The following is a 144,179-nucleotide window of genomic DNA, read 5'->3' as shown; positions in this document are numbered from 1 at the left end:
GATGTCTGATGATTCTGTCTCTGAAATCACAAGTTTGTGATTGTGAACACAACGAACAGCCATGTGACTCCGTCAGTTGCTGCTTTAATGCAATGACAAGGATTTATCACAGTACTGAAAATTATGGCTGTCAAGTCGTGGACTTATAATGGTTACAGGACTTGTATCTCTACAATATAGCCTGAAAGTGTAGCCCCAAGTGCCATGAAATTCGCTAACAATTTGTGGTGAGAGCAAGCACGACCTTTAAAAATACTAACAAAGATTAAAAACACTTTTTTATTTCAACCTGAATTTAATTACAGATAAAGGTACAACTTGGCTGAACAAATAGTTAATTGTTAGCTATGGTGGACTGGACCCAGGCAGTTTAGCGGAACACCTCCACATAAACCCCAAGAATAGCCTCGTTGAGCACCGCCAATAAACAACTCCCACACCACAGAACCCCCAGAATAGTTTGGAAAATAAAATTAGATAAGTGTGGTTTTGTATGAAAGTATGAAACATCTATAAAGACAATGACTCCGATAAAGGTCTATCTAAAATACAAAGTTGTAATGTTAAGCAGTGGTGTAAAAAAGTAAACCAGGCAATCTGATGATTTAATTAACATCATCCAAAAATTAACTCGCAGTGACAAATCAAATATTATATAATGCATTTTAAAGTCTAATAGTATTGCGTGTCAACTAGTCTTTGGTCATTGAGACATTCAGTTATAGAGAAAAGAGTACATCAAAATGCCAGTTTAATAATAAACATACTGTGCATTAAATGTCTCCACTTGCATGCTTCATATAATGCATGTGAAGCTCAGACTCCTGAGTGAAATGTGCACTACAATCAATACACTGCCAGTCACCATCAAATTCCTGGTCTTCTTTTAAACATTTTTGTGGTTCATCTGATGAGATGTCTGATGAGTCACAAGTGTCAGGAGAATGGCTCTCAGGTAAGGTGGCGTTATTGACATCAACATGTTTCTCTTCACAGTTTTCATTTGGATCCTTCTTCATTACTTCGTCTTGACCAAAAACATTATTTGCTCTTAAAACAACTTTCTTCATAACGGACACTCGATTCTTTCCTCTTAAACCAGTGTGCCTTTTCCCGAGGGGAACAGCCTCTCCTTCTTTAAAGACCTCCAGGTGTTTTTTCCGATGGGTAATTAGATTTCCCATTTGCGAGAAACTCTTGTAGCAAAAATCGCAAGTGTAAGGCTTGGCACCAGTGTGAATGTTGTAATGGTACCGCAGTTCTGCTGCTACCCGAAAGGACTTCTGGCAGATATCACAGGTGTGTTTTTTGTTTTCATGGCCAAGCAAGTGTCTTTCCAATCCTACTGAACTTCTGAAACCTTTAGCACATACATCACACCAGAAAGGCCTCTGCTTGTGCATTTCCTGATGGCTCGCCAATACTACAGCAGAGGCAAAAGACTGATCACACCGCTCACAGTGAAGGTCGGAAGGCTCTTCAGGAACACACTGCTTGCTTAGTTTCAGATGAAGTGTGAGAGAGACTAGACGACTGAAAGTTTTCTGACATTTTTCACAGCGGATTTCAGGCTGCTGGGCTTTAATTATGTGCAGTTTCTGGTGATTTCTGAAAGACTCAAAGTAGGAATAGACCTTTCCACAGACAGCACAGACATAGACCCTGTTTGTCCTCACAAACACTGGCTTTTCTTCCTTTAACAGCATATCAAAAGCAGGGTGGGAGGGCAAAATCTCAGATGGTTTTCTGTGACGAGAACCATCAACAGATTCATCTTCATCGGTTTCTTTTTCTTCTTTCACTTTTTTCTTTTTTGTAACGTATCTCAGATGATTGTCATTTCCATTAGTGACAGATTCCACCTGTCTATCCCCTTTTCTCTTCTCATTCACATGTTCACGGATATGAATTCTGAAGGCCTTCCGGTTAGTGAACCGCTGCCCGCAGTCCTTACAGCTCTTGGTGCAGAGTTTCACTAGAGAAAAGAGAATGAATTATGTCAGTAACACATAAACTGATATCAATAAAAGACCAAAATAAATTGTATATCTACTGCAATATTTTGTCCATTCAGTGTTAACCTGATTTATTATTATCTTATTACAACTATCGCTTACCATCAGTGTGTGAACATAGCATATTTTAATACTATTACTCATACAATTTTCACTGTAAAAATGTCAGCTAGGTTAAGTCATAAAAGGTAGTTTTAGAAAGAGGATGAAATATGCATTGTGTTCTGCTGGAAAACATTTTGACATCTCAAGAATTTTATGATTTTTATGGTATGGTGTGTTTGGAATCACAAATTGCATAAACATACACTCTTATTTATGGTAAAATAAACTATTCATGTTAATATTAATCAGTATCTTTTTTCCAGTGAAATCATTCAGACAAAAATAGTACTCTATGAGTTATGTCACTGGAAAAGGAAAAGCCACCTCAAGGGCAAATAGCATGACAATTGCAAAAATATGTCATAACATTCAGATATACTGTACCACCACTGTATTTAAAGAGGGAGTGGGAGAATAAACAAGACTATAGCAACATGAACAAGGCTTATCTAACAAGGCAAAATAACACAGACAGCTTTTATTGAAACTGACCATTTAATTTCTTATTTCAAATATCTACATCCAGTGTTTTTTTTTTTTTTAAACATAGGTAAGGATTAAAGTGGAAACCTGTAATTATTAGAAAACCATACAGAAGCAGTTTTGGGAAAGTACAATCCATCATACCAAGAGCAATATGAAACAATTCCCAATTAGTAAGACACTTTGTATTAAAATTCTTTAAGCGTTTAAGACATTCAGTGCTTCCTTTATCTATCAGCAAACAACAAGTACAGTATTTTGGGAGAGATGAAATTACCATGTTAAACTTAAGTATCAGTGCAAGTAAAAACATATTGAGGTCCAAAGTTTGATGATACGTTACACAAGTTTCAGTCCACAATTATTAATATTATTACTTGGAATTTCTCTTCCATCTGGGTGCATGCATATTTTGTACCTGTTCAAGTCATGTTTAATTCCTGGTTAATCTCACAATTTTTGAAACTGAATCAATTTAAAGGATGGTCTTTTATTAACAAACCAACCATAATCCTTCACAATCACCGGCCACCCAAGACTTGACATAATGGAATGATAACATAACAACTGTTGAATTGAAAGATTTTTCAGTTCAAATGATAAGCTATTCTAATTATGATTCAACATGCAAGGCCTACACAAAGAACCCTCCATCTACCTACTATACAGTTTGCATCTTATTCATACATTCTCGATTTCTTTAACATGACTTAAGGGAGTTTATACAAGAACGTAGCATTATATGGCAATAATTTTCTGTACAGTCACAACATTTTAGAGAGTCACATTAAACAAAAAACATTATTTTTCAATAACTTGAAAAAAACAAAAAAAAAAACCACCAAAACTTATTGTAACAGAATGGTGGATTATGCTACGCAGACATCAATATCAAGAAAGGAACAATGACAATAGCATGAACGGATGCTGTAAAACAATGTCTAGTACGACCAAACAGAAGATTTAAGATGTAATGCTTCCAAAAAGCGCAACTTAAAAAAAACAAAAAAAAAAAACATGTAGAACTTATATCTAACAAACACGTTTGTAGCTTAAATTAACAGCACTTTCAAAGTACAAGATGACCAAAAGCAGCACAGGCACTAAACTGAGCAATCAAAAAAAAGAGAAAGAAAATAAATCTTCAAAAACCCCTAAATGCATTGAAACACTTAGCAGAGGTCTAAAGACATTTTAAAGGGAGTACTAGAATTATGCAACTTATGTAAGTAATTAGAACACACTGTTCGGTTTAAAGGACATCCATGATAATGCTTTCAATTTAGCTGACATATTTCTCTCTACAACAATTTCAGTGAACATGTAGAATTTAAAAGCTGTTTGTGGCATTTTCCTTCCTCTTTAAGACAAACAGTTCTTCTACTGCATACTAACACCAACAGCAGGTAACAAACTTGAATCAAGCACTAAATTAAATCAGTGTATGAGCAGTAAACAATGTCCCAGAAACCAATGTCCATTCTCATGCATTTTTACACATTTTAGAACCCACGTGCATGCTCAATATAATGCTGATGCAGTTCTGTTTCCTGTTTGAAGGAAATCCCACACTCAGTGCAAGTTAGGTGAAGAGCGCCTCTTACTACGGGAGAGGAGTACCTGTCTTTTAGCTCTTTATCACCCAAGCACTCCTGATGGTGGTCAATAAGATTTCTGATTTCAGTAAAGGTCTTTGAACACAAAGAACAATGGTAGGGCTCCTCATTTTTGTGAAGAGTCTGGTGCTGCTGCAAAGCACGAGGTGATAAGAACGTTTTTGCGCAGTGCAGACATTTATGGCTATTGAGTTGTGGATTTACTAGGGCTACAGGCAGCTTGATTATAGACTCTGATCTGTGCGATAAAGCCTGCAGGTTGTCTGAAGGCCCAGGTGCCATGGAAGCACTCAGTCTGTATCGCAGTTCGGTTGGGAGACGTCGGCGTACTTCGTTGTGCCATGCGAGATGCTGGTGAAGCTGGTTTTCAGTCCAGTAACCACGACAGCAAAGAGCGCAGCAGTGCGGACGAGTCTTCGCAACCTCTTTGTGAGCGGTTAACTGCTCCTCACTTGGAAACACTTTAGCACATTTATCACATTTGAAAAAACATTTAGTGAGTTCTACATTTCGACTACGCTGTATGGGTTCTTCCTCCTTAGAAGTTTTCAGCTCTTTCTTAGTCGGTTTCAGCTCTTTCTTAGTCTGCATTTTAGGAACGACCCGTTGAGAAGTGAAGGGCTTCTCATATGCCGAGGGCTCTTCTAGAGACGCAGTGTTATGTTCGCTAACCTTGTTGTGTTTCTGCCATTTGTGTGCACGAAGGCCACGTATGTTCAAGAAGCTCTTGGTGCAGTAGGGGCACTGATGGTGTTGCACCTTAGTGTTCTCTTTTGTTTTGGATGTGTACGATTGTTTGATGGGTGGACCAAACTCATCTGCAGTGAGGATTTCAGACTGGAGTTTCTCAGTTTCACTAGGCTTGCTATGATGTTCTTCAAAGTGACTTGTTAGAAGAGAGCCACTTGAGAATGACATCTGACAATCTGGACAGGTAAAACCACTATTTGATTTACCAACTTCATGCTCTTTTTGGTGTTGAGCTTCCATGGGAGGGTGATGTAGCTCATGTCGGCGAAGAACACAAAGGTAAAAGAATCCTTTCCCACATACATTGCATAAATATGGTCCACCGTCCATACTTTTCCTTGAGCGTATCTTACTGGTCCTTGAAAGAAATCGGGCAAATTTTTTGTCTTTATGCCATCGCTTGTGTGTGCCAAGAGCTGAATTGGAGCTAAAATATCTTCCGCATTCAGCACAAGCAAAAGACGATGTTGCAGAAAAATTATCTGACTTTACTTTGCAAATATTTAACTGTTTTGCTGAATGGGATTTCATCTTTTTAGATTGGTGACCTTTGCGATGAATTCGCTTGTGAAAATTAAGCGCACCAATTACCGAAAAGCTTCGGCTACAGTCCTGACATTTATATTTCAAATCCGAAGTTGAAGATGTTTTCTGTACTTGTCCAGAATCAGCCGTCTGAGAAGAGTGACAAACATCTTCAGCTTTTTGCTCCTCTATCCCAACTTTCACACATTCTTCTGGAAATTCCACTTTGTCTTCTGGCTTTGAACAGTGCTTCTGATGATTTTGTAGCATTGACTCAGATGCTAATAAAACATAGCACGTTGGACACTGAAGTTGCTCAGACAAGTCAGAGTCAATCAAAGCATTGCCAGTGTCAAAGCCGTGACTTTTCATGTGAAACTGGAGGGCCATGGCGCGGGAGAAAACTTTTCCGCAATAGGGACATTGGTAGGAGTTCTTTTTCAGTTGTTGTACTTGATAGTCAAAAGATTTGACAGCAAGTTGGACACCTTGATCATGGACAAGCTTGTGTTTAAGAAAACAAGCAAGCATGTGGTATGATTTGCCACACACCTCACATTTATGTTCCTCTTTTGAATTCATAGGGTGCACTCTTCTATAACCACCCCTACGACCCTTTTTCTTGCGTCGAATGAGAACATTCTCAGAGTCAGGCTCTCCCGCAGGCCTCGTCTCGACATCAGCACACTCCAAGTGGTTTTGCTTGTGATGACAGAAAGCTCCCAAAGACCAAAAACCTTTACCACACTTTTTACAATGATGAACCTTTGGACCCAGAAGTGACTTGGTTGGGTTGAAATGCTTTGTCTTTTCGTCTTTGGCACTGCCATTGCAAACCTTCTGGTGGTTGTACAGACCACTTGCGGTCGCATAGCTCCTGTTACACTCCAAGCAAGCAAAGGCCTTTTTTCTACTGTGATGCTGTTGGTGAGAATGCAGTGCAGACAGTCGAGAAAAAGACTTGCCACACTCTTCACACTTAATATTGTTCTTCTGCAGATTTGCAAGTTGGTACGAAATAGACTTATATGCTACTTTATCTTCATGCTTGCCCATGTGAAAGTAATGCGCACTCTTGGAGGCACTTTCATGGCCACAAACCTCACATGTTAAAAGTGTCCTCTTAGTTGGTATCAGTACGTCAAACTTCTGCCTCCCATCTGATTTTTTTCCCATGCACCCTTTGTGCCAGAGTATGTGACAGCGCAAGGACAAAGCCTTGACAAACTTTCGATCACAATGTGGACAATCATACTTTGCCTCTTGAGGACTTATTTTGCTTGTTAGTTCTGCATTTATTAATGGCTCATCATTTAAGGGCTCATAATCAATCTGTACAATTTTGACATCAATTTCTGGATTCAACTGCAGGGAGGAGGTGCATTCAGTTTGACCCAAGTCATCTTTTTCCTCCTGGTCTGACTCACACACTAACTCAAGATCAGGATTTTGATCCTGAGAGAGACCACTGTTGTTCTCATAATCATCTGAAGCCGTAATATGGACAACTTCATAATCGACATCTGTGGCCTCATGCTCTTCTGCTGCGTGACTATAGTTGACTATATCTTTCTCTTGAACTTGAGCATGTGATATGTCTTGAGAATGAACAACAACACTGTCAGCATCATCATTCTGATATATTTTTACTGGCTGAGTGGCGGTGCTCGTATCAGACTTCTTCTCCATGATGTCACGGAAGACATCAGTATGACAGAGCTGATGCGACTGCAGGGCGGATGCTCGTGAGAACCGACGACCACACTCCTCACACTCAAAAGCTTTCTTCTTGAGCTGGATAACTTGATGAAGGAATGATTTTGCTGGCAGCTCTTCGCTGTGCGCCAATCGCTGGTGCTTACTGTAGAATGTGAGTGAGGTGAAGACCTTGCCACACTCTGTACATTTATACGGCTGGTCATTGCAGCCAAGTTGTGCCCGTCTTTTATGCCAACGCTGATGGCACAACAGAGCCACAGAGCTTACAAAGGTCTTGCTGCATTCAGAGCAAACAAACGGATGCTTAATTTCCTCCTTCACCTTTCCATCTGAACAGCTGGTTGAGAATCTCTTGTGTGTGCCAAGGCCACACATGGTGCGAAATGATTTGCCACAGATGCACTGAAAAACCTTTCGCTCAGGCTCCTCATTCTGTTCAGGGCTTGTGCCACTGTCTTTGGTTTGACCTGGAGCTTCATTAAGCTTCTCAGCTTCACAGCTTTTGGATTTCACTAGCTTTACCTCATGACAACGACGATGCGCGTCAAGAGCCGAAGCTCGAGAGTAACAGCGTCCACAGGTGGGGCAACGAAATGACTTTTTCTTTAGATGAGCGAGCTGATGAAAAACAGATTTTGAGGCCTGTTTATGTGAACGCTGATGGTTGAGACACAGGCCAACAGTGGAATAAGCTTTACCGCAATCCTTACATTTGAAAAGCTTCTGCCTTACTGCACCTTCACCATCACATATCCCCTGTTTAATGGCTTGATTGCGGTGCTTCAGTTGATGGCTGAAAAAGCCTTTCGAGCTTGAAAACTTTTGACCACAAAGAGCACAGAACAACATTCTCCGTCCTCCGTCAGTCGAGATAAGCAGGTCATCCCACTGCGAATCTGTGTCCAGGCAGACTATGGGACCATCATGGATATGCTCACTGCGATGCGCTAAGTAGTCCTCCTTGTTCCCAAAGGCCTCACTGCAATCCTCACAGCGAAATGGCCAATCCCCTAAAAATAGAAAGGGGAAAATGGGAGGTCAAGGCGACGCCTGTTGCCAGAGGAGAGAGAAAAATAAATGTATAGAGCCAACAAATAAAATGAAAAAAAAAAAAAAAAAACGGAGGAAGAAAAAAACAACAATAATAAAGTGGAAATAATTTATTCATGTCAATTTTAACAGTACAGAGGTTTAGGGTCACAAATAAGACAAAAGTTAAGAGTATTATTATTGCTTGTTATAAATATATGAAAATCTCACTATTGTGAAGAAATACAAATCATGAGTAAATAAACTTTTTCTTAATGAGAATAACAAATACATTTATAAAATTACAAAACAAAACAAAAAATGGTTAGAATGATCAGATGATTACATTTTGCAATGCTGTAAATGAATTCGATATAGCCTGCCGCTCTGTTGCCAGGTAACGACAGAACAATTCGTCTTATAATTATTTGTTCCACCTTAAATGATATCGACCACATTGTCAAATATCCAACAATCCAAAATATTATGACACTAACGAAATGCTAAAACATATTTCCCAAACACATAATGCATGACTAGAGAATTTAAATTACTGGAAAATTGTCCTAAATAACATTTAACTCGCTTACTTATGCTTTCTTTCTTTCTTTTTTTTTTTTTCTCTTTTTTTGTTTTGCACATGCGTAATTTAAAATGAGTAAAGCCTACCATCTACTGGCAACATAGCGATACTGCAATATCAGTTAAGGTGGAGTTGATTATATATATGAACGAGAAACCAACATCTTCTACTACAATGACTGTAAAACTGGTTTGAAATAACGGAGTTTATTTAGTCTAAGACGAAAACCTCACTGTTGTGAAATTCCAGTCAAAACTAGTCAACTCTATACTAAGAAATAATTACAGAAATAATTACAGGCAGCACGAAGGACATGTTTAAAACAGAAATTCCTCATGGGCATGCAGCAGCAGCAGCTGCCGTCTTGTTATTCTCTGTGACGACGCGTGCAAATTAATTCAGGTGTTTCAACAAATTATAAACCATAATAAATAAGCTGCAAGTCTTTCATTTACCCAATTAAATTATAATAAAATATGATGTCACGTTTGTGTGTATAATCGCACAGAGACCTCGAATGTAAGAAGAGGCTAATTTATATTTAACGTTAGGTGACTCTTTGTTTCGAGTTAAAATATTGCTTGTGGCTAGGTGATAGGTCTGTGTTGTCAACAGCAACAAAAAAAAGTTGCTTACCTTCTACACTTTTATCTCTTTCGGACGAGTCTCGTTTATTGGTAGACATATCAGCCAAATTTTCTTCCTCGATCTCGTCTGTATGTACAACTACACATTCATCTTCCGCTGCTTGTTCTCTTTTAATCTTCACGGGTGCAGCTGCAGAATTGGCTGCCACAACTTCGGCGTGGTCCTGGGCTTTCAATATGGGGCCACTGGGACTTAATTCCATTTCTCCGTCCGTGTTTTTAGCATTGCTGGCTTTGCTACTGCTCACTTGATCGATGTTTACCTCTTGGGCTGCACCTTTATCATATTCAGAGGACAAAATTTCATTATTGGATTGCAAACTACCATCATTTCTAGCATAAACAGCAGCCATAATGGCTGTAGCCAGCTCAAGCTTTCCTCGATAGGAAAGGCACCACACTTTTCGCGGTAAAGGACAGGGCAGTGTTGGTGTCGGGGGAAGGCAAACTTTCGAATCCTACTATGGCGACAGCTTCGCTCATGAATAGTAATTAGATTACGTCTCTTCAGCATTTAACCTCTGCTTGAACAAATTAATATTTATATATTTAGACTTAGCTATTGTAGGATCATATACGACATAAAATAATAAAATAGAATACGATGTGGATAATACGATATACATTTATGGATATATATTAAACAGTAAAACATTAAATAATACAACATATGGTACAGATGTGAAATGGGCAGAGCTTAACGGCCGGTGACCTGACATTTTATTCTACCAGTCAGAATGTTTTGCCAAGGGTTTACTGCGCATGCGGACATCAAAATTGCTTCCTTTTTCTCATGCTGAACAACATTTATCTGTATTATTGTAAGGTTAGGTTTAGGGTTGGGGTAGTTGTAGACTTTAATAAAAAACAATCTAATGGGTAGAAAAAATAGTTAGTGTTGATTTCCTTAAGCTGTATTCCTCCCAGCTACAAGCGCGAATATAACACATAATTACTGTATTTGCATTACTGTAAGGGAAGGTTTAGGATTGCGGTAGGTGTAGACGTTAATAATCCATAATTTTACAGGTAGAATTTTTCACTGTCGAATTGTTCTACCCACTGTTTTAATGGGTGGTAGCAAAAGTTGAGAGTGTAGCACAAATCGACAGAACATCAGACATTGTTTATAATTTGTCTGCTTATGTTTCTATACAAATAATACCTTTTTATGCAACTAGGCCTATACATGGTGCATTTCAGTTGATTTGTCATTATTTTTCCCTGTGTCCATAGTGGAAAACACTGTCCATCTGTTTATTCGCTATTAATTATTAAGGCATCTTTACACAGCCGATTTAAGGCTGCTCTAAAGCGGGTCTGTGTCTGCTTAGAATCCAGTGTAAAGACGCAATGCAGCATAAAAACCAGACCTAAAATACCCCAGGTCTGTGCAACTCCTACCTCTTTGAATGTGGAAACATCAAATTCTCCAAAACTGTTCAGTAAGCTTAAGATTAAATGTCACATTTTAAATCACCAAAGAAATCTGACAACATCCGTGTCCTAAATGTTGTTACTTTTGCTCAGATAGTGTTATAAAAAGAGTATTTTTTTTCAGGCTAGATCAGCCAGTGTGCATACACATTCCTAAGAGCAAGTCTCAGAACACTGACTGTTCCTATAGCAACCGGGACTTCTAACAGGAGCTGCAGTCCGTCCAAGACTTTTCCAATTAGTGATTGGCTCTTTCATTCAGAAGGTGGGGCTTCCTATGATTGAGCAGACATATTGAGCCTTGCATTTTCCCCATTCAAAATGTCTCAGTCACATATGTAACCTTGGTTCCCTGAATAGGGAACAAGATGCTGTGACAGCGGTTGCTATGGGAACACCTTTGGTGTGATGAATGTGTGAAGCCCTTATACCATCATGACAGTTCATTGGCCAATAGCCCTTAGCACTGCCCTGCACATATGTGACGTATGCTTATATCAGTGTGCTGCATGCTATTTCATCAGATTTAACATGAAGGAAGCGCTATCAATGGTACGGAATGGCCCACGTCGCAGCATCTCGTTCCCTATTCAGGGATCCAAGGTTACATACTTAAACGAGACATTCCCTTTAGGTTCACTTCAATGCTGCGACAGCGGTCGCTATGGGAACGCTATACCATAACGCCTGACATTCCTTAGATAGCTGGAAGATCAAGGAAAGCGTCTGCTGAAGCGGATAAGACCCGGGAGCCTGGAGCCATCCTCACTTCCAGGCTGTAGAACTTGAAGGTGCCAGGAGAGGACCATCATGTCGCAGCACAAAGATATTCCATCAAAGAACCTTTAAAGAAGGCCTGAGAAGAAGTTATTGCTCTAGTATGAGCACGTATCCCTAGAGGTGATGTCAAACTACGCACATCATAGGCCAAAGATATAGCCTCCACTATCCAATGTGAAATTTTCAGTTTGGTGACAGCAGATCCTCTGTTCTTACCACCAAAACACACAAACAACTGTTCAGATCTATGCCACTGGGCTGCGCATTCAACATAGATCTTCACCAGACAGAGACTACCTTATCCTGCATCAGCAGGAAAGAAAGCCTCTAAAACTACTTGCTGAGAGTGAAACGGAGTCCAGAGACCAGAGGGTGACGCCCGACTGAAAACCTCCCATGTTCAGCAGATATGGCTGCCACATAAACCTTAAGACTGGCAGGGCCACCCCTTTAGAAAAACTGCTCTGGAGAAACTCCAACACTGAGCCAATAGAGCAATGAACTGGGTCGATATTGCATTGCCTGCACCAAGAGGCAAAAAGTCTCCACTCAAGGGCATACAAATGTCTCGTGGAGGGAGCCATAAAATTAATAATAGTGCCGCAATCTCAGTGGTGAGACCAGAACACATTAACGCACTCCGCTCAGAGGCCACACCCATAGGATGATCCATAAATCCGGCAGAGGATGCCAAATCATGCCCCAAGCTTGTGTCAACAGATCGTGCTTGAGGGAAACCTCCATGGGAGGGCCGGCTAGCAGGCTGACCAGGTCCAGGAACCACATTTGAGTGGGCCAGAATGGGGCCACCAACCGCAAATGTTTTACTAAGTCCTTACTCTGAGCAGAACCACTAGGAACAACCGGATCGGAGTAAAAGCATAAAGAATGGTCCTGGGCCATTCGCAGGCCAGGGCATCCATTAGAGTCGACGGGTGAGACAAGGTAAATCAAAGTGGGCAATGCATAGTCATGCTTGACGCAAAGACGTCCACTTCTGCTCGACCAAACCTTATGAGACTCACCATCTGGGGATGCAGTCCGCAAATCTGCTCCTGAATTTAGGTGATCTTGGACATGGACTTCTCTGATCGACAGGGACTTGTCTAGCAGACCAGTGCAATTTTTGCCATTAAGTGTAGCAATAGCATATTTAGAAACAATTTAGAAATAGTACATTTCAGAAATTCAGGTAGCTTATAGGTGCTGGAACCTTCTGTAAACTGTTTTTTTAAGTAAAACGCAATACTGTCAATTACATTCAGAACATTGGACACACTGACTATTAGAAAACATCTCTCTGTTGCTTCAGAGGCCATAACATACTAAGTCCAACTCTCAATAACCTTGGCCAAAACAAAAAAGAGTTCAACATAAAGTGCCAGTTGCACCAATAATACATAGTTCAACATAAAGTGTAAAGTCCACACTAGCTGCTATGTTTGCGTTGAGGTGATACTTAAGGCTCGATGTGCTGCGGTGATATGCGAATGCTAGTTGGTGCTCCAGTATAATCGGTCCGCCGAAACTCATCCAGTGAGAAACGTTCTGCGGTGCAAAAATAAGTTATAAAGAATTCGGGAATTTTTTTTTCTGTAATTAATTAATCTTAATTAACGCGTTATTTTTGTGTTATTAATTAATCTCAATTGACGCGTTAAAGTCCCGGCCCTACTTCAAATTCATTGTGGTCAAAGGCAAGAACGTGCATGTAATATGTGACATACGCATATATACAAAGCTAGTGGCCAAAAACACTTTTCTTACAAAGATAATACTTGAAGTGCAGGATAAAACACTTGCTGTCTGTTGACGTGCAATAAATATCGAAAGTTATGTACGAACACCTGTCTGTTCTATTCTCATTTCAACTGACTTGTGAAAACTGCTAAAAAACAAAAACAAACTAATTCTTTGACATAAAGCAACTTTTTTTTTTTACAGTAACGCAATAGTTACTTTCCCTGGTAACGAGTTACTTTTATTATAAAGTAATTCAGTTACTAACTCATTTACTTTTTGGAACAAGTAGTGAGTAACTATAACTAATTACTTTTTTAAAGTAACGTTCCCAACAGTGTCCATGTTCATTATCAGTTTTGATTTGCGCAGCTTGTCAGTTAACAACGGCTCCGTGTAGTAACAGCTGCTCTATGTGAAATCACACACATGGAATTTACCGCTGATTATTTACAAGTTTATTATATGTTTTTCAAACGTGATGTCAGTGTGTGGTTCTGTATCTGAGTGGCAGATGACACTGAATGTTGTGCAATAGCCTACCAGTGCTTTTGTATGTGGGTGATCAATTATTCCACCTACACGCCACCTGATTCAAATATTCCACCAACGTTAAATAGTAATGACTTTATGAATTTCTTCACTGATAAAATAGATAACATTAGAAATACAATAGCGAATGTAGATTCTACAACATCTAACACTTCAGTTTCATCCATCGCACCCAAAGATAAACTGCAGTGCTTTACAACCATAGGACAGGAAGAGCTTAATAAACTTATCACTGTATCTAAACCAACAACATGTTTATTAGATCCTGTACCCACTAAATTACTGAAAGAGCTGTTACTTGTAGCCGAAGAACCGCTTCTCAATATCATAAACTCGTCGTTATCTTTAGGACACGTCCCAAATCCATTCAAGCTGGCGGTTATCAAGCCTCTTATTAAGAAACCAAAACTAGATCCTACTGTACTGGCAAATTATAGGCCTATTTCAAATCTTCCATTTATGTCTAAAATTTTAGAAAAAGTTGTGTCTGCTCAATTGAGCACCTTCCTGCATAAAAATGATCTGTATGAAGAATTTCAGTCAGGTTTTAGGCCCCACCATAGCACAGAAACTGCACTTGTTAAAATTACAAATGACCTGCTCCTTGTGTCAGACCAAGGCTGCATCTCATTTCTAGTCTTACTTGATCTTAGTGCTGCGTTTGACACCATAGATCATGACATACTCATAGATCGATTACAAAACTATACAGGTATTCAAGGGCAGGCTCTAAGATGGTTTAGATCCTACCTGTCCGATCGCTACCATTTTGTTTACTTAAATGGGGAGTCATCTCATTTATCATCAGTAAAATATGGAGTGCCACAAGGATCCGTCCTAGGTCCCCTTCTATTTTCCTATGTTGCCCCTTGGTAATATTATTAGAAAATACGGAATTAGCTTCCACTGTTATGCTGATGATACTCAGCTATATATCTCAACGAGACCAGATGAAACTTCCCAATTATCTAACCTAACAGAGTGTGTCAAAAATGTAAAAGATTGGATGGCACACAATTTTCTCCAATTAAATTCGGATAAGACAGAGATACTAATTATTGGACCAAAAAACACTACACAGAATCTTGTAGATTACAATCTGCAACTACACGGATGTACTGTTACTTCCTCTACAGTCAGAAATCTGGGTGTTATATTAGACAGCAATTTGTCTTTTGAAAATCATATTTCCAATGTTACAAAAACTGCATTCTTCCATCTTAGAAACATTGCCAAGCTACGAAACATGTTATCTGTTTCTGATGCAGAAAAGCTAGTTCATGCATTCATGACCTCTAGACTGGACTATTGTAATGCACTTCTAGGTGGTTGTCCTGCTTCGTCAACAAACAAGCTACAGGTCGTCCAAAATGCAGCAGCTAGAGTCCTTACGAGGTCAAGAAAATATGATCATATTACCCCAATTTTACAGTCTCTGCACTGGCTACCTATTAAGTTCCGTATCAGTTACAAATTATCATTACTTACCTATAAGGCCCTAAATGGTTTAGCTCCAGCGTACCTAACTAGCCTTCTACCACGTTACAACCCATCACGCACCCTAAGGTCACAAAACGCTGGACTTTTGGTCGTTCCTAGGATAGCAAAGTCCACTAAAGGAGGTAGAGCTTTCTCACATTTGGCTCCCAAACTCTGGAATAGCCTTCCTGATAATGTTCGGGGTTCAGACACACTCTCTCTGTTTAAATCTAGATTAAAAACACATCTCTTTCGCCAAGCATTCGAATAATGTATCTTTTTAATTGTGAGTGTAGTTGCATCTGATCAAAGGTGCATTTTTATTCATTAGCTTGGGTTAATCTAATTTTACTTTGTTGGATCAGCAGCTATGCTAATGATGTCTGTATTTTGTTTCTATGTTTCGCCACGGGATTTACATCCCGTGGTAACTAGGATTTACACAAGCTCCAGTCTGGATCCAGAACACCTGAGAAGAGATGATGCTGACCCTCAGAGGACCTCAGATGATGCTAACCTTGAATCAACAAACAGAACTAACAATTATTGCTAAATGTGTGACTGAATCATATAATAACTTAATTAATAATATTGATAGTTCATCGTCTAGCTGACTACGTCTTGTATTATTATTATTATTTTTTCTAAAATCCTGTCAAATGTGCACAAACTACTAGCTACTACTAAATATTGTAGAAACATAATTTTCTGTAAAGTTGCTTTGTAACGATTTGTTTTGTAAAAAGCGCTATACAAATAAACTTGAATTGAATTGAATTGAATTCAATACACACCAGAAAAAATTATCATGGATCACTACGAATACCTTAACACTTGTATACGTTACTGTTATCCTTTGTGTTTGATGCTACTTGCACATCGTTAGGTGTCAGTATAAATTTAACATTGGCCAGTGTCAGATTATCATATGACTTTAATATTTTATATAGTAATATATTAATTATATATTAATTTAATGTAATTCAGTTTAGTCTATTTTATAATTACAGATGATACAACTGAACTGTCAAATCTATGCAAAAATTTTAAAAATTTGTTTTTACGTATTTGAATGCATTGCACAAAGCAGGCTACTGGAAATAAACTTACAATGAAAAATACACATTAAGAGTAATGAGCAATATATTCTGTAAATATATTACAATATATTTAATAACACATAAGGAATTGCTGTTTTTATATATTGAAAAATATGTGACAATAAATATTATATTATATATTAAAATATATGTAATTTTATATTCACTAATTCAGTCTATAATATATAGATGTACATATGATAAGATATGGTATATTGCATGTGTAAAAATATATTGAACATATATTTAATCATGCAGTTATTAATATTATTATTTTCCTGTGTCAGACTTCAAGGGCTGCATCAGGTCACACTGCGCAGATGCAGGGGACATCACTTCCTCAAGCCCCACTTGTGGCATTATTTAGAAGATGACAACAAACAAAGTTAAGTCTGACACAGAGAAAGGGACCGATGTGTGAACTTCTAACATGTTTGGCTGGTAAAATAAATGTTGTAAATTCAGATCAGAGAGTCTTTCATGTCTAGAATGAATGTATTCTTGAGTCTATAAGGTAACAATAAGAACTTTATTTGAAATGGGTTTGGCTAAAAGAAAATTTTGGTTTTGTCTATACTGCTAGGGACTACTGTATTGACTGGGTTAAATGGAATTGCATTACTAAAAAGAGAATAAAATACAATTTTCATTGACTAAAATGTGTAAATGAGACTAAATGTCATCAGTTTTCATAGACTAAAACTAGACGAAAATAGCCATGGATAATTCTGACTAAAACAAGACTTAAATGCTCAGACTTTAAATTAAATGAAACTTGACTAGATTAAAAAGAGTGTGAACGTGTCTAAAACTAATAAAAACTAAAATTACAGCTTCACACAAAGACTATACTAAAATTAACATTAAAGCTGGCTACCAAAAACAACATTACATCTGACCAGACTATACTAACCAGTATTTCACAGGCTTGTCTAAATGTTGTGCAGCGAATTTTAAACAAGCTTAAACATGCTTTTTCTTCAGCAAGAGAGTATGGTGAGGCCACTGTAACTGAGTGCATTAGTTATTGTACTTATTATTTTCTTTTAAACAATTACATGCTAATTGTAGGTTTTTCTGAAGCTCTCCACAAGTGATCCTTGGGCAAGTCTTCTAATGAATCAAAAATCTTGCAAGGAGCACCTGGTTGTGGCTGGTTTATGGTGAAATTATGTTCTTTCCATTTCGAATTAAGGCCCCAACAGTGCTCACTGGAACATTCCGAAGTATAGAAATCCTTCTGTAACCAATGCCATCAGTATGTTTTGCAACAATAAGGTTGCAAAGGTCTTGAGAAAGCTCTTTGCTTTTACTTATCATGAAATGTTTCTTGTGTAACACGTTGCTCATGAGACACCTCTTTTTAGGCCATCAGTTGGTACTGAACCAACTAATATTAATTTCCACTGACAAGACAGCGTGAGGAGATCCTTCAGCAGGATCAATGCACGCAAAGCTCCGGATCCTGACAACATTCCTGGGCATGTACTGAGAGACTGTTGTTGCAGAACTCACTTATGTCTTCACAGACATTTTCAACAACTCGCTTAGTCAGGCTGTTGTTCCCACAGGCTTCAAAGCTACCACCATCATTACAAACCTGAAGAAACCATCTCCATCCTGCTTTAATTACTACTGTCTAGTTGCACTTACCCCAATTCTCATGAAGTGCTTTGAACAGCTAGTCATGCACCCCATCAAGTCTGCCCCCCCCCCCCCCGCCTCCCTGGACCCCTTCCAGTTTGCAAATTGGTCCAACCGCTTGAGCGATGATGCCATCGACACTAGTCTCCACTCAGCACTCACACATCTGGACAAAAAAGACTCATATGTGAAGTCTGTTCATAGACTTTATTTCAAAATTCAACACAATGATCCCTCAACAGATCATTCACAAACTGGTCCAGCTGGGGCTCATCACTTCGCTGTGCAACTGGCTGTTGGACTTTCTGACTGGAATACCTCGGGCAGTACAGGTTGGCATTAACACACCCAGGACACTGAACACTGGGGCCCCCCAATGATGTGTGCTGAGCACCCTCCTCTTCACTCTGCTGACCCACGACTGCCCACCATCACACAACTCTAACCTCTTTATTAAGTTTGCAGATGACATGACTGTGGTGGGTCTCAATAGCAACAGAGAGGAGACAAACTACAGGAGTGGGGTGAGCCTCCTGGCTGGGTGGTGCAGAGACAACTCTCTGAATGTGGAGAAGATGAAGGAGATTGCTGTTGACTTCAGGAGGGTGCACACTCAGCATGCTCCTCTGACCATCAACGGTGTGACAGTGGAGAGGGTGAGCAGCACCAAGTTCCTGGGTGTGTATATCACAGAGGACCTCTGCTGGACCGAAAACACTGCAGCACTGGTCAATAAAGCACAGCAGCATCTCTACTTCCTCCGCGAACTGAAAGAGCCAGAGCCCCGCCCCCCATCATGTACACCTTCTACAGAGGCGCCATCGAAAGCATCCCGACTAGCTGCATCTCTGTGTGGTATGGCGCCTGCAACACGTTTTGCCAGAAGACCCTTCAACGCATAGTGAGAGCAGCTGAGAAGATTGTTGGTGTCTGCCTCCCCTCCCTACAGGACATTTAAGGAACCCGTCTCACCTTTTGTAAGTAGCTCAGCTAAAATTGATCAGTAGCTCAACTTTTGTAAGTTTATTTTTGACACTTTAATCAGACCGAATAAGCTCTTTGCACTACAATTATTATATCTGCACTGTTTGTTTACTTCACTGGTTTGCACTCTATCTGCCGTGTGCCTTGTGATGCTTTACTTATCTTTCTTTTTACATGTCCTATTTGTGTATTGGTATAGTTGTACTTTATATTTTATCTGTATTTAATGGTTTAATGTTAGTGTTATATGTATACACCAAGGGTCCGAGAGTAACGCAATTTCAATTATCTGTATGTATGTATGTACTGTACATGTGGAAGAATTGACAATAAAGCATACTTGACAAGAGTCAGGACTGCTTTAGTTACTGATAGATTTCAGCTGGTGTCTTGGGTTTCCATGCCTTTTTGCACCTACCTTTCTTCGTGTGTTCAATACTTTTCCCCAGTGTCATTAAACTTTATTACACAGAAATTAATTTCTGAACTTATTTGTTTTGCTTTCTTTCTGGATTACTTGGTTTGTTACCGACATCTGACGAAAAATCCATGTCAACAGCACCTTTAGAAGTATATTTACTGAGAAAAATGGTGATTCGTTCAATACTTATTTTACCCGCTGTAGTACAAAGGACCTACATGACTTTGGATACAAAGTTTTGAAACAACATGAGGGTGTGTAAATGATGTCATATTTTACAGTTTAGGTGACTAGGCATGTTTGTAATACAGGCATTTGATTGATTTATGCATAATCTTGTACATTTTTTAATCTGACTTTTGTTCTGAAGTTGTCTGTATTAATCTGTTTTACATAAAAAGTAGTAAAAGAACAGAACAAATATAATAATTACATTAAACAAATTTTCGGTGGATTCATTAATGCTATGTTTTCATTTTTGTTGCAAACATTTACATTTTTTAAGTTTTCATTAATACAGAAACTAATTCCTGCAAACAATGGTCAACGACGACAAGGCAACTCGAATCGAAACAGCAGATGCACTGTCATCTGTTTATCAACCACAGGTCATTCCTCACATTCTTGGGGACAGTCCCAGTTGTCCAGGTAATGCTTATGGTGGAATTCACAGAAATTATCCAAAACGCAGCAAGCAGACTAGCACTACACTTACTGTCTAGCACAAGGCATAGTCACAAAATGTGGCAAGTAACTATACAGACAGTTTTCTTTCCTTTGTTTAATTAATTATTTAGGCTATCACAATTTGCTGCATTTTGTTTGTAGTTTCTTAGATGTTTACACTATGTTGCGTGGCCTGGAAGAACACATGATGATAGGGTATGGGTATATATATCCTATATATATCCTATATTTATTTTTTTGCTGAGCATCGACGGTGGTTATCTTTACACAAGAGAGATGAAAGAAGTGCTTGTATAATAAGTAAAATAATCCGTAACAGACTAATTGAGCACACATTATCTGTCTTAATTATTTTCTAGAATTATTTAATTATATTCATGTTTCATAGCCCATAAATGTTCTTTCCTGTAACTCCTCTAGACTTTTGTTTGATTATTAACTGGGAAATAACCCGGTAGAAAAAATGTCAATTGTTTTTTTGTGTCATTAAGTTTTAAGCATTTTGGTTTTAAAAACAAATAATTTTAAACTATTTGTGGACATTAAGCAGCGGGGCTGAAATCTTACATCAATGTTAACAGTTAAAGATAAAGCATGTTTAGTAGTAGTCTATTTGAGATCCTTGCATTATATGATGAGATTTTCACCCCAAAATAAAAATACTGTCATTATTTACTCACCCTCAAGTTATTCTAAACCTATATTAATTTTTCTGTTCCCCTCAACATAACAGAATATATTTTGAAGAATGTTCATAACCAGAAAGTTTCTGGTCCTCATTGTCCCCAATAGTGTATTAATTTTTTTATTTTATTTTTTGGTTACCAGTATTGTTCCAAAGATATTATTTTGTGTTCAACAGCAGAGGGAAACTCACACAGGTTTAGAACAACAACAGAATTTTTATTTTTGGGTGAACTATTCTTTAAAGCAGCTAGCTGCTTGTTGCCATTTGTGTCAACAATGTAAATCAAACATCAGAAAGAAAATCACTCACTGTCCTTGACTGAATAATATTAATTGTAAAATAAGGAAGAATTAATGTATATTGAATTTATACAGTGAAGAGTATTAATTTCCTTTATACAACGTAATATTTCTCATTTGTTCTATTATAATTTGAGTGAGTGACGTGACATTCAGCAAAGTATGGTGACCCATACTCAGACTTCGTGCTCTGCATTTAATCCATCCAAAGTGCACACACACAGCAGTGAACACACACAAACCATGAACACACACCCAGAGTCAAACTCCCTAACCACCAGGTCATGACTTCACACTTGTGACTAGTGATGATTTACTTTTATGCAGTAAGCTTGGTTTTACTTGGGCTAGTATTTTTTGTGATATTGTAATTGGTAACAATAAATTTCAGTGCATCAAAAACGTTTAATGGAATAAAAATCCTATTTATCACATTGTGTGTGTGTGTGTGTGTGTATATATATATATATATATATATATATATATAAAGATTATATGATTATGTTTACATACATTTAAACAAATATGGACTTCTTAATTAAATGTGAAAAAAAGCAGTTCACGTTCATCCTCAGATCAGTTGCTTGTTTTTACTTTATTGACTTGACCTCTGGAAATGTCAAATTACTACTATGGAGTGAGTTTTGGTTCTTTATTACATGCGAGAAAATAAAAGATCTGAGAGAAAAAAAAAAGTTTGAGAGAAAAAGTTATCACACTGATAGCAAAAAAACATTTCATGAGAGAAAAAAGAATATTTGAGAGAAAAAGTTTTCATGCCAATAGCAAAAAATAATAATATTTGAGACTAAAAAAAGTTTTGAGAGAAAGTATTTTCTCATAGAACATAAAAAAATATACATTTGAAATTTTTAAAATTATTTCTGAGAAAAAAAATCTCTCTCAAAATACTTTGAAAAAAACTCTCAAATATATATGTTTTGCTATCAGTGTGAAAATATTTTCTCTAAAAAAAAAAAGTGTTTCTCTCGAAACGCTTTTCTTTGCTCTTGATGCAATTTCTTGCTCTCGTGTCAGGATTTTGCTTTCACTGTGAGAATTGTGTCACGGGCGGGGCCACGTTCCTATTGGCCAGTCGGGTGAGCATCGTCTTGTCTTGGGAGTCGAACTGATTCATAACACCATTGTTCGGTTCACCTGCATAGATGCCGCCTCTGCCTTATGGCTAGTTAAGTTGAGCAGTGAGCACGGACACTCCAATGTTTGGGTAAGATGATGACACACAGCTGGCTGAGCAAGTTCAGTATCACTGAAGATTAAACATTAAAAAATAGCACTCATATTCATGAATGAACGTGTATTATATTATTTGCTTGCTAATCGCTAGTAAAGCTAACCAGCCATCATGCTAGGTAAACTTGCAAACTCACCTGGTTTATACTATGTTTAAATCAAATGCCAAATTAATGTTTTGATTTAGATAGTTTCACGCCTTATTTAGTGAGTAGTGAGCTAGTTTCTACCTTTGCACTTGCGAGCCTCAAAGCACCTGAAGGGTAACTGCTTGTTCTTACAACCTCCCGCACAACTTTCAACTAACGTTAGTATACATGGAAGGTGGCAACCCTACAACTAGCTAACGTTAGACAGTGATTGACATACCGTTTGAAAGATTTAAAAGAAAAAATAATTACCATGACAGTACAGGCACAAACATATTTGTGGGTTGCTAATGTAAGAGTTAGTCCTAGACCTGCAATTTACCTTGTCAGCTCTAGACCTCAGCTAGATGGTAAAAAATATTTAGAATAAGCCCGTGTAGCTGAGTTTGTGAGCTATACATGCAGTGTAGCTAAACATGTGCAACAACCATACAAAGACTATTTTAAACAAAACTAGGTGGGACACTTTCAAACGGTATATCAATCACTGCTCACTACTCACTAAATAAGGCGTGAAACTATCTAAATCAAAACATTAATTTGGCATTTGATTTAAACATAGTATAAACCAGGTGAGTTTGCAAGTTTACCTAGCATGATGGCTGGTTAGCTTTACTAGCGATTAGCAAGCAAATAATATAATACACGTTCATTCATGAATATGAGTGCTATTTTTTTAATGTTTAATCTTCAGTGATACTGAACTTGCTCAGCCAGCTGTGTGTCATCATCTTACCCAAACATTGGAGTGTCCGTGCTCACTGCTCAACTTAACTAGCCATAAGGCAGAGGCGGCATCTATGCAGGTGAACCGAACAATGGTGTTATGAATCAGTTCGACTCCCAAGACAAGACGATGCTCACCCGACTGGCCAATAGGAACGTGGCCCCGCCCATGACTCAATTCTCACAGTGAAAGCAAAATCCTGACACGAGAGCAAGAAATTGCATCAAGAGCAAAGAAAAGCGTTTCGAGAGAAACACTTTTTTTTTTTTTTTAGAAAATATTTTCACACTGATAGCAAAAAATATATATTTGAGAGTTTTTTTCAAAGTATTTTGAGAGAGATTTTTTTTCTCAGAAATAATTTTTAAAATTTCAAATGTATATTTTTTATGTTCTATGAGAAAATACTTTCTCTCAAAACTTTTTTTAGTCTCAAATATTATTATTTTTTGCTATTGGCATGAAAACTTTTTCTCTCAAATATTCTTTTTTCTCTCATGAAATGTTTTTTTGCTATCAGTGTGATAACTTTTTCTCTCAAACTTTTTTTTTTCTCTCAGATCTTTTATTTTCTCGCATGTAATAAAGACACATTTCTAACTCCATAACTACTATTATAACAAATAAAAATGTTTAAAGAGACGCTGAGGAAAAAATAAATTACAACTTTTCAGAAAGTTTTATATTGCATATACACCATGGCATGCCGATTACTTTAGAAATGTTAAATCTAGAACAAAATGCACAAACTCATAAATAAACTTTGCATTATATTACCTCCACTATTTACAAACACAAAGTGCACATTATTAAAATGTTAATAGGAGTAGCAATGCTCATTAATTCTTAAAACTATTGGGACTCAAACATATTTAAACACCATCATATTACTTGCAAAAGACCATAAGATAACGTAGGCTATAATTTCAGCTACTTGACTATAAATTGTTATAACACTGTAGTTCTTTATAAAATATTTGAATAATTTTAATTTTGTTTGTGTGGTTTATTGTATGGGGTAATAAAACAAATGAAACTAGGATATATGTTCAGCTGGAAAATTTAATAACTGAATAAAAACATTAATACATTTTAAATCTTCAACACACTCCAGCAGCTTAACAGCAATGTACAATAAAACTGCAAAGAGACAGTCCAAACTGAGCTATTGTTGTTTTGCAAGTATATCATTTCTAAAATCTAACTCAGACATCTCGCTGTGCATGTTGCATATAATGCATCTGTAATTCTAGTTCTCCAGGCAAAGAACAACCACATATCATGCACTGAAACAGGTGATCTGGGGCAAAAGGCAATTTATTGCCCATTTGGTGTGACTCAGTTTGTTGGGCTAACGGAGGTAAGTTTGTTAATTGTGGAATGATTGGCATCTCATTTATGGTGCCCTGTGAGGTAAAGAAGATGCCTTGTGGTAACGGACCTGGAAGTTGCCTTCCAACAGAATGCAGTGGATGCGGAGCAGGTATATTTAGAGCTGGTGGAGGAAAATGGGGTGAGATAAAAGATGTAGGCTGATTTAGAGGAATCTGCTGGCCAGAAATCAGAGCTAGGTGCTGTTGTGCCCGGATGTGACCTTGTTGAACTGGTCCATTTACAAGGGTCTGAGAAACAACTGGAGCAGCCTGAAACCCCCACATTGGAGGTCTATCCCCAAGGGGAAAATGAGCTGGAGAGTACGGGATGTTCACAGGTCCCATCTGGTTTGTAGGAGTTGCACTAACCCAAGTATGAGGTATCTGAGTCTGTTGCTGGAGCTGTGGCTGATGAAGCTGTTGCTGAAGAAGCTGCTGTGGAACCTGCATTTGCTGAGGCAAGTGCTGGATTAGTCTGTTTTGCTGATTCTCTAATGACTCTCCAGGTATTTCTTGCAAGCCCATGGATGTAGACATTTCTAATGATGTTTTCATACCCCATGCAGTGGTATTCTGTAGACCAGAAGCAACAGCGTGTAGGACTATACCACCAGTATGACCCATCTCTGTTTTAGCCAGACCAGTGGAATTTGGCATTTGCAAATCATGAGTGAGTTTATCAGATTCCTTGTTGGGTGGTGCTTCTAAGTCAACAGTTACATTGCCATCTTCTGATGAAGTTTTGAACAGCTCTGGTTTAGCTGTTTGCACCGAATCACAGAGTATTGGCCACTGCGACTGCTGCAGGTCTTGAATTGCTCTCGGTGATTGCCTTTTTCCATCCAGAAGTGAAGGCCTGTCCACGGGGTGTTGTGAATGCTTGCCTTTTTGCTCTGTTTCAGACATGCTTCTCTCCGAGTAATGATTAGATTGTGTTGACATTAGTACATTTTCTTGAAAAGGTTGCTGCTGGTGCAGGACCTCTGGGAGACCATCACATTTAGGCAAGTTCGTCTTAAGCTGACTTCCTGGCCACTGCATCTGCACTGCATTGCTTGGCTGGCCTTCCAATACATTTGAAGGCATTTGAGAGTGCAGCAGTTCTTCTGATGAAGGCGCCATTTGTAGCTGCCATTCTTGCTGCAAATTAATCTGCTGGGAATGACTTGTAGTGTGCAAGTGCTGTGATCTAAGATGAATGCGTTGATGTCTTTTTGCGTCGAACCTATGGGATTGGTGTGGAACCACATTTGGCAACAGTGTTTCTGGCATGATTCTACCAGACAGAGGCGCCATTCTTCCGTTTTCTCGATCTAACCTTGGCCTACCTCTCCTGCCGGTATTTACTCTGCCTCTTTGAGAATGTATGGACAGTGGATAACCGTGACTCTGGCCTTGCCGTTTACGGACATGAATCTTTTGATGCACAAGGAGACTGCTAAGCCAAGGAAATGACTTATGGCACTCCTGGCATCGATGGGGTCTCTCCCCTGTATGAGTGTTTAGATGGTCTCGGAGCAAGTACGCTAAAGCAAAGCTCTTGTCACACAGATGACACTTGTAAGGTTTCTCACCTGTATGGGAAAGCATGTGCCGCTGAAGCTGGCTCTCGTCACTGTAGCCCTTACGGCATTGTGTGCAGCGAAACGGCTTTTGTTGATGCAGCCGCTGGTGTGTTTTCATGTTGTGATGAAATGCAAAATCCTTACCACAGTCCGGGCACCTGAACGGCTTCTTCCCAGTGTGGATAATTGAATGCTGCTGCAAATAGCTACTAAATCTGAAAGATTTTTTACACACTTGACACTGATAACCCTTGTTGTGTATGCGCATGTGAAGTTCTAAAACTGATCGGTAACGAAAGCACTTTCCACAGTCTCGACACCTGAACGGTTTCTTCTCTGTCTGGTCCTCTAATGCCCCTACGCCCGACATACTTTCAATATCTGCCTCGTCCATACCAACATCATCCTGCTTTTCAAGTACCGATTTAACCTGATTTGTGATATGTGTTGTGTTTAAACCCAAAATGTTAGTCATATGTGTTTGTGAATGGGATTGCAGCATGGATTCTGACTGAAATTTAAGAGGACAATACTGGCAGGCATAGACCTTATCGAATCTTTTGCCGTTACACATCCTTTCATACTCTGCCTCATGGATTAACATGTGTGCTCTTAAATCAGATGCTGCATAAAAAATTTGAGGGCACAGAGGACAGTTGCGCTGCTGCTCAACATTTCCTTTCGCTTTACCTCCTTGCCCTTCAAGAGATACGTTATGGTTTGTAATACATGCCTCAGACCTAGTGGAGATCTTTTTGTGTTGCCGACAATGTGCTCGCATGTTTTGTGCAAAAGCAAACGTTTTCCCACAGTATGAACAGCTGTATGGCTTTTGGCCTGTGTGGAGATACTGGTGCTGCTGCAAAAGGCTGCTGTATTTGAAGTTCTTCCCACAGATTTTGCACACATGTGCTTTTTCTTCAGTGTGCCTGCGTCGATGGTCCTCCATGACGTAGCGATGCTTGAAGACCAAACTACAATCTGGACACTCATATGGCTTCAGCGCAGCGTGGGATCGTTGGTGTATATGCAACGTCACTAAACTCTGAAAGCCTTTGTTGCACTCCTGGCACCGATAAGGACTATCTATTGAGTGACTCTGCATGTGAGCATTGATGGACACCCTGTACTGGAACTCTTTGCGGCACAGAGGGCAGCGAAAAGGCTTTTCCACATTCTGTTCACAAACATGAAGCCTTAATCTCATCATTGTCGAGAAACACATACCGCAGTGCTCACACTGAAATTTCCTCCGTTCCTTGTATATCCTCTCGGAGCGTTTTGAATGTGACAGACTCGGTTGGCTGTTTTCTTTATGAATACTGCGGTGTTTGATGAGGTCACTTCGATGCTGAAAAGTAATGCCACATTCTTTACAAACAAGGGAAGCCTGTTCATCTTGGTGCATGTGAAAGTGTCGATGCAGGTTGTATGTTTCCCGACGAGTGAACTTTTTACCACATTCATTGCATTCCAGTTTGCTTTTCCTTCGCTTGACAACTATGCCTGTCCCATCACTCTTAGGTTTATCTTCTCCTTCCTTTTCTTCTGTGTTGTCCTTAACCTTCTCAATGCTTTTGGGATCTTCTCCTTCCTTCTCTTCTGTGTAGTTCTTCACCCTCTCCACACTTTTGGGATCATCTTCTCTTTCCTTATCTTCTGTGTTGTCCATAACCTTTTCCGCGCTTTTGGGATCTCCTGCTTCTCCCATCTTCTCTTCTGTGTTTTGTGTTGCATCTACATGAGACTTGGCTACTTCACTTACATTTGTAGAATCTTTATCTCGTTTTGGTGGGTGTTCTTCCTCTCTGGTATGCTTTGACTCTTTTATGACATTTTCTGTAGTTTTGTCAGCTGTTTCTTCTTTTTCGGTTTCTTGCCCTATAGAGTGATAGCAGGAAAACATTAAATAATATAAAATAAGTATTTTCCAATGTACCCAATAGGTGGCAGTCATTCACATTTAGAATTGTAATAAACGGTTTAGATTGTCAGTTTTATAAAATTTGTACTGTAGCTCATCTAAAGAATGTGGAAAAGCGTGACATGTTGGCAACAAAAAGGTATTAAATACAATAGAATTAATCAAAACCAACAAAATATGCAAATTTGTCCAAGCAATAATAAAAGGCATGTTTTACAATTTTACAATTTGTTTTAAATATAATTTTGTAAAAATAGAAAAATTAAAATCATGACTCGATTGGTGAAATCAAAATCGTGATTCGAATCGAATCGTGAGTTGAGTGAATTGTTACATCCCTAGTCAGAAAATTTGAAGAGAAGATGAAGTATAATTTGATGTCAAAAAATACAAATAAAAAATCATTGAGCAGTTTTGGCGGAAGAGACGAACTGCAAGCTTTGAATGCTTATATCTTCTAAATGCAAAATGCAAATGTTTAGGAGCACACTGCCTTATAGCTAACCTTAAGACTAACATATTGAGACTCAAAAAAACCTTTAATTCTGATTTCATGGGGATTTTAAAGTATAAACAATTAATTACATGCCATATAACTTTCAATAACAATCTGATAGCTCAAAGTATGTCTCTTTAAAAATTCAATTCCACCACGAAGGAAATTAATGTGATTTTTACTTCAGGAACCAGACTGTTGCACTCTGCAAAAATTTGACATTCTGCATGAGTGACAGTGGCAAGTATGTAACAACTGCCTTGAATATATCTATCCGAAAATGCTACAATTGTTATTATTATTATTAATATTTATGTCAGACTGGCTCTGGTTACTGATACGCAGAAAATGTATTGAAACAAAACTTTATTTGTTGCATGCAATTATTACTATTAAAATATCTAGATCTTAACGCATGAAAGGGTTAAACAAACAGTTGTATTTCTGATTGGGTTAAAACAGGCCAATTACAGAAAAAAAATATTGCTGTCAGAAAAAAAAAAACCTCCCAAAGAGTTTCTGCATGCTCTTTCCACGTCTAAATAGATGTGTTAAATTGCACAAGTCTACGCTATGTTCAAGAAAACGGCGCGTGCCCTTTACGGTCTGTCCTTGATGCAAAGTTGTACTTACCGATGTTTTCATTGTGGAAACGTTCAGACATCACATCGCAGTCCGTATCGGGCTCCGCTGAAACCAGATCTTGGTTATCATTATTAAGCAGCAGGTCCGCGGTTTGCTCGTCCTCTTTAGAATTACAGGACATTCCTGATGCATCTTTGTTGCGTGGTGAAAGAGCAACGCCATGTGGAGGTGCATTTTCATTTGCTAGTGAAGACGGAACACCAGGGTCAGTCGTTCCCTTTACGTCGCTTCCTTGTGCACAAACCTCAGTTTCACAATCGGCTACTGTAGCTGATACAGGTTGTAGTTCAGGTTTGTTTTCAACGAGTGTACCGTTAATGAGTTTATCTCCTAATTGTTCTTCGGATTCAGACTGTACAGTAGCCATTTTTCACATATTTTTCTCTTTTTTTTCTCCACCCCTTGAAACATGGAAGCCAACGATTGATTGGAAGCGTGTGCTACGTCACATGCGCCCCCTGAGACTACATTTAAAGCGACACCTTTCAATAAAAGCTAAAGGATCGGATTTAGTTGCTTATTTGCGTTTTAGAATTTCTTAAAGACAAAGTTTTATAGACTTAGCAGTTTTATTGATAACCATGGTCAGGCAGGTATTTAGTGTATGTACGACTATTTGTGTAGATAACCTTTAAGTAAAATATACATCTAAAAACCAAAGTAATTGCCATGCATCCAGGGGGAACCAATGCTGCATACAATTATTAATTATTACTACTATTTAAAGCAACTGTTCTGTTATTTATTTATTTTAAGATGTAACTTATTCCTGTGATGAAATATGTGACAAATTATCCTTCAAAATTTGTAATATTCTGCTTTGGTGGACAAAAAATATTTCCTATTATCAATGTTGAAATAGATAAAAAATAATAGAAAACAGAGGCTAAATGTATTGATTGCTTTTATTAAAACTTGCAGACATTTTTTCCAAGTACAAGTGATTTTTGTTAACATGGTGAAAAGTTAGCAAAATAGTATATTGAATTGCAGTGTCCGGGCGATCTTAGATCTCTACATAAGTCAGCAATTCAGAAAACTGCATTTATTTCCATGGAACTGGAGTGACTCTATGCAGTATAATGTCCCTTACACAGCATTTGGATGTACTTTCTGAAACCGTGATAGTAGCAAAAGTAAAATGTCATTTTGCTCTGATATTCAGTGCCTCAATTAAAAAATAAAAATGAATGATGTTTTCTTGCCACAGTAAGAATACTGAAGAGTTTTTAAGCCTGCCTAGAGGATTTATTTTTCTAAACTTGCAATAATCATATAGAAACTTAAGCAAGCAGATCCATAAAATGTCAGTAATTTACTAACCGCGACAAGAGTGCAGAAGTCATTTTAGGTATAGATTTGAGCTTTTTGGTGTACATATTATACAATTTATTATATATCTGCGACAGGCATAACAAGGTGTGGCTGCAATATGACATTGCACAATACGCGACTAGTTAACCTTAAAAAAGATTGCTTCAATAAATACATTTACTGTAACTGAATACATTTCAATTGTCCACATCTCACGGCAACATTAACGTCTGCGTCTTCGTCTGAGATCTACTGTTCTGCCACGGCGTGGCTGTTGAGTAACTCCATTCATGTCATTCGGTGGTTCAGTGAGCCGAGTACCATCTAAAATATCTGGAGGTGGTGGTAGAGGTGGAACAGTTGCTGGGATTTGCTGCTCTAGCTGTGGCTGCTCCTCTTGTGGCAATAACAGTTGTTCATAAGGCTGCTGTTGTGGAGGTTCCTGTTGCTGTTGATGCTGTGCAGGTTGCTGTAATTGTTGCGGTTGTGGAATTTGTTGCTGAGGCGGCTGATGCTGCATCTCAAGTAGACCCAACAGACGTTGCAAAAGTACATTATTCTGCTGCAGGCTATTTGTAAGGGCCTCTTGTGAAGCCACAAGCGTCCGCATATCACGTCTAAAACCTTCTCCAAACTCACGCAGGTTTTGCTCCATGCGATTTCCAAGCTGCATGGCTGCTTCTCCCAGTCCACGAAGTTCATCTTCCAGCCAGGAAGTGCGTGGTGGAGGAGGCTCCAGTGGACCCTGGTGGGTTCCTAAAGATGGTTCTGGGCTTGGCTGAGGAGTCCCGTTGAGGAACGGGGCACTGTATAGTGGTGAAGGAGGTAGCCAGCGTTCTGATGTTGGAGGTGGTACTATTCCCAGACCCAAGCCCAAACCCAGTTTATCCTCCATGCTGTTCTCCACACCCTCACAATCATCTCCATCTTCACCCTCTTGCTCACCAGCTTCATCCTCTTTTTCGAAGCCATCTCTTTCAGAGCTATCTCCAACTGCAACTGAAACAGCAATAACATATACATCGACTTTAAATAAATATTCTCAGACTTTATTGTAGAATCAGATTTGTAGGATCAATCAAACCTGGATCAGTGTCTGACAAACACGTGAAACTGGCTTTTCCTCTGGTGCTCTGCTTTTGACGAGATTGCTGGAGCCTGGGACTAACTTGGGTCTGTCTTCCCAAAATCGCAGCCCCTCTGCTTGATGGCAGATAGCAGGTGCGGTGCCTTGCGTCGGCCAGTCTACCACCGTTGCGTCTTTTCAGGTCATCCCAGCGTTTTTTCACTTCTCTTAGAGTCCGAGGTACTCTAGACACAGCATTGACGCGCTCAAGTATCCCGGCCCAAATGCGCTCTCTTTCTCGGCGCCGGAGCCTCCCTGCTGGACCGAACAGCTCTCCCTCACAACGGGTCACCTCTGATACCAACACCTCCAGCTCTGCCCCGCTAAAGCGGCTCTTCCTTTTTCCTATACCTCCTGCGGCTAATGCTGAAGACACACCCCTGTCTTTAAATAAAAGGCACATTTTCATTTGACACAAAACTAGGTTTTGCATTTTTATTCAAAGGCACACCAAATGCATTTTCTGTTTTTTGTTGCACTGGTTAATAAGATCTATTGGATTAATACTGACATCTAGCAGCATGAATGCAGCATCATGCAAAAGTGTGTTACTAATGACAATTTTCAAGGGTCAGTGGCAGATAATAATACCTGGGATGAACACCAAGTTTGTAGTAAATGTAATTTCTGTGTTCATGGTGGTTTAATTTTTGGATTTAAAAAAATCTTATTTAAAAGTCTAATTAAAATCTAATATTAGGATTTTTTGGAGTAGTACATGATGTAAACACTTGATGCTTCTACCATGACTGAAATCTTCATCTTAAGTGAGTGAACATGATTTGAAATGTTTTACTTGTACTTAATTTCTATAACTGCAAAACCTTAGTAACAAGAGAAAAATAACAATTGTTATTGTGTATCAGGAGTAAAGTAAAATCACATATTATTAAGACTTCCTACCATCTATAACTTACTCTGTTCTATTGGGATGAGATCATCTGAAGACATTCCAGGTGCGACTATGTTGGGATGCACAACCACAACGTTAAAAGGCAGGCTGCTTGGCAACCCACCATTCTCGTAGTCACAACTGCCCTCTGAGTCTTCATCTTCCCTGGGGAAACCGTCCTCTGAAACCCCGCCTCCAAAGGGCCCCTCTGGAGACTCCACTTTGATGTGCATGGGAGGTGAGTGCTCATACAGCAACCCCCCCTCCTCGTAGTATTCAGTCATGGATGTGTTGTGGTCTACAGACACCCCAATGTGACTGGTGGACAGCGTGCCATTCACAAGGAGGGTGAACAGCCACCATGCTGTTCCATGGCAAGGCGTTCATTGCTTCATTGTGATGTCTAACAAAAATAGCCTTAATAATGGGTTCTGTAATACACAGCCACAGAAAATAGATATTTGCTACGGGAGAGTAATAGGTTAATGTGTCATTTTAGAAAGGGACGGTGTTCATTTACACTGATTCTACACATTTATTGCGATGGTTTTGTTGACTGTATCTTTACTAACGTCAGACCAAGAAAACCAAAACCTGTGGCTTCCGTCCAAAAGCAAAACTCGGAGATGTTCTTCTGATATTCTGTTATGTTTGACATTATTTATTTGTATCATTCATGACATGCAGACATCTTAGAGCTCTCCTGATTGACAGTAAATCTGGCAATGACGAGTAAAATTCCGGGGCTACTGAGGAGAGATCGAGAAATAAAACAAAGAATGCTTGGATAATATAGTTGAATTCGCATTTAAATTTTTGTTTAATTAAGGGGATGTTTTAAATATAAAGGCCAAGATTACCTGTGTCGCAGCAGTGCGCATATATTCTGCACCACAACCGCAATGGATGCGCATTCCGCATAAATTACGTTAGCCGCCACTAGCTCTTCTCAAGCAAATACTGCTGTTCGTGTAAAAATCATATATGCGACGTGCCCGCATTACGAGAATGAAAAGGAAAAAAATAATAATCCGCACTCACATCGTCGTACTGTGATAAATGACTAGAACGTTTAAAAATACTACAATGATATAAGTACATAGATGCAAAGCCAACCTCTTAAAATCTTAAATGTCCACAGAACCCAAATCGTCGCAGGAATATGACATCACACAAAGATATTTGCGGTGTGGCTATTTCTGAAACCCTAAAAGTGATATTTTATTAATTTTAACGGCGAAAGTATATTTAAACACGTCGGTCTTTTGTCATCTTGCACAAAAATAAATTAATAAATAAATTCAAATAAAAAAACAGAAACCGAAATAAAAGGAGTTGGACTATACAATTTAAAGTGCTGTGAAATACATTAAGCCTACAAGTTTGCCTTAACTTTTCAAAACATAAAACACTAAATAAAACTTCTATTTTAAACAATGTGTGAAAAGAAAAGTCAGTTTGGTGCTAACCTAAATTTAGCTTAGTAGTTATTCCAGATGTTACCACGTAAGTCTTCTAGAGAATTTGGTGCTAGCACATTTATGTGATTTTTTTTCTATTAATGCTCCACAAATGCCAATGAATAAAAAAAAGTAGTAGTTATAAGAATAAATAATAAGTGGAAATAAAAGTAACAGTCTATGCTGTCTCTTTATTAAAAATAATATAACTGCTCTGTGATAACATTATTGAACAAAAAAACATGCAATGGCTTGGACTACTTTTAGTACTTGCTCTCACCGGAGTGTGAAGGATCCCTTTGCTTAAAATCAGCCTCCCTTATATAGCTGACCCATTTATGCAACTGGACTTTTGATTCAAAACTGAGTTAAATCCCTTTTGAAAATGTTCAGATGCATGTGGCAACTATCCTGCTTTCCTTAATAAATTGATACTGATGTTTATAATGCGGAACTAAATCTAGAATACATTTTTCTCAAAGATAATAAAGGCATAATAATCATAGCCATTTGTATTTCTATTTTTGATCCTTGTATAGCCTTCATTTGCCACCTGTACGCTCCCAAAAGAGCTAATGATTGATCTGCGATTTCTTGGAATAACCAGTGGAACAAAACCCACACCGATTTCACCACACTGTGCCAACCACAAGTAACTTTTCTTGTAAAGTTCTGTTTCTGTCCACCTCCTTTTAAGTAAAATATTTCATTATTCACTTGGTGGACATCATTTTCTAACTTGTGAATTTTAAAAGTGACATGTCTTTCTAACATAATGCAATGCCCAGCATAAATAATGAACAGTATCTCAATAAAAGTGTCCTTACCAGTCTGTATGTCCTAGAACACAAGAGTCGGTATCACTCTTAGAAGAAAAGGTAAAAAAAATGAGCCCATTGAGGTTCCTGGAGATTGCAACTGTAGGGGAACCTTAAACGTTAATTTTTTTAACCTTTTTGAAAAGGTTCTAATTGGAACCTTCAATTAATGGCGCATTAATGACCCTCATCAGTTCCCTTTTTTAACATTATCCTGCATAGCAATAACATTGTTATTATTATTATTACTATTGTTATTATTAATATTCTATATTACTAATATAATTTGATGATATAAACAGCATAACACCATGATTGTCCATAAACTGATTAACACCAAAATATGTATTACAAACAAACCAACAAACACATAAAATAAATAAACAACAATCCATATCATGGATTTATATACATATAAATTCACTTAATAAAAACAAACAAACAAACAAACAAAAAACTGGCCATTGGGGGTGGCATGTTGGTTTTGGCATTATCATACATTAAACAGTTTAAAATAAATGTCAGGGTGTCTCTCAACTTTGAAGCATATTCAGTGTGGAAGATGAAGTGTAGAGCTGTGTTCACATCGTCTAATTCACAGACCTCCTCCCCTTCCATCATTATTTCTAAAAGAGACTCTGGATCCAAGGCATGTCCCTTTATAAACAGCACAGGGTTGTGTGTATGTGGTTCCTGAACAAGGATAAAATCATGTTATACTATTACAATATTTAGTAGTTAATGTGAAATGTATTATTATAAAAAAAAATAATAATAATTAAGACTCAAAAAATGAGTCAGTAATTAATCTTTGACTTTTGTTGAACCTGTCACAATGTAATAGAGGTGTTGAAAAGAAAGATGAGGCATTGTAAACTATATTAAAGATAATAGAGAGGGCAAGTGGTCATGAAAATCTAATCGTTTTGGTTGTAAGAATCCCTTACTAAGACTCACCTTACTCTACATCAGTTTGAAAAATTTAATTAATAAATTTACTCTCCTTGATGTTGTTCCAAACATGTATAACTTTTTTCTTCTTCAGAACACAAAATAAGATATATACTGGGGTCCCAAACAACAAGCAAATCGAATGAACACAATGGTAAATATTATGATATAATGAATTTGACTCAATCCTTCATTTCTGGGAACATTTAAAGAGTAATTAAACCCTAAACCAACTTTTTTTAGTTAATGATCTATAAGAATGGGGCTTTATTAGTGCTGTTCATTGATTCAAGTAACTTTTTTGACATTTGAGTATAAAGTGTTTTAATATTATATGTTGTAAAAACGAGTGCTTCCCTCTTCAGGTTGAACGGTGGCTAATGCAGTTGATTTTTCCTATTGGATGTTTGCGGTGGTACGTGATGTAAGCGGTGGCAGGTGGCGTAAGCAATTTTCAGCTCGCCACGCCCTTGGCAGTATAAAACCATCTCGTTCCATCAAAATCACTGTACCGAGTCAGGAGGAGCTGGAATTGCAAGTATTGAAAACGATCAGGATAGAGTATTTTAGCATCTATTTAGCATAGCATTTATATGGTTATTTGGATTATTTAGTGTAGCCTATGCAGTTAATTAGCATAGCTATTAGTGTAACGTTAGTATTGTTAGAAGCATAGTTAGTAGCATAGTATTGCATCAGTTAGGATAGCTTCACGTTGGCGTAGATTTATTTACAGTGGTCAGGATGGTACGTAGGTGTAGAGTTACTGGTTGCGACAGAACTGCTGGACTGAATAGTTTTCCAGCAGACTTGAAATTAAGGCGCCAGTGGTTGCATGCACTTGGCCTGGAAGACCGCGAGTTCCTGCCTAGAGCTGGAGTGTGCAAACTGCATTTTACGCAGGATTGCTTCTCCAACGCAATGGAGGTGGAAATGGGCTTCTCCACACAGCTTGCGCTGGAAAGCGACACAGTGCCTTACTCAGAGACTGCGTGGCTGCTTTGCTAGCATCGTCAGATGCCGATCACGATGCGGGAGTTAAGACAGCAGTTTGAGTCAGCGGCTCTAATTGATATGGCTCAGGCCCTGGCCCTACTTGCGTCACTACATTCACTCTCAATTTTAGCGACTCTGACAGCAGCTGTCAATTAATCCGTCACTGCGGGTCTCAGGTCCACGCCGCACTCGCTCAGCCCCGCCCTCGGTTCGTCCCCTCTATCTCCGCTGTGCTCTGCCCACTTTTCAGCATTTTTCAAATATTATATAGTGGGTGGAGTCAGGCTCTGAACAGGGGTTTAGTTACCCTTTAAGCACTTAGGTTCATTAAAGTATCTTCATCAATTTCAGTCTCCGATTAAACAACAGGAGTCATAAAATTTAAGTTATAAAGTTAGAGTTATAAAGGCACTTATAAAGTACATACAAACAGTATTATTTTAATTCAACATAACTTTACTACCTTGACAGGGACAACGGTGTCTCTATTGAGGATTGATGATAATAGCGCCCTGCAGTTCTTCGTGAATGAAGTAATGTTAGCAGCACTCGACCAAGCAATCAATGTAACTCGCAGTGCCCTCTGTTGGTGAAAATAATCAATACACAAGTGCTCTGTTAACCAGCAGGCTAAAATCTTTACAAATATCTTGAAATAAAAAATCTGAGAAAAGGTCTTGGGGTGTAACCATGGTATACGCTGAATAATTAACTCTGGACCAGTAAACTGACTTAAGCTTGCACTTGAATGTAACGTTTTTTCCACGCGACCTCTTATCTTGTGCGAAACAGATTCAGTGCTTTGCATTGCAAATTGCGTATTAACCCCAGAAACCTTCACCCTGGATTAAATGCTTTTTGTTCGTTTTTATTCTCAAAATCGAAACAATATAATAATAATAATAATAATAATAATAAGAAACAATTATTAGGAAAAAAAGAAAAATAATCTTGCTGATGAAACCTTAAACAACACATAGGCTAGATATGCTTCAGATATGAAGGATTACAGAATGATATAATGGTGTTCTTCAACAATATAAACACGTGTCCAACCTGATCATGTCTAAAAGGTGTTTTGCCAGCCAGATAAAATAATTTGGTTTTGTCACATATCATGTTTTGAGCTGAATTAGTAGGCTCCCTGTGATTAAAAGCTTGAATTTGGTATGGGGAAAATCTAAAGGATGTACGGCTGTAAAATATGACTATATTAAACAGACTAAAGTCTGTTTTTAGGAATAAGAATTTCATTTCACCCTCTCAATTTAACACAGAATAGCTTATTGTTCATTTATGTACATAAAACTGAATGTAGATTTTTTGTGATTTTTAATTTGTGTTCTGAAAATTTACAACAACATTGTGCACTAAAGATTATTCTGCAATTTAGAGATATGTGTGGTGGTCATGGGTACAGGTGAAACACAGCCTTTAACCATAACAAAAGTTCTTAAAATAACTGCCAAATAACCAGTGGATCATTATTGAAACTTTAAGTTCAACTTTGAACCTTTTTAATAGCTGGAAGTTCATATTTGCACTTTGAAAGTTCTTTTTTTAACTCTAAAGGATTAATCTCTTCTAAGAGTATATGCAAAAGTAAACAAATAGAAATATAAAGAGGACAGTTATATATATAATTATGAAAATGTGTGAATGGTAATTTAGATTGTAATTGTAACAATAGCTCTAACTGTTTAAAAGGTAATTTGAACTGAATGTCTGTCCACAGTGGCTGACACACTTCAAAACACATAAAACCTAGTATCCTTATAGGTTTTTAAAAGTCTAACCAGGAACTTGTTTTAAACGGGCTTACAGATGGAGACTGCTGCTCACAACTGTGCATGTGTGAAATGTCTGATTAAACATTTCTAAGTTGTTTGATAGAAGATAGGGAGTCAAGAGACTCCTTGAATGGTTTAGCTGCCAAGTTGATTCAGTTGAATATTTTCCCATGTCATGTTTATTTAAAGTCACAGGTTTGTAAGAAGTTTGTAACATTTCAGAAAACAAGGTTACTTTCAGCCAAGATTTTAAAGCTTATTTACTAATGGAAAATAATGCAGTCACAAAGGGTTATTCATCAGTGCCCACTTTCAATGAAATGTTTCACTTTAGTAACTTAATATAGTTTCTATAGTCTGAAATAAATTGGCATTTTTGACAAATACAAAACACTCAGTCACCTCTAATGTGCTCATTTTCCAGTTCCTGGATTTGACCACTTTGTTAAAAAAGAGCTAAATCTAATTAGAATTAGGTGGCTTATCTTCAAAATTCAAGAGCTTGACATGATAAAAATAAATAAATAGAAAATCATTTTCTTTCTTAGTACCTATATATTTTTCTTTAAGGAGCGCATATCAACATTTACTTCTCATGACAGATATGTAACCCAAAAGTCCCCTTTTTTAATAATGCTGCTAGAAAAATAATAAGAAACATTTATTAATTCATGATTTGTGAATAGTTTCTTAAATAAAATTATTTGCAATAACATCCTAAGCAAATTTGTATACTATGGTTAAGCACATGCTGAAGTCACACACTGCTTGCTTATAAAATTAATGTAAATATGCCCTTGAAAATTATCTCAAGCTGTGGAGTAGACAGAGTATAAAAGAAGGGCCTTAAAACCTTCAGAACACACCACTCAACAGCTTCAACATGAAGGCTCTCATTATTCTGGCTCTGTTCACTGTGGCTTGTAAGTAATGGGGCAGGGGAGATTTATACTGGAATTAATACAGATATCTTTAGGTTTAAAGTAAGTAAGTAAATAAATAAATAAAAATAATTCCAAGTGCTCTGTTCAATTAATTTTTGTAAAATAAAAATGTGACACTAAAACTATATACTTTCCCAGATGCTGCTCCTCTGGATGAGGATGACAAAATCGTCGGCGGATTCGAGTGTACTAAGAATGGTGTTCCATACCAGGTTTCTCTGAACAGTGGTTACCACTTTTGTGGTGGCTCTCTGATCTCCAGCAGCTGGGTTGTGTCTGCTGCTCACTGTTACAAGTCGTAAGTGAAATATGACTTTTTTTTCCTCAGTATTAGGGAGACTGGAACTAGCTGTCACATTGGAAAGTTTTCAAAATCATTCTATCTCAGTAACTATAATGTTCAAAAAGTTCCTTAGATTTGAATTAAGAATTATATTTCAATGAATTTTACTATATAATAAAGGAAGATTAGTATTTTCTATGTTTCTTTATGTTCTATGTATTTTTTATGTGTTATAAATTGTTGTGTGATTCTATTTTTCAAACATTTAATTTCTCTGAGAGCCATTAATAAAAAAAAAAGGCAAGTTTACACTACGTTTAAAAGTTTGAGGTCAGTAAGATTTTATATAAATAAATTAATACTTTTGTTTAAAAAGGATGCATTACATTTATAAACAGGAAAGTAAAGACACTGACAAATAAATGTGGTTCTTTTGAACTTAGTAATCAAAGAATCCAGGAAAAAAAGGGTTTCCACAGAAATATAAAGCAGCAAAGCTGTTTTCAAAATTGGTAAAAATGACAATGTTTCTTGAGCACCAAATCAGCATATTACAATGAGTTCTGAGAATCATGTGACACTAAAGACTGTAGTAACCGCTGCTAAACATTCAGCATTAACAGATCAAAAACATTAAAACATCTTACTGCCTGCAAATGTTTGAACAGAAGCGTGACAGTAGTGTGGCTATTGGGTTAGAAATCTTCAGTAGCTTTATATATATATATATATAAAATAAATACTACAAGAGGCACATAAGTAATGAACCATTAACAATCAGAATTTTAGTCCAATACAACTTACTCATCTCTGTTCTCAGCTCTATCCAGGTGCGTCTGGGTGAGCATAACATTGACGTCTCTGAGGGCACCGAGCAATTCATCAACTCCCAAAAGATCATCAGACACCCCAGTTACAACAGCTACACTCTGGACAATGATATCATGCTGATCAAGCTGGCCAGCTCTGCCAGTCTGAATGGCTACGTTCAGACCGTTTCTCTGCCAACAAGCTGTGCTTCAGCTGGTAGCGAATGTCTGATCTCTGGATGGGGAAACATGAGCGCCTCTGGAAGTGTGTACTTCATGCATAACACTTTGTACATAAATCTTCAGGTCATCTTAGAATAGCACAGTGAACACATTCAAACTCACCTATAGTGAACACTTGATGTTTCCTTAGGCAACTACCCCAGCCGTCTGATGTGCCTGTGGGCTCCTATCCTGAGTGACAGTACCTGCAGAAACGCCTACCCTGGTGAGATCACCTCCAACATGTTCTGTGCTGGCTTCATTGAGGGAGGAAAGGACTCCTGCCAGGTAAGATCACTGCTAGTTACAGCGTTAAGGTCATTGCAGTAGATTTAAACATGCTTTTTTTGACTTCTATTTCTATTACTTCTATGTGGTTTGCAGGGTGACTCCGGTGGCCCAGTGGTGTGCAGCAACCGGCTGCAGGGTATTGTGTCATGGGGTTACGGCTGTGCCCAAAAGAATAAACCTGGTGTCTATACCAAGGTCTGCAACTACATCTCTTGGATCAACACCACCATCAACTCCAACTAAGGCCCAACAGATTTGGATCCCATAATCATGGGATGTTGCAATATCATTTGGCAAACATGAAATAAACATCTGAGAACAAACATTAAAGATGTTTGATTGTATTATTTATTTTTATGGAACATCCTTGATAATTTTGTCTTCACTTCACAATTACAGCACCAACACTAACAGCTATCTAACTCAACAATAGGATTGCTAAATAAAACAATACTGTCAATTACAGGGAATTTCTAGTCCATATGTATATATATATATTTTTAAATTGGGTATCAGCACATCAATAATGATATCAGATGAAAAACAAATATACAGCAAACATTTTCACAAGTTTCAGAAGTATGTGATTACCATGCAAATGTTAATCACACACTCAATGAAAAAAAGAAAGAAAACGTTTACACGATATTTATATTTCTCCTCTGGCATGTTCCAAGTAATGTCCATGCAGTTCTGTAAGGTTGGAAAAACAAGCATTACATTCAGTGCAAATTAAGTCACCAGTTGTGTCCTCATTTTTCAATATGGACGGTGACCGGCTTGAACCATTTAATTCTTCAATTGCTGAAAAACTGCCCTTAGTGCGTTTTTTAACAATGTGCCCCTCATTAATCTGAGAATTAGTTTTGGTGGTGCTTGGAGCGTCAGTGTTTGATTTAGACTTTTGTGATAGTTGTATGTTAGAGGGACCAAAGTGTGACAAACGATGAGGCATTTCTCCTCCATTTGAACGGGGGAAAGCGAGTAGCTTCTCTTGCCTCTGATTGCCACAAAGGCTGTAATCATAGCTTTGATGCTGGAGATGATGAGATTGGTGTTCCTTTGTCATAAGTAGCTGTCCTCTCATTGCTATTGATCCTTTATCTACAGCCTTGTGGCGGAGCTGATGGTGGAAAAGCAAGTCCAAGTTCTCAAAACTAGCGCTGCATGTACCGCATTCATAAGGATGCACAGCGGACTGAGGGTCATTGGTGTAATGCGTCTCCATTGGATCATTTGTGCAATGAACAACTCCATGTCGCTTAAGAATAACCGCGCTTGAGAAACCTTTTCCACAAATATCACAAATAAAGGGCATAGTTGAGTGGTGCCACTCTTGCTGGTGGTTCCTCAACTTTTGTGCATTTGAGAATGTATGAGGACAGAAGGGACAAGTATGAGCATTAAGTGCTGGATGCTTCTGCAGATGTTTATTGTACAGTCCCACAAATCGAAACCCCTGTCCACACTTGGGGCAAAAAAAGCGCCCTCTTTTCTGTCTATGCAGCCTCTGATGAATCCAAAATTTGTTCCAGTTTTTAAACACCCTGTTGCAATCAATGCACGTGAAGCTTTGACGCCGTGAATGAGTGAGCATATGGGCTCTCAGTCTTCCTACATGATGGAATAGTCGTCCACATTGTGGGCAGAAGTACTTTCTCGGATCTGCTTTGTGGTGCGTACTGTTCAGTTGCGATACAAAATAGCTGGATTTGATGGATTGACTGACTGAATAGAGCCTATTCTTAGAGTCATAAACAGTTGTCCCCATGACCTGAAGAGGGCAAGCAAGTAAAGAGGAGCATTTTTTGAGCTTCCTCGGAAAGGAAAAATCTTTTGGAGGAGATTTAACTGGACTTGCACTCCGCATTTTCGGAGGAGTTCTTCTCTTCAAGGAGTTTTTGGGTTGTAATCTGTGAGGTGAACTGAAAGAAGGCTTTGTTTTTGCGAACCGGATGGAAACGCAGTGTTTGTTGTGCGTTTGTAGCTCTGAAAGAAGACTAAACGTCTGCTTGCAACGGTCACAGCTGTAACGCTGGGTGTCAGTGTGTCCTTGCAAATGTAATTCATACTCATCTCTTGTGCCAAAGCAACTTTTGCAAAGGTGACACCTGAAGCTGATAACACCATCCAATTCCATTTCTTTCAAGGTGGCATGAGGGTTTCTTTTACCCTCACAAGTGTGTACTTTTAATGGCCCTATCTGAGAAAATCCCTTTCCACATTTTGAACAGAAGTAAGGTCTTATAGACCAGTGTACTCTCTCATGGACACGTGCGGTGCACGCTTGAGTAAACGATTTGCCGCATACCTTACAAGAGTATGGTTTTTCTCCACTGTGAATACGAAGATGGATTTTGAGGACAGACTTGTAGCAAAAGACTTTGCCACAGATCGGACATGTTTGGGATTTCCCTTTCCCTCTTCCTCGCCTTCTCCTTTTAGGGGTGATTTGATTACTATGACAGTCACTTTCCAGTTTATCGGTCATGGTTATTTCTTTCTCATCCACAATTTTCTCAGGTGTGGCTCCATCTTGTATTCTATGTTTCCTACTTTTGGATTTATGGACTTTGCTGTGGGATCGAAGGTTGGAGAGTTGAGCGAAGGCTTTGCCACAATCCTGGCAGGTGAAGGGCTTCTCCCCTGTATGAACACGCAGATGAATAATATACGCTGAGGCATGATTGAAAGGGCGCCCACAATATTCACATTTGATAACGTTTTTTTCTTTGCGTGGCCTTCCACGGGAAAAGGAAGAATATCCACGTTTATGTTCTGTGTTCTCCACACTTCTTGCCTCAGCATTGGCTTCAGTTGAAAGCATCTGGTTATTGTGCTCTGAATTTGCCTCTTCGAAGGCATCATCCAATGTTACATCCTTTTCGTTTAAAGAGTCAGAAGGTGAGGCATCTCGATTTTCAGTGTCCGAAACACTCACATCTGCAGTGTCCTCATGTATTTTTTTGTCAGAATATTTTTTGCATTGGTTATCACTTTTATTAGAGCAGGACGTCTCAAAGATGGTTTCCTCGGATGTCTGGACAGTTGAACAATGGACTTCATTATTTTCGGACTGACTACTTGAGATTTCATCTGTTGTAACAGACATTTGAGTGTCAGTTTGTGGTTTGTTAAATTTTTCATTAAGCAGCAGTGATTTTGGTTCATTATCTGTGGTGCTGGAAATACAGTCAGAATCTGTCTCACGGTCTTCCGATAATTTCTGTGTATCAGAGTTTAATTGCTGTGGAAATGTATCTACATTTACTTCACAGGAGCTTTTTCCTCTCTCTTTTTCCACAGCATTGCAGGGCAAGGAGTCAGGAAGGACATTAGTAGCTACAGGCGATGGTTCTGCCACACTTCTGCTTTGGGAGTTTAAAGCCAGACCTTTTGAAATTAATTCCCCCATTCCTCTCTTCACAGATTGTTCCTGGGTGTCAGCCACATCAGATTTGGTTTCATTCTTCTTGGCCTCTCCTTCATGCATGATGTGCAAATCGGCAAGTCTGCCGGTGCCCGAGTTCCCTCCCCCCACTCAAGCTGAAACTAAACTGAAGGAAAAAGAATAGAAGATAAGACAACCTATTATAAGGCGTACTGCAACTAATACTAAGCAGCATCAGAACTTTATCAGCTGTTTCACTTGCTATCCATATAACAGTTAAAAGATAAACATACAAAACATTTTTTTTTCATATATTACCACACACACACACACACACACACAAGTATTTGTACTGGCATGAAATAGTATTGCTGTATTATGGTTTTGGATTTTGATAGCAAGACAGCTAGTATTTCCATAAAAGTAGAATAAAATATTATTTCCATATAATAGGCGACTCAAATTTAAAATAAAATATAAATAATATATAAAACCTATTTAAAACAGGAAATTAATGAGTAGGTGAATACCGCATTATTATTATTATTATTGATGCGTTTATTCATGCTTTTATTTAAGCGATTCATTCAAAGAACCGGCTCATAAGAGTCATTCGTTAGTTTTTCTAAATACAGCAAAGAAAACAAAATGTTGATCTGTGCATTATTCGTTGTCTTTATATTTTATTCGTTATTTTCTAATCGTTTTATTTCGTGATGTTCAATACAGAGTGCAAACGGACAACAACTCGGGTAACATATATTTTCCCGTGCAGCAGTAACGTTAGATAGCGGCACAGATGATGGCGCTCTGCAGGCGTTTGCAGCCACAGGCCATTCCTTCCTTTAACAATGCACGTTCCTGTAATCCTTCATGCATGCTCTGTTACAGTCAGCCCTGCATCTACCAACAAAGCACAACCTGTCCTCTAAGAATGGGTTTATTCTGTAAAGCGAAATGAGCGTATTTAAACATTACAGAATTGATGCGTCTGTGTGGTAATTCACCGACAACGTTACCTGACGCTGTACCTATCGGATAATTTCAAATCCTCAATACTGATTTTTTTAAAGAGCACCACTTACGCAAAATTGCCCATTGTTTGCTCGACTGTTTAGATTCTGCCTCTATCTTGTAGATAGCGCATGAGAAAAAGCAAGGCAGTTTGCACCAACCTTTCATGCTCTTTTCAGCACCAATGTACTACGCTACAGAACAGGAGCCAGGACGCATATACCAAATAAATTGAGTTTCCTTTTCCGTTTCCGATAAAAGCATCTAGGCATCTCTCTGAACGTGTGGTTGAATAAAGACAATCACCGAGTACGCAAATAAATAAATGTTAAATCATTTCAGTTTGACTGCATTTAACGCCCAACATATGATGTCATACCTTCATTTGCATATAAAGGATGGGTATCTGTATGAATTTTATTCGTTTTTATTAACAGTAAAAAAGAGAAGAAAAAAATACATTAAAATGTTTCATAAAACAAAGTGTTTTGAGACACATGGTAAACAAATTACACCTGCAGAAATGGTTTAAATTTAAATATGAAATTATACATGGAAATTAATTTCTAAATAAAACATATGAAAACATAAAAAGCAATTAAACTTACTGCACATATCATGACAAAGGGGTGATTGATGCTGCATTTAATTTACACAGAAATAAGTATCATGTAGATTCATTTACAGGCATCACAAACTAACCATTAGCAGTATTTACATAATGTTTTAATCAAAGTTAATGTAAAATTATAAATATAGCCTACTTCTATTGATCATTTTAAATTGTTCCTAATACATACTACAAACTGATATTAATTTACTCATTTGTATGGTAAAAATGTACTAGTATAGAATAAATTATATCCTTGCAAAATGTAAACCCATGTTTTTCATGTTTGCTATTGTGTAAACTAAATTTAACATACAGAAAGTTGTAAAGCATTGCCAAAATAATCTTTACACAAGCACTACCACATGAGAATTAAAAGACAATTTGGTGTCCCTCCTGAGGCTTTGTATCAGATGCAGATTTGACTGAGCACACTGCTTAAAGCAGCTCATATATTTATTTGTTCAGTCCTCCATCAGTCATTATCATTTAGATGTGTCCAGCAAGTTTCATTATTACTACAACATTTAGCCCAGTATAACCCTCAAGAGTTTACATTTAAAGGAACGTGTATGACCACACCTGTTATTGGTTTATTGGAGACTTGGAAAGATGTCACCATTGTGTTTATTGATGCACCGTAGGACATGTTTACATCAAAATGTATTTACAGTACACTAATACACATTGGCTACCTTAAAAACAGCCATCAACTGTTCTATTTTACATTTATACAGTGCATTCGCCAAAAATCTTTCTGTTTGTATGGGGGGGGGGGTCTGTATTTAATAGATGAATTAAATTAAGGCAACATCAATGAAATACAGAGTAAGCTAAACAATGTATTAACAACAACAAAAAAACTGTTACACTACTGATCAGATATGACACTTGAACTATTCAAAATTATTTGTCTTCTACTAAATGGTATAATATACTCAACAGGTGCTGCCTTATGACTTTTTTTTTTTGCATATACAGCAATAAACGTAAGCAGCAGATCCACCTTTTATGAAAGCATGAACACCGTTCACAGGAAAGGTATCGGTTTCTGCTCTAGAACATCTTCTGTGTCATTATTTGTTGTTGTTGTTGGTGGTGGTGTTTCAGGCACTGGCCCTAATATACGATGAACTCTCCTCCTATGATTTCTAAGGGACACTGCATCAGGATAGCCGCGCTGGCAAATCTGACACTTGTATAGAATGTGTTGAGTGATTCCCCTCGACAGGTCCTGACCTTCCACTATTTGATGGACCCTTCTTCTGTGGTTTCGGAGGGACTGTTCATCTGGATAGCTGCCTGGGCAAATGTGACACTGAAAATGACTGGGAGTGATGTTTTGCTCCGTTCCCTTTGATGGCAGAAACACACCACCCACAATGTGATGCACTCTTCTTCTGTGGTTTTTCAGAGATTTAATGTTAGGATAGAAGCGGTCACATATCTGACATTGAAACGGTCCAGAACGGACCGGTTCTATGGTACTCCGATTTGTTTGTTTCGGCTGTTTTGGCCGATGAACTTTCCTCAAGTGATCCTTCAGGGACTGAAGCTTTGGATAGTAGCGAAGACAAATGTGACATTGAAAAGGAGTAGGAGTAGATGGACTGGTTTGTGCACCAGCTTGATGCAGCTGTTGTTGTGCATTCTCCGCTGGCCTCATTCCGCTGTTGAGTCGATGAACGTTTCTTTTATGCTCCTCGAGTGCCTGAGGGGTTGGACAGTTCTGGTCACAAATCTGACATGTTAAGACGGACTGCCTGCTGTGTGAGACCAGGTGTCTCTTGAGCCCATCTAGACAACTGAACCAACGCACACACACCGGGCACCGAATCGGTTTAAATGCAGGTTTACATGTATTGCTTTGAATGTGAATTTTAAGCATCAATGGGCTTTGGAATGTTGTACCACAACGAGAGCAGGTGTGATTCTTCTGATCTGCAGTATCGCCATTACAACGCAACCGTATGTGTCTTAACAAGTTTCTGCGGAGACTGAAGTTCTTTTTGCATTTATTGCAAGTCAGAGCCTCAGGAATTGGCCTATTGTTCAAATGTTGAGGTGCCAAGAGTCCAGGCAGTTGGGCTTTTATGTTATGCTCAGGAAAACCTGGAGACTGTTGCGGCCGAGTCAGAGCACGGGATGGTTGCGCTTGGGAAAATGAATGAGGTTGCTGCTGGGCAGCTCTTTGCTCACTTGGAGAGCTCTGAGCTTGGTGCAACTGCTGATGTGCCTCAAAATCCATCCACGATTGTAGGTTCTCACCACAGTGTGGACAAATGTAGGACTCCTGCGCATGCTGTTGCAGGTGTTCGAAGAGAAGTCGAGGACAAGTGAACGAGGATCCGCATTCGCACGTCACTCGTCTTGGGAGCACAGATGGAAGTGACATGATCCCCCAGTTTCTGTTACTGCTAGTATTCGGAGTGCTTTCTTGACGGACTGCTTGACTTTCTGTAGATGGTGACAGGACGAATAAGTTTTCCTGAGCTACAGGTGTTTTAGGCTCCACTGTTCTGTTACTTACTACTGAATCAGTGTTTGTTGCAGGATGGCACTTCCTTTGATGCATATTCATATTGTCTTTGCGGCTAAAGAACTTACCACACTGAGGACATGGAAACCTTTTAATCGGCCCAGCCGTATTGGATGATGTAACATTTGGCAGCTTTAACTCTCTTGCATCACAAAACCTCAAATGCTCCTTTAGAGTAAACAGGCGGGAATAGCTTCTCTGGCACCCGTTGCAAACAAACCTTTTCAAGCCTTTGTTAGTCACATGCACCTGAAAGCCATTACTAGGTACTGCTGACTTCATTTCCATGTCCTCATGAGGCTCTACAATTACATCATCCTCAGCTTCATCGCAGTCGTCTCCTACCACATCTGTCAAATCGTCCTCATCTGAGTCCTTTTGATCCACATCTATTAGTACATCAATTTCAGCATCATCCAAAGGCATGGTCCACTGCTTTTCAACCAATTTATCACTTTCCTCTTGTTTTACATCACCTATGTTGGCTGGTAATTCAACTGAGTTTTTAGTTGGTTCAGTTGGTTTGGCGTTAGAAACACTGGCAAAGACGGATTCAAGGGTTTTCGGGGGATTTAACTGGTCCTTCAGCTGCATCTTCAGCCCAGTCTGATCTTTTTTGCCGATAGGAAGTTCTGTGGTCTGTTCCTCAATCTTTACCGACTCCGTGCCTACACCAATATCTATATGCTGTGTTGACATTTGATTTGTTTTCGAGTTTAGGAAAGCTCTATTGCACTCCTCCAAATTTTGAAGTTTGACATTACCGCTGGTGCCTACAGTGGTCGGGGATTTCAGAGAATTTTTACAGGGACAGTTGTGCTTTTTGAGGCTGCGTATGCGTGTGTAGCCACGCTTGCATAAAGAACAGTAGAACATTTTTTCTGCCTGTTGATCTGTAGGGCTGATTGGTTTCAGAGACATTTTTCCCATCAAAGGTTGATGGTTTCTAGAAAATCCATCATAGCAGACATGGCTTTCTGGGACGGAGATTATGGTTATCACAAATTGTTGACAACAAAGACAAAATTTTACTCGTTCTTTTTTATGCAGGGCATGATGCATTATCAAGGTGTCTACGTCTTGGAAAACCCTACGGCAGAGTCTGCACTGATGTCTGCCTTCCACATTGTCCCGGCCAACAAGTTTTTGGCGAGTTTCAAGAACCACCACAGGACAGAGAGTTTGTGTCACAGATATAATCTTGCTCTTCTTAGGCAACATCTTTGCAGTTTTCACTCCGACCATGGTGTTGTCTTTTTTTGTCTTTGACTGATTCTCCAGTGGCTTGGGTTTTGGTATTGTCATGATGATCGCAGGTTGTATTGGTGCTCTTGGTGAAACTTTTCTGGGGGGCAAGTTCCTCTGTTTCATTTGGACAGGTTGTCTATGACTCATGTAAGCAGATGCTAGCATCTTCAGGATTGATTTCTTATTAAATGCAGCTGAATCTTCACTAGATTCTGGTGATTTCTCATTGTCTTGCACAGAGTTGTTTACCACGTTGGAGGATGGTAAAGCATCATTGTCCTGTTCAGGTAACTGCACTTGCTCTTCGGTAACACTGTGGGATTCAGATGGCTTCAAGATGTTGCTGTCTATGTCTGCAGATTCGTTGCCATCCATATCTGCAGATTCGTTGCCGTCCATTTTTGCAGATTCGTTGCTTTTCATGTCTGCAGATTCGCAGCTGTCCATATATGCAGATTCATTGTCACCCATGTCTGCAGATTCATTGTTTTTCATGTCTGCAGATTTGTTGCCGTCCATGTCTGCAGATTTGTTGCCATCCATGTCTGCAGATTTGTTGCCATCCATGTGTGCAGATTTGTTGCCGTCCATGTCTGCAGATTTGTTGCCATCCATGTCTGCAGATTTGTTGCCATCCATGTGTGCAGATCTGTTGCCGTCCATGTCTGCAGATTTGTTGCCGTTCATGTCTGCAGATTCATTGGATTTGTTCTCCTTGATGTCAGTGTTTGAAGTAGAAGGTGGATTTTGTGCAAGGGGTTTTTCATGGGAATGGGATGGCGAAAGACTGTGAAAAACTTGGTCTGAGATAGGATGGCTGGAGGCTGTTTTGTTATCTGGCACAACTGGAATACTCTCCAAATCTGATTTGACCTTGTCTTCTGACCCATGTTGCTTTTTGTGGTCTTCAAGAGCTGTAAGATCACTAAACTCCTCGCCACAGTCACATATGCAGGTGTGGACTGGAGATGCTGGAGTGGGCAACATTGCACAGTGGTGTTTTTCAAGGAGATCTTGGCTCGTAAATAAGCTTCCACAGCTGACACAAGTAGGTAATGCTGATTCTGGCTGTTGAGAGATATCACTTGCATGAGACGCTTGGTGCACCAGGAGTGATGCCAAATTATGAAAAGTAGCTGAACATGCCACACAACTGTATGTTTTAGGACTTCCAGTAGATTTTGTTTCTTGAAACCCAAGCATTTTTTAGGCACCAGATGATTCCTCTGCCAATATTACATTTAAGAAGCGTAACCAACGTTTTTGTTATTGTTTAGTATCTCCTAAAAAGAAAGCAGACAAAACACATTAATGGCATAGCATGAGTTCAAATGTTTTAAATTCAGAAATAAATCATGAAATGTTATATTTACATATGCGATCATGTTTAGTGCCCTATGAGCACTCTCTGGTAAGTTACAATTAAAAGTAATTAACAGTGTAATCAGATTTCTGTACAAATTACTGTCTTTAAAAATATATATACTTATTACATTTAAATCTCATATCAGCCTCAACCAGTACAACAGAAAAACAGGCATAAAAACTGTTATTTTAATTCTTTCAAATAAATAATATAAAATTTGATTACATATATATAAGCAGATATTTAGCAGATGCTTTTATCCAAAGCTACTTATAAATGAGGAAAACAGAAGCAATCAATATCAACAAAAGAGTGGTATAACAAGTCTCAGTTAGCTTAGTGCAGTACACGTAGCAAGTGTTTTTTTTTTTATTATATAATAAATAGAAAGAAAACGTATAGAATAGAAAAATACACTGTATAATAAAAAGAAAAACAAGCAGTTAGTAGATGAAAAAGTCTAAAGGGACAATTTTTGTTAAAGAACAGAATTAGAATAGAAAGTGCTACAGGGTCAAATAAAGATGGAAGATACGTGTTTTTAGCCGATTCTGGAAGAAGAGCTCAGCTGCTTGGATTACTTATTCATGAACTAACCAAAGTATTAAATAGGAGAAAGTTATGTTAAAACATACATTTTAACATTAAAAATTTTGATGGTCAATCTATATATATATTTTTATATAGAGTTGCTCAATAATGTTTACAGTATTTAATGCTATTACATCAGAAATAATTATAATTACAGAAAAATTAAGAGTAGTCCATTACTTTCCTTTATCAAGTTTAAAGTAATTAAATTACAATAATTAACACTGTATATGAGTTCAGGAACGTTTCAATATTAAAAGACAATTATATAATGCAGTCCTAAAAATTGAATTACCTTTGTACAGTGTAATTTTATATTTGGGCACGTTTTATATAAAACGAAAAAATTAAACTAGCATCAAAAACACAAACTCTTCACTCTGTTTTCTAGGATGCATGAAACTGAAATATAATGTATACAGTAAAGCACAATATTCAATACAATAACAATATGTTGTTTTACAGTATTATAATAATTACCATTATTATTATTCAAACAATAACAACTTGTTATGTTGCTTAAACAATTAACATTTCTTGATTTCCACGACAGACGTAATAATGTTTTTTTTAGTTCTTTTTCATTTGTGTAAAACCATCATGAATACAAAGATAACATTTTTAAGAAATTGGCACGTGTGATTATAATTATATACTTAAAGAGATGAATCTCTTCAAAACACGTACCGCACGTTACCTCTCACAAGCAGTACAACTGTTGGTGAGTTTATGCATATTTAAATGAGAAAACTAATTTCTCAGAAAACTCCGCTAGTTAAAACCAAACTGCCTCACCGCTTTCGTTTCGAAGTAAAGTGTTCAAGTAAGTTATTCGTTATACACAACCTAGTGTAGCAACAATAGATCGCCTACTCATGCTTGGATTTTGATAGGCCTGGCCACTTAACGTTACCCTAGCACTACACTCGTGTTTAAATAAACGCTGTTTCACATAAATTTAACCCAAAACAATGGTAATCTGCACACTATTCGTCGATTTAGTTTTAGTCGAAATTATAAAATGAGCGTGAATGTAACACATACTAATAACCAGAATTGCAATGGATGCTGGAGATTTGGCACGTTCTTCCGACAGAAACAGATATAACTAACGTTATACAATTAGCCTGCAGCTCTCAACGTTGAATTACACCTCTTAAAAAAATCAAACGCGCTTTGTAGCTATATCATGGGGATACAGTGCATGCGGAACGTCATTCGCGTGCTGCACAAGGGAATTGAATGACAAAAACAGCAGCTAAGGGCTGTATGCACGAAATAAAAACGAACCATAAAAGTTCCTCAAACGGTTACTAGCTTGCACTCACCTTGGGAAAGTACGATTTACAAACTTGCATGATTTTAATGATAGAAGTTATTTATTTTCAACCCGAAAGGCGGTATGTATTTTGCACCCAGTTTCTGTAGAGACGTGTAATTCCCGCCGTTCACTACAGAGGGCAGTATCTCTGAGCACTCACGCCCAGTCTCCACAAGAGAAGTTTAAATATACCGCCACCAACTGGTGTGAGGGACCGGTGTAACACTACACTTTTCTCATTACATACAAATATTACTGGTAGGTTTAATCCATCATGGATTATTTGAGAAACACTAAAAATACAGAATAGCTATAGGTCTAAAAAATATGGATGTTAGTCCTTTCATTAAATGTCAGCAATTATAATCAATGTTTGGACATTTTTGATTCAATTTACATTGTTCCATATATTTAGGTGATATTTTAATTAAAGAAAATGGAAGCTGCTGTTCAGCAGAGATGAACTACTACTTTAAACCAAGAAGCCAGCTACTTAGTTGTAAAACAGAGCAACCAGATTATATTTGATTACACCATAATAACTACTGATGATTGTGTGCTGGTTCAATAAACATTTCTTTATTAGCTATATGGTTTACTAGAAAACAGTGAAAGATGATTTAGCAAATATCTAGAATTATCTATCATTTTATTTTGTAGAGGTCAACCAAACATGATTTAGTACCTTTGTGTTGGAGCTTCCTTTATATTATTAATTTGTGACAAAGTGTCAACTCAAGCTATATCTGGTCAGTTGAGAATTCAGAAGATGTTTATTGGAAGAACCATATGTAAAGTTTTCTTAAATCAATCCAGTAAAACAAACAACAACAAAAAAGGCAAAACTAAAGTAACTGGTGACATGTTTTACTTTTAATGTATACTGTAATATCAAGGCCAAATTCACACACTCTGAATTTTGAATCAAATACTGACCTGTAGATATAGCTGCTATAGATTCACAAGATAAATCTAAAACCAAATTAGGGGCTGTATTTAACCAAAACATGCTGAAATTCCTAATCCAATGTCTCCATAATCATAATAACTCGTATTAAAGCAGCATGAAAATAATAAAAATTCACACACACACACATAATATATATATATATATATATGTGTGTGTGTGTGTGTGCGTGTGTGATATATATGAAACAAAACTCAAAACAAAATTTTAACTTTAACATGACTAATATATGTTTTTGATTAGGTATTTTTGCCCTCACCATTTGTAAGTGGTGAACCCCCTTTGGGACTACCATTTTATATGGGTTTCAGCCACTATGAAATGGCATTTTATCACATACATACTTGACAGGGAGGTTGGTCTTCAATCATTATTCCAAAATCTAATTGCCAGTATGAGAACAATCCTGTATAACAATAGCTTATACTTTTAATAAGATTCACACCAAGTTACTGACTGTTTACTTCATTAGTGAAGCCATATTCAACTGGATATAAAATATGGTTCGTTGTGACCCATTACCTCAAATCATTCCATAAGTGAAAAAAACTGCTCAAACAACAAAACAGTTTTAAATGTTTTTACTAGTTGAGGGAATTCAACATTGCCATATAAAAGTCAAACTAAACAGGTTTTATAGGCATATATGTCAGCACTAATGTAGATTAAAACATACAGAGTGGATACAGAATTGTCAAGCTTGTTTTTTTTTTTTTTTGATGGAAGTCATTCAAGTTAGACTCCTTAAGAAAAAGGTAAATCTGAATTTTGATGTAATAGCATTCACATCCTGTGTAATGACCCCTTAACTTGACCTTAAATGTTTACAGACAAAAAAAAGAAAAGAAAAGAAAAATAACAACATGGCTGGGCATTACGATGAAACATTAACATTCATCTACAGATTTCCTCTAACTGTCATAAGGATATGACGCAGGAATTGGAGCAAATGGAGGAATGACGCAGGAATTACTATACATCCTTGTGAACTGTACTGTGGAACATTAACAACTGCATTCATGCCTATAGTTCCATACATCATCTAGATTACATAAATGTAATTTACATCAGCCTGATTATTGTACAAAGAAAAATTAGTGAGCAGTTCACAGAACTGTAGAACGGAGTAGATTGTATGAACATTAACAGACCAATTCTGAACTAGGGTAAAACACCAACATCATATTTCAAAGTGGATAAAAGCATTTAGGCCTATGTAAAAACAACACTGAATTGTATGTACAGTCAATCTTAACAAATAACGTTCAGAAAACTGAATGATTTTAAACAACCTGCATTGCAGGAAATAGAGTCATCAGTAATAGGAAAAATGGGTTGGTGACTGGGACTAAAGAGATTCTGTAGAAGCAGCACCATGAGTCCTCTGATGTTCCTCCAAAAGATTTAGAAAAGCAAAGGCTTTGTCACACTCTGTGCATTCATAGACCACTTGTCCCACATGGGTTTCTTGATGCTTTTGCAAATGAGCAAACATGGTAAAGGATTTATAACACATATCGCATCGGTATTCTTGGTTGTCCTCACTCAGGCTTTGATATTCAGCATGTTTCCTTTTATGTTTTGCAAGATCATTTGCTGTAAGGTAGGATCTGCTACATATTGGGCACTGGTGTTGCCTTTTTGCATCATGAATTTTACGATGCGATACAAGAGCCGTCTCTGTTTTAAAGGATTCTGAGCATACTTCACACTGGTAAGGGCGTTCACTGTGTATCTGCTGGTGCTGTGTAAGATAACGTTTCTTTGTAAAGCCTTTGTTACAAACCAAGCACTTGAAAGGACGCGGCTCCTCATGATGCTTTTTATGATGCTCCATTAAACTGCTATTGGAGGAGAACCGTCTTTTACAGATAGGACAAATAATGAAGTCTTCTCCAACATCAACCTCTTCCTCTTCTTCATCACCCGCTTGAAAATGACTGCCTGAACTCTGCTTCTTGGAGGAAGAGCCAGATGGCTCTGAATGGTGCTTTTTTGAAAAGGTCATATTTCTATTACTACAGTGGTGTTTGCGAAAAGCATCACTTCCAAGAAAGCTGTCTCCACATTCCGTGCATTCATACTGAGTAGCAGCAGTCAGATGGCATTTTTCATGTTCATCAAGGTCTTTCTTAGTGGGAAAAGTCATATTACATACACTGCACATGTGAGAATGAACAGATAGGTGATTCGCAAGGTCCAAAGCTTGATAAAAACTCTCTGGACATATGGGGCACTGGTAAATCTTGTCACGCTTCACAGGTTCCACACGGATCATCTTTTCACTGGTAGGAAAGTTAGTGTTCTTGGAAGCCTTTTCATTCCCATGGCTTCGTAAATGAGTGAGAAAAAGGTGGTGGTGGGTGAAGCTCATGCTGCAATGATTACACTGGTAAGAGCGTGGTCCCGTCAACTGATGGCTGAGCTGATGCTTTTTCAGGTGTGAACCATGTAAAAAATGCTTGTTGCATTCAGGACATGAGTATGGCCGCTCTTTTGCTGGATTGCAGCCATGTTCTGAGAGCTGTTCTGGATCTGGAAATCTTACTTGACAAATTCCACAGCGATACTTGTACTGCTCAACATTACTTGTGATGGCAGGAGTCACTTGCATTGTTTGAGGTGGCGTGGGAGGAATCAATGGTGGAAGCTCTTCTTCTTGCTCTGTGTGCATCTTGCGATGCTCAGCCCGACTTGTTTTGCAGGAAAAGGTTTCATCACATAGGTCACATGGAAAGTTTTCATCACGGTGGGTAACCATGTGCTCCGCTAGTTCTGTTGAGCGTGTAAAGCTCAGGTGACACTTGGTACAGCGGTGAGGACTCTTTCTGATATGCGTTTGCTTGTGTTTGCGCAGGCTGAAGAGTGAGACAAAACCTTTACCACACATTTGACACTGAAACTCTGACTTGTGGCACCGCTGATGTTGTTGCAAGTTTCCAAGCTGAAAAAAGCACTTCCCACATTCTTCACATTCAAAGGGTTTTTCGCCAAGATGACATCTTTGATGATCCTCAAGACTTTCGGATGTTAAGAATGTTTTACCACAAACATGACAAGGAAAGTATGGTGCTGAATCAGAGTCATTGTCGCTGTCATCTTCGTCTTCAAAATTTCTGGAGTCTTCCTCATCTGATTCCTGACTAGCATTGCTGGAAGATTTTTTCAATTCGTTATCAGCGAGGGTTTTGATAAAATCCTCTTTGTGTTTTATTTTGCAGTGCTTCATGTATGACTTTTTTAATGTATAGGTTTTGTCACATGGTTCACACCTATATATTTCAGGCTGCTCAGTTCTTGCTTTCACACTAGATTCTTTTGAGTTGGGTGGTTGTGCATGCAAATGAGCCATCCTATGGTGAATGGTCAGGGCTTTAGCGGTCAAAAACCGCATCTTACAACTGTTACAGGGAAAGGGACGACTGGGGTCATGACGAGATCTATGAATGTCCAGGTCAGATGGAAAACGAAATCTCTTGAAACAAATTTCACAAGTATTATTCATCTTTTCATTATGTTGCAATTTCATATGCCTTTGCAATATACCAGCTTGAGCAAAGACTTTATTGCACACATGGCATCTGTGGATGTCTGATCTGCGCTCTTGATCCTCACGTCCATGTTCCTCCAAATGACTTATGAGTCTCAGTCCATCGGTAAAACTCTGATCACACTCAGAACACTGATACTTATGAATAGACACATCTCCTTTCTCTGCATCATTTTCCTGGTCTTGATCTTTACATGAGAATTTAGTCTGTAGTACACCAGTTCCTGTTGTATTAGAACCCTTGTTAAATACTAGAACAGTCTCGTTAAAATCACCTGCACTTTCCATCGCCGATCCATTATTTGAGATAAGTGTGTGACCTGTACATTTTCTCCTGTGTTTCTCCATTGTCTTTCTGGTCCAAAACCCAACATGACATTTTGTGCATGAAAGTGGGTAAACTCCCTTATGTATGCGCATATGCATACCCAGGCCAGTGCTCCTGGAAAACCGCATGTTGCACTGTGGGCATTTAAGAGGCTTGAGAAGGTCGGTGTTTGAACATGCACGTCGCTCCCGTGCATTTATCTGACTGCTGCTTTCTTGGTTCTGCCCATACCCCTCATCAACCTGTTCTTGCTTTATGACTTGCATGTGACTTGATACCAATTGCTGCTGATCATTATTTTTTGACTGATCAGATCTATGCTTTGCTAAAAAATGCTGCTGGAGCTGTGAGAACAGTAAAAACCGATCACTACAGTTAGCACAGGAAAAACCTTTTATCTTGGTGGGGCTCTTGTCTTTATCATTTGTCTGTTGAGGTGATCCAGATGATTTTGAGCTAATGACACATGTCTTCTGATGTACAGAAAGTGCGTCGCGGGTAAACAGGTCACCACACTTGTCACAAAGAATTTTTTCTTTTTCTCCCTTTCCACTGCATTTAGCTAAATGTCGTTTCAAATAGTCTGTTCTGATGAAATGCTCTCCACAGTTGGCGCAGCCATATGGTTTTTCTCCAGTATGAAGACGTATGTGTACCTTCAGTTGTCCTGATTGTTTAAAGCGTCGAGGGCAATACTCACATTGGTATTTAAATTTATTCATATAGTGCACCTGTATACGTTGCAGAAGTTTGGATGTTTCTCTGCATGGTTGGGTTTGTACACTATTCTTGGCAGATGGCACACTTTCCTTTGAAATCTTTTTGCATCTGATTGTAAGGTTGTGCCTACTCAAGCTCTTTTTAGAACTGTAAGTTTTGCCACATCTTTTGCAGGGAAAAGGTTTATCAGTAATGTGGAGCATGGCCATATGACGCTTCAGATCACTCGAGGTGGACAACTGCTTTGAGCAAACTTTGCATTGCAATGCGTCACCATCTTCCTGGGTTTGGCTTTGGGGACTTGTGCTCACGCTGTTAAGACTCATCTTTTCAACTCGTACCTCAAGTTGTCGCTTTCCTCTGCAGCGGGCTTGGTGCAGTTTTAAATGATCATAGCGAGAGAAACAACTTTCACAAGTCTTACACCGGTATGGCTTGACCTCTGTGTGAGTAAGAATGTGGCGTCTTAGGTATCTGGCCCTCAAGAATGATTTAGTGCAAAATTTGCACTTAAATGACTCGCCATTTTCTCCAGGAACCACAGTGACCTCTTTATGATTTTTTTCTTCAACAAACAATGATTTAATTTTTTCAGATCCTCTTAAACTCTCCAATCTACGTTCCTTGAGCACACCATCACAAAAAGCTTCATGTTGCAAGTGTCGATCCTCACTGTCAAATTTCTGTCCACAATGCATGCATGCATATGGAATTTCCTTTGAATGAAGAGATATGTGTCTCTGGAGGAAACTGCTAGATCTGAAACATTTAAAGCACTGTGGACATTGCTGCTTAAATTTGCCCTTCTCATTTGTTTCTTTTCCCGTTTCGCTTTCAGCTTTGTTCTGCTTGCCCTGGCACTGCTTTTCGTGACCATTTCTGTAGTTTTTTCTAGTAAAAATTCTCCCACATTTTCTGCAAGCAGGTTTTATCTTGTCTCCATTGCAGAGTTCAACATGATCTTTAAATTTCCTTTTCCTGTAAAACTTCCCACACTTTGTACAAGGGAAAACTGTCTTGGCCAAGTGGGCTCTCTCATGGAGTTTTAAATTGTTTGGAAAACGAAATGAATGTGGGCAGTATGAGCAATTATAGACGTTGCTGGTCTTTTTTGAAGAAGTGTCTACACTAGGTTCTGCCTGTATTTGTTTGGGACTTGACATTTGAGGTGGTTGCTCCACTGTGCATTTTTCCTGATGCATTTTAAGAACTTCCTTTCTATGGAAGTGCCTGCCACAAATTGGACAGGGAAAAGGCTTTTCACCAGTGTGAAGGCGGATGTGACGAATAAGTCCAGCACGACTTGAGAAATGGCTTTTGCAGAACTGACATTTGGATGCAGTAGGTCCAGGCATATGAGTTAAACAATGCTCGCTAAGTGCTTTTGAGTCAACGAAGGCTTCCTGACAGAGAGCACATTTGAACTCCTCTTTGTAAATTTCTTCTACCTTTTGAGGTGTAGCTTGATCCTTTGGAGGGAGAAGTTCCATAAGTTTGCGTCTCCTCTCGTGCACAGCCACATGTCGAAGCAGAAATACTGGAAATTGGAACTGCATAGGGCAATCAGGGCATTTAAGTATGCCTTTTTTTGGATGGGACTGTCTGTGTTTTAACAAATCTCCAATAGACGGCAGAACTTCCCAGCAGACAGAACACTGTATATTCCGCCTGTGCACATTTTTGTGAGCCATTAGGTGTCCATGCCTGGCAAAATTTTTACCACAGTCTAAACAGCGAAAAGGTTTGTTTCCTTTATGAAGTCGTAAGTGCTTTTTTAATGAGTCAGGTGAAGCAAAGTCTCTTCCACAGAAGCGACAGGGAAAAGGAAGTCTTGCATCTTTGTCAGCACTTTTTTGGTTAGTTGGTCTTTCCACAGCAGAGCTTGAGTTTTTCAAATTAATAGCATTACCAAGTTTGTGTTTGACTGTCTTTTTGTCATGTCCAAGCAATTTATGCTTTGCTAGATGGCTGTAGTAACCAGACTTGCTAGAATACTCAGTTGGACAGTAAGTGCATTTGTACTGTGAGGCTTTTTGTATGGACATAGTCAATAGTGACTCTTTGTCCTCTTTTTTGGGACTGTCAAGTTCCTCTAACTCTTTTCTGTTTTTTATCTTTCCTTTGGATCTGTAGAGTTTAAGCTTAATGCAAGTTTGCTTAATGTGTCTATTGCGGTTGCCGGCCACAGTAAACATATCTTTACACAAAGGGCATTGATACCGGTCACCAATCCTTCCTTTGCCTTTTTTCATATATTCTTCGAGACACTGTTGACGCAAATGACGTGTCCGATTGTAGGAGTACTTGAAAATCCGAAAACAGATAGGACATTTAAACTTTGGTGGGAAGTTGTTATCTGGAACTTTTTCATGTGGGACAATCTTTTGTGAACACTGCTCTCTTTTATGTTTGTTAAGATTCCAGGTATATTTGAATGCTTTTTCACAGTTGTCACACTTGAAGGGCTTCTCATCCGAGTGTGATCTAAGGTGTGCATTTAATTGTGCTCTGAGCCTGAAAGTCTTGCCACAAACTTGACAATGCATTTGTTCAGGTGGTTGGCTTGTCTTGCACACATCCATTAGTTTCACAAAGCAATTACGAAGTTCTACATTGGAGCCAACTGATTCAACCACATCTGGTATGTTACTCTTTTCCTGGATTGATTCTGGGTTATCTGCAGTCTGTAAAAAAGGGTCTAGTATCAAAGGTGTGCATGTTGCTTTATGCTTGTGACTTTGACATTTGTGAGCATTAGGAAAGTATAATCCACAACAGTCACATCTATGATGTGTGACAACTCTGTGCTTCAGCTCATGATCTTTATGGTAAGCTTGTCGAACAAAGGACTTGCTACAATACCTACATATGAACTTTGCTTTTTCCTCAGTAAGCACTTTGGTATACGAGGACGATGATTTTTTCTTGTCATTAAATTCCACTTCTCCACAGAGATGTTGTAAAGCCAATTTACCACCAGTGAAGTAACCTTCACAAGAGAGGCAATACCTAGACTTATGGAGAGAATGCATGCAGTGGTAGTGCTCAATTAGTTCATCAACACTTTGTGTTGACTCTTGGCACTCAAAGCAATGGTATTCTTTTCCATTACAAGTTATTTTCTCAGTTGTCTTAAGGAGAACAACAGGCTGCAGTTTTCTCTTTTGGGTTTTTAAATATGATAAAGATTCTTTGTTTATAACGGTACCATTGCCAGTCTGACATTTTTGCAGTTCAGGATCTAGCAAGGTCTTGGACACTGTACCGAGTACTGGTGGATCTTTTGATACACAAGTTCCCTCATCCATCTTCTTTTCAGATTCAACTGCATTGTGATTTAACAGACTGCACTCATTGACTTTGTTTATATGTGCAGGTTCCGGGTGTTTCAGTTCCTCAGTGTTCTGTGCTGTACTTCTTAAACCAAAACAAGACTCAAGGAACCCGAAACTACTCCGCTCAACTTGTTCATCTTTAGATGCAAAGAATTTCTGTCCTTCTAGCTGAGAAGAATTTCCATGGACAGGTTTTGAGGATGTGCTTTCAGGACTGGGTCCTTTGCTTTCCAATTGACAGCCATCAAGAGATTTTTTTCCATTTCCAGATACCCCAATTGTCTCTTGAAAGTCAGGTTCTGAGGATTTGCTTTCAGGACCTGGTTGATTGCTTTCCGATTGACAGCAATCAAGAGAATCTTTTCCAATGCCAGATATCTGAATTGTTTCTTGAAAGTTGGGCTTTGAGGATTTATTTTCAGGATTTGGGTTCATTACATCTAACTGGTAATCACCAAGTGGACCTTTTCCAACACCAGAAATTACAAATGTCTTTTCAAATTCATGTTTTGATAATGTGTTTTCAGTATCTGGGGCGGTCCTTTCCAATTGGCAAACACTTAGTGAATCTATGGTTGTGCAAATGTTTTCATCCCCATTAGAAGTCAATGAACTATCAATATTTGCATGATTTGAGGCACAGTTGGAACCATCCTGAGAGGTACCAAGCTCTTTGCAGTGATCCAAAAAATATTCCAAATCAGTAATTTCCCTTTCCTCAATTTGCCCATCTTTTGACAAAGGCACTGCACCATTCATATTGTCCAAACCTTGTTCTTCTGTACATGGAACCTCAGCATTTGTAAGAAGTGACCCATCACTACAGTCATCGCCAGCATGGTTTACACTTTCATTGCTTTCACCTGTGGTCACTGGAGGTACAGTGTCCCGCTTTTGATTTATTTCACTCATACCTGCTTCAACAATACTATGGCAGACTTCAGCAGAAGATAAGTGCATACTTGAATTCAGGTCTCCTTCCTCTGAAGACTGACCAGCCTGGTTGCTATCCATGTTAACATCAATGGATGAACTCATATTGAAATCAAAATTTCCATCTGTGTCAGAGCAGCTGCTAATATCTGAATATTCTATGAGACTAGCATTTGTCTCAAAATCAGGTTCTAATATTGCTTTGTCAGAATGTGCTTCCAGTATGGATTCAACGTCTACTGAGTTAGGCAAGGGAGAGGGTAAAATGTTACCATTATTTTCTCCTTTATCCCCTGGCTTATCTTGTTCAAGGTCATTGGAACTCATTACATCTTGCCAAGATGATTCATAGCATGTGAGCTGCAAAGAACCAGACTCCAAGTCTTTTATGTCTGATTCATCAATGTCTTGCAAATCCATCATGCTTGAAAAGTTCTCCTTCTCAATTAACTCTTCTATTTCATGAGCAAAGCTTTCGTCAGATTCCACTGGCATTCCATTAGAGTCCATAGTTCCAATAGAATTTTCCGGGCTCTGGTTAGATAGAATCTGTGCTTGATGAAGAGAATTCCATGTTTGAGCCATCCTGGTGTTAAGAGATTTAAGGGCTAATTCTACTAACTCTGAAAGACAAGAATCCATGTTATTACCAAAAACACACTCACGTTTATAAGTAAAAAATATGCAGTAAGAGAAAATGAAATGCTCACCACACTTATCCACTACATATTATTGGGAACATTATAGCTGACTTGACCAAAGACCTGCATAAAGAAAAAGAAAATCCATTGAAACATAAGCATACAAACCATAATCTCTAACAAAATCACTGTTTTCATGAACTAATATAATTTAGCAAAAAGATCCCAATGTTCAACCCCCCCCCCCCCCCCCCCCAAAAAAAAAATAAGACATGTGCATATTACTCACAACTAAAACTACGTAGTAGTACTGCAACACCATTATGCCAAAACAGCAGTACTGAAATCATGTGATCTGAAGGTAATTGAAGCATTAACTAAGCAATTTAAGATTTTAGGCAGCTTTTACAATTTGTCTTATGTTTAGGAAAAGTAATGATTATTAATGTGGGAAAAAACTTATATTTTGCTTTATTCTCACAAAACTGAACTGTCTCTTATTTGAGAGTTGGACAAACTGAGATTTCCTCATGAAAAATAAATAATACTCTGACAATATTTAAAAGGGGTTGCTCCCTCATGTTGAGATCACATGAGGACCAGTGGTAGCTGTTACCACTTACCAACATTATGAATAATACCAAGAACAACAAAAGTAAACTATATCATATAGTGTTTTTCCAGTGCTCCAGTAGGAAAGAGCAGTGCTTGTTGGGGTACACAGAATGCTTGCAGTAGCAAACAATGCCAGACAGAGTATGGGGATTCCAGATAACTAAAGAAGAATGAAGCAGCACAGCCAGGCACCACAAAGATATAACACCACATAACATTTTGTTGCTACTCAATCCATTTTGTGTCTAACAAATGAAGATTATGCAAATTATGCATTTTCAGACCAAAGTTCTTTTTCAGGGAACAAGTAATGGGATAACAACTTAGCCCAAATCCAGAATCAGAAGTTTCTGAGAGTCAAAATCTTATGTGGAATTCAGCTTTAAGCAATTTTACATTGCAAGCAAACAAGCCTTACTATAAACTATGAAAAGAATGCTTCAGGTTTAACAGGTCAGTTAGTAACAACAAAGTGGCCAGGATAATGAGCCAAGATGGCGTCAAGCATGATCACCATGTTGCAAGTTCTGACCCAAACTAGCAGTGATTTGTTTGTTTTGTATGCAATTTGGATGTTTCTTGTTATGGATCTTGTCGCCCTAATTGTTTACAACAGACAACATTTCTGGATATTGGTTGTACAATTACTCACCGCAAACCAGACTTTAAATTCCTCATTACTGACCTGTTGTTTACAGAACACTGCGAAGCCCTTTGTTTGGGCCGCCCGACCACAATGTCAAAAACGGAGCCGGAGGAGAAGAGAGAGAGCAGGCATCCTCGTCCGATTAAGACACCATGCAGACCGACCAATGCTTCACACTATACAATCACTTTGTCCTCCTAAACCTATAATAGCTCACGTGTCTGTGGTAGCCACTTTGGTTACTGAGGTAATGCATAGCGGTCATTACAGCTATTTACAAAACACCCCTGGGGCTGACACAGATGCAGCACTCAAGGAACAGTATGGGAATTTATGCAAAAAGGAGACGGTGCACCCTGACACTGTGTTTATTGTAACCGGGGATTTCATCAAAGCTGATTATAGGAGGATTGCACCAAAATTCGTCCAGCACATATCATGCAACACATGTGGAGATCAGATTCTGGACCACTGTTACTCCCCCTTTCAGAATTAGTCTCTCTCCTGTCCACCCCTAGGCAAATCCAGGGTGGTCAAATCACTCTTCCATTCTGCTCAGGCCTGCTTACAAGCAGAAGCAGAAACAGGAAACAACTTCAATTCAGCTTTGGTCAGACCAATAAGATTCTATGTTACAGGACTCTTTGGATTACGTTTATTGTGATATGTTCCATGCTGTATCCTATGACGACATCAATGTTTACACAGACACATGTGCTTCATAAGGAAGTGCATAAAAGACATTGTACCGACCAAAACAATCAGAACCTACAGAATCAGAAACTGTGGATAAACACTGATTTTCGCCCAGCTTCCAACTACAGAGACATGAGGCAAGAACTCCACAACATCGCAGACTACAAGGATTGCAAACAACCTGCTACAAACACCGCTTCCTCACTGCCTGATGAGCTCAAAGCCTTCTATGCTTGCTTTGAACGCAGTGGCAACCCGATCACTCCAGTGCATGAATATCCACAAAGACAGAGGGCCACATGGCATTCCTGGTCAAGTCCTTAAAACATGCGCACCAACTAGCTGGAGTCTTCAACAACATTTTTAATCTATGCCTTTCCCTACCTAATGTACCCCAATGTTTCAAAATATCCACTATTGTACCAATACAAAAGACACCCAACAAGCTTCTCAGAGATCATATCTGCTCAGTTTTACCAGCATCACTTGACCCACTGCAGTATTGCCTTCCGCAAGAACCACTCCACAGATGACGCAGTTGCCTTCACCCTGCCCTTTCCCATCTTGACATTCACATCACATAAGTGAGAATGTTGTTTGTTGACTACAGTTCAGCATTTAATTCCATATTGCCCTCTAAACTTGTGGGGAAACTCGAGGCTCTGGGTCTAAACAGTTATTTGTGCAGCTGGATCCCGGACTTCTTGACAGGCAGATGGCAATTGTTCAGAGTTGGCAGCAACATCTCCTCCCCGCTGACCCTCAACAATGGAGCTCTACATGACTGCTTTCTCAGTCCTCTCCTGTTCTCCCTGTACAAGCATTTCTGTGTAGCCACGCAGAGCTTGATAGATTAATTTGCAGATGACACAACGCTGGTAGGCCTGATCACAGATGATGATAAATCAGCCTACAGAAAAGAGGTGCACACCCTGACTAACTGGTGTCACAATAACAACCTCTCTCTGAACATCAAGATAACGGGGAACTGGTGGTGAATTTCAGGAGATGGACCAATGAGCACTCCCCCATCACCATCTCCAGTGGAGTGAGTCTGCAGCTTAAATGATCCTCTGCGTTCACATCACTGAGGACCTCACCAGGACAACTCACTGTCAGTTGAGAGGAATGCCCACCAGCGCCTCTTCTTCCTCAGGTGACTAAATAAGGATTTTGGTCTGAGCCCAAAAATCCTCAGATAGTTCTACAGTTGCACTGTGGAGAGCATCCTGACTGGGGCGGCAGTGGCTCAGTGGTTCATGTAGGTTGTCTACAAACCAGAAGGTTGGTGGTTCAATCCCCTTGGTGTCCTTGAGCAAGACACCTAACCCCAGCTGCTCCCGATGAGCTGGATGGCGCCTTGACTGGCAGACACAGCAGTCGGTGTGTGAATGGGTGAATGTGAGGCAAATTGTAAAGCGCTTTGGATGGCCATGTGGTCTGTTGAAAGTGTTATATAAATGCAGTCCATTACAATTACCATCACCACCTGCTATGAGAACGATACTGCTCTCAACCAGAAAGCCCTACAGAGAACAGTTCAGACAGCCTACACATCATCGGAGGTGAGTTTCCCTCCCTCCAGGACGTCTACAACCAGAGATGTGCGAGGAAAGCGTGGAAGATCAGAGACTTCTGCCACCGGAGCCACAAACTCTTCTCACTGCTACCATCAGGCAGACGGTACCACAGCATCAGGACCCAAACCAGCAGAAAGCAAGACAGCTTTTTCTCGCAGGCCATCAGACTACTGAACTCCAGATACGTTTATAAGTCTCTTGAGTATATTCGGGTTACAAATGGGAAATCTGTGTATAGTATATTGTGTACAATTATCAATTCAGTATTGTGTAAAATGCGCATCTTGTTGCTTGTACTGCCATGGCACAGAGTCTTGCACACAAGAATTTCACCATTGTTACACTTATGTGTACACGATGTGTGACAAAAGTGTGATTTGATTTGAAGTACCACCCGTGGTTATTGAAATCTTTGGTTCATCACCCAAGGTTGTAAAATCTCAAGGAGGAAAAGACTGGTTTCTCTTACTGTGAATCAAACTGTTAGACCTAGGTGGTCATGCATTTATCATTCAGCTAAATACTGATTTAAAACATACATCCAGGCTATGTCAGATTTTCTTTAGAAGAAAATATGACTGCAGGCTTTGGGGCCATTACCATGTGCACTCTTAAATATTGTGCACCATCGCTTTGGGCAACCTGATTCCATGCCTCTCTCTCCTCTTCAATGGTAATAAAGACAAAAAAGCCCAAAATATAACTTAGCCAAGTAAAAAATACTGAAGCCTAGTATGGGATGGACAGATACAACAACATAAAAAGTACAAAATATTTGTGGGAACTTCTGAAATAGTGTTTCCATAGGCCTACTGTAATTTCAACCTACATTTGCATAAGGGGCCGTTCACATATCACGTCGTTTGCGCTCAAGTTCATTATTTCAAATGTAGGCGCACGGTATGCGCGCTCATAATGGAAGCGATGCAGTCGCGATGCGCAAACGGTGCGACAAGCTTGTTTTTTCCAGCCGCGTCCACAACACGAGTTAAAAACATCTCAACTTTTCAGAATGCCGCAAAGCGCACCGCAGGCCATGTAACTTCTTCACCTTTTTCAGTAACAACTAGGGGTGTGCCGGTTTCAGAATTGGTGATGACGGTTATGACGTGAGTCAAATGTGACGGTTCATAACATAACCGTCGGGGGGGGGGGTTGGGGTAGCGTGTTTAATTGGCTCGCCACCATGCTAGTGGATCTGCCGTAGAGTCAATTGGTTGTTCTTGGAGATAGCGGGTTAACTCCGTATCAGCGCGCTCTGATCGGTTAAGGGGCAGAGATTTCAGACCTCCGTTTATTAAGGAGATCGGTCACAAAACTCATCATCTGGGCCAAAGTTTTTCAAAGCCGCACCCGCCCGCCATCCGCTGATTTTCGGTCTATGGACGATGCAATGCTTTGCTGATGCGAGCCTCAAAAAAAAGCCATGCAATGCTAATGTATGAGGCATAGGCCTACGCTGAGTTTTATTTATGATGAGATGCGCTCTAGTTCACAGTGCGCGCTGGTGCTTCCATGTCACGGTTATCATTGTCTGCTATATTTGCTTTTTATTTACTAAAATACATGCAATTGGTTGATGAAACATTTATTAAAATTAAGAGAAAATTTGTACAAAACGAAATTCGTTTTTAAGAAAGGTTTTCTACAAAGCAAAATTTAATGAAGTGGTAAATATCATGTCTGACGATTTACAAAACTTAATTAAGTGGTAAAAACCATGTCTCCCGATATACTGTGCATCTTATGATCCTATCTAAAAAATGAAAATAATTTTTTATAATAAATGTTTGTAAAAAATATTTTAATGACACGGTTTTGGCGGTTATAGAGTTCTAAGGACGGTGTTCAACTATAACCGCCGGTCTCACGGTTATATACTAACCGTCACACCCCTAGTAACAACGTTGAAAGCTCAGCCAAGATGAAGGAACAGCTTATAATAGCTTTATGTGGATTTTTAAATTAATTTAGTAGAAGTGCTACTGCAAGCAGTTTTTAGTTCTGCAAATCCATTTATCCATTGCTGAAATTTTTAATACAAAGAGTGACGATGGCGGAGACAGCAAAACGTTCCAAAGTGTGGTTATACTTCACTAGAGTTGATGCAGATAATGCTGGTTGTCATAAGTGCAACAAAATTTTTGCATGTAAGGGGCGGAAACACAAGCAATCTGTCAAAGCATCTTTCAAAAGTGCATTATGTGCAGACAGAGAAATGCAAAGTTTGTTGACACAACACAAAGTAACACAACACAAAGTACCGATAAGAATACCGTTAAAGTACCGGACCGTTAAACAGTATCGGTAAGAGTAGGAATACCGTTAAAACCTCAACGATACCCATCCCTACATTTAACAAACTCTAAACTTGTTAAGCCTGTACTCACTGCCATCTATTTTTAGCTAACAGGGATGTGTGGTCTGCTCAGGCGGCAAGGAAGTCGAACGGAAGTTGAAGTCGGCTGGGTGACGCCATCTTGTAGCAGAACTTCACTTGCGTTAGCATCCCATTGACCTCCCATTCATTTTGGCGTCACTTTGACAGTGAATAACTTTACATCTGATGCGTTTAAAAACTTCAGTTGTCGTTACATTTTAAAATACTATACAAAATAATTAATCAGAATGCTTACTCCTGCTCACTCACACCAAAGAACTCCACGCTCAAGCTCGCCATCTCTGCAAGATTAACGATGGCAGTTTGCACGCACAGCTACTAGAAGATTTACATCTGTCAGACAGGTTGTTGACGTCGTCAAGCTTCGTTTGAGTCTGCATGTCAGAAACGGAAGTGCTAAAAATAGCTAAAAACAGGCTTCACTTGTCTCAGTTGAGTTCCAATGGGGTCGCTGTGTTCATTTCTTTTACTGTCTATGGGTCTGCTGCGGCTACAACTCATCCACTTCAAGGATCAATGTGGTGCCTTCATGTAGCTACCGGATATGTCCGTTTTTCCACATCGTTTGCCTTCACCACTTAAGAATCTTGTGGTGGGATATGTTTGGCATGGAAGAAATGGAATATTGCCTGGACATTGTCTCATGACTTGTCATAAAAAAAAAAGATAAAAAAAAACCCATCAGGCAGACACTTTCGCAGCATCAGGACCCAAACCAGAAGCAAGCAAGACAGCTTCTTCTTGCAGACCATCAGACTAATGGACTCCATATAGCAAAATGATAAATAACCCACCTACCCCTGCCCCTCACACATAATATAGCATCATTACATTATATGCTCAGCAGGGTTGGGCCGATAGCCGACAGACATCACCATGTTGAGCCAGCATCGAGATCCCCCGATAAAGATAAGCAAATTAAATACAATAACTTGATGATGTTGATTGTGTTACATGCAGGGAAAAAAAGAGCAACATTAGAGTAAACTTCACCCTGCACTGTAGTAATTGATCAGAGCTGTGCTGTGCTGTCAGTTTGGCGCTAGTCCTCCCTGCACTGTCAAGTCTCTCATGCCGCTCGGTCCATTGAGCCACACCGATGACAGGTTAGCATGGTGTAAACTTTTTAATACAGAGTAGTTTCCTCTTGCTTTCAGTGTGTCTAGCTTCACATTCTCAACCGCGGATAAGTGTTGATGGACAGGCTCAACATGTGTCTTGACTCTCTTGGTCTCAACATTCACCTTGTGCCTGTGCTGTACACATACTATAAGCACAGTCACAAATATTGGGCTGCACGTGGATATCTGTGGACATTTCCGATTATGAAAATACCCCTCCCTTGATGTCATCATCCATCACGATCTTTCCCTGTAGATATCGACCGATGCTAATTTGGTAGACATCGCCCAACCCTAATGCTCAGTGCATATAAAAATAGGGTGGTATAATTCTGAATAACGGGAAATAAGTATGGGCTTGTTATGCCAACATTGTGTAATGCAAAGTCTTTTAGGTCATCTCAGGTAATAAAGTCCAACCACTACTATTCTATTAAGTTACTTCTGCACCTTCAGTAATGCATTCAGTACACCTGTCATACTCAAATGGCAGACCGCATCCAGTCCAGAACTAGCAAAGGTCAATACAGACCAATTGGTAGAGCTGCATGATGTGTCATTTAAGCATTGATATCGCTATGTACAAATCCACGATAGTTACATCGCAGGATGTGGATGTAGGCTGTCAAGCCTGGTTCACACCGGACGCCAAAGCAACGCGGAACGGAAAATCACGCGCAGTCCGGCGCCTGCCTTTTCACACCAGACGCGTATTCTCCGCAGCGGTCAACAAGCGCTTCGCCTCCCACCCGCCCTGTAGTCCGCCCACTCCCATTGCTCTGTGTGTGCATGTGCGTGCGTTGTGCCTAGTCTGTTTAGATACACAAATATGATCGCATTTGTCACTCGCTGCATTTTAATTTGAAAATTGCTTATATGTTGAAAATTGACCAGATTGTCTCGTGTTTCTTGGTGTGACTTCCTTCCAGAATTGATGCGGATCGCTCAGGCTCGCGCAAAAAATAGACCAGACGGGGAAAATGGCGCTTCACGGCGCGGGCCGGCCTGGTGTGAATGACAACATAGGTTAACATGGGCACCGAAAGGAAGCGGCCTCCATTCCGCGTCGCTTCCGCATCGCTTCTGCATCCGGTGTGAACCAGGCTTCATAGTTGATCCGTTATTCATTAACTGTTCGGGCCAACTGCTCCCCGGCCCTTGACCAATGCGATTCGCGGATTAATTGCACAGCTTGACCATCATAGCTTTTAAGTCCTGTCAGTTTAACAGGGCAGAGAGCGAGCGGGAGAGAGAGAGTGCCAGAGAGAGAGAGAGAGCGAGCCAGAGCGAAAGCAAGCGAGCCCCGGCCACACGCTCACCGTCTTCAAACAACACAAGCGCTGTCTTGCTCTCTCTCCCTCGCGCATAATAATCACTTGACACGATGGTGTTGATGTTTAAATCATTTAAAATGTGAATTTAAGTGTTTTAACCCCATTTTTGTTTGTAAGAAAAAATTAGATTATATTTCATATCGCAATATATGTGTGGCGGGGGGGGCGTGGTTTAACGAAGTCTGCGGCGGGAGAGAGAATCAGGAGACGCAAGTGAGTGGTTTGGGCAAAAACTATCAACACCTGTTTCTTGTTTCAGTAATTGCCGCGGAGAGAGTATAAAACGCCAGGAGAGACAGAAGCAGCCGAGATCGAGACGGACTGCTGACGTGAATCGAAAATGGAACTGGAACGAGTAAACCGGAAGTGTTGTGCGATCGTGTCTGTGTTGATGTCAGAGTAAAAGTCACCATTTGTGTTCATAAAGTTTAAGTTTTATTTTGAGTTAATAAATTCGTCAGCAGTTCAGCAGACCCCTTTCTCCTCTTCCTTTCCTCTTACGAACATACTACAATATATATCTCAGAAAACTAAAATATCGCGATGTCATTTTTTCCCAATATCGTGCAGCCCTACCAAACGGCATCAAATGATTTTCATAAATTATATTCAGACAGCTTTAAAATACAAATGACCCAGTGCAGCATCTCACCAGCAGTGAAGAAATCTGTTCATGCAAAAAGATCTCATGAAGAGTTCTCAATCCTATCCAACAGTCTCATAACTTTTGTCTTGTGAAGAGATTCATGTTTCATCTAGTTAAACCAATATATGCGAGGGTCCAAGATGTGTTGGAACAAGAAGTTAAAAACCAATGTACTTTACAAGCTAAGAGTACATGGCACTCATGAAAAGTGCCAATGTGAATCCTCACTCTGAAAGAAAGTTATTGAGTAAACATAACTTGAAAATCACAGAGATGAGAATGAGAAAAATAAATCAGCTCAAAGCCCAATAAGAGAGGTCCACAAGTGCATGCTTGAAGCTCTTAGAGCATTCTGAATAGGGCTGGGAATGGAAAATCTATTCCGATTCCGGAATCGGATACTTAAAGGGATACTCCAGCCCCAGATTTTTTTTGTGTGTGTGTCATTAATCACTTACCCCATGTTGTTCCTAACCCGTAAGCTTCGTTCATCTTCGGAACACAATTTAAGAAATTTTGGATGAAATCAAGGAGGCTTTTTACTGTCCCATAGACTGTCAAGTTAGTTACACTGTCAAAGTCCAGAAAGGTATGAAAGCCATCACAACAGTCCATCTGCCATCAGTGGTTCAACCTTAACATTATGAAGTGACGAGAACAAATAAAATAAAAAAAACTCAATTTATCCAGAATTTTGTAGTTCTATTTTGCACACAGACAGCTCTTAAAGACTCCAGTTTTTATGCAACCAGTTGATTTGTGTTCATGGTTTTCAGCTCCAATAAAAAAACAATTGGTTTGCAAAAAAATGGCACAGGATAATTGTTTGATGAATCTGAACTAATCTGAATCAATCTATAAAATTCAAACGATACCCAACCCTGATTCTGGATGGCCTCATCATGCATTTCTTTTCATCTGATCAAGCAAAGAAACAACTCAGTGAAGACCCTGCTGGGTTTAACAACACTTGAAGCACACACACACACAGACACTAAAGAAGAGGGGACATCCATGAGGCCATCAAAGGGATGCTTACAAAAAGAGGTATAGATCTGAAACTGGAGGTCTCCAACACAGATGGAGACCCAACCATAATAGGAAGAGTGAGGGAACTGGTTGCACAATGGAAAGAGGATGACACTGACCTATCATCTTGCCATTGCACCTTCCACCAGTCTGTCTCCTAAGAGGCTAATTTCCTTAATTAGGAAAACTTAAACCTTCAAAAATTGGATTTGAATACCTTTGCAATATCTTAGTTCACCCCATAAAAATAAAAACATTCTGTCATTAATTACTGATTACGCTCATGCCGTTCCAAACTTGCAAGACCTTTGTATATCTTCAGAACATATTAAGATGTTTTTGATTAAATCCAAGAGCTATTTGACCTTCCATAGAAAGTGATGCAACTGAAACGTTCCTAGACCCAGAAACGTAGTAAGGATATCAGTAAAATAGTCGAAGTTACAAGAATAATTTTGAATCAGTTTGGCACCTTTAAAGGGCTCAGGATTCAGAATCCAGTCAGGGTTAGGATAGTGCCCTGATTAAGAAAGGTTTGTTAGCTCACAACTAGGGATGTCAATTTCGACAAATTCTCATGATCGATCGTCGTTTAAATTAATGATCAATTAATCGATTAATCGTTAAACTTCATACTGCAAGATGCGTCTACAGTAGTTATCGCATGAATTGGTGTGCAATGACACTAAAAACGCAAGCGTCCTCCCACAAAGGAAAGGGTTTTTACTGTAAATAAAAGGCTAGTAGGATTATAAAATGAATCGACTGATCATTTAATATAATTATTTAATTCAAATACAATGACTAATATAACGCAGTCTCAGATGCACTCTGGCATATGACCGGAGCGGTAATATTTCCTTAAGAGCGCCTTTCTGAAGATTCCACTCCGCTCGCTCAACCCAGTTCATAATCCAAACATTCTAAGTGCATTTTATCTTGTGTGTCCTTTTCACATGCTTTATAATCCATGTGTATTTTGTAAAGATCTACGAACATTTCATCTTGTGTGTGTGTGCGTTTGTGTTTTAATGAGCCTATTTTGAATATTCTATTGCACAACAACGGCAGCTATTTTCACGGAAATAAAGTGAATGAAAATCAAATATACTTTTTCAGTTTTTGCATTTTATGAATGTTTGCTAAGGATAGATTAATATATTTAATACATTTTAATACAATTAATAAAATTAAGAAGAATAAAAAAAAATTCGTTTTGAAACATAATTGCTATTTATCAGCATGCATAATTTTAGACAATTATACAAGAATTTTGGTACACACAGTAAACAATTAGGCCTACTAGAAAAACTATGTCGTAGCTGGAACTGGCGTCAGCGGAATATTAACTGAGCGCTTGCTCGGGCGGTTAGCGACTGAGTGGAGCGCACGTCCATAGAGTGGAAAACGTAGCGAGCGTGCGTCCATGTGTTTGTTACGGTGTTATTTTCTTTCCAAATGTGCATAGGATATTGTGCATATCAAGGAAAATCCGGAGAATGCGAAAAAAACCATCTACTCGTGAATGCCCATTACGTGTTAAAGGCCTATATGCCATTAGTTATTAAGCCAATTCAGCAGTCTTGAAATTTAGATTTACTTACCTCACATGGATAACATTTTAATACTTATATATTACTTGCTCATGAGCTAAATGTACCAGTTAAGTTAAATTATATGCTAATCTATTTTGAACAACTAACGATCTGGTATTAATTTTCTTTTCCTCTAATGTTAATTGAATGGCAAAACAGACTGGTTTCTTTTTCAAATAAAACTTTATTTGCTGTCATTTTCTGAAAAAAAAAAAAACATTTGACAGTTTGTAATGTTACTTCTAAAACACAGTTCCAACATATTTATTTTGTGCCCATTTACACTTTAAAGAAAACAAATAATTTAACACATTTGATGCATTAAAATAATCTAAATTTCCCCATTCCATCACATTTATTGTGTGAATGTTTCAACACTTTCGTTTTAAAAAATATGTAAAACAACCCATGTCATTCCGTGAACTTTGCGACATTAATGTGGAGTTTTATTTATTTTTAATTTTACCACATTTATGGAGTAACATAACATTTAAAGCAATAAACACTTTTGTTTTAAACATTATAAAAAATAAACATTTGATGCATTAAACGTTCAACGTGAAACATCTATTTTTTTAAATTCATTTAAAATGCCTAGCCATTTGTGTAACTCAAACACTTTCCTTAAAAAAAACAAAAACGTTTGTTGCATCAATTTTGGAACTTTTAAAACGTATTCAGAAATTTCAGAAATCGTCTTCATTTCTATTTTCAAGCACATTTAATGTGTCAACTGTGCAACACTTTTAGCGTTAAACATTTAAAAGAACACATTATCATTTATTAACAATTTTATGTAGCCTACAGCATTAATGTTAACTTTAACGCAATTATACAAACTTTGTGTGCACAAGATGATTACAGCACAGCATAGCTACCTGAAGTGCACATCACTGATTTTTGTTCAAAAAGATCAGCATGTTAACATGTTGCGGAGTTAGTCTTGTGCGAAGTCTGTTGACCGTCAGGCCAGCTGCTGAGAACACGCGTTCTGATGGTACAGATGTTCCTGGTATGCATAAATAGCCCTTTGCCAGCTGAGACAACCTGGGAAACCTGGTGGCATTCGCTTTCCACCAATCTAGTGGACTTGTGTCAAGGGAAGGATGCTGTTCTCTAAGAAAGTTGTGCACCTCACTTTCCGAGTCGTTGATATCCCATTCATTGTAATTACTTCCGAGAAGCATCTGAAGGGCTCTTTTCCCGTCATTACCCCCAGCTTGGGCCTGCTGCACACTTGGAGTAACCCTACTATTTGGATTTTCTGTCTGAGTTTCAGTCAGAATTACTGCTGATGCCATTTTGTGCAGCTTTGCGTTGGCAGCCAGCCTCTCTGATGTGGTTAGAAAACCTAGATGTTTGTGTCTGGCATCCAGCATCGTCGCTATCATCGATGGCTTTGGTAGGAGTGCACTAAATTGAACCTTAAGTAATGAATTTAAGCGATTAGATGGCGCAACGCCTATGACATTATTTTGTATAAAATGGATAATTCTCAATTAAGGTCTCAAAACGTCTCTTACCTGCATTTGTTGCGCTAATGAGGCATGCACTTTTGCTTTGAACTCCAAAACCCGAGCACTGTCCTCTTCGTTTCTCTTAAGATGTGAATGTAAGAGGCCGTAAGTGATGGGATAGATATTTGAGATGGACACATCAGATTCGGTAGACATTACAGTCGTGGCACACTTTAACGCTGCTAACACAGGTGCCACGTCCTCCATCAGCTGCCAGTATTCATCTTTGAGCTCAAGAATTCTGCTAGTTTGGTGACAGACAGGATTGGTGACAGACAGTGACAGACAGTTTGGTGCGGTCAGACAGGACGGCAGTCACTGCCCACCTTTGTTCCACGAGCCGGGCAAACATGTCACTGACCGAGTTCCACCTTGTCTTGCAAGACTGTATCAGCGATGCGGTGGAAGTTTCAACTGTGCCTGTTTGTCATGGAGTGCTCTGGTAGCTACAGTACTGTGATTGAAGTGCTGAACAAGTCTTCCAGCAGCTGCGATGACCCTGTTTATGTATATGTTGAAGCCATCATTTATGGCGAGTTGTAATGTGTGGGCAAAGCACGGCACGGAATCCCAGCTGACACGAGTTTGATCGTTTGCTGCCACGATATTTTTTGCATTGTCGTGAACACATGCTACTATTTTTCCCGTGATGTCCCATGAAGCTACGGCCTCATTTAACTTTTCGGCCAGCTTGTCAGCAGTGTGTTTATCAGACAAACTCTCTGTAAGCAGGACCGCGCACTTCATCTGCCATTCAGAGTCTATGTAATGACATGTGACGGTTATGTAGCTTTCCCTTGTTAGAGCGGTCCAGCAGTCAGTTGTAAGGGCCATTTTTTCAACTGAACTTAGCGCCATCTTTAGCTCTTCTTTTTTCTTTTCATAACGATCTTCTAGTTCGCTGGTTATCGCGGCTCTTGATGGTATGTTGTAGTCTGGCTGAATGAAATTAATCAACTCTCGAAAACCACCACCTTCGATGACGCTTATAGGCAACATATCATTTGCAATCATTTTGCACAGTCGTTCAGTTATTTCTTCTGCCTTCTGAGTTCCTACCTTTTTCCTGGCTAAAACGGAGGTTATTGTTGGCTGTGTCGAATCAAATCCTGTCCCGGAAATGATATAAATCTATATCAAATGATATATCATGGTGCTCATTGATGTATTATATTTTAAAACACAGGCACAATGTTTGCAACTAACATTATCACCATTTGAAATAAAATGATCCCAAACAAAACTCTTGCGTGCTCGCTTCATTTTCCTTCACAACTGCTGTACTTTACATGTTTTTGCATAAGCCACGTGCGTCGTCCTCTTTTGGCAGTTGGCAAACCAGTTAGCCGCCTACGTCTCAAACTATGCACGTTAATGGTGATCATGCTTAAATCGACCCTCGATAAGGTTTATCGATTAAAATATTTATCGACAATTAATCGATCGTCGATTAATCGTTGACATCCCTACTCACAACAAATTTAGACCATATGAAACAAGCAACAACAAACTGGAGCAGAAAAGATTCTAGATGTGGGCAGTTAATCAAATGTTGTATTGGCCTTGGTGTAGAAAGCAATATCTGCAGCTCTGCACAGTCCAGGACGCAAGGCATGATCCACTTTACCAAACACTTGACATTAAATGGCATTTATGCTCTGGGAGCCAGAAATTATGCTGGCAAAACCTCCTCAGACACAGCAACATACTAGAAATCACAAATTTAATTAAGAAAATAACATAGGGCCATCTTCCTGCAGAGTTCCAACCTACTCTAATGTCTATTAATTCCAGAAACCTTGAATATCTGAGTAAGGTTGTTTAGTATGGGGGGGTGGGGTGGGGTGGGGGGGTGATCTGTAGAAGGGTGGCTGTCCATGATCAGAACAGGCAATATCGGTCTAATATTTGACAGAAACAAATAAGTAGAGAATGCAATTTCCAGCAAGTGTTGTTTCCGACTAGAGCTGGCAACCGATTTGCAGAACTTTGCATCATGCATGGCATCGTTATCATCCATCACATTTATCACATAATACCTATAGCAACATCACCTACCTCTAGTTCCAGTGCCTTCAACATCCTTCCCCCCCTCTCCTGACATTGCTCGTTTGAAAACAAAGGCCAATCTGTGCATCTCTGCATTGACCAGAGATGAACTGTAATTCTGTTTTTGTCATCCAGATCTACCTTATTCTTTTATTATTCCTGTCCTTATTATTCTGTAAAGCTTATTGAAGCCAACCACTCAAGTCACTCACCTGCAGTTGTTAGCTGTTTAGACCCCTAAACAGTCCCAATCCAAAATAACCCTAATTAAACTTGCCCAGCCAAACCACAGATTAAATTAAGTACATAAAGTACATTGTGTATTTTGGACAAGACCTGTGCAAAGGGTAAAATATCAGTAAAACCTGAAACTCTGATGAAGCAGGAAAATAATGATGGACTAATGCCAGACACTGCACGATTTGAGTCCTAATTTTCAATTGCCGACAAATGCTCGAAAAGGGAGGCAAATCAATGGGCGGAGGTTAGTCAAAAAACAGTTCTAGTGACATCATTACTGCAGGAAGTAGAGGGGTGTAGTCCAAACTGGATTTTGGACTGATTTTTAGCATGCTAAATATCTGGACCGGTCAGCGACTACAGTAGCTAAAAGCTGAGGTGAAAGGTGAAAAACTACAGCCAATGAGAGACCATGATACAGGGCAAGGGAGTGGTCAGAGTGTGGACTCACAGATCTGCAAAAAGATATCAGCACGTATTCCTTGTGCAAGCAACCAACTCTTCCTCAAAGTCTTTTTTTTTTCTCGCTGCAAAACAACATACTGACTTGTATTGCAAGCTTCTTGTGGGTTACAGTATCTAATGGGAAGAAATCCCATTACACAGGAGAACTGTCTCACACGCGACCTTACGTTATTTTCTGCATCACTTTTTGTTGGTGATGGTTCCTACTGAAAAGTTGTTTGAAGAGTGTATCATCAATCCATTGTGTAGCATGCGCACAAGAAAAAAAAAAACCCAGGCGGTACCTCAGACAGTCATGCTGTGTGGGAAGAGCAGCAATCTGACATCTTTGAAAATCATGAAATGGGAGTCTGGCATAGGAAGCAAAGGCAGGGATTGGCAAATCTACTGATGTTAGACCGTTTTTCCACAGATTTTAGTTAAAACCATAATAAAACATGGCTACCAATAAAATGCAAGTAATTCTTGAAGACTTTGTTTGGGTGTTAGGGTTGGAATTAAAATCTGAGATACATTGGCCCTCCAAAGGCAGAATTGTCCATTCTGTAAAAGGTACCTTTAAAGGGGGGGTGAAATGCTCGTTTTCACTCAATATCCTGTTAATCTTGAGTACCTATAGAGTAGTACTGCATCCTTCATAAATCCAAGAAGTCTTTAGTTTTATTATATTCATAAGAGAAAGATAGTCTGTACCGATTTTTCCTGGAAAAACACGAGCGCCTGGAGGCGTGACGTGTGGGCGGAGCTAAAGAATCACGAGCGCGAATAGGCTTTTGCGTTGAGAGCATGTGGAAGCTGTGACATTACCATGAGGGAAAACCCATCATCCAAAACAAACCATGGCTTACAGTCAGATTCAGCCATTTATTTATGATCCAGAATCAGATCCAGAGGCTGAAACTGAACGAAAGCAGCAGCAGCAACGACTCGCTCCGAGCGGGGCTCGAACCCGGGTCTCCGGCATGGGAGGGGACGCACTAACAAGGAGGCAGAGATATTTGAAGCAGTTTTACTCACCGCCTGCGGTTCCAACACACGATCGTGACCCTTTTTCGTTGGGATTGCATCATCCTTAAGGAATAAACGATACGCAAAACCGTCAAACTGGGCCATGTGAGCAAGCATCTTCGAAATGCAGGGAACAAACAAAAACACTTGCACAACTCCGTTGATGCTCTGTAAAAATAAACTCCATCCACTGGTCCCTTAATGCTGTTTTTTTTTTGGTAATCTGTGCAGGGTTGTCTTGCCCTGGCAACCAAAAACACACTTCTTTTGTGACATTTCGCGACGCTCTCGCTCTGATCAGTGAATCGCTCTGATCAGTGAAATGTCTGTGCTCTGCCTCGCTATACGGGAGCGCGCGCTCTTCCGGCAGAAGTGCCTTGGGACCCATATAAAGAAATTCCGCTCCATCTAACGTCACACAGAGCCGTACTCGAAAAAAACTTTCCGAAACTTGTGACAAACCGGAAGGAGTATTTTGGGAACAAAAATACTCCTTCAAACATACAACTTAATTTTTGAAACTTTGTCCATGTTTAGCATGGGAATCCAACTCTTTAACAGTGTAAAAAACTCAGTATGCATGAAATAGCATTTCACCCCCCCTTTAAAAAAATAAAAAATAAATAAATAACTTCAGCCACTCTCAGGTATCCTTTGGAGGACCATGCAGAACTGCACAGAACATGTAGAACAGGTGCTACTTTGCTACTCCACATCCAGGGATGGCACAATGTTTCCCATATCTTACTCCTTTTCATCAATCACTAACTAAAGCATTGGGGACTTAAACAGACCAAAAACTGATGGCAGCAGATAGAGCAAAAAAACTAAAACTGGTTCTTAACTAAAGAGTACAAAAAATAAAAAATACAAACCAAACAAACACCTTCACTTTTCTGCTAGGCTTCCAGTTGTTGTAAACTTGAACTTCTTGATAATGCATATTATCCACTTAAACAATTTGCCTCTGGGTAGGGTTAAAGTGGACTGGGTTCCATGCAAAAAAAAAAAATAATAATACATTTTCAACACAATGCACTATTTATCTCACTTGGCAAGAAGTGTGATAAATAATTGCAATTTTCTCAGAGCTGCCTTTCAGGCAATGATTGAACCAATAAACATATGCTAAATGAAGTATTTTACTATTTAAAAAAAAATATACAAAGAAATTATGTTCACAAGAGAGGAACTGTTCAGACCAGGGGAAGCCAACCCTACTCCTGGAGGGTTACCTTAATGCAGACTTCAGTTTCAAGTTCAAACCTGCTCCAACACCTGTACTGATAGATAGCATGTTTGTCACGATCAGATTCTTCAATGATTTTTCTGAACTGAATCAATAAAGTCTACTCTTCACTCGACAGTTTACTTGATTGAGTTGACAAATGTAAAAGGTGGGTTAACTGGTCTGGGGTAAGAAAAGAAGTAACACACCCTAAACAACTTAAGTAGTTGTCTCAGAAGCACTTGATTAGGGCTGGATCTAGTCAAAATAGAGGCCTAGACCAGAGGTTCTCAACCCTGTCAAACAACCAATTAAAATCCATCCTTGTCAATTGGACTCAACTTCCATATTCCAGCAACTTAAAGGATTAAATTAGCGACCATGGGCAACAAAGTAACTTTAATTTAGTGCTGCAATGACGCGTCGACGTCATCGATTACGTCGACTACAAAAATACGTTGGCGTGCGTGAAATGCTTCGACGCGTCACACTGTTTACATCTCGCGTAATGGCATACTGGGAATGGAGAAAGTTGCATTCTATCACAAAAACAGAGACCACTGTTATCAAAAGTATGGGCATACTCTAAACAGAGGACAAATAAAATGGCCCTTTGTTCCCTTTGCAAAACCGATATGGTGTACCACGGCAGCACAACTGCAATGCGCGAGCACCTCAGAGGAAAACATCTTGGCGCTCTCCGGTGTCGGTTTAACTGGTTACTGTGTGGATCTGGTGACCAACTTCCTGGTTAAGGTCTGATATTCTTGCGCCTGCGGCATTCTGAAAAGTTGAGAAAAAAAGACGCGCCTGGAAAAAACGAGGGCGTCGCACTGCGTGCGCGTCGCTTCCATTATGAGCGCGCTTATCACGCGCCTACATTGATAATAACGAATTGAGCGCCCAAAAGACATATGTGAACGGCCCCTTAAAAGACAGCGCACCGCGAGACAGTCACAAACCACTGAGCTACCCCGAATCAGCTCCAGATCTCTGGAAACCATGCTAAACCATAGCAGAACCCTGACTACATTCTATGGTTTGTGATGCTAAAGAACATTTCATGACGTCTCAGACAACTGTAAATTTATGGCTACTGTGGTTTAATTATAAACATTATCATAAACTCATATTTAACATAGTAAAATCATTTTCTTTGCCTCTATTATTTTATACTGTAGAAACTTCCACCACATTGGTTGAAAATTAATAAAGTTTGAAATTTTATTTTAGAAGTTGTACTTATTTTTTTTTGTAAAGTTATCCAAAGGATTCATTAGCTAATTAAAAAAGAACATTAATTATTTCTTGTAATAAAAACATTTGTTAGATTAGTCGACAGAAAAAATAATCGTTAGATGCAGCTCTACTTTAATTCCTCATCTAACACAGCTGATACAACACATCAGCTCACTAGCAGACTCCAGGACTCAAAATAGGTGTGTCCAACATGGGAGACAGCCATTATGACATTGTTGGGGGTCTTCAGGACAGATTTGAAAAGCAGTGGGCTTCAATCGGTTGTATACAAACTTCCCAAAGCATTTTCCCTCACAGCACTTCCCCATTGCCATTTTAAAGAATGTTCCACTTAAAATACAAAATATTGCTTATTAAGCTCCAGACCATGGAAAATACTTGATCATACCCTTAAAGAGACTGTATACGAGTCATGCTAACAAAACAATGCGTCACATCTTTCTGAACTGTTATTTCAGGAGCATATACAATGTGATGCGTTCTTGATCCTCGCAGGTAGAACCACCATGTGCCTTTGATGCACTCTTTTGCTGTGCCAGTTCTATACATGTAAGTTTTAGCAGGGCAGGGTAAATGGGTGGATAGGTTGAACCCCTCATAAATAGGGGAAGTCGTGGCCTAGTGATTAGAGAGTTTGACTCCTAAGCCTAGGGTTGTGGGTTCGAATCTCGGGCCGGCAATACCACGACTTAGGTGCCCTTGAGCAAGGCATCGAAACCCCCAGCTGCTCCCCGGGCGCTCCAGCTTAAATGGCTGCACACTGATCCAGTTGTGTGTTCACAGTGTGTTCCCTGCTCTGTGTGTGTGTGCACTTTGGATGGGTTAAATGCGGACCACAAATTCTGAGTATGAGTCACCATACTTGGGCGAATGTCACGTCACTAAATAGATAGTCTTTTATGGTTGAAAATGCAATTTTCATTCCGATGAATGAAAATTGTCATGCTCTGAACCCCAGATAGCACAGTTATCCCAAATCCTGTTTTGTAAAACAAGTATAGAAAAATGTAAAGAAAAGCTCCAGATAAACAATATGGCCCATGGTATGTGGACAGCCCTTTCTACTCAACAGGTTAAGTTATTCCAATTAACTCTCAGAGGACAAATCTTAATGCTACTGCATATAATTACACAGTAGATTCAATTTTATAGAATTACATATATGCGACTAAATCTGATGTCTAATATTAGCCAGTGGCTAATAAATTCTCTGATTTTACTCACCAATGTGTAAGTTGTAGGCTAAGTATAAGTTATGCACAGATAGATTTTCACTCGCCGAACACTGACTGAGCACTTCAGAGTTTCACTCTGTTAACTTGATCTGTGCTCAATGGATGCACAGTGCACGCATGTTTGACGTACCATACACTCTAGTGTAACAGTGCACTAGGGCTGTCAAAATTGCTCCAAAATTACGTTTGAATATTCCCTCTAAAAAAAACAGGAATATTCAAACTATTCGAACATCTGGTTGTGCATGTTGTCAATGATGCGCATTACGTCAATAACAGGTTAAAATAATACAAAGATACAAAAGTACTTGTATAGGTGGTCTATTTAAGTTTAAACATATTTAACAACGTATTACCTACACAAAAAACAAGGAAATCAACTAATGGCCAAGACTGCAGACCTCACGCTCTCTCACCCTCACCTTCGCTGCGCATAACGGTTTAAATGAACAAACAAATTTTGAGTGATGATCAAGAGTTTTGTGCAAGCAATTTAAGGTTGCGACTGTTGTCCCAAATATAGCAGGCTTCATTCAGTGATTGAAACATATTATTAATATTAATTGAAGTTTTACAGCATATAGAACTGACAATGAATGCTCCGAGCGAGCAGTGCTTTGGTAAACATGGAACTTTTCTTTGACATGAAATGATAAATAATCAAACCTTGTTTCCATTGCTTGAAAGAACTCCCCAAAGCCTGCCCCATCCGCGATACTGATCTGTCTCATGTCCTTACAAATGAACGAAATTAATTTATCCGTTATGGCCTCTTGTCGTGTTGCAGACAAAGAGCCTGTGGCGGGCGATGCAAAGTAACGTTAAGTGTCAAGACGTGACTGTTTAGCTGGAGTTCCACACATTATACCATGCTCATTTGGGAGCACATTTTTTTGATGTGACCTCATGTTGCTAGTGGTCGAATGGTATCCTAACTGTATCTTAAATAGCTTGCATACAACTTCTCGCGGGTCAATAATTTTACCTCACTTTCTCTGCTGCGGTCGAGTTGGGCTCTGCACTTGCTGCCATCTTCCATGAAGACGCGTCAACTTTCAGCAGTGATGCTGTGCCAGACAGTGCAACTCCTGTGACCTGTCCCTGAACCATTCGAATATATATTCAAATTTAGAATATTCGTTGACAGCCCTACAGTGCACAACTGATTGCCGCTTTAGAGAGAGCAGATAAGAGTCTTACATACATGCAGAATTGACACGATTCATGCAAACAAGATTCTTTGTTGTATTTTCCTGTCAAAATAACAGAGTTCCTTTGGATTTTTTCAGCTTTTAAGAACTTCCGGGCTGTTCGGTAGTGGGTGGAACTAATGCACAAACTGTAATCTCATTGGCTAGTGCTCACCTATTATCATTGCTGTATTTAAGCTAATCAGTTTAAGCAAACACACATAACCTGATTAATATTAATGAATCCAGCAGCTTGTTAATCCTTAGTCCATTTTATATTGTTCTTATTAGTAGAATTTGCATTATTATTATCAGTATTTTGTTCATTTTTTGTTTTATTTTTTTACGGAAACACTGAATGACCAACAAAGCACCACTATCAGTCCTAAATTCAGTTAAAATGTCTATGCACTCATACATGGTTACAAACTTAATTATAATTACTAAAGTTCTATCATTAAATAATACTTGATTACACTGATATCATATTATAATGCTGGACTGACTGATGGCATTCACTACACAATCAGAGTAAATATAAAGCCCCTTTCACACTGCCATTCCGGCAAATACAGGGGTAAAGTGTTCCTGTAATTGTTCCCTGGTCGCTAGATTTGGCACTTTCACACTGCCAGTGATGACCCGGTATATGTGCGTGCTTTCACACACAACCCTTGAAGATCCCGTAACGACACGTGACATCAGCGCGTGACGTGTAATGTACGAGTCGACAACGCTTGCCACATTATACATTAACTGAAGCAAGCAAACGATCTCGGCGTCAGCGCGGAAAGTGAGGAACTAACTGATCTCTGCTTCATTACAGTTTGCACGTATGTTTTCGTCGCGAATGTTGATCTTCCTTCAAAACAGCCGGTAAAAGAGTCGCCCGATAATGCGCGTCATCACTTCGATACGGAATTAGATCTGGCTTTTGTTCACACAGCGCTCGTTCCGGATCGATTACCACAATGTTACTAGGTACCCGACCCGGGTTCAATTCGGTAATCAATTCCGGGACGTGGTTGCTTTCACACAGAAGGCGACCAGGCAATGTTACGGGAATATCCGACGTGCAGTGTGAAAGGGGCTTAAGAAATCTCAAAGATAAAAGATAAAATCCCAGGCATCCTGGCTAAAATACGCCCATTGGCCTCTGACCATCGTGGCCTCCTAACAATCCCCATATCTGCAGATTGGCTTCATCACTACGGTCTCCTCTCCACCAATAAGCTGGTATGGGGTAGGCGTTCTGGCGCAATATGGCTGCCAGGTGGATGCTGCACAATGGTGGTGGATGAGGAGATAGCCCCTGACAAAATAAAGCGATTTGAGTGCCTAGAAAAGCGCTATATAAATGTAAGGAATTATTATTTAATTATTATTCCAGAAAAATATGCTATGTTTATATATTAAAATATAAAATGTAATAAATATCAGTGTATATACGTAAATATTTTCTAATATATATATATATATATATATATATATATATATATATATATATATATACACACACACACAATTTTTCAATATATACATTTAAGTAATAGGGTATGAGAGGCTGTGCTGTATCATGAATAAATCACGGCTGAAGTGCGTTGTTAGGCTATACAAGTCAGAGTTAGAGGGTTATGTTGTTTTCATAAAATACGCCTATAGTAAGCAAAACCAACAATACGGTGTGATCTTGGTTTTAAACACATATATAGTGATGTGGCCACAGTAGCACACTAAAGCAATAATCAAGTGACTTTGGCATTGTGTGTCCTATTAACAAGTGGACTACAGAGTTGAAGCAAGTAGCATATAGCTGGCCATGTGATATCAACATGGCAGCCCCCATGAGGCAACCCGCCCAATGTAAAACACATCAGCTTTTCTGAAGTTACTGGTATGAATACTAGAATTAATGTAGAATTAATAAAGAAACTTTTAAAATTGCAGAGAAGGAAAGGTCATTTGTTAATACGTTTACAGCTGCTTTAGTATTCTCACTACCACAGAATAGCAAATTATATAAATGACCTGTAAAGAGACTGCTAAATGTGTAAACGAAATGTGAGAACTAATAAATCTTTAACATTTTAAATACATTGAGCTTCACAGTGCTGTTGACAAAGCCTAGCCTAGTCTTACCTATCCATATTAACATATAAACTATTCTATTATAAACAACCCATGTTGTCTTGGCACGTATGCAAATGGCTGCATTCAAGTCACTTAAATGTAATGCTCATGTTGGATGATGGTGATGTGCAGGCAGTGAGTATGCCACCAGTGACTTTACTCTAAGATCTGTTATAAAACACTAACTTGTATGTTATATAAATATGTATGCAGTCATGTAAAAAGGCACTGCTTCTACAGTGTAGGTAGTCAAAGTGTTTACACATGGCTATTATTTTGTAAAATAAGATCACACAACAATAATTACTCTCATTCACATCAGGGGATTTCATCATTATCTGTGCATGAAAGCAGCTAAACACCAATAATTTCTATTAACTATAATATATATTTTGATTTATTAAAAACAGACAAAAAAAAGGTAAAGTCTACTCACCCCAATATGCCAGTACACATTCCTAAAGCAAATTCAGTCCTGTTATTACGGTTTCGTCCATGGTCATACACTCTGTAAAAAAGAAATGCTAACATCATTATCAAGCCTTTATTTCTATAGGAGGAAATAAAAGTATACAACAGACAGAAGAGTCTGTTTACTATAAAGGCCATCTTAAACATACTAGTTTCTAATTCTGTTAACTACATAAATATATTATTTAAACGCTATAACGTTGTATGCATGCACACACAATAAGTTCACCATGGTAACCTTCAACCAGCACGAGTCCCTCCTGGCTAGCTGTACGGTGACAACCCGGTGGCTGTTTTAAAGTGATGCAAGTGTCACCAAGACAAAAATCTACGATTAACGTTAGTCAGTAAATGAACAGAGGTGTCAAGTACAGTCCGTTATGTAAATACACCCGTGTACGTGCTTAAAACGTTCGTGGTATCATTTGAGTTATTTGGTTGTTTACATAATGCTTAACAGAGCAATCTGAAAGACAAACGCATGAAGCTAAGCTGGCTGGCTAGGAACATGGAAGTCCAATGTCACAAAACAAAATGAGCTGCATAGTTGAAACCTGGAGTCCGAGCACACAAACAAGAACTCACGTACCCAGAAACAACGCACACCAGCATACCAATTTTAGTTTGAATCTTACCTAGTGCATTATACATCCAGTGTTATGCTACCGTTTATACGCGGCAAAGCGATATAAGCTTCTCCCTACGAGCTCATTCCCCGTTATAACTGCTCGTACTCACTCACCGTCGTGGTCGGTTTCCTGTTGCTGCCGTTTTCCTTTGTACGACTACGCACCTTTCCGTTGCGCAATGCGCACGCAAGATCTTTCAAAACTTTAAGTTCAAATTAAAGATGCTTGTGACACTATGTATTATATAAAACAAAATCAATACGGGTTCGATGTTAGCACAACTCGTTGCACATTCATCAAACAATGTGGCTCAACCCGGGATTTTTCGTGACACCCGACCACTGGAACCTATGAGAAGACGGCGAAACGAGAGAAAGACCCGCCTCCAGTTCTACAGGGCCTCCATTTCAATGTCTAACGCGTGGAAGCCTTTTTTTGCGCATGGTATCTAAGGAACGTACCTTAAAATGGCTGCCGATCTTGTGGGAGGAGCTTGCTAGATATTCTGTCGACCGTCCTACATCGTGCCTTTGAGACTGTTGCAGGGTGAAGTCTTGGACCTAACAGTTTCTTGTCAAAGAACTTGAGGACGTCAGTTTACCCAAAGGTCCAACAATCCACACCACCTACCTTGTTCTTTGTTCTGTGAGATATTCCGTAGTTACCATACTGCTGCTAAATGTACAGGGACAAAAAAAGGCACAAAACCGATTTTGGAGCCAACCACACCTTTGCACCTAACCTACTGTAAACACCTAATAAGCAATGTGGACTGTTACCTGTGTTTGATGAAACATTTTAGACTTGAAAAAGGCAATTGCAATAAACAACTTATGATATTTTAATGTGGTTTCTCTTGCTTAAGGTTTAAGGTGATACATCAGATTAATATGGAGAGTCTTAAAATAAAATAATTATATATTTAAAAAATCTTTCACTGAGACCATTCATTCACTTCTTTCCTTTGAGTATGTCGCAGGCTCAATTAATCGAAATGCTCGTCTTTTAACCCCAAGGGAGGTCCTGGCAAAGATGCATGCACGCACCACCTAGAAAGGCTCCCCTTTTGGTTTTCATTTCCCTCCGGTCTTCTTGATGTTCACTGTTCTTGATTGGCCAGAACACACATTATCCTTAAAAGAATTTAAATATTTTAGACTTAATCCCTCTCTCTTATTCCTAGAGTTGTACCTCCAGGAGCCATAGATGCAATACCAGAGAGCTGTCATTCATAGTTAAAGTGGACAATTATACAGGGGAAAAAAGTCAAACAAAACCATACATTCTGGTCATCTATTATTATAAACAGATAACATGGGGTATCTATTATGTAATTACAGTATATTGATATGTATTACCAAAATATAAGCTTGCATTCACTTTGGTAGGCTACAGACTCTGGCAACAGTTAGGACCTCTTATACCAGTTTACCTTAACACAGTGTTGTTGTGCCACTTGCTGAAATTGATTTAAAAACAAAACAAATTAGCCTTTGCTCAATACAAAACATTTTAAACACAATACATGTACTTGATTTTGGTGGAAATAAGACCTGTCAAGGACTGTTAAGAAAAGTCATTGTACAAGGAATTGACTCTAGATGGGAGGTAGGGGGCAATGTGTCAATGGATACAAACAGCTTACAAGAGACGAAAAATTGTATTTTAAAAATCCAGTGACACTCTCAGTCAGAGAGGGGCACATGGGAAAGTTTCACAGATCAGTTTTGTTCACTCTATTGTAGCCCTTGAAAGTCCATTAGATACCTGATATTCACAAATGTTTTGAAGTACCAATGTCCCTTGTGATATTCTCTTAAGGTAAGAGAAAATTCTAGAGTCTAATCCCATTGTCTACCACACCTGAAATAACAAAAATGTATGTGAATTGTGTGCAAATACTATATCAACTAAGATAATAGACAACACTATATAAGATCATACAGTACAGCATATAACACAACAATGTACAAATGAGCAAGGGTTATTCCAACAAGCAGTGAATAGTGATCTCTTTAAGTTCACAACATAAACAACATAAATGCTTAGGTAGATGAGTAAGAAAGGACATATTTGTACAGAACAAAAATATTACCATTGTATCAAGATCTAAAGCATTTAAAACCTTTAAATGGCTTTTTATGTTGTCAGGAAAAAAAACAGCCTATGGCCAATTCTACGGTGTAGCAGTATAAGTAACTTTTCACAGTATATATAGTCTCTTTCTGTGTAGGGTTATCTGGAGTTTTGTCTGAATCTTGAGGATGGCTTGTACAGGACCAAGAACCAGGTAATACCTTACAGATCACAGCGGTAAATAACTGCTTTTCTAAAAACATTAGGCCTATTTGTTGTATGTTTTGTCTAAGACAGAGTTTGAGTTGTAGTTGAGGTAGACCAATCAATGTTTTTAAGGGTTGAAACTGACTGCCAATTCCCATCACAGAACCTATTTATCCAGGTTGGATACTAAAGTACTTCTCAAACCTGTCCTAGGCACCCCCACTACTACACATTTAGGATGTCTCACTCACCTAACACACCAGATTCAACTCATTAGTAGAGAGTGCCAAACCCAAAATGGTTGGGTTCGATAAGAGTCATGCAGTGCCCCCCTGGACAGGTTTGAGAAGCACTGGGTCACATGATGTCTTGAGTCGCTTCATGTATCTTTATGTAAAATTGTCACTTATCCCCATGTTGTTCCAAAACCATAAAAGTTTACTTCATCTTCGGAACACAATTTAAGATATTTTGGATGAAAACAGGGAAGCTTGTGACTGTCCCATAGACAGCCAAGTAAGTTACACCATAAAAGTTCAGAAAAGTATGAAAGGCGTCGTCAGAATAGTTCATCTGCCATCAGTAGTTCAACCGTAATGTTATGAAGCGACGAGAATACTGTTTGTAAGTGAAAAAAACAAAAAAATAACGACTTTATTCAACAAATCATGTCAACAGTCTCCTTTGTGTCTCTCTACATCACTCAAACTGCCTACGCTCTTCTGTGTCAGCTGTGCCACAAGGATGCGCTGTTTTTACGTGTATTTATACTTTGATTAAAAAAAAAGAAAACACTGCTTGTGTGATGTGGAGAGGCATGGAGGAGGAGAATGTTGACAAATTAATTGTTGACTTAAGTCGTTACTTTTGTTTTCTCCACTTACAAACAGTATTCTCGTTGCTTCACAGCGTTACGGTTGAACTACTGATGGCAGATGGACTATTCGGACGACATCTTGCATACTTTTCTGGACTTTGATAGTGCAATTTACTTGGCAGTCTATGGGACAGTCACATGCTTCCCGGTTTTCATCCAAAATATCTTAAATTGTGTTCCGAAGATGAAGTAAAGCTTTTACAGTTTTGGAACAACATGGGGAAAATTGACAAAATTTTCATTTTGAGGTGGAGTATCCCTTTAAGGTATTCATAATAAATATTGATAAAGCATGCACTGTTGGAATATGACATGTATGGTTTACTTGAACAGCAAAGGTAAAATATAAATCTAAAATATTTCAACAGATGGGAAGGGGAGGAGAATTTATATGCATCTGATTTTTTTGCCGAAAAAGACTTCTGTATAGGATACACCTCTGTATCCTCCTCACTCCTTGATCTTCACCTCCTTGTGGTGCAATTAGAGCATTAAGATGTCCTACAAGATGGCTGAGCTTGATCGGTTTCCGGGTCATAAGATGGAGGAAGGAGGAGTGAGGAAATGAGGAGGGATATTGAGAAGCACCCCAGGACTGCGTTCCACTCCACTTTTAGACATGCACTCTCAAACTTCCTTAAGCACTTTACCTTGGGGGAATCCCCACTGCCATTTTGAAGTGCGTTCCACTTCGTGAAATGGACGAGGGAAATTTATATGGACAGATCCCTCGACCTCTTGATTTTGACAGAGGGAGCAAGTCTGCTTCATAGGCACACTTCAGGCCACTCTAAAGACCAGTGGTTCTCAATTCCGGTCCTAGCGACCCCCTGCTCTGAATATTTAGCATGTCGCTCTTTGTTAACACACCTGATTCAGATAATCAGCTTATTAAAAATCAGCTCAGTGCAGGAACTGTGTTCCTATTGACATGGTCACTACACAGTGTTCATTGCTCCCTACTCCCTGAGCAGGGGAAATCTGTTGAAGTTTACCTCACTTCCGAACATTCATTCATGGAGTTGCACTGCGCAACGTCTTCAAACAAGTGTGACATCATATACCTCTGTAATTAAATACAATTTAAAATCACGTCGCGCACACTTCAGTGTTCTTTGAATGGAACATATACGTTCGCTTCAAACTGGAATCATGGCGGAATATCATGTGATGTCTACTTTGTAGGGCACTTTCGTTCGAATAGAACAAACATACAAAATGAGCAGAGCAGGGGGTCGCAATGACTGGAATTGGGAACTGATGCCATAGATCACAATGCAACACTATTTCGGCATCATCGCAGATTGCATTTAATTAATCTCAACCCCAAACAGCTTTATAGTATATAAATGATTTTTTTTTACTTTTCTAACAGCCAAAGCATACCTATTTACATATAGAATGCTGCGCCAAATAAATTCATAAGGGGAAAAATGTAAACTATAAACCAACTCCATAGCGGATTCCAAGTGATCAAGGGCTTAGGACACTCCAGTTCAGTCCAATGCAAGAGTTTCACCAGTAGTGGGCACTCATGCAACGTAATCAATGATGTACATCCACGTAAAGGAGACGGAGGGAAGTTTGCAAATGAAGGGCATAAAAAATGGACTGGAATGCAGCCCAGGTGTACAACCAAAGTACACTCAATGGCTACAAAATACCCATAATGCAGTGTGAGGGTCATCCCGAAATCAACTCCTGTTTCAAAGGCTCTGCAGCTTGAATCATCCACTCATCCATTTTACAAACCACTTGTCCAATGTGGGTACAGCATAATATCAAAAGGTATACATTTCTTTTCATGTGGGGGCCAGAAACAAAGTTGGGAACCACTGTGTGAGGGTTCGAGAAAGGGAAGGGCAAGAACTCAGATGCAGAGTTCAATATGGGCCTTTATTTAATCAAGAATGAAAATAAAACAACAAAAACTATCCCATAGGGGTAAACAGGATCAGTACATGGCCTGGCGAGGGAAAGGCAGAAAAGGAACGGGCAAAAAAGTACAGAAGAGGCTAATATTGATGATAAAATGGCACTGAACTGAAAACAGAAGGAAAATAGAGAGCAGACAAAAAAGGTAATGGGGGAGGACAGGTGGAGTAAACAACTACTAATTATGATAAATAATCAGGTAACAAGAAGTCAGGGTTAAACAATAGACAAGAGTGCACATGGGCACATAGAAACAACCATGAAAAGTAATGTGCTCACACAAGATGACAGTGGATTGCATTGTTAAGATGAAGTCTGAAGGAGAGGGATAGTGTGAAGGATTTTGGAAGTGACCTTGTACCACAATGTGATGGCACCATCATATGTTCTTTGACTAAATCCAGGGCAAGGGAGAATGCAGCCAGAGAGGTGGTTTGGTTCATTAGCATCAGAGCCTTGAATTTGATGTAGATGCCTATAGGCAGTAAGTCAACTGAGATGTGACATGGTGCACAATTTTGGCTCACTGAAGACCAGATGCTCTTAAACATTCTGGATCATCTGCAAGTCTTGACAGATGGAATGCCAAATAGTAAAGCATTGTGCTGATATTCTCTGTTAAAAAGCAAAAAAAATGTGTTTATGTTTGTTTGGATGGTTGTTAACCACTTTCAAATGATGCCTCTTGTTGTTGGGTTAAGATGTTTGGTGGTGGTGTTGTATACAATTGATGGCCTGGCTGATATGTCAATGAGTTCAGCCTTAGCAAGGTTAACATGGATGGTTACGTCAATGAGTTTAGCCTTTGCGAGGTCGACCTGGACATGACATTCCTTTATACTTTAGACAGGGGCAGTCATGGCCTAATGGTTAGAGAGTCAAACTTATAACCCAAACATTGTGAGTTTGAGTCTCAGTACTGGCAGGAATTGTCAGTGGAAGGGAGTGACAAGTGCTCCCAGTAAAGAGCAGTACCATCTATCCAAAATGCTGATAGGGTTGATAGGACATGGAGGGTTGGTAATGGCAAAGCCAGAGGACATGTCAAGCAGATTGTTGGTGGTTGATCTTGATGTTCTTGCAAGGCTTTGGTAATGGAGAGTATGATAGTCTTAGTGAAATGTCCTCTTTTGACGCCAGAGTAGTTTTATTCTGCAGGTTGCTCTGTGGAAGGAATCCAAAAAGTTGAAGAACATTTTTGTCAATGTTGTTGACAGGAATCAGAATTTCAGAACTGATACTTATAATACTTACCAATTCCAGTTCAACTGGAAAAGTGACACCAACATTGGTTTGAGTCTTGAATTCACTTGTATCCCTTGCTGAATACATGAATGGAAACTGAAATCTTCTGCAGTGTCAAGTATTGGTTTGAGTGGGGTTATAGTGGGGATTACTGAACTTAAATCTGGTGGGGAAAATTCCAGTGGAAAAAGATATGTTCATTGTGTCTAAGAGTTTAACAGAGATGGTTTGAGGAAAATGATAGAAGGTATAATCAAGGAAGAAAAGACTGGTTTCTACCTAAAAAAGTGACAAAGACATAACATTTCAGAAAGGTAGGGGAGAAAGTGGAAGCAAACAGAGTATAGAGGAGAATTTAGTGAAGACTTTCTGGGTGTTAGCAGCACACTGTGTGATACAGGTTGTTTATCTGATTCTCCAAATATTACATGGTTACACATCAAAGAGGGAACATAAAGCTCAATTTCAATGAGTTGGGACTCAAACTCGGATGCCTGTAGCACAACAGCACTATATGTCAACATGTTGCTCACAATTCTATTGGAACCAAGAGTGTTGGTTGTTTTGAAATAAGAGATTGGAGTATATTCCCAGATTCCTCCACTAATGAACAGATGTGGTCACATCATATATTAGCCAATAGAAGTTCTGTCTCTATCATCTGGATATCGAATATATGCCAAAAACGGAAATATTAAATCTACTGCATATAAGCTGTGCCACAGTATAAATCCTTGAAATAATTGTGTGTACTTGTCTTAACCATGTTAGGTTTTTTTTTTTAAATAAGCTTTTACAGAAACCTTAAAACTTGATCATCTGCAATCGTCTACAGTCGGATACTGGTCTTCCTGACCGACTTCAGCCCCGGACTATACCTATATGCATCCTTATTGTGTGCACCTGTATAGCTACTCACATCTTTAATTACATTAACAAATTGTCATTCTCCTAACATTAACAGCAATGCAGAGGAAATGATCAGTTGGTTCAGGTTGCTCTCCTTGCATATCCACTGATCTGACCTGCCCCCACAAAACCATAGCCATTCTAAAACACTACACTATCTAAGAGTCCTAAAAACAGCAGCGCCACTATGGTTTCTGGGCCCCCTTTAAAATGACATTCGGGGTTGGCCTAAGTTGTACTACTATGTCTGTGGTATCGCATATAAATGTCTAGTGTTTTGTATATTCCAAGATTATACTATGAGAGGATCTGCAAAAGTTAAAGTGGTGGCTGACTGGGTTTTTGTAGGCCTGATTGTTTATCGGGTGCAGTCTAAAGTGTTCATGCTTTGTTTTTAAAAAATGCATAATTTTTTCACATAATTTATCTTTATTCTACATGATCTGTCCCTTCTCTCACAGACACCTCAATTACTTCCTGTTTTTATGAAGCCCCTCCCTCAGAAATATGCAATTGGTTGAGATTGGTCAGCTGGCTCGTTGTGTTGTGATTCGCTAAACCACCTCTAAAGCTTCTCTGAACATCCCGCCCCTCAAGTGCAAAATGTTCTCTGGTTGTATTGACGTCCTCTATATTGCTTATCAATTTGAGTCCGATTGAGATGCAGAAAATATTAATTAAGAGGATCGCGCAGAACCTGTGCACCCACAGTTCTTAATGGTATGTTTGTTTGTTGTTGTTGTCTCATACTTCTATATACACTGTTGTTTGTAAATGCTACTGATTTAAGCTTAAGCAACCGTACGCACATCTATGTATTACGCTTCTCATTGCTATGTGAAGTGTATAAATTGAACAGTTTGTTGAAACTGATCCAACGATCTGAATGAGAGAGAGAGATGCAGAGCAGGGAGAGACGAGGTACAGGATTGAGAACCGCTGCTTTAGAACATTGTTTTTGAATCTTGCGAATCCATTTAAATCGTTAGAACTATCTAATCGTTAGACAGAATCGCAATTCATATATGATTATTTTTTTACATCCACCTCTAGTTTTCTCTTCGTCTTCTCTAAGGGTGTACTCACACTAGGCACGGTTGCCATGAACCGGGCCCGAGTACGATTGTCCCCCCTCCCCCCTCCCCCTCTGGCCTGCACTCACATATAGCGTTTCAGCATTCGTGCCGGAGCACGCTTACGTCATTATGGTGCGATGGTTTCGGGATAAACAGGAAGAGCGGCGCTCTCTGAACGCAATGGAGTACATCGCTCTGTTTTCTTTGTGGATAATTTTGTGTCGTTTTGTCCACAGCCCTCTCACAGCCTGTTGTTAAACAGATGTGTCGCCTTAGTGGCGCGAAAATTTTCACGTAATCGCGCTGCTCGTATGAGGATGTTTGCAATGTACCAGCTGAGGTGCAGCAAGGATTTTGCAGTTTTTAGTTTTTATGCGTTTTGCACCTCTGCCGTAGACCAAAGCGACCCTTTCCCTGTCATGTTGGTTTTGGAGCGTCGCAAAACCGTGACGCAACGCGTCCTTTTCCGTGCTCCGGCACGGTTAGCGCTCACACTGCATGCGAACCGCGCCCGAGTCCAACTGAACCGTGCCCTGGCCCACCTCTTCCAAGCGGGCCAGGGCCGGCCAATCGAGCCGCGCCCGGGCACGATTCGGAGCACTCACACTAGTCAAACGAACCGCGCTTTGGTGGTCAAACGCACCCGGGCACGGTTCAAACTGGCTAGTGTGAGTACACCCTAAAGCAGCACAGCATGGCCTTGCCCCTTTGTTGCGTGTTCCCAGGGGGCGGGGTTTATCTGGTTGCTTGTTGTTGCTCCTTACCACCCATTTTTGTAGGCATTAAACTGCCAGAATTTTAAAAGACAATATCTCCATTTGAAGTGAACTTTCACTTCAACATTCTGCTGCAAATTTGCAAATATTGTTTATGCTCAAACAACAACATTACACACTAACGTTAAAAAAGTGAATTCGCCATCAACCACCCCTTTGATAAAAACTTAGACAAAATAGACAATATAAAAAAATGACAAACATTGAAAAGGTTCAGCACAATTCCTCTCAGACTACTACATGGACAAGATAAGACAGTCATATAGTAAGCACTAACACAAGTGGACAAGTTTTAAAATTGTCCACTTTTTATATTCAGATATAATCAAACATTTGATCACATTGCAGCAAAATGTAAATGCTGGTCAAATGCTTTTGAACAACTATGATCCAGCAGGTTAGACCACATTACATGCGCAACAAGCTAAAGATCTCCATGGTTAAAGAGCTAGAATAAACAATGGAGACAATCCAAAGGAAACTCGTGGACTTGACATTAGATAGGAATACTTGTTGCAAGATAATGTCAATATAATAAATCTTAGAAGACTGTGTAGCCGAAACATGTTATTACTTTAATAACTTAGCCAAGTTAATTAAAGGCTTTTTATCTTTACTACACCGGTGACTTGCAGTATTTAATCCTTTCATGTTTATGTTTTGTCATTATTTCCACCGTGCACTTCAATTAATCTCTTGCCTTCGTCTTGTGCACATTGGCGATTAATGGCTTATAATGGCTGGTTTGGGTGTTTTGGTTCACACCGAGTCCAGCAGAATTACGCTGGCAAGAATTTGAGCAGCATCTGGGGTCACAGCTGGGTGCTGTCGGTGTGCATATACTCATGAAAATACTCAAGCATTCGAATTTTCTTTGTCATCCACCAGACTCCCTTTATTAATCGCCATGACTTAAATATTGGCTTATTGCTGTATATTTATAGTAATTGTTTTCCATTGCTGTATTTTGTAGGTAAGACTGACGATTAAGAGATTACGAAGCTACATCCCCTCCAGAAGTCTGAGATCTGCTAGTGAGTGATGCCTCATGGTACCATCACAGAGAGGCTTAAAACCACTTTCCAGAACATTCTGTTCAACATTCCTGGCTGGTGGAATGATCTTCCAACCCCTATCTGGAATGCTGAATCCCTGACAATTTTCAAGCGACAGCTGAAAACTCATCTCTTTCGAAACTACTTGGGTTCATAATCATCATAAAAAAAAACTTCTTTTATTCCTTCTTTTTCTAGCTTGTACTTATTTAAACAGTGTCTAAAACTTGGTACTACAAGCACTTCCTGTGTCTGTCTGCCTTTTTAGAAGAATCGTTTTATGTATCTACCAATTGTAAGTCTCTTTGGATAAAATCTTCTGCAAAATGACTAAATGTAAATGTTGTAATTGTCATTATGACTTGTCTCAGGGATTTATTCAGTTTGACTGTTGAAATCAATGGTTGTTTGGTTTAATTTTATTTTGACAACTGTTAAAGATTCTCTCTGGTTTGAAAGGTACCTTTTTCCAAATACGGTCATCTGATTTCTCAATTTGTATTTAGATTTAAACAAATTTGTGGCATACTTACATTGTTTTGAACTGTTAATGGATTTTTCTGAAGTGTTTAGGTTCTTCATTGTTTGAGTAAGTGGTGACTAATATGTGTTGACATTACCACAGAACTAAAGACTCTTGCATAGGGTACCTTGTGTTTGTACATGGCACCAGCATTTTAAAGAGCACTGAAATAATAAATTACCCTAAGCAAAAATCTAAAAACCTAGGAATTATTAAAAAGACTGCACTGTCTTGATGTGACAAGCAATGAGTGGCACCATATATTGGTTCAAAATTTGCATTTGGTCAATCCAATGACAAGCGGTCAAATAAGACATTACCCTTTACAACTGGGCCCGACTGAATGAAAACCCTTTGACTTAAAGGGATAATTCAACCAAAAATGAAAATTCTGTCATTAAAGACTCGCCCTTATGTCATTCCAAACCCGCAAGACCTTCGTTCATCTTCAGAACACAAATAAAGATCGCAACGCAACTACCAAATTCAAGGTACGATACGTCAGAACGTCAGCTCCTGCATACTCTCATGAGTGATGGCAGAGACTGACGTAAAGGAGAAGAATTGTCGAACAAGTAATTACTTTTGTTTTCCTTGCACACACACAGAGTATTCTCGGGAATACTCAAGAGTAAGGACCATTTTAACGATGTCCTTACTAGGTTTCTAGATCTTGACCGTGATATTTGCATTGCTGTCTATGCAGACAATGAATACTGAGTTTGCTAAATTACTGCAACAAAATATAGGGTCTTTAAAGACTAGGGAAAATTGTTTAACATAACCTGAAATAAAGTCAAAGATATGTTTACCAATATTTTCATGCATAAAAACAATTTACAGCTTTGGCACATGAAAGAAAAATTCAACAATTACAAGGCCTTAGAAATGGGAAACAGAATTATCTTTATTTATAAACAACTCAAATCAGAACTTGACTTGGACAAAAAATTTTTACTGATGTGAAAATATGTTTTGGCATCCCCACATATGCAAATTAAGAAAAACAATTTGTACAAAAAAAAAAATATGTATACCCTATGTGGTTTGGGGGGGGGGGGGGGGGGGGGTAAAATCTACACTGATATAAAAACAAATGTATAGCTAAAATACATACTTTCCTAATCACAACAGGAGTGTGTTCTTGAATCAGCTTTTAGCAAAGACAGTTCAAATTACATAAAAATATTAATAGTAAACTTTGAATAAGAATTTGAATTGCTTATCCAAAAACTGGAATTTTGGGGGAAACATATTTATATACAACAAATGCAACATACACGAGACAACAGTATTAATTTGGTACATCTTGAGATTCCAAACGCTACAGAAGCACAACACTCAAAAAACAAAACAAAACAAAAAAACTGAGTTAATTATTATGAGCATTCTGAGAAATTCTCATTTACATTATATCTCATTGTGGACATTCTCTTCTAATTATCAAGTTATTAGAAAGGTTATTTTCCAAGCATTCCAAGCAGAATGGTTTGAGTATTCGCTGCTTCCAACTTTGTTGCAACTATGTGGGGAGGGCCCTTTTCTTTTCCAAAAGGACAGTCCTGGTTTGCATGAAGACCTAAATGCCTTTGGGGTAAATTATTCTCTGATGCTCGTCAACCGTTTATTTTCAAAAGTATGACATGATTCACTCTTTTTGCTGCTATAACAAGACTCCACTCTTCTGGGATGGAACACTGTTGCAGGGAACTGCATCACAAGAGACACGAGAATCAAGAAAGCCAAGCAATAACACCAAGCAAAATATTCTGGCTCTCTGTCTGCATTCCCAATTCATCCCAAAGGTACTCAGTAGTATTTCTGTGCATGCCATTCACTTCTTCAACACCTGAAACAGTAGAGCATTGCTTTGACTAAAGGGCCACTGCCCTGCTGAAATAGAAAAAGGGTCCTCGCTGTTGAAACAAAATTGAAAGCGCATAATATTCCACTTAAGAGTTAAGAATTTTCATTTGTCTTCACTAAAATTGCTGGAATAGCCAAACCTGTTCATTAGATAAGGATGTCCATATACTTTTGGCCATTTTGTGTATTTCTACGTCTCAAAACATTTAGTGGAATCATTCAGTAACTCAGATGACATGCCATTATCAGCATTTTTATCAGGCTTTTCAGCATCAGCATCTCCTTGTTGACTTTTTGAATCAACTTCATTAGTCTCAGAAGGTTTTGTGCCATCATTTTCAGAGTCTCCTTTATGATGATATTCAAGATGGCGATCTAAAGCAGACAGGAATGTGAAGCGGCTTGGACAGAGAGGGCAACTGAGCAAAACCTTGCAGGGACTTCGCTTGTGGTAATACATGTGTCGCCGATAAACACTAAGTAGCCCAAAGACTCTACAACATTCTTTACATTTGTACTTCATCCTTGGTTTGGAAGTTCCTTTAGAAGGAGAAACAATTAACAGGTCATCTGGCTGATTTTCTTCTTCAGGTTCTTCTGGTTTACCATCACTTTCTGTTTGTGGTAATTCTTTCGCAGGTTCCTGTTCACTGGTTTTATCCTCATGTTCTGTCTTTGAATCCCCATGAGCCTTTGGTTGAAGTGCTGAATTGTGGTACATGGCCACATGCCTTGTGACATCACATCTTTGTGGAAAGTGTCTTCCACAATAAACACAGGCATGTAGAGTTCCCTTATGGTAACGCATATGACGAGAGAGACTGCTTGAGTGTACAAACACACGATGGCAGAGTTTGCAGGAAAATATTTTACCACTCAAATTGGCTCTGTTCACACCTCTAGGTCTTCCTTTTATGCTTGGCCTAAGTGGATCAAATCGCAGCTTTTGCCGTTTTGTAACCATTTGTCGCATTACACCATAGTACTGCTGTTTCATCTTAGTTGGTAAACCCGAAGAGTCCTTTACTTCAACCTCATCTGGATGCTGTTCTTTATGATGCTCTCTTAAATCTGAAATTTGGTTGAAAGGTTCCCCACACAGGCCACAACAACATGGCTCTTTAACTGAATGAATGCCATTTTTCTTACTTTCTTCGTCCGCAAGCATTTCCTGTTTTTGTGTTTCCTCACTGGATGGCCTGCTGACACGAGAATGACTGTTTAGGTGGCTTTGCAAGTCAGACAACCAAAAAAAGCGCAAGCCACAAATTTTGCAAGGATACCACTTGTCCATGTTATTTCTTTGATTTTCCTCAGATCTACTCAAAGTCTTGGAACCAACAGATCCATGCCACTGCTTTTGATGTGACAGTACGGTCTCCTGTCTTAGGAATCGCTTTCCACAGTGTCCACAGCTATAAAAGCGCTCATGAGCATGGTTTTGAAGGTGGCTCTGCAGACTCTCCCGGTCATTAAACACCTTGCAGCACAGAGTGCATTTGAACCCCTGCTCAAGGGCACGATACTGCTGATGCTGTTGTAAGCTCTTTGGGGTTTTGAACACTTGTCCACATCGTTCACACTTAAACTGAGTACAGTCCTTCTCTGGTATCTTAGATGAAGTCAAGGCTTCTTGATTAGGGGATTGGCACCATAATGCCTTGGATGAAGGTTTTCCAAACAAGAATGCAAAGTTAGACAACACAGATCGATCAACCACTGTGAGCATTCCGTTTTCATGGAGAGCGACCTCAATGGATGCATTGATACAACTACCATTACTTATGCTTAAACCATCAGAGGAAAATATGTCGGTAAGCCCATGAATGGCCATGTGTTCGACTAGTTTTGGGTATTGACTAAACCCTTCACCACACTCTGTGCAGATGAAGGCATCTCCTCCTCCTAACTCCTGCATGTATTCCATTGAGTAAGCCATCATGACAAAGCAAAATGTAGCCTCTTTTGAGGTAAAAATTTCAATCGTTTAGTAAACTGAGAACATGGTATATTATGTGAAATGTAAAAAAAGAAAATATCAAAATATGATAACTGACTATTAGAATTTTTTTTCAGGTAATATTGTCTGTTAAACATCCAATCTCACTTCAGCTGCTATTAAACAAGGCTAAGTTTCCCATATGCATTTAATAAAAAAGCCACAACTGGTCACAGCGTTTCTAAAATGGCAACTTCAATAAAATAGAACATTCCAAAAAGGATTTAAAAAATAAAAAAATCTATCCTTATAAGTCTTTGATTGTCAATTTAAACATCAATTCCCCAACTGTGTAGGAAAATGTGATATTGGAGCATAATACAATGATGTAAACCTCGTTATGTATGGCCTGCCTTGTTTCAGGTTCTGGCCCGCAATTCAGACATTGCCATCTGTAAAAAATAAAATAAAATAAAAAAGAGAGAGAGAGAAAGAAAAGACACAAATAAATTTTGTTGCAAGTGGTGTTTTTTGCATAAATAAAATGTTTTATTTCTTCATAATTCATAATGCATATTACTTTTAAGCAATCCACTGAGACTTACAATATTTGGGTAACTCAGCCCAGGGCAGCTATTAGACCAACATCTACATCAACTAAATGAGCCCAATGTGCTACCATTGTGGTATCTGTGGTATAGATGTAGATTTTCAAAATCATTATGAATTTGACTCACAAGCTCTCAATTAAGAGTAATTTGAGTACATTTTGATAATAACGTTCATTTTACTTAAAAAAGAAACACTCTCTCAGATAATACTGTGAATTATTTAGGGAAAGTTCTAACTTGGCACAGTTAATCTTATAAATTAAAAACAGGGCCCAAACGATTATATAGCTATTTATATAACCAATAATATACAACGGTAATATTTAAAAACATTTTTTAAAACAATATGACTTATAATGAAAGCAACACAATTTCTATGTTTTGGTATGTCTTTCAGTAATTTTTGGTATGTTTCACAAAGAGTATGATATAAATATAAATTACTGAATCCAACTCTTACTCCAATCTCATTCTTAATGACAGCACAATAAACAGAATAAATATTTTTTTTTACAAATTTGCCATATTTTTGATCTATGAAAAATGTATTTAAGGAATGGCAAACAAATGCTGAAGTAAAAGTATGTAGGTAAGTGTAAATAAATGTAGAATAGCGGTGATTAACAAGCTGTTTGTATAAAATATTCAATAAATATGCACAATTTAGCATGTGATACCTACTGCTTATCTCGTTCAACATGCTTTGCCTATCAAATAACTTTTTTTGTCTTTTAACCCATGTGATAATCATATTACTATTGCTGTGAATATATAATTTGACTGAAATTAATTAATCTTTTTTAACTACTGTTGCTATGACGGGGCCTTAAAGAAAGCTATCAGAGATTGTACTGTAAAAAGGCAGAGCTGCCCTGCACTTGAAGAAAATGTCTTATTTCGGGATTTTTGCAGTAAGCAGTGTTCTAAACCATCACATAAATGAAAAACTGTTTTCTTAAGCTATTTATATTGTAAATAAAGTAAATTTAAATCTGTAAAGTTGCTTTGAAACGATTTGTATCATGTATAGTGCTATACAAATAAACGGGAAACAAATACGCTGCAAATTTCCCAACATACTACAAACTGTGAATATTAAAAATTAATAAATGTATGGAGAACTTTGCTTGCTAATGGTGTAGCATGTATTGACGGGTTTATTTTATTTATAGGAACAGCAGTTTTGCACCTTAAACAGATTTCTCACAGGCAATTTTCTGATGTGCATCACTATGATCAGATGATCAGTGTCTACAGCTGCTTCTTAAAAAGTAATAATTAAAACGTCAGATGAAAAAGTAAAAACAAAATATGCACCAAAATATACATACATCAACACACTGCGTGTTATTTATTCTTAAAGTGTTGGAAATATCACAAAACAAATAAATGACCATACAATGTGTTAGTGTTCCTGTAGCTCAATTGGTAGAGCACTGCGCTATTAAGCACAAGGTTGGGGGTTCGATTTCCCGGGAACACATGATAGGTAAAAATTGATAGCCTAAATGCACTGTAAGTCGCTTTGGATAAAAGCGTCTGCTACATTCAGAAATTTAATTTAATTTAATTTACAATGTGCTTATTGATGAATTACAGGAATATTTAATTGGGAAACTCAGAATCCTAAATCATACACAAGTTGTGATGCTGGGAGGGGCGTGTTGATTTGAAACTTTGCAGAAAAACTAATATAATCCAATAAATCTATAATCTATATAGTGATCAGGGACAGGAAAGCAAGTCTGCAGTGAATGGTGCAATGTTCATAACTCTACTTTTACAGTTTGCTTATTGTAACAGTTAGTTTCTTATACCACATACACATAAATAAAAGATTTGTTTTGAATTAAGATGTAGTTATTTGGGTTTGTTTTTCAAAATATAATATTTTTGTTTTGTTTAGCCTACTTCTTTATGTTTCCGACTTGAATGTGTAATGAATGTTCCTTAGGTGCATTGGAATGCACAATTTATTCTCAAGACTCATATTACAAAATATCTAGCAAGTGTACAAAACAGTAAGTAAGGAGTTTAACTTTTACTCACCACAATCCTGATGTTTTAAAAGTGATTACTCCCCCTTTACCAAGGCAAGGATCAACACCCAGTATTTCTAAAGGCTGACAAAAACAAGAAAGCGACGTTAAAGCAGGTAACCTATGTATTGACACTGAACAAGGGTCTGGAACATTACCTTACTCTATTTACAATAAAACAAAATTAAAATTGACAGACAAGAGCTCTTATAATGACTAGAAATGAATTTCATGTACAGACATAAAAACAAAACAATTGCATAGAATTAATCTCATAAATGGCTAGAATCTTATGCTGAAACTACATTATCATTACATTTCTCAATTCAGCTCCTTTTTTCAAAGGAGTTTACTAGTAGCTTCTTATGTATTGAGTAGCAATAGGTTTATTTATTTATTTATTAGATGTGTTTTAATGTTCTTGACATATGATTAAACCTTCGTGTTATCTTTATAAGTCAAGCAAACAAATCAGGTTGCTCATCGATCTCAAATGAAGGTATAATGGTATCCTTAAAAACAGCAACCGCAAATAAAATAAAGGTAAACTGACGGTAAACGTACAAATCTATAACAACGGAAAGATCGTGAGAAAATGTACAGTTCACGCCAAACTACAACGCGTAAATGACGCAACACCACATCACAAGCCTAAACAACACGCTATGTTAGCAAAGTTGGTTTACATGTAGATTACATACGTGATAGGCTAAGTAAAGCCCAACCGGCTATGTGTGTGGGACATTCAACAACAGATAAATCCGTGCTTTCATGAAACAGTCTATCTACAAATGAAACAGCCGCGAATTACCTCGTCGATGAATGTCACTTCTGAAGAGGATCAAACGCGTGTAGCAACTTTCCTCTCCTCTCTGTGTAGTGTGAAGCTGTAGAGCGAATTCTATTGAGAATTCAACGTTTATTGTACAAAGGTTTTGTTTTTTGACCGGTCAACTGAACTAGTCGTTGTTTATCCAAAAACAACTCTAAATTGTCAAGAAAAGAACGGGATAGGAAAGAAAAACGAAACCTTCCTTTTGACAATCTTCTTCGCGTGCGATTAGTTTCGCTGCATTACCGCCACCTATAGGAATGGAGGGTAGATGCCAGCTAATGGGAACACTGTGTATAGCTATGGGGAGAAAGTGTATAAATAATTCTTAATTAATTTAATATTCGGTGCATGCTTGTACTATAAAGGATGTTATCTATCTATCTCTTTGTTGTTTTGAGATAAATTGGCACTGAACTATATGCTATGTACAATTGTCTGTCCTGGAACATTGCAGCAAGACAATTTTGCAGTTTACTTATTCCTGCATGTGCTGTGCAGTGTAGGAGGGTATGGTCATAATATAACTAAGAATTAAATATGAACTGTTTTGGGAAGCTGATTTACCTAATGTGACAGGCAATAATACTTCATTCAAAATAATTCCAGAACAGCTGGAAGAAAAGCATTTTAATGATGCAGCTTTATATACAAAAATTTGTATGAAATTGATTTTTAATACAGCAGAACAATGTTAAATAATATAGAAAGGCATAAAGACATATGTCTAGAAAGACATAGATATGTTTACCACCCCGTTCTTCTAGAGCTAAACTGAGAAAAATCACTGGTACATTGGGGATTACTGTCATCTACTGGACATATAGTTAAAGTACATAGCTTTTAGCTATGAGATAATAAACTAACCTTACCAAAGCAGCATTCAAGATGGTTCTGAAGGCTCTGTTTAATTCGCAGGGTCATTGCAGTAATGATAGTGTGATGGTGTGTAATGGTGTAATTCAAGTCATTATGGAATCATAGCACTCTCCTCCCAATATAACCATCAGTGTTAAAAACAATATGTCCCTGCCCAGATCTTTGTCCCCATAGTTCAGCAAAGTAAAGGCTCCCATGAAGATTCAGATTTTAATCATGTGATAATAAAATACCCTATGAAATATTATATATCATAAAATCAAATTTCAAAGTATACAATATAATATGACATTTTCCCTCGTTCAGTTAATGGATTGCCCTAAGAGTGAACAAGTGTGCAAGTTCTTTCTTCTTATATGTTAACACTGTATCTGTGAGTGACAGTCTGGACATGGTGCAAATCTAATTGGTTCTTACAGTCTTAACTAAGGCTATGAGAACCAAGGCTCTCTTTCATTGATTCTGACCATAGCAATACAATCAGAATTTGTTACCCATTTCAAAAACTGAAACCGAATGGACCACCATCTTTCATGAATCTCTTGTGAGAAGGTAAACATTTAAGCTAAAAACCAACTTGCATTTTATGATAAAATATATCTCCTGTTCTTGAACAAAAATCATTGTTGCATTTAAAAAAAAATCTTTTGTTCTGACTGCACTTTGCATTATTATATCAAAAGAGTAGACTTAACACTCCAAAAATATACACATATTAAATTTAAATGTCTGTAAATTGCATTTCGGGGCTTTTTTCAATACAATAGTCTTAGAGGAGATCCATAGGTTCTTTGAATAAATTAATAAAGTGACCTCTTTAGACACTTAGTATAATTTAGTTGAATAGAAACAGCACGCATTAACATACATTAAATTATTAAATATCTTAGATTATTCATGTAATTTTCACATTTGAAAAAGAAAATGTAAAAAAAACTAAATATTATCTTGAATTAATGTTCAGTTTTGGATTATATCTATATCAAGACCTCCACAGACAATAAGAACAGAGTGAGGAGCTTCATCAGTATGTTTATTTTGCTTCAGCTTTTTGCTTAATTCTTTATATGCATCAACAAACTTAATACTATTTTATATGAAATAAAAGATACTTCATAAAAATTATGTGCAGACAATAGTTATACAGTAAAGAAACAACAAAAAGCCATTCTTGCATCACATGCACAATACATGTAAAAACTTCATTCTAATTTGCTCATACATGGCCTACAAAACCAAGTTTTATTTTTCAAATACTTTATGGGTATATAATTAAATCTCCCTCTCTCTTACACACAAACAATTTCTGTGTATTGTGGGGACATTCCATAGACTTCTATTCTTTTTATACCAACCAAACAATATTTACTATCCCCTATCCCAAACCTAACCCCTACAGAAAACCAGTTTGCATTGTTACACTTTCAGATAAACATCATTTACTATTTTTTTTATTTTTTCCCCTCATGAGGACCACAGGCCAGTCCCCACAATGTCTCTTGGTCCTCACAATATAGCATTAACAAGTACACACACACACACACACACACACAGACACACACACACACACACACAAAAATGTATATAATAATTCTGCATCATATAAGCATATTCCCATAAGAGCAAGGCAGTGTTTTAGTGTAAAGCTTCAAACCATTTAAATTTCGTTTGATCCAGTTCTTCAGGTTACTGTGTTTCATTTTTATTTAGTATGGCATTATCACATGAGACACTCTGTAAAGTCCTCCTTCAGAAAAGTGCTTCATTTATGCTATGCAATTATACTTCTGCATCAGAGAAGGACTTGCTCCCGTTCTCTTTGTAACGAATGGTGGGCATTGAATTTGTGCAGGTATTTGTGCGTGAAACTTCCTCTGTGAAAGCGGTTTCCAAAACTTTTAGGATTGACTTGCGCACCTTGTCTTTAAAGTCTTGTCCCATGAAAACATACAACAGTGGGTTCAGGCAGCTGTTTAAGAAAGCCAAACTGGTCGCAATGGGAATTCCAACAGTGGTGACATATTGCAGGGTGGGGCTGTATTTTGTTCCCATGTGGTTTACCATCTCAATGAGCACCAGGATATGGTAAGGAGCCCAACACAGAAAGAAGGCGGTGATCACTGTAGCAATGATTTTGAAGGGACGTCCAGTTCTGCCAGACATAGAACGGTTTCTTTGGAGACGATGGATGATGACTGCATAGCAGGAGACGATGATCACAAAAGGCATCACAAAGCCTATGATGAAACGGGTAATGATCATGGCACGATGCCGTAGAATACGGAGCTCCACCACCTCTGGTGTATCATAGTCATCAGAGAATGCAAAGTTGTTGAAGCAGTTGATGATGTTTGGGTTACTGTGGTCGGGAGCAGTGTCCTTGAAGACAAAGTAGGGTGAGCTCAGCACCAGGGCAAATAACCAAACTCCAAAGCTCACCACAGAAGCTCGGCTCACATTCCGATGGTTTTGTGCCCAGATTGGACGCACCACAGACACACAGCGGTCAATGCTGATCACAACCAGGATGTACACACTGGCAAACATGTTGAGGAAACTGAGAGTGCTGTTGAATTTGCACATGAACTGACCAAAAGGCCAGTGGAAACCCATAGCTGTATAAACCACGCTGAGAGGGAGGAAGGCAGTGAAGAGGAAGTCTGCTACAGCAAGGTTCAGAAACCAGACTGTGTTTACTGTCCTTTTCATTTTGAATCCAGTAACCCAAATGACAATGCCATTCCCCACAACTCCAAGTACAAAAGCCAGACTGTAGACTATCAGTGACATGATGTTCAGAGATCTCCTGAGATCTGTATCTTCATCATAATCATCATAGTCCTCTTCATACTCGGATGAGTTGTAACTGAGAGGACTGTTTGTAAAATTGTATGGATCCATTATTGTACCTTCAAACCTAGGTTGACAGAACAAGTATGGTATTTAGTAAATATTTGTAAGCAGTCAGATATACCAAAACTTGCTCTAGACAGAAAAGGAACGAACTAACGAACATGTTATTCTGCTTTTGTCCACTGGAGGACAGATGTGGAGTTATAAAGTGAGGCTTTGCAAAAGAAAAGCTCTGAACATCATCTGAAAGCATTTTCTATACTCGGCCATGTAAAATGTCACATTGGAAATGTTCATCTATTCAGATACGTAATTTTCTTGTTTTATGGTGAACATGTGACATCTATTTACAGTAAATTAAACTAAACTCATGCAAACCCCCCCCCCCCCAAGTTTTTATAGCAGCAGCTTTTATTGCAAAAGGCATAGCAGATATAGCCTAAAGGGAATGTCGTTTTATGTAAAAATTTAGCAAATTATGTTAGGCTAAATTAAATATATGTATATGTGATTCACAGAGAAAAAACCCAGATAAATCTAGGCTGTCCACAAAATGCAAATGTTTGACTCATTCATGCTACTGTTAAACCATTAAAACGGTTAAATGCAAACTGCAGAGCTCAATTTTTTTTTCTTTCTTTTCTATAACAGTTCTAATAGTCAGAGTTAAAAACTATGGAATGATGCTCAAATGGCTGTATCATAGAAATGTTTGTACAATCAAAAAATATATTTAATCACATCTAAAAGTTTCATTTCACAATAAGAAAATACTATTAAAGCGTGCTGCTTACCTAGAGTTGCCTAATAAGTGACTTCCACAAAATAATTCGATCACACCTGTGACTCGATCGCGAGAGCAAGACTGCAGTAATCTCTCGTGTTTCTTGTCGGAGAAACACAAACCCAAGTTGGAGTGACGTCACATTACCACCCTCTTAGTTCTACTTGGTTATTGTAGCTGCTCCCTTTTCTATCACAATTTTATAGTAGCTATTTTTCTTGAAGGTTTGACCAAAGCAGTGTGTTTATGTAGCGTACATAATGCACTGATACTGTCAGACTAATCATTTGTGGAGACGATAAGCCTCTTCTACGGGTTATAACTTGCCGAATATTTCCAACATTTGAGAGCCGCGGAATGACTGCGGTTTCCCGAATGCGTTACAGCAATCTGCCATTCCCTGACAAAAACAGTATGTTTGGAAAAACGAGTTAGGCGATCTCTTAAGGGAAAATTGAAGCACAAAATGAGGTTCCATTTCTTTAACGGAGGGGAGGGGGTTCAGAGTTAAAAAAAATGCATGAAATATTATTCTATTGTCTATTTATTATTATTATTATTATTTCTTTTTTTACAAGTTATAATTTGTTATACTTTCATAAATCTTTCAACTTTTATAATGTTTCAGATGATCTAGTTTCATACCTGAAACTAACAGACACTTAACAGAAGGCTAAATAACATTTTACTTACACGCTTACTTCTCCTAACACCCTAAATATTTAATGCAATGACTCTTTATTTGGTTTTCCAACATGTTTTCTTCGCTGGTCCAAAGAAATGTTTGCTTGTGGTTCAAATGCAGGCCTTGCATTGACTGGTGAATAAATGAACATGCATGTGTCTTGTTTTTCTCAGCAGGACATATGACAAGTCTAGTTACTGCATCTGTTTACGATTTAAGGTGGCCACAGCTGCCCTGTGTGTCATTGTGGCTCTGTTGATTCGTCCATTTGTATTCAAAGGAAAACATGACCAGCAGGTTGTAAATATATATTTTAGAGTGGACAGGGTTCCCAAGAGCCTTGAGATCATTTATAATGCACAGAAGTTATAATCACTTATGGTAATTATGTCATTGTATAGAAATCAAGACAAAGTTTAATCAGATCCAATCAAAGCTAAATATTTACGAGTTTTTAAAGAGACTCTGCAAACACTGAATGCTGACACAACTTACAAAAGGGGCTCTGTCATAATTTTGTCTTTCTGGCCAAACTAAACACAGGGATGAGCAGACAGAGACAGTTTTGTTCTCTGCTTAGTTTGGAATACAAACAATATGATTATGTCACATCCCAAAAAGAGTATCAAATGCATATGTAAAAATATTATTAAAGAGTGTTTGTACAATTACAAGCTTATCTATATTTATGCTCCTAACATTTTGAAGAAATTATTTTATTTGAAGATTTTTGATGCACATGAGTGTTTCAGAGATATCCCTCACATCATTTATGTTTGTTGCATGCTTCATCACTTGTAAGTCACTTTTAATTATTCAATGTAGCCTACATAAGATGCTGTATTATGTATGGACCCATTCCACTGTGTTTTCTCTGCACTAAAAACATGTGAAAATGAAGTCTCATTCAAAGTTTTGTGATAAGACCACTGAAAAACAAACAAAAAGGCAAAAAACATATATAAAGTATACAATTAAAAAGTCTAATAATTGATATGCATTCATAATAAAAGTAATGTAACAGTATTTTAAGTAATGCACACCAAACACAACTCGGTTGGCCTGTTATGATGCCAGGTTTTAAGTTAAATCAGTTTTTACCACCTGGAATGAATAAAAAGGAGTTTAGACAACTCTTTCAGAAATTAAACTCATAGTTCAAGTTGTCTTTTATTGCACAATATTAATCTGAACTACAACAAGCTTGCTTGGACGATATAGCCACATGCATTTGTCAAAATTTGCGAACACAGCAATGCCTGTGAAACATAAGAAAATCATAATCAATCCAAGATGTGGAAGGTTGCAGTGTAGGTGGATGAGTGCTGTGAGATTACAGTTCCCTTTCCACCCCTTCTTCCCATGGAGGTTACAGAAACCGGACGGCTTCTTTTAAGACACACCCAACCTACAGAGATGAGGACAGGCTCTGGAACCCCCTACGTGCCTTAATTTATTATACACCCTCGTAGCAGAGACATGCACGTTGCTGTGTGGGTGTATTGTGAATACTGGCAGCCAGTATGTGAACCTTTTTCTGGGCCTAGAGCTCTCTGGGGTTCAGGAAGTGTTTGCCCTGGACATCTGTGAGAATGAAACAATATTGGGAAATCTTTATTAACAGCAGTTGCAAACCTTTTGGAATCATCTGTGAAATGTTTTTGTATTTAATGATAGATGTGGACCCCCCCCCCCAAAAAAAAAATTACAGATTGGAAAATGTATTTGTTGCAAGAGGCATGTCAATCTTATCACACTGATCTAAATGCCAAGTTATACATTTAATCTAGATTATGAAGTAAACATACAGAATTGTACTGGTAATGTGGTCTCTTTGTGCAATTGCTGATAATATGTTGTTTCTGCACATTGTATATTGCATTGTAAAGATTGTTGGTCACAGGATGGCATGTAAAATGCACTGTTCTGCAGAAAAACTAAACAACCTCAGAGACAAAAATAAACATAGAATAAATAAAAGCATACTGAATAGTAGGGGATATATAAAAAGGTCTATAGTTGTCTGGGAGGAAAGCAGTGCTCAAAAGGCAAACAAGCAATGGTGAAACTTTAAGAGACAATCTAACCATGCATTCTGTACAGAGGATTTAACAACAGTTTCAACTCTACCTTTTACTATTATTCTTTTAATCATATTTATTTATGTATGTATTTATTTGTTGGGGATCAATAGATAAAAAAAACAGCTTCCAATTGTTAACAACTATTGTTAGGATCATCTCTCCCAAGGTCACTCAAGGTTCCAGCAATTATCATCATCACCCACTTGCATCAAGATCTTCAAATCACATTCTGTTTGTCAGATGGCTCATTATAAGGTGCACACAAGAGATGGCCAATTTCAGCCCACAACCTAAATGACATGAATCAGAGACAGAGATTATGCAATATTCTATTCAAAGCTGCCTTAGTATACAAACATGCAGAATGAAGTTCTCAGCTGCAACTAACCACAAGTTAAGAAAACCTTTAGTCATAATTTTAAGGGTATTATTACTAACACCCTGTTTATAAAGGGTCATTGCATTCAGTCAAGCCAGAATCACATAAAACCATCATAGGCACTGAGGTTTTTTAACAGTAGACTGCTGCCATTTACTATTTCTATGATTGTTCCGAGAGCAAGAAAAATTATAAGAAAAGACTTAGGTTAACGTTAGGTTAACGTTCATTTCCAGACACGCTTGGTTCAGATGGGTGTGAGGATTTCTTAACCTTCACACTTTGGGGTTTGCTGCAGACACCAAGAGAAAATTACTGTTGGCCATTCTTGCTTTTAAATTCCTCTGACTTCAAAATGAATTGCACCCGTCAAATGAACCGTTCTAGTCCTCAAAGAGCATAAGCAACCAATCTGAAAATCTTGCACACTGCCAATACAGATGTGCAGAGGAAGATAAAGTTAGAACGAAAGAAAAAACTTGAAGACAGGAAGAGGGGATAGGGGGAGCGGAATGAGGAATAGGAGGGTGTGGAAGCTTAAGTGATTAAATGCATCATTTGTTTTGCAATAGTGCACTACCCACATATTATTATTTTTTTTTAAACTGAATTTAAATTTCCCTTATCATGTTATTTCTATCTTGGCAAATGCAGATTGTTGCATATTAGGAAGCAGAGGAAAAATATTGAGATTGGATCTTTTACAATATCCAGGTGAGATTAAAGACCGCACAATGTTCCTATCCCTCCCTACATAAATATTGCAGTAAGAAATATGTTTTAATTAAACAGTACGTTAAAGCAATAGCTTACATTGTGCAATATCATCCTATCAAAAGGTCAGAAATGTTGCTGATTCATATTTAATTCATGCTACATGAACATCAAGATTAAATACTGTTTTTGCACTGCAAATTTTCATTAAGTTTAGCTTTTTTAACTGATTGTCTTAAGTTTTCTCATAAAGCTGTTATGAGTCATTCATAATGATGGTGTCTGGATGGGATATTAATAGATCCTATAGTTTGCGGGCACCCAGGTCTTTCAAACTTGCAATTTGGTCAGTCAACATAAATACCAATTTGGGTGCAACAACCAGCGGGACTGTGGGGCAGAGAGTTAGTTTGTGCCTGGGCTGGGGGCTTGGTTGGAGTAGATTCTTTTGTGCAGATGATGCCAGGGTGTGGTCACGAAGTAAACAGATCCAATGGGCTGAAAATGAACTTGCTCTGCTCTCATTTTGTGGCAGTGAACAATCTAATGAGGCACTGTACAGACTTCCACCCAGTGTTTATGTAGCTGTTAGGGGAAAATACTCATAACCCTATTCTAGTTCCAGCCCTCATTTTAGCAGGGCAAACATTCCTACTGAAAAGAGACAAGAAACATTTTTGAATCCTTTTTGCTGCAACCAGCTGGATTTCTTCTGGAAAGTAACACTGACCAGAAACCTCTTTTCCTGCTTTCTTTCTAAAATTAACACTAGTGCATGTGCTCACATTTAGCTGCACACTCCATTTACTATTTGATTTTTAGGCCTTTATTGTCAGAGAATCGTTTTGCTGATTTTACTGTAAACATATTACCGAAACTGTCAGTTGCAGTTGATCCTGTAACCACGCTGAAAGGCATCAAGGTTAATGGTGCATTTCCAATTCAAGTCAACTTCAGGATTTGGGTGGATAGGGAGGGTAGAGTGGTGCATTACAGCTGTGAAGAGGTCAAGAATTTTGTTATTGAGTCAGATTTTCTCCCCACTTTTGCTTTGCCTGTCTGACCAAAAATCAACATGGAGCAAATGCTGGAGTTTTTTTTTTTGCCAGACCCACTTCCTCTTACTTGTCTCAACTTTCAGCCACAGTCTTTGTAAACAGTGACACAAATATATAAGACTTCACCACAGTGACCGCAACAGGGCTGACTGATGTATAGTTACAACGTACTCTCAGAAAACCTGAAAAACTTTCTGTATTAAGCAGCATATTGGGATGTACTGAGAAAGTGTCCCTTAGTGATAATACAGACTGAATGAAGAATAAGGCTCTTTGTTTTTCACATGAACACAACCATAAGAAACCACATGAGAAATGCACATATGCATTTTAGGGAGGGGAAAATCGGAGCCAGGCAACTGGCATATGGACAAAGTCAATAAACTTTGCCGTATACACACAAGAGAGGACAGTGAAATTTTGTCTTCCCACTTTTTTTTACTTCCTCCATTGACCACATTCAGCAAACACTGTTTCATCGTTCGAAAAAGGCAGCATCTGTTAGGCACATGCTGCTTTTTTGTGAGAGCACTGAGCCATATTTTTCAGTTTCAGTTCCACATCTGTGATACTCGGTGTGGAAGTTAACACAATGTCATTTGGGAGAGAAATGCCATAGCTATAGCTAGTCTTTTACACAACATATGACTTTTAAAAAATCAGCAACTTTAAAAAGGATGATGCATGAAACTTTCTATTGCCAACATCTGCACTATTGTTCAACTTTGTTGTGGTTTGCGTGTTTTCATGTGCATCTGTCCTGTTGTAGTATTTCCGGTTTTCCTCCCACTCATTTTTTCCTTTTTTTTTCTACTTTTTTTTTCTTTTTTTTTTTTTGGTCCATTCATATGTTGTCTAAACTTTTTGTCAGGTAGGCTGTATTTGTGTAATTGTGATATGGTTAAGTTTTGAGTTTTAGTCTGATTATCTTGTTTCTTGGACAACTGAGAGACACTATTTGCGACCCGGACCACAAAACCAGCCATAAGGCTAGATTATAGCCGAATAAATAAGCTTTTTTTTGATGTATGGTTTGTTATGATAGGACAATATTTGGCCGAGATATAACTATTTGAAAATCTGGAATCTGAGGGTGCAAAAAAAAATAAATAAAAAAATAAAATATTGAGAAATCTGCCTTTAAAGTTGTACAAATGAAGCTCTTAGCTATGCATATTACTAATTAAACATTTACAGTAGGAAATGTATAAATATCTTCAAGGACCATGATCTTTATCTGCCTCAAATGAACACAATTTTTTTTTGTGCACATAATAAGAATTATGCACATCTTGAAGTTTTATTCTATATCAGAAAATTCCCATCAAAATAGGTGGATCATGAAAACATAGCTAGTGACTGAACCTTTATGTGACAGAAATACAGTACACTTAGACTTACACTCACACAAACACGCTGCAATTGTTTTGCACTACATTTAAAGTTCTAATAAAACAATTTAATGTTTGTTTTTGTGTGTGAGTTTGGCAGATAATTCAGCAAATGACCTCTTATTGTTAGATCTAACTCTTTGTATTTGACATAATCTGTGATTATGGAGGACACATCTAAGTGAGTTCTAACTGTAGCAGACAAATGTGACTACTCTGTATCAAAATTTGATTTACTGATTCTCAAATAAAAAGTGTTACGATCAAAGTTGCTCTACTAAATTGTCTGCAATTTGAAAGTATCTTATTATTGTAACCTCAACTTATTCCACATTAAATTAAATGGACATTGAATTTTGGATGTTTTTTTCCGGCAAGAAATTAATTTGTTGGTTTATCAAAAGTTTATCAAAATAAATTTTCTGTGGTTTGCGCAATGAAGTGATAATGAGATAACTTCCTATTGTTGCCCAGCAGTCATCATCAGCAATAGTTTCTCTCTCTGCTTTCAACATTCGGGAAATGCAGATGTGTTTGTGCGTCTTTTACCCTGAATTCTTAGATTTAAAAATAACAAGCATGCAATTCTAAAGAAAGAGAGGACCAAAAAAAGAGCATTAAAGAAAAAAGCAAAATAGCATTTATTTTCTTCATTATACCAATGCCCAGAACTTCTTACCATGGCCTTTGAAGTTCAACAATAAAAGCAAGTCAGCTATGACATAAAGAGCGCAGAGAAGTGAACTTGCCAATACTGGATGGGAATGCATTATATTTAAAAGTTAAGTACATATAATCATGGGGTTTGTGAAATGTACCCTTACAGCTGACTATTTTTCTGTCTGCCACTGATAAACACCTTGGCACATGTGTTTATACAGTAGAGTGCCTGACAATCTGCTGCCTACAATATGCAGCAATTACTTATTACATGAATTATTAATAGGATACATTCATGACTTTATTTAAAACAAACAAAATAAATACATTACTAAATTACGTGTGACAGTGATTATTTAGGTTTTTTCTTCTGAGGCTGCTGTCAGGAAATACAGAGAATTACATTTGAGATTGAAGATCGTTTTAGAAATGTCTAAAAACAATCAAAACTGCACTGCTCGACTTGAGTTTAACAGTTTTTTTGGAGATTAAACATTTCTTCAAATTGAAGTTTTTTAAGAACACCAAGCATTTAAAAAATAAATAAATAATATGAGAAAACAGTGATAGAAAATGTTGTGTCTGAGTGAAAAGCAGTTATAGAATATCAAAATAAATGCTAGTATAAGCGCACAACAAACAGCTCTTGAAGTGTTGTACTTCCACACGAGACCTACAGTACACTAATAACAGCTCTCTGCATTCCCTAAGATATACAATTATTGTCATTTGCCACAAATTAGGGTTTTGAAAGACATATTATTATGACGAAAGTGAGATCACATTTTGAGAAAAAGAGGCATTAGTCACAAATTACCCATGAAAATGTAAAAGTAGGATAGAAGAAATCTAATTCAGACTGACAATGTCAATGCCATTGAGCTGTCTATCATGTGGATTTGACAGTGAAGTATTTCACAATATATTGCATATTTTCAGAACTTGAAACTCCCACTATATCCCACTAGGAAGTGAGGCAAAGATAAAGAGAGGTGAGACATGGTCTCTGTTTGGGGTTCACTGAAGACCATGTGTGCTGCTCTATTGTGAATCATTTGCAGAGGTTTGACTGCACATGACTGAAGCCCATCTAGAAGAGCATTGCAGTTAGAAATGAAAAGGGACTGGACAAGAAGTTGCACATGCTCCGTTAAGAAGTTCCTAATCTACCTGATATTGTGGAGTGCAACTATGCATTGAGCTGACTTTGCAATGTGGTCTTTGAAGGTTAGCTGACATTCTAAAAATTCCCCCTGAAAACAGTATACACAAAATCCCCATATCAACGCATGCACAGACATTTCTAAACATGACTGACCATATAGCATATTAAAAACATTGCAATTTGTTTTATAGACCAGCATGTTATTGTCAGATCTGGGAATCTTAATTTCCACCAATGAGCCACGGAAGGTATTTCAACATTAAAATCCTTATCTTAAAGAAAGCAACAAAACAGACAATCTTCAGTCCAAGAAGGATCAAAAAGGCGAAAAATAATCTCCAAAACAAAAACTCAGGGAAAAGACAGCAAAAATAAAGTGACAGTGAAAGTGACATGACTTTCAGCCAAGTATGGTGACCCATACTCAGAATTTGTGCTCTGCATTTAACCCATCCGAAGTGCACACACACAGAGCAGTGAACACACACCCAGAACAGTGGGCAGCCATTTATGCTGCGGCGCCCAGGGAGCAGTTGGGGGTTCAATGCCTTGCTCAAGGGCACCTAAGTCGTGGTATTGCAGGTGGAGAGAGAACTGTACATGAACTCCCTCCACCCACAATTCCTGCCTGCCGGAGACTCGAACTCACAACCCTTCAATTGGGAGTCCAACTCTCTAACCATTAGGCCACGACTTCCCTGAAAAACACTGAAAAACAATCCAAAAAGGCTTTCAAAGTATAGTTCTTAGAACTAGAGCAGACTTATAGCAGTAACTTGCTCAGGAACAACAATAACCAAACAAAGATACAAAGGAAGTGATCAGCTTAAATACACAACCCAGAATGAGGCACATGTGAAAATACTAGCACTGATAACAAGAGGCACAAGATTGACTTGAAAGTACCATTGTTTAAAACTTAATAAATCATTACAAAACAAAAACTCTGACAGTTATGTAATGGTTTTAACAGCCAGTGTTGCTATTTCAAGTTCCTAACCCTTACCAAAAAGTAGTATACTTCCAAGTTTATTTTATAAGTATACTTAAGTAAAGTTAAGTAAAGTTCAAGTATACACTTGTGTGTATTGTTTCAATACTCATTGGGACTCTAAAAAGAATACTTTATAAAAGTAGCAAGCTTTGAGTACACAACTAGTTTACCTCTAAGTTTGTAGTTTTTACTGCAATTATACTAACAGTGAACTTATAGGTATACTGATAGTTTACTAATTAAATACTTTGTACACTTTGAAGTATAGTTTCAGTAAACTACCAGTCTAGTAATTTGATACTGCAAGTATACTCGTAAGTTTTCTTTAATCTTTACATCATACTTTAAGTATACTACTATGTCCCTGTTTAGGTTTGAATTTGTATATATTTTATATGAATATCTGAACATACAAAACATCCAAAGAAAGAACAGGGTATCTGCTTGTAAACAAAAACATTTTATTCTAGCTTCACGCATTATTTTTTAAACATTTTTATATGGGTAAGTTTCATAAAAAATAAAGAAATACAATTTTGAAACAAAAGCTGAAAATAGACTATGAATTGGATTCAGATTGATAATCAAAATGCAGATGGAGTCGACCAACACCCCTTCATCGGTCGACATTTTATTCCATAACGTTACAGTATTGATGCTGTTTCATTTATACTTAAATGTCATTTTAAGTATTTCTGAGGATTACATAAAGCCCATTTCTAAGAAAGTAAGCTAAAAGCATACTTCCCTGTTTTTAGTTTAAAAGAATTATACTAATAGCACACTTGAATAAACTTATAAAGTTATTGCAGAATCTTGACAACCTTCAACGAAACATTGATATTTATAGATTATTTAGAGTATTTAAGGTTGAATAAAATATACCCTTACACATTTATTTATAAATCATAATAAAAACAATGTAAAGGTAACTTCCATATATGTAAAGATTACACTGAATCAGCTATGCTACATTTTTGGTTTGACAGATGAATATTCATTCCACTCAGAAAATACACCCTGAACACTCTTGGTCTGGGTGCCTTTTAGACTCTGTAGTAGGTAAAAAGGTTTTCTTTTAAAAACTTAAGTTTAAAAATAGCTTAATAGTCAGACTATATTGTTCCATTTACCATTTATTGTCTTTCAGTAAAGTTTGTGTTCACTTGATACGTATAGACGGTGGTTTTCAAACTGGTTCTGCAAGCACCCCTAGCACGTCACATTTAGGTATATAAATCTATATCTGACACACCCACTTCAGTCTCTTCTACTGAGCTGATGAGTTGGGCGCGACTGAGTCATCACGAGATAACGCGGTGCTGCCCTCTGCTGGGACAATATGGTAATACAGCAACGCTGTATTGCAGTAAAACTAATTCATTGTTCATTGTTATGAACTCAAAAAGAAATAAATAAATAAACAAGAAAAAATAAATATATATATATATATATATATATATATATATATATATATATATATATATATATATGTCTTTTTTCTTAAATATGTGTGTGTGTGTGTGTGTGTGTGTGTGTGTATTAATGCTGAAGAAAACATTTTGAATAGTGAAGTCAGCTGTAACTATAAATGTCAGTCACTGGAATATAGATGACTGCTTAATATCTTCTAAAACTTTATTGTGATGCTCCGCCAGCAGAAATGATGACAAACAAGTAGGCAACTCATCTCCTTAACCTAATAGTTTACTAGCTAATATTCCAAAGAGAGTCCGTTAGTTGACATGTACTTGCCAATTAATTAACTTGATTAATTAAAACTTTGTTTATTTTATTTATCAGTTTATTTAACAGGGACAATGCAGTATAATATTGCTACAGTTTCATGTAGCCGATGCTCTACATATAGGCTTCTAGCCAAAGGCTAATTTGCAGCCCCAGTCACTGGTTAGGCTAAAAAAAAAACAAAAAAAAAAACAACAACAAATGAAATAAAATAAAATAAACAACTAAGTCTATGTACAACTATCAATGTTCACATATCTGCTTTTGTTTGAACCACTTTTTCGGTTTTGTTTGAAAAATATTCAACTGTGTTTGCATTTTCAATTCAGCTGACAAGCTGTTCCATAACAATGTACCTTGAACTGTAAATGTAGATTGTGCAAATTTAGTTTGTAAATCATACAGGTACAGAATTTTTTGTTATTATAAAAATTGGGGAAGTACGTGATCGTGGTTTTAAGTTTTGTCAACTCAGATAGGCTTTTTTACTTTTCAAGTAATTAACAATTACTTGAAAAATTAAATAAAAATAAATAAAAATAAAAAAATAATTTATTCACGGTGTTAACATTATTGAGTACACAATATTATACCACAAGAGGGCAACATATTCTGTTTTAAGGCAGAGGAGACTTGGATCCGCTATATTGTTCTTTAGAGCACTTTCATTTATGGAAAGCAAAACAAAACAAGCAGAAAAAGCACCAGTTTTATTAGATAAATTGACAGTATTGATGTTTCTATGGAACAACCCGTTATCTAATGAGGAGAAGGGGTAGACTCTTATTGTACACCCTCCTGTTTCCTTGATAAGAAACTGCAACAGTGACCAATGACGTCACTGTCAACCCACAGTGCATTTAAAAAGTCAAACATGCTTTTATCAAATTAATAAATATATAGATAAATAAAATAAAAATAGAGACACTTCGACATCTGGAAACAGGAACACAAGCCTTGTTTGCATAACTCCAGGGATTCAAATATAAATTTATATTTATATATATTTATATAGAATAAATATATGTATGTATGTGTGTGTGTGTGTGTGTGTGTGTGTGTGTGTGGTATACATACAATGAGAAGATCATGAGGAGTAGTCCCTTCCACAATTTTTCACCAAATATACGTACAAAATATAAAGAAGTTATATTTTAATCCATAAAAATAAAGGTACCAATGATTTTCCGATTTAATTTTCATCTTTAAATATAAAGTGCAAAAACGTGTGTGATCAGATTAGATTTATTATCAGATGTGCACACCTTATGAAATATGACTATTCTGTAAAATAGGTTGAACTTTAACAGAGGAATACAATCCATAATGACCAAAACTGATGACAGTCACTCATCATCTGTGTTATATGTACTGACCCAACACTAACACCCAGAACATCTGAAATTTAGAAAGAGGAGTAGCGAGTCTTGACGTAGAGCATTATGAGTCATGGATGGAGTTCCTTTGAGTGGGGCGTGATCTGAGCTCAGCCCCATTTACAGCTCATTACACATCTGCAGAAGGATGTTTCCTGTGCTCAGAGCCAGACTATAAGTCTTTAGGTCCTGAATGAACAGTTAGTTCAGGAGGAGAGCAGGTCAAAGAAGGAGTGAATAAACCTGGGTAAAGATTTGTCCGATTGAATAGGTATGTGGATATCAGCTCTATACTATTTAAATGTATAAATTTATTTGACATTTTTTGCTTTCATATATTATACATACATATATATATATATAATACATAATATTTACGTTACATACATTAATTTAATTTACATCTAATTTCATGTTAGTTGATATTTAGACTATAGCATCACTGAGAATTGAATACAAAAGTATTTTTTTTTACTACTTTCCCCCTTATATTTCTAGCATTTTCATAAAAAAATGGACATCAAACCACTATTGAAGAAATTTGGTTCTTTGGCCCGAGCCATTCTCACATTTCTCTTTGCTCTCCTGGTACTTGGTGTGATGTTATGGGCATACATCCATGGTTTCCAGATAGCCTCATCTCCATATAACATCATCACCTTTGGTTTCTATGGGGTGCTTCTTAGCCTTCACGTCCTAATTCAGAGCCTTTTTGCTTTTGTGGAGCATCGGCGCATGAATGCAAGACGCAAACCATGCTCTTACACGAAAACCATTGGCTTTACTATATCAGCCTATCAGGAGGACCCTGCTTATCTCCGCGAGTGCCTTCAGTCAGTACGGAACCTGCAGTATCCATCGGAGCTGCTACGCATTGTCATGGTGGTGGACGGGAACTCAGAAGATGACCTCTACATGATGGAGATGTTCAGGGAAGTCTTTGCAGACCAGGATCCTGGCTGTTGTATATGGCAGAACAACTACCATTCTTGGAAGCCCACTGGGCAAGAAAAGGATGCAGCAGAAGATGAAGTAGTGTTTGAAGACCCTCAGCGCTTAGAGGTTGAAGAACTCATCAGGACTAAGAAGTGTGTGTGCATCATGCAAAAATGGGGAGGAAAGAGGGAAGTGATGTATACAGCATTCAAGGCACTAGGATCTTCTGTGGATTATATACAGGTTAGTGATTTTTAAGGTTGAGCATTAAATGTGTATGAGTATATACAAAATACTTTAAGAAATCTTTTTATTCTGCTGTTTAATCAGGTGTGTGACTCAGACACAAAATTAGACCCTCTGGCTACAGTGGAGCTCTGCAAGGTGCTGGAGAGCAACCAGAAATACGGCGCCGTGGGAGGCGATGTGATGATCCTTAACCTTAAAGACTCTTATATCAGCTTCATGAGCAGCCTGCGCTACTGGATGGCGTTTAACATTGAGAGGTCCTGCCAGTCCTTCTTTGACTGTGTCTCCTGCATCAGCGGCCCCTTAGGTAACACAGAAACTCTTCGACGTAATTGAGCCTATGTACTAAATGCTTATTTCTAGTCTTATATTGAATGAGTCATCTGTGTAGCTTAGTTCAAATAAAGAAAATTTGTCTTCATAATCTTTAATCCAATAACTTGCATTGCCTCTGAAACAAAATTACTTTCCAACGGATGCCACTACAGGCTATTGGATAATATTAATCAACAGCCAAACAATATTTAGGCATTGTTGTAGCAAACTAAATCATTCAGTTTCATTCTAGCATGTAAAACCATTTTTCTTTTTGTTCAGTCTAATTAATTCCAGATGGATAAAATAGAAAAACTTGTTTTTTCCCCCTAGTATTTAAGTCTTTGGTTCACTCAGAACACCGTTGTTGTGAAACACTGATTCAAATGTTGTTGAAGGCATAGGATTGATCAGTTCTCATCTGATCTGATCTAGCTGGCTTATTTTAGTTGTTGATCAGGTCTGAGTTTTGATATTTTGTCTGAGTTTCATGGTCTTTTCTTCAGGTCTTTATAGGAATGACCTGCTGCAGCAGTTCCTGGAATCCTGGTACAACCAGACGTTTCTTGGTACCCACTGTACTTTCGGGGATGACCGGCATCTCACCAATCGAATGCTAAGCATGGGCTATGCTACAAAGTAAGTAGCTGATTCACAATTAATTATTATTAAAGCTAAATACATGAGCAGTTGTCCATCTTTTGGCAGAATGGTCCAAATTGAGCACTGTTTGGCACGTTACAATTACAAACCATTCCCAGCTCAAATAGGATCATCTGCCGTGATATGATGAGGGTGCTCAATAATATCAATATTATAGTTTATACAAATTTTTATTAAAACTGATGCTTCATCAAAAATGGTTATTTGTAGCTATTCTGCGAACTTTACATCTCTGTATGATCAACCTGATCTCTTTGTCAGTATAAGTGATCATATTCATGAAGTGACAGTTTTATTTATTTGTATGATGTGATACATACAGAAACATATGTTGTTGAAGGTCCATCCCAAACCTAACCAGCAGGATATAAGCAGATCATACAGAATTGTACGAAATTAGTTGAAATGTAAAATGATCTACGCTATGTTTAATTTTTAACAGGAAGGAAAATGGGTCTGTGACTGTTTGTTCAGCTGACATCTTTCTGATAAATGCATAAATAATAGACAAAAACTTTGCAAAATCGTTCTGAAAATGATGTGCTCTGTAATGGTGATGGAAGCTGGAACCAATCGGTCAAATAGTGGAAAATAATCAAATGACAATGAATGAATTTCAAACAGGAATGTTTTAACTGAGTTTCTGTTTCTTTAAGGTACACTGCCCGTTCTAAGTGCTACACGGAGACTCCCGCTCAGTTTCTGCGCTGGCTCAACCAGCAGACGCGTTGGACCAAATCCTACTTCCGTGAATGGCTGTATAATGCTATGTGGTGGCACAAGCATCACTTGTGGATGACCTACGAATCCATTGTCTCAGGCATCTTTCCTTTTTTTGTCACTGCCACCATTATCAAGCTCTTCTGGACAGGCACTCTGTGGGACATTTTGTGGGTCTTGTGCTGCATCCAGTTGATTGGTCTGATAAAGGCAGCCTATGCCTGCATCCTACGACAAAATGCAGTGATGCTCTTCATGTCCTTATACTCTGCTCTCTATATGACCAGCCTCCTGCCTGCCAAATACTTTGCCATTATCACCATGAACAAAAGCAGCTGGGGGACATCGGGCCGTCGTAAGATGGTGGGGAACTATATCCCCCTGGCACCTCTGTCAGTGTGGGCGGCCATCTTGTTGGGAGGCCTGGGGTACACGATCTACAAGGAAAGCATTAAGCCTTGGACAACAGACGGAAAGAAAGAGGAGATCAAGTTTTTGATATTTGGAGCCGCAGCTTATGTGTGCTATTGGCTTGTAATGCTCTGCCTCTATTGGATGTGGTTTCGGAGATTATTCCGAAAACGTTCACAGAGTTACACTGTGAATGTATAAGACTAATATTTGGGCACATTATTTATTAAGGAACACTTGCACATTTTATATTTTTTATTTTTAAATGGTTTACATGCAATTTTATTTATAGACTTTTTAAACTGTTTTCTTTTTTGTTTCTTTATTTGTTGTTTTGTTGTTGTTGTTGTTGTTTTGGCATTGCACATATTTTATGCCATTTATGATGCCTATAAGTATTCAGAGATCAGAAATGACGTGGAAGCAACCAGCCTTCATGAAATATAATGACCATATGAAATGTGCAAAAAGCAATCATACAGTCAACATCGATGCTGTATGTTTTTAAACTGATAAAATATAGTATTGACCCCAAATAATAGAAAATGTTTATGAGTGAGGGAATTTGAACATTGCTGTACATCACTGAGCTTAGTGAAGTGATATTGTTTGATTGTTGAAACACTAAGACATCCTGTTACACATTATTTATAGAACAAAGATAAAACAAAAATACTACACAGTGAGCAGCACTGATCATGTGATTTTCGTGATAATTTGGGATTTGATATTTTCAGAATGACTGCTAAGAAAAATATGACAAATATTTCATGACAAACAATTGTGCAGGTATTTCCAAATGTTTTTATTTATTTTATTTTATTTTTGTACTTGTTAATCTTTTCTGATGTAATGTGACAAATTGTATTTTGTATGATGTTTTTAAGCACTTTAATAGAATATGTTCGGTATGTCTATTTATTGATCAGTTATTTTGGCAGGAATATTGTGTAAATGTGAATTTACAAATGTTTGATATTTAAACAATACTAGAGATTAAATAAATTATTTTAAAAGGAAAATGTGCTGAACTTATTTCAAACCTCACAAAACAATTCTACCATGAATTATTATCAGATTAAAATAACTATATGTAATATGTATATATAAGTAAATATTTCATATTTTGCACTGCTGGAATGACCGCAGCATTTAAAATGCAGATCTAGTTTGGAGGAAAAAAAATATCAAATGAAAAACAAAACAGATTTATTTGCCTACATTTTTTAAACATAATTTTATATGCAAAGCGTATACGTGGACTAGGGTGCAACACTGAAGACAGTTTCACAATCTTTGAACAATATACAGTTTAAGGGAGGATTCCCTGACATTTGTACATCCAGAACAGCAGTGACATGAATCAGTTTGGGTGTCATTTACAGCTAAATCAATAACACTGTAGGATAACAGACCACAAATATGTTATGGCCATAATTGACCTGTGGGATAATGTGCATGGTCAACCCAAAGTAAATGATTTAACCTTTTGTGTGGTTTACAGCATCTTGTCACACATGAACACTAAATCAAAACAGGGTGGGAGTCATTTTAGGGTAATTGCTTCATGCAAATAATGTCATAAAGAAAGTTTGTGTTGTACCATGTTTAGACTGTTACCAAAGGCAACCAAGTTTGACACCAATTATATAGGAGGTTGAGAATTAAAACCATCAACAAAAATAAAATGGCCAGAAACAAGGAAAACACTGAGTAATGATCTCTATAAAACTATATGAGCACTAACTACAGAATATCAGGAGAAAAAAAAGTGTACTTCCATAATGTAAAGTGCTCTATTTTCATGCAATAAGTTTGTTCTTAATATACTAAAAATTATTCTTTAGTATTTCTTAAGATAATATTCTAAGTGTACTAAACATTTATGTACAAAATTATTGTATGAAAACAGAGCACTCTAAGTAGATAATGGAAGAACACTTTTATTTCTCCTGAGATTTTACCTAGAATCACATGAGAAGAGTATTACCTCAAACGTTTAAGGTTTATGATTTTTTGGTTTGTTTTCAAAAGGCAGCACTTCTTTTAGGATGTAAAAAAAAAAATAAAAAAATAGATCTTAAAACAGTGAATTTAATGTTTTTATGTTCATGAAACATCTGCTGTGCAATGTGATTAGAGTTGACCTTCACTGAAATGTAATAAAAATGTTTAATCATGACAGAAATAAAAACATTCTGAATATTAAACCATATGTTTGAGAAATTAAGAAAAAGGACAGTAAGATTCAGAGGTATTAAAGGGATAGTTCATCCAGAGATCAATCATTAATTACTCACTCTCGTGTCCTCACAAACACTTAAGACCTTAATTTATTTCATAACAAGAATTAAGGCATTTTTTATGAAATCTGAAAGATTTCCCATGCTGCATAGACAGCAATGCATTCAAGGCCTAGAAGGTAGTTAAGGAAATTGTTAACAAAATGTCCAATAAAACAAACAATTTAACAAAAAATAATTGGTCAATTAAAGGAAGTGAGAAATTGTTGACTGTGAGTCTCAGCAAGTCAAACTAAAGTTGATTTATTTTCTGTTCTATTCTATTCTATTCTATAGGGTTTACAATGTTTTCACAATAGCTGGGTTGAAAAAATTATTACAATAACATTTCCATCACTTGATCACTTGTGTACATGACTTTCATAAAAATATCAGACTTGCACTTAAATTATTTCCCCTTGAAGTGGGTGGAGCTTATTAGCCACGTCAAAATGCATGATGTAATTGCTGACAATGACCCCCTAATGTCATAATTATCAAGGTTTGGTAAATAATTATCCCAGTCACTTAATAAACCATTTATCATTGTAGGAACATGCCCTGCAAATATACAGGTGCTTCTCAATAAATTAGAATGTAGAGGAGAAGTTAATTTATTTCAGTAATTCAACTCAAATTGTGAAACAATTAAATAAATTCAATGCACACAGACTGACGTAGTCTAAGTCTTCAGTTCTTTTAATTGTGATGATTTTGGCTCACATTTAACAAAAACCAACCAGTTCATGATCTCAACAAATTAGAATATGATGACATGCCAATCAGCAAATCAACTCAAAACATATGCAAATGTTTCCTGAGCCTTCAAAATGGTCTCTGACAATCATTGACACCCTTCACAAAGAGTGTAAGTCACAAAAATTCATTGCCAATAAGCTGGCTGTTCACACAGTGCTGTATTCAAGCATGTTAACAGAAAGTTGAGTGGAACGAAGAAGTGTGGAAGAAAAAGATGCACAACCAACCGAGAGAACCGCAGCTTTATGAGGATTGTCAAGCAAAATGGATTCAAGAATTTTAGAGAACTTCACAAGGAATGGACTGAGGCTGGGGTCAAGGCATCAAGAGCCACCACACACAGACGTGTCAAGGAATTTGTCTACAGCTGTCGTATTCCTCTTGTTAAGCCACTCCTGTACGACAGACAATGTCAGAGGCATCTTACTTGGGCTAAGGAGAAGAAATGGACTTTTGCCATTGGTCCAAAGTCCTTTTTTCAGATGATAGCAAGTTTTGTATTTCATTTGGAAACCAAGGTCCTAGAGTCTGGAGGAAGGGTGGAGAAGCTCATAGCCCAAGTTGCTTGAAGTTCAGTGTTAAGTTTCCACAGTCTGTGATGATTTGGGGTTCAATGTCATCTGCTGGTGTTGGTCCATTGTGTTTATTGAAAACCAAAGTCACTGCTCCCGTTTACCAAGAAATCTTGGAGCACGTCACACTTCCTTCTACTGACCAGCTTTTTAAAGATGCTGATTTCATTTTCCAGCAGGATTTGGCACCTGCCCACACTCCCAAAAACACCAAAAGTTGGTTAAATTACCATGGTGCTGGTGTGGTTGACTGGCCAGCAAACTTACCAGACCTGAACCCCAGAGAGAATCTTTGGGGTATTGTCAAGAGGAAGATCAGAAACAATAGACCAAAAATGCAGATGAGCTGAAGGCCACTGTCAAAGAAACCTGGGCTTCCACACCACCTCAGCAGTGCCACAAACTCATCTCCACCAGTAAATAAAGCAAAAGGAGCCCCGACAAAGTATTGAGTGCATGTTTAGTAAATTAACATACTTTCCAGAAGGCCAACAATTCACTAAATGTTTTTTTTTTGGAAGTATTCTAATTTTTGAGATTGGTGTGTTTTTGTTAAATGTGAGCCAAAATCAATCACAATTAAAAGAACCAAAGACTTAAACTACTTCAGTCTGTGTGCACTGAATTTATTTAATACATGAGTTTCAAGTTGAATTACTGAAAGAAAAAAAAGTTGAGAGAAACTATACTTTACTTGAGTTTTTATATTTCTGTCAACTTTCCTTTTTACTCCATTGCATTTCCTAATGAAAAAGGATACTTTTATTCAAAGCATATTAGTTACGCACTACAAAATAAAGTCATAAGAACACAGACTGCAAGAAAGTGGATTTGACATCCGAGGCCATGTTGGGCCACCAGAAGCATTCCTTCAGCAACGAGAGGGTTTCATTGACCCCTGGGTGACCAGTGCCAAGCGATGTGTGAGCAGAGTGAATGAGTGGTGTGCGCCGTGTCCTGGGCATATACTGATGTCCCGGTGGGCAACCTGGCGGGGTGTTGGTGGTTGGCTCGGTAGGAGGAAGAGTCTCAGAGGACCAGGTAATAGGAGAGACGATGACTCTTTTTGGAAGAATGGTTTCCAGAGTTTTGGGATTCTCTTCGGGGGCGTAACATCTGGAAAGGGCGTCAGCCTTCACGTTTTTCACCCGTGCGCATTTGAGATGGTAAAATGGAAGCGGGTGAAGAATAACGCCCAGCGGGCTTGTCTAGGATTTAGTCTTTTGGCCACTCGAAGGTACTCTAAGTTCTTATGATCTGTGAGGACCAGAAAGGGGTGTTTGGCTCCTTCCAACCAATGTTTCCATTCCTCCAAAGCCAGTTTGATGGCCAACAGTTCCCGGTTGCCGATGTCATAGTTGACCTCCGCCGGGTTGAGTTTCCGGGAGAAGAAGGCACATGGGTGGAGGCGGCTGGGATTCCCCTGCTGCTGAGAAAGGACCGCTCCCACTCCGGTGGTTGAGGCATCGACTTCCACAACGAAGGGTCGGTCGGGATCGGGAAGGACCAGTAGTGGGGTGGTTATAAAGGCCTCCTTGAGGGTGTGGAAGGCCTCTGTGGACGGCCGGTGTGGAGGCAGCTTGGAGGCCCGTTTGGGGCAGAAGACGTCACTGAAGGGGGCGTAGCAGTGAGGGATTGCGATGGACTGATTTTCCACTGGGCTCTCTATTGATGTGGAACAGACTGGAAGTGGTTCAGGGGAAGGTGTGGCTGGAACTGGACAACCGGAGATGCAGTTTTTGAAACAGGCGTCGTCCCACTTCAGGACTTTGCCCGTCTTCCAGGAAATTACGGGGTTGTGCTGCTCACCAATGGAAGAGTCCAGCTGGTCTGCCGAAAACTTCCCGGAAATGGTCGATGCAGCTAGAATAAGACTGGATAACTGGGTTATTTTGAGTCCATATAGAATCTGCCCACAGTAGTGCTTTACCTTGCAGCTGCGAAATAACAAAGGCTACCTTAGATCTCTCAGTGGGGTACAAGTGCGGTTGCATCTCTAGGACCAGCGAACATTGTAGGAGGAGACCGCTTCATTCCTCCACCGAACCAGAGTAGGGCACTGGCCTGGCCATGGGACTGGCGTGAATGGAAGGTGAGGAAGTGCTGGCATGGTTGACGGTATAGTGTTCGCTGGTGTTGGGGATGCAGGTGTAGCCATGAGTGTTCTTCGGAGTGCATCAACCAGATCTTGAAAGGGGTCTGTGAGGCTCATGCTTGTGCCTGCCGGTGAAGGTCCGGTCATCTGTTACGGATCACTCGGGAGGCTGAGGAGTAACAGATAAAATGGTTTATTAAACAGACACAAGCAGAGGAGCAGGTAGTGAAGGATGAGTGAGAGGATGGATCCGTGCAGGCTGGGTGAAGACGTCCAGGGGTGAAGGTGAACAACACACACGCACACTGGGAATCTGGATCTCCGGAGAATCGCTGGAGAGAGGTAAGTAGAAGAGGAGTTAGTCCTTAGAGTTAGCGTACAGGTAAGAAGACCTTGTCGCGAACGAGACCGGACAATGACTGAGTGTGTGTGTGTGGTTTTTATAGTGCTGAGGTGATTGGGTGGTGATGAGGATCAGGTGGATGTGATCAGTATTCCGGTGAGGGCGTGTGTAGTGATTGAGTGGAGGTGGAACCTGGCGTGTTTGTAACACATTTATATACATATACACTATATATACATATATTATATATATACAATTAACATTTCTCATGTAATATTCTAAACTGTGAAGGTTTAAAGGCAAATTTCGCTGTCAAGAAAGGTCCACTGTTAACGTTCAATACTTTCAATAATGTAAGTTACATATAAACTTATCAGGATTTTGTTGGTCAATGTGACAAATTTTCATGAAAAGCTTGAAATCAATAAAATAGTTTATTATAATTTCGTCCTTATGCAAAATTCACCAGATTGATGAGGAACAGTAAACATAGGTGCGGTCAGTAGTAAAAATTTTATGAGATTTTGTTGGCGAAAAAGGTCCAATGTCAATAGTGTAAAGATATGAAGTAAAAGTCACTTTCACACCAAGCAGCTTTCTGTTGATAAATGTAGAAAATTCAAGTGACCAACTTCTGCATGCATGGTATGGGAAACTCCCGGATGCATGGAATCTGATTGAAATTACTATTTTTTCCGAGAAACAGACCACACTTTTAAGAACTTTAAACGCATATTCTATGGAAAATGACTCAGATGACCAACCTGAGCTTAACACAGCTCTTCCGGTTATATATATAAAAAAATATATATTTTCATTAGCAAAATTCCAGTAATGGACCTGCCCTGTATCATTCTTACTCATTCAACACTGAGAGGTTGATACTACGGTCACTACTGACATCAGCCAGCGATTTTCCAGCCAGTGGTTTCTGTTTGGTTTAGTCATGTTTTATTTGGTCAGATAAAGATTGGCATGGATATAAAGATGCAATGACTTAAACATGCAACACTCATCATGATTATGCTTGAGAAAATCTAAACCTCTTTCTGTTACTGGTAATCAACCAATGGCAAAAATGATGCCTTACCCTTCACAAATGTTTGCAATTATTTAGAGCCCGCCCGCCCTGTTTCCTTTCGCTTTCTTGCGTCAGAGGGTCTGCAGACCCAGACGAGCCATCTGAGAATGATTAAAAGAGGAAACGGATTCCTGTGAGTAAGACATGCTGTGTGTAACTCACAAAGTGAATTCATCCAACTGTCATTTCTGTTTAACCTCTCACACACTGATCATGCAACAACAAAACCAGACCACGATAGCAACCACAAATGATTCAGCTTCACTGATTAAATGAATGTCATCGCTGTAACCGCAACCTTTACTGTACTGATATTTTTGTACATGACAAACAACTACAAAGAATAATAATTGATACTTAGGTTTTACAACTGGTTGTTGGTGTTTTTTTTTTTTTACTTAATTCAGACAGAAGTGAAAATTCATAAATAATTTATCCTCATGTCATTCCAAACCAGAATGATTTTTTGACACAAAAGAAGATATTTTGAAAAATGTTTTTCCATTGTATATGTGTGGTGCAGTGTTTTGAAGCTGATTTCGCTGAATGAATAAAAACATCTAAAACATTGTTCAAAATAACTACTTATTTTTCTTTTTTTCATGAAGGTGAGAAATTGAGAATTTTTTTTTTCCACTTACAATAATTTAAACATTTAAAATAAAAATAATAAATACAATTTTATATTACAGTAAAGTAACTTAGTTATCAATAATTAATCCTGTGTGCTGTACTAATACAATGTAAATTAAACAAAGGGAAAAATATCATAGAATATGTAATAAACTGTAGTTATGGAAAAAATAGCAAAACAAGACCTCCCAGGTGGTATGCAGTATTTATTATATATTGCCAAATCATTTTGTTTAAATTCTATTTTTGCATATTTTGATCAATATGCAATTATATTTTTGCCTGCAGTTTGGCAGATTGTTTGATTTGACAGGACTGACAGTTCCCATGGATTTTTTTTTTTTTCACTTCAATTGAAATCCAATTAAAGGCACATTCTGCTGGATTCCAGCAGTGTTTTAAAAACATTTCTGTCTCTACAGTCATTTCATGTTGATAGTCATCAAACATTTTGACAGTTTTTTTAATAACTTTGGAAAGAACAGTCCTCATTACTGTCTCTGAAGACATGACTAAGTTTCCATGTCACATCTGATAGTTAGGATAGTTTGTTTTCTCAAGGAAACTCTGCCTTTTTTCACATTCAGAACTTTGTAATGATTACATCAAAAGGAAGAATAAAACAATAGAAGTCTTGTAAAACAATATTTATATCTATATCATATAATTCTGTCTAAATGTATTTGTTTGACATACAAGTACCAATTATTACAGTCCAACTGAGACTTTTTCTGTACATGAAATCTTCACACATTAAAATCCAGAGGCACAGGCACAGGTTGCGCCTTTGAATTACTACTTTCCACTTCACTTTGACATTGTGTAGTCTGCTATTTTGGGTGGTTTCTCTTAACAGTCATGACTTCAGCACTGAGTTGGCGGACATCATCTTATCTCAGGGTAGATAAGTAGAGGTAAAGAAGTGCCAAATGAGACGAGAAGCAGAAATATGACCAGTGGTGATGATAGTGATCAACAAAGTTCATCCCTAAAAACCTGCTTATTTAAATGTATTCGGAATTTATGGGAAAAGAAAAAAAAAAAAGATGTAGCAGCTCTAAAATACACATCGTCACAACAAAGATTACAGAAAGTTGCAATCCCCTGTACAATAAAGTATTTCCCTCGTAATGGGTTGTTGGGACAACAGCAGCAAAACATTGAGTAAAGACTTTAAAAGGAGAAACGCCTTGAGTCACGTCTGGCTATATTTAGTAGTATAAAAGAGGCTTTATAACTTGATGTAGTGGGCAGAGCCTCACTCATAAACTCAGATTCACTGGCTCACACATGTTCTCTTCTTCATTTTCAAAAGCTGACATCTATATAATACTATTTCAATTAGTCTTTAATAATCTGGTCCAAAATCAAATAGAAATAAATGCTTACGGGGGAAACAAGTTGTGCCTTAATATTTAATTGCATTTCTGTTGTTAGCAGTGAATCAAATATTTCTTCTTTTCTGTGAGTTTTGTTTCCTGGGCTGGATCACACTCATTGTTCCCAGTCTGATAAGATAACCAATGTAGTGCCCTATGGACAAAGAGATATTTTTAATAAAACAGTAAACTTGTAAAAACATGTCTAGGTAAAATTTCAAACCCAAATTCAAGAGAAAATATAAATAAATTATATTGTACAATAAAGAAAGACTATATTTTAGTATTTTTTATTTATTTATTTTTTCTTTTAACTTAAAAGCTCATGGGTGGTCAGAGGTAATATTTTAGGTTAAAGGGGTTCAGCAGACTAAAAAGTTTGGTGATCCTTGCTATAAGATATTCTCATGTTCAAACCAAATCAAATAGGAATTACACAGAATAATTACACCAGAAATAAAGATTTTTTTACCCTAGACTTAAGAAGACCAGCAGAAGCATTGCAGTCAGACAGGTGGTGACAAGCGCAGGACTGGGCAGCCATAAGGTAAATGGATCTGTAGAGGACAGGGGAGGGAATCGGCCTCCTGGGAGGAGAGCCTGTTCAAAGACACCCTGTAGTTCTGCATGGCCTATCTGTGCCAAAGGGACTACTGAAGTGAAAACCACAGATAGTTGGTATGTATAGACAGTGGTCAGTACTAGCAACATCACAGGAATGTAATTAGATTTCATAGATGTGAGTGTTCACCGGTGAGGTAGTAGTAGATACGGACGAGTGAGTGCTCCTGGGAGAATATTTCACACTGGTAGGTGCCTGAGTGCTCTGGCCGGGCAGAGGGGATGAAGTAAAGTGGGTCCACTCCAACCGTGACCTCATCAAACCGATCCATCAACACCGTTCTCTCCTTAATGTCAGTTCAGTGGTTGTAAGTACAGAAAGAGTTGGAAGGAAAGGCTTAGAAATGATGATCTTAAAAGTACTGTCACATTCAACTCTACATGTAAATATGCATCAAATATTACTACATGCTAAATGAATGAATAGTAATTGGAACTGTAAGAAATACACTGTAATTTTGTCTGCATAAAGAGAAAATAATATTGCTATAGCCCCCTCTAATTTTGGTAAATTCAGCAGGAGACATACTGTAATTTTGACTGCATTTAATTAAATTAAGGAACACTCTCAGAAAATAAAGTACATAATTGTACATTTAGGGGTACAATGGCTTGTCACTGGGGCTGTACCCTCAAGGCTACAGCTTTTGTACCCTTGGCATAGGCTTGGGAACATATACCATTTCGGCCCTCAAAAAGGTAAATACATGTACCATGAGGTCCAATAATAAGCCCTATGGGGTACGTTAGTGTAGATTGTACCTTGGGGGACAGAAAAGGTCTCCTACTGTACCCCTTTTTCTGACAGTGAATGAATGAATAAATATACCAAATATACAGAGGGTAAAGTAAGTATTGAACTCATTCTAAAGGTGCTGTTGACATTAAATTATTATTATGTAATTATATAAATTATTTTGTGCACTAGACACTTTTCACACACACTACTGAACATATATAATCCCACAAAAGACTCATATATGTATGTTTACATGCTCATGCACTATAAATCATCTTGCACTGTTCCCCAGCCAGCTGCTTGACTCACGATGTTTCTCTTTGCACAGGTACAGTATTATGTGAAGCATTCATATAGTCTATATATATATTTTCTTTTTTAGTCCTGGATTGTTAAACATTTATATATAGTATATTCATATTCAAAATCTGTCATTAGGTTAGTTGTGTATTGGTTTTTCTTCATTGTTGTGTGTCTGTATTTACGTAGCACCGTGGTCCTGTGAGGCACAACATTTTGTTCCATTGTATGTCAACACGTAGTGGAATGACAATGAAGCTCAACTTGAACTTGACTTGAACTTGGCTTGATATATAAATTAGATAAGGCTTGACATTAACACCAGCCAACCCGCCAAATGTGGGTGGATTCCAGCTGTGGCGGGTAACACAGTGACTCCCACTACCCACTTTAGCAGGTTGAATTTTATATAGGCCTACAGTAACACAGCTCAACATTAATGCTTGTCTTAGACAAGTAGATTTTTGAAGGGGCAAGTGAAAGAAGAGAATTTTACTAGCCTGACCGGACAACTAATCTGATTAAAGCATCCAATTATGAAAGCACCGAAATTTCAGCGAGAATGATCAACAGTAACAACAAGGTTGCGCCAGTTGAGGCTCACAAGAAATTAAAACAAACGAAGACAACTGCGCGCAGAAGAAATAAAAATGTAATTTGTAAGGATAAAGATATGTAGGCTAATGTAGGGATATATTGTCAACGTTGACTGTTTTTGCTCGATTTAGTTAATGAAAATAGTTCCAAACAAAGATCACAGCAGAACAGTCGAGCATTTCTGAGCAACACACAGCAGTGTTTTGTTACTAAAAGATTCTTGTTCGTGAATTTTGAATCATTTGAGTCAGTGATTCAGTGGCTCATTCATAAAGACAGGCACTTGTTTCACTCTTGAATGAATCAACCGTCTGAACAATTCGTTTGAGGCTTCAATGACTCATTATTTAAGACAGTTGCTTGCTGCCACCTACTGGCAGTTTGCTTTTCTAGTACATTATCTTTGCATTTTCTCCAACATTTCATATTTGCATATTAAATATATATTTTAAAACACCAAGCTCACAACATTATTTATGCTGTTAGAATTTTGCAGTTTAAATTAATTCCTGCTATATTTCAGCTATTGAACTGACTTTGTAACTGCATCTGAATGCCACTCCAGTCATTTCTGCTTCTGCAGTGGAAAGATCAGTTTTGTTGAGACTGATTTAATTTGATTGGTAACAGCCCTATATTGTCATAATATATTGAGTGAAATGATTAATAAAATGTAAGAATTTGATATGAAAGATGATGCATGTATTTAACATGGTTAGGGAAAATATCAGGCCAAAGATGACCTAGAAATAAATGTAAATACATTATGTATGCAATATTAAGTTATGTTAAACGTAATTTGTCCAACAACAAAACTGTGGCCTGTAAAAATGCTGAGTGGCTAAATTTGGAAAACTAATGAATGGATAAATAAATATTCATTGAAACTGAACAAGTGTCCTGAATAAAAAAAAAGTGTTTTTATAAATAACAATAATAATAATAATAATTATTATTATTATAATTACTATTAGTTTTGTATATAAACTATGTTAGCTATTCACGGTTTGAACTGATTTTCTCATCACCACTGAATATCTCCAGATTATCTCTGCATCTGTGGGAAGCAGGAAAGGGACCTTACACCACATCTGAGTCCTGTTGTTCTCGTTTACTTTGATTTCCTTCACTGTAAAAGCACATACATCACACACACACACACACACACACACAAACACACAGCAATACATTAGACTCAGATCTGTAACACTTCACCTTGCAATTGAAAGCCTTTTGTCAACAGAAGAACAGAGGCAGCACAGTCTACCCACCATTCACCTAATTATAATATTTAAGCAGAGCCTCTGGTGAGAGCAGCCAAGGAAACGATACACTGAGCAATAATTGTAGCTGTGTTGAGTGGAAATGAATATCACAGTGTGTGGGAGAAGGCCTGCCATCTTATGTGACCCACAGGGCTATCTGTGCGAAATTATATTATGTGTAAAAGTGTGTCAAGGCCCAAGGTTTCATTTAACAACTTTGCTGTGCTCCTAAGTAGAGTTAAAAGCTGTAGATGTTTGGGCTGCGTAAATGCCGTTACATAATTACAGAGGTGGTTCTGTCAGGTCGAGTTATAACATATCCATCATGTCAAGTGTGGAGAGAGTGGGGGAGTGGGGACTGCATAGAATAACATATCATAATATATTGAACAGAACACTGCACACATGTAAAGGAGCCTGTCAACTCACCAGGGCAATCCAGCGGGAACTCACAGGAGTCGTACTGACAGGTCACGCAGTTATAAACAGCACCTTGAACCTGGAAACCTTAACAATACATTTGATCCCATTTATAGTGCACTGGTTTTTTTGGGGGGGTTTTTGTAGTCTTTGAAAAAACTTTACATGGCCGGAACCCAATGATGTCCTTTCTAAAATAAAAAGGCATTTTCATATTTTCACATTCAAATAGCCATTTATACAGTGAGAAATATATATATATAAAAATGTATAAATATATCCACATTCTCATTCATGCATGACACCTCATGAACGTAATTTCCAGAGCTTTTTAAATTAACTCCATGAGCATTTCACCATATTATTTGATACTGTACAGCCAGAAAATCTTCACAACAATAAGTACAATTTTGGTTTAACATCTATCAAAAAAAAAACTTTTTAATTAAATCATTTTTTTATATAAATAAATGAATAGACAATAAGTTCCTTTTATTGTAAAAAAAATTTAGTTCTTGAATCATATTATATCATACGAGTTTAATGATTTCAATTAATTGAAATTAACTGAAATATTTAAACTAAAGCTTAATTTAACCATTAAACTCTTTAAACAATTTGTTATTTTTTTTCTTTGAGAATTTTTTTTTCATGAAAGCACTAGTTTAAAAAAAATTGTTTCTGATAAACAACTAAAGAAAAGATGCAACCCATAAATTTCTGCAAGAACTTTAAAGACAGTCATTGGTATGTACAGCAACACCATCATAAGGGAAGTTGTTTGCTGTCACTATATACTGAGTCTCTGGAGTACTCAACAGGACATTTGAAGTAACTTAAAATGCCTAAAGGTTCCTCAGAGATTTCAGTGTAGCAATCTGAGGACATTAAATTACATAGCAAGCACTTTTTTGCTTCATCGGGGGGTCATGACACATATACTGTAGGTGCAACTCACCACATGGGGGGAAACATTCAGATGCTGCAAGAAACGATAAAAAACATATTTTAGATACTGCAATATCCATAAGAAAAGAATGTACGGTATAATAGTCAGTAATACTCAGGTGGCTGGGTGCATTGAGTTTTGGAGTGGGAGAACTTGCTATGATTTAAGAGTGAGATAAGCGGAAATTGTAATGAAATTTATAGGGAAAAGTGAGAGCTGCAATATTGAAGATGAAGGCTCAGGTCCAGTTTTTCATGGTTTACCAAGCAAAAGCAATGAAGTGATAATGTAAGTCTCACCTCTGGGCAGCCTTGAGGCTGCAGCAATGAAATTGTTTGCTGCTGCCTGTAGCCTGGACTCATAAACTGTATCTGAAAGAAGGGGGGAAAGGGGAGAAGGACAGAGCCATTTATCTGAATTTCAGTCAAAGTGTGTATGTCAAAGATTACATGTCTGTTTCTATCTGGATCTCTCACTGATATTTCCTGCCAGTTCCAGTCGGTCTTTTTTGCATTCCTTAGTTTGAGGGGAAAATGGGCTCCACAATTAAATCACTGAATGATTAGAAATGACCTCAAGTAAGCAGTTCTTGTTGAAAATGAATAATTGGGGAAAAACGTCTTCAAACGATCAAATGTATCATTTCCAAGGGATAAACAATTTGTCTATAAATTATGTAATACTTGCAATCACACCACTAGAACGGACAGGTTTACAGCTTTACAACACCCAGCATCTCATAAACACTCTGTGTATCTGGGTGTGGTGAGTGTACGCAATCATTTCGCATTTGTACATATCACTTTTATGCAAGTCTCTAGGCCTTCCCTTTAGAATCTAAGTGCTTGGAGAACACTGATAAAGGATTGTCACGCTTACTATCTCCAATGAATCATGTCTGAAAGGAAATATTTACTACTCTGTGGACTCAGGGTAAATCCTTTCAAATTGTCACAGATCTGGTCCCAAACAAACACAGTTAGTCTATTACTTGGTTGCTGAAACAGGTAATTAGATAAATCTGTTACCATAATTTTTCTGCTGGTCAAATTCCTCCACTATAGGCATAATTTCAGCCATCAAGATATTCTTCAGCATCAAGTCATAGCCTCTCCCTGTGAAAGAGATACAAAAACATTATATGCAAGAAACTGTACACATTCTGAACACACTATAAATAACACACTATTTTTCTAAGAAATATCAGCTTCAGCGTTTTGTTACAAAGCAACGTTATATTCCAGCTGAAGGATTTTTTTATAACGTTGCTTACTGAAAGATCGTTTTAAAGCTGCAGTAGGGAACTTTTGACGCTCTAGCGGTTAATAAACAGAACTGCTTGCGTCTTGCGTAAGAACATAGTAGCCGGAGCTACTTCTCTCTGTTTATGTCTATGAAGAATCACCAATAGTATGTTCCTGCACAACCGGAGGCTGCAGATTCAGGACCGCAGATCTGGGCCGCAGTTCTAGGACCCTAGTTTTTCCTGACAGCGCCACCTACCGTACTGGCCAATATAGCGATGGCTGCAGTTTCAGGAACGCAGTTCTAGTATCCTGTTGGTTTAGTTTGCAGTCACGTTACTTTGTATAAAGCATCAATATATTAATCTCAGTAGCATGTTTTTAAATGTGATTTTTGATTCAAAATGCAGCAGAGTTAAATTACTAAGTGAGTCACAATTTTAAATTTAAACATGAATTTACACAAAATATAAATGAAATATCAATTTTGTAAAATTGATGATATCAATGTTAAAACAATTGTAAAAAATGAAGAACCTTAAAAGTCTTGAATTGTCTCTTGAATTATACAGTATATTGATTCACTTCCTTAAGGTGAATTAGCTCATTATCAGGTAAGTTAAAGTTGGAATCAGCATATGGAGTCACTAAATTACTGCCAATATTTTAAAAGTTGTTGAGAGGCAAGACAAGACACAAGAATGATTCAAGAATGTTTATTTATATACATATATACATATTCCATATTATATATATATATATATATATATATATATATATATATATATATATATATATATATATATATAATAGTTCAGACCAAAAGTTTGGACACACCTTCTCATTCAAAGAGTTTTCTTTATTTTCATTACTATGAAAATTGTTGGAAGACCATTTCAGGTGACTACCTCTTAAAGCTCAAGAGAATGCCAAGAGTGTGCAAAGCAGTAATCAAAGCAAAAGGTGGCTACTTTGAAGAACCTAGAATATGACATATTTTCAGTTGTTTCACACTTTTTTGTTATGTATATAATTCCATATATAATTCCACATGTGTTAATTCATAGTTTTGATGCCTTCAGTGTGAATCTACAATTTTCATAGTCATGAAAATAAAGAAAACTCTTTGAATGAGAAGGTGTGTCCAAACTCTTAGTCTGTACAGTATATACATGTCATTTTTGTGACAACATCACAACAGCACCAAAGTGAACCCCTTTTCCATCAGTTGCTGCATGGATAGAATGGCTGTAGGCTTCAACTCTAGAGAAAGAGAGAGCGAGAGACAAAGAGAAATAAATAAGAAACATTTGTTTAACATATTCAACTGGAATATATATATATATATATATATATATATATATATATATATATATATATATATATATATATATATATATATGAAAAGTGAAAGTCCTTGCAGCATGTGGTGCATCTCTTCAATTCGGGCAGGGATTTCCCTTTTTGATTGTTATATGTATCTTGAAAAAGTGAGAGTGTACTTGTTAGAATATTTTGAGATCATGAAAATATCCCTAGTGCCTTTTTTAATCATCTGTCCTACAATGAGCCTAATCGAATCCATAAAATCACTTCATATTGGCCATGCAGAACATGACAGAAACTAACACATGATAGCAATGTATAACTGTATGTGGAATAGACCTGCAGATTAGGCCAAATTGTAACAAACTATTAAAATTGCCAAATGCCTAATTTATCATTGCAAAACAATGCCAAAACAACAGGCTAACACATACTGCAACTAGGCAGTCAGTGCAGTTTAATTGTGAAATATATTTTATACATAAATATGGTAAAACAACGACTATTAAGCCAGTATTCACACTAATACATTAAGCTGCAGGTAAATCTTACAAACCGTACATCAACCATGCTCTTGTCATCTGATAAGTTTAAT

General features: G+C 38.1%; 11 protein-coding genes across 22 annotated transcripts in view; 2 read left to right on the top strand and 9 right to left on the bottom strand.

Annotated features, from left to right (window-relative positions):
• Window positions 1-260: 260 nt before the first annotated feature.
• On the bottom strand, window positions 261-10,027 carry LOC127974593 (zinc finger protein 91). Of its 2 annotated transcripts, none has more exons than XM_052577976.1 (2): window positions 9,462-10,020; window positions 261-1,975 (listed from the first exon to the last, which is right to left on the bottom strand). In XM_052577976.1, exons 1-2 carry the CDS (start codon window positions 9,823-9,825, stop codon window positions 774-776), a joined length of 1,566 nt encoding a protein of 521 aa, XP_052433936.1. In that variant the 5' UTR covers window positions 9,826-10,020; the 3' UTR covers window positions 261-773. The 2 variants fall into 2 exon arrangements, with proteins under 2 accessions (XP_052433936.1, XP_052433935.1); XM_052577975.1 differs by lacking the exon at window positions 261-1,975 and adding an exon at window positions 2,603-8,223 and having other exon boundaries at window positions 9,462-10,027.
• Window positions 10,028-24,457: 14,430 nt separating this feature from the next.
• LOC127974594 (zinc finger protein 252) lies at window positions 24,458-29,842 on the bottom strand. Its single transcript, XM_052577977.1, has 2 exons — window positions 29,405-29,842; window positions 24,458-28,232 (listed from the first exon to the last, which is right to left on the bottom strand). The coding sequence occupies exons 1-2, from the start codon at window positions 29,781-29,783 to the stop codon at window positions 24,619-24,621; spliced, it is 3,993 nt and encodes a 1,330-aa protein (XP_052433937.1). The 5' UTR covers window positions 29,784-29,842; the 3' UTR covers window positions 24,458-24,618.
• A 465-nt stretch (window positions 29,843-30,307) lies between these two features.
• LOC127974602 (myb-related transcription factor, partner of profilin) lies at window positions 30,308-33,918 on the bottom strand. Of its 4 annotated transcripts, none has more exons than XM_052577993.1 (4): window positions 33,865-33,918; window positions 32,774-33,179; window positions 31,815-32,240; window positions 30,308-31,729 (listed from the first exon to the last, which is right to left on the bottom strand). In XM_052577993.1, the coding sequence occupies exons 2-4, from the start codon at window positions 33,030-33,032 to the stop codon at window positions 30,954-30,956; spliced, it is 1,461 nt and encodes a 486-aa protein (XP_052433953.1). In that variant the 5' UTR covers window positions 33,033-33,179; window positions 33,865-33,918; the 3' UTR covers window positions 30,308-30,953. The 4 variants fall into 4 exon arrangements, with proteins under 4 accessions (XP_052433953.1, XP_052433950.1, XP_052433951.1 ...); XM_052577990.1 differs by having other exon boundaries at window positions 32,774-33,497; window positions 33,609-33,914; XM_052577991.1 differs by having other exon boundaries at window positions 32,774-33,494; window positions 33,609-33,914.
• A 5,623-nt stretch (window positions 33,919-39,541) lies between these two features.
• Window positions 39,542-41,642, top strand: LOC127974611 (trypsin-3). The gene is made up of 5 exons (XM_052578004.1): window positions 39,542-39,686; window positions 39,846-40,005; window positions 40,811-41,064; window positions 41,173-41,309; window positions 41,406-41,642. The coding sequence occupies exons 1-5, from the start codon at window positions 39,647-39,649 to the stop codon at window positions 41,553-41,555; spliced, it is 741 nt and encodes a 246-aa protein (XP_052433964.1). The 5' UTR covers window positions 39,542-39,646; the 3' UTR covers window positions 41,556-41,642.
• Window positions 41,638-45,996, bottom strand: LOC127974598 (zinc finger protein 615). 2 transcript variants are annotated; one of them, XM_052577985.1, is made up of 2 exons: window positions 45,879-45,996; window positions 41,638-44,869 (listed from the first exon to the last, which is right to left on the bottom strand). In XM_052577985.1, the coding sequence occupies exon 2, from the start codon at window positions 44,803-44,805 to the stop codon at window positions 41,962-41,964; it is 2,844 nt and encodes a 947-aa protein (XP_052433945.1). In that variant the 5' UTR covers window positions 44,806-44,869; window positions 45,879-45,996; the 3' UTR covers window positions 41,638-41,961. The 2 variants fall into 2 exon arrangements, with proteins under 2 accessions (XP_052433945.1, XP_052433944.1); XM_052577984.1 differs by having other exon boundaries at window positions 45,789-45,953.
• A 132-nt stretch (window positions 45,997-46,128) lies between these two features.
• Window positions 46,129-53,559, bottom strand: LOC127974595 (zinc finger protein 521). Of its 2 annotated transcripts, none has more exons than XM_052577978.1 (2): window positions 53,400-53,559; window positions 46,129-51,397 (listed from the first exon to the last, which is right to left on the bottom strand). In XM_052577978.1, the coding sequence occupies exon 2, from the start codon at window positions 51,315-51,317 to the stop codon at window positions 47,358-47,360; it is 3,960 nt and encodes a 1,319-aa protein (XP_052433938.1). In that variant the 5' UTR covers window positions 51,318-51,397; window positions 53,400-53,559; the 3' UTR covers window positions 46,129-47,357. The 2 variants fall into 2 exon arrangements, with proteins under 2 accessions (XP_052433938.1, XP_052433939.1); XM_052577979.1 differs by lacking the exon at window positions 53,400-53,559 and adding an exon at window positions 52,867-52,985.
• A 1,366-nt stretch (window positions 53,560-54,925) lies between these two features.
• znf1035 (zinc finger protein 1035) lies at window positions 54,926-89,424 on the bottom strand. 5 transcript variants are annotated; one of them, XM_052577968.1, is made up of 4 exons: window positions 89,065-89,424; window positions 88,288-88,359; window positions 63,936-63,989; window positions 54,926-63,848 (listed from the first exon to the last, which is right to left on the bottom strand). In XM_052577968.1, the coding sequence occupies exon 4, from the start codon at window positions 63,808-63,810 to the stop codon at window positions 55,708-55,710; it is 8,103 nt and encodes a 2,700-aa protein (XP_052433928.1). In that variant the 5' UTR covers window positions 63,811-63,848; window positions 63,936-63,989; window positions 88,288-88,359; window positions 89,065-89,424; the 3' UTR covers window positions 54,926-55,707. The 5 variants fall into 5 exon arrangements, with proteins under 5 accessions (XP_052433928.1, XP_052433929.1, XP_052433926.1 ...); XM_052577969.1 differs by having other exon boundaries at window positions 88,958-89,379; XM_052577966.1 differs by having other exon boundaries at window positions 54,926-63,989; window positions 89,065-89,398.
• An 11,088-nt stretch (window positions 89,425-100,512) lies between these two features.
• On the bottom strand, window positions 100,513-107,161 carry si:dkeyp-84f3.5 (uncharacterized protein LOC334144 homolog). The gene is made up of 3 exons (XM_052577988.1): window positions 106,897-107,161; window positions 106,096-106,169; window positions 100,513-103,887 (listed from the first exon to the last, which is right to left on the bottom strand). Exon 3 carries the CDS (start codon window positions 103,436-103,438, stop codon window positions 101,687-101,689), a length of 1,752 nt encoding a protein of 583 aa, XP_052433948.1. The 5' UTR covers window positions 103,439-103,887; window positions 106,096-106,169; window positions 106,897-107,161; the 3' UTR covers window positions 100,513-101,686.
• Window positions 107,162-108,811: 1,650 nt separating this feature from the next.
• fpr1 (formyl peptide receptor 1) lies at window positions 108,812-110,711 on the bottom strand. The gene has a single exon (XM_052578000.1). The coding sequence runs from the start codon at window positions 110,695-110,697 to the stop codon at window positions 109,576-109,578; it is 1,122 nt and encodes a 373-aa protein (XP_052433960.1). The 5' UTR covers window positions 110,698-110,711; the 3' UTR covers window positions 108,812-109,575.
• Window positions 110,712-124,189: 13,478 nt separating this feature from the next.
• On the top strand, window positions 124,190-128,157 carry has1 (hyaluronan synthase 1). The gene is made up of 4 exons (XM_052577989.1): window positions 124,190-124,864; window positions 124,952-125,177; window positions 125,692-125,824; window positions 126,505-128,157. The coding sequence occupies exons 1-4, from the start codon at window positions 124,199-124,201 to the stop codon at window positions 127,178-127,180; spliced, it is 1,701 nt and encodes a 566-aa protein (XP_052433949.1). The 5' UTR covers window positions 124,190-124,198; the 3' UTR covers window positions 127,181-128,157.
• Window positions 128,158-135,017: 6,860 nt separating this feature from the next.
• The window catches only part of spaca6 (sperm acrosome associated 6), an 11,708-nt gene continuing 2,546 nt past the window's right edge, over window positions 135,018-144,179 (bottom strand). The window contains exons 1-8 of one of the 2 annotated variants that reach the window (XR_008157328.1): window positions 142,043-142,361; window positions 141,314-141,385; window positions 141,024-141,047; window positions 140,075-140,152; window positions 139,465-139,509; window positions 136,875-137,031; window positions 136,596-136,776; window positions 135,018-136,277 (exon numbers count right to left, since the gene is read on the bottom strand). Coding sequence is in view for 1 of the 2 variants with exons in the window: in XM_052578009.1 (XP_052433969.1) it covers window positions 136,178-136,277; window positions 136,596-136,776; window positions 136,875-137,031; window positions 139,409-139,509; window positions 140,075-140,152; window positions 141,024-141,047; window positions 141,314-141,385; window positions 142,043-142,129 (800 nt within the window). In the remaining variant the exon portion in view is untranslated. Of the gene's footprint in view, window positions 136,278-136,595; window positions 136,777-136,874; window positions 137,032-139,408; window positions 139,510-140,074; window positions 140,153-141,023; window positions 141,048-141,313; window positions 141,386-142,042; window positions 142,362-144,179 lie in introns of those variants that run through there. The other variant, XM_052578009.1, reaches the window with a different exon arrangement.

The sequence above is a fragment of the Carassius gibelio genome, chromosome B16 (genome assembly GCF_023724105.1).
Source record: "Carassius gibelio isolate Cgi1373 ecotype wild population from Czech Republic chromosome B16, carGib1.2-hapl.c, whole genome shotgun sequence".
Lineage (NCBI taxonomy): Eukaryota > Metazoa > Chordata > Actinopteri > Cypriniformes > Cyprinidae > Carassius > Carassius gibelio.
Note: the sequence above shows the minus strand (reverse complement) of the source record. Positions and strands in the feature narration are given on the sequence as shown.

Bases quoted from the DNA above. Each gene is read 5' to 3' on its own strand.
- LOC127974595 (XM_052577978.1), bottom strand. From the start codon at position 51,317: ATGCTTGGGTTTCAAGAAACAAAATCTACTGGAAGTCCTAAAACATAC.
- LOC127974594 (XM_052577977.1), bottom strand. From the start codon at position 29,783: ATGGCTACTGTACAGTCTGAATCCGAAGAACAATTAGGAGATAAACTC. The intron at 28,233-29,404 runs GTAAGTACAACT...ATCACTCTATAG, and splicing joins TTTCCACAATGAAAACATCG to GGCAAGAAACCGAAAAAGAA.
- LOC127974611 (XM_052578004.1), top strand. From the start codon at position 39,647: ATGAAGGCTCTCATTATTCTGGCTCTGTTCACTGTGGCTT. The intron at 40,006-40,810 runs GTAAGTGAAATA...CTCTGTTCTCAG, and splicing joins GCTGCTCACTGTTACAAGTC to CTCTATCCAGGTGCGTCTGG. The intron at 41,065-41,172 runs GTGTGTACTTCA...ATGTTTCCTTAG, and splicing joins AAACATGAGCGCCTCTGGAA to GCAACTACCCCAGCCGTCTG.
- LOC127974602 (XM_052577993.1), bottom strand. From the start codon at position 33,032: ATGACTGAATACTACGAGGAGGGGGGGTTGCTGTATGAGCACTCACCT. The intron at 32,241-32,773 runs GTAAGTTATAGA...TTTTATTTAAAG, and splicing joins TCTCATCCCAATAGAACAGA to ACAGGGGTGTGTCTTCAGCA. The intron at 31,730-31,814 runs GTTTGATTGATC...TTGCTGTTTCAG, and splicing joins TTTGTCAGACACTGATCCAG to TTGCAGTTGGAGATAGCTCT.
- si:dkeyp-84f3.5 (XM_052577988.1), bottom strand. From the start codon at position 103,438: ATGATGGCTTACTCAATGGAATACATGCAGGAGTTAGGAGGAGGAGAT.
- znf1035 (XM_052577966.1), bottom strand. From the start codon at position 63,867: ATGGATTCTTGTCTTTCAGAGTTAGTAGAATTAGCCCTTAAATCTCTT.
- fpr1 (XM_052578000.1), bottom strand. From the start codon at position 110,697: ATGGATCCATACAATTTTACAAACAGTCCTCTCAGTTACAACTCATCC.
- LOC127974598 (XM_052577985.1), bottom strand. From the start codon at position 44,805: ATGCATGAAGGAGAGGCCAAGAAGAATGAAACCAAATCTGATGTGGCT.
- LOC127974593 (XM_052577975.1), bottom strand. From the start codon at position 9,825: ATGGCTGCTGTTTATGCTAGAAATGATGGTAGTTTGCAATCCAATAAT. The intron at 8,224-9,461 runs GTAAGCAACTTT...TTCTATTTTTAG, and splicing joins AAGAGATAAAAGTGTAGAAG to GGGATTGGCCATTTCGCTGT.
- has1 (XM_052577989.1), top strand. From the start codon at position 124,199: ATGGACATCAAACCACTATTGAAGAAATTTGGTTCTTTGGCCCGAGCC. The intron at 124,865-124,951 runs GTTAGTGATTTT...CTGTTTAATCAG, and splicing joins CTTCTGTGGATTATATACAG to GTGTGTGACTCAGACACAAA. The intron at 125,825-126,504 runs GTAAGTAGCTGA...TGTTTCTTTAAG, and splicing joins AGCATGGGCTATGCTACAAA to GTACACTGCCCGTTCTAAGT.